This window comes from Geotrypetes seraphini, chromosome 1 (assembly GCF_902459505.1).
Source record: "Geotrypetes seraphini chromosome 1, aGeoSer1.1, whole genome shotgun sequence".
Lineage (NCBI taxonomy): Eukaryota > Metazoa > Chordata > Amphibia > Gymnophiona > Dermophiidae > Geotrypetes > Geotrypetes seraphini.
This window is the reverse complement of record NC_047084.1, coordinates 482,717,563-482,861,741: the sequence shown is the minus strand read 5'-3', so window position 1 is coordinate 482,861,741 and position 144,179 is coordinate 482,717,563. Positions and strand designations below refer to the sequence as shown.

The following is a 144,179-nucleotide window of genomic DNA, read 5'->3' as shown; positions in this document are numbered from 1 at the left end:
AATAAACCTGCCAACTACATCACAGAAAGCAAATCGAATTTAAAAAAATTGACTCAATTGGCAAAATTGAATTGACAATATTTTCTTGAATCAGATAGCTCTAGTTTGGACTCATATCATTTGGTGAACTACCAACTGTCAGAGATCTCATTAAAAATGGGTTGTATTTGAGAGACATCAGTAATCAAGACAGATGAAATTACAGCACTGAACTAGTCAATGAACTAATGACTGGATTACTTGCTCAGTGGTACAAAGCAAATTCAAAATTCAGTGGCCCTTATTATAAACATTGTATATAAACAGAGATTTTTGGGCCAACAAAATGGCCCAAAAATGGAGGCCTCGGTTTATATTCAAGCCTCCTTTTTGATGATGGTGCTTTTTTCCTCCCCTCCCCACATGATGACCAACAGTGCTATTTTCCAACCCACACCACACTATCCCCAATGTCCAGCATTGCTGTCCTACACCTCCCTCTGACGACCAACACTGCTGTCTCCCCTGATGACTGGCATTACTATCTTCCTCCCCTCCACCCCGATGGATCTGCGTGTACTAAAGACTTGCTGGACTCCCTTTTCAGAATTCCAGAGAGCCAGCAAGCCTTGAGCATGTGCAGACGCTGAAGGCCCTTCACCAGCACTGAACATGGGCATCGGCTTCCTGAGTCCTGGAACTGTAAGTGCGATGTTGGTCTGGGGCGAGGGGGGAGCAGGTAGTGAAGGACAAAAGTAGCTAAGCCAAGGTTCTTTAATTCTCCAGCACTGCCATGGCCTCCTTTGTACTGTTCTTTTGTCACGGTCCACCCCCTTTCGAAGCAACTTCTGTTTCCGCTTGAGCAGACAGAAGAAAAAAGAACAGTGCAGAGGAGGCCATGAGCAGCAGTAGTTTTCTTGGTGAGCTTTGGAACCAGGTGAGTAGAAAGAAGGGAGAAATACTGAATGGGAGGGGAGGAGAGGAAGGAGATGGTGGCACACAGATGGAGGAGAGGAAAGGCAGGAGTGGTGGCACACGGAGAGAGGAGAGGAAGGAGATGGTGGCACACGGATGGAAGAGAGGAAAGAGATGGTGGCACATGGATGGAGGAGAAGGGAAGAGCTGGAAATATAGATTTGAGATGGAGATGAAAATCAGTGCCAAAGATGGATGTAGTGCAAGATGTGAAGAAGTTTACAAGTTTTATTTACATTTGATACACCGCATTGGTAATAACATCTATGCAGTTTACATATTAAAATAATTTTTTTTTTTTAATACATCTTTATTGATTTTCAAACTTTGACAGTGCAATACAATTAATTGAACATAAACACTAAATAAAATGCATTATGGATGGGCAGTCAGGATACATCATATGATTTTTATCTGCCATCATTTTTCTCTATTAGTGGCAAAGTACACTGGTAATCTCAAAACTTGGTGTAAAGCCTTTTAAGATACATGTTCATTAACATTTAACAAACTTCTAAGGTTGTGCCTTTGAAAGCCAGTAAAAAAAAAGGTGTTAGGATAGTCCAGTGGTTGGCAAACTGCGGCTCACGAGCCACTTGAGTACGGCTCGCGGCTCGTCTAGAGCAGGGGTGCCCAACCTGCATCCCTTCCCTTCTCACTGCCCTCCCCAAGTCACCACCTGGCTGGCTCAGAACTTCCTCTCCAACGTTAGAATTGATGTCGGGTGGCGAGAGTTAGTTGGCCCTGCGCTTCAGCGTCCTCTTTACGGGGAAGGGAAGCAGGGAGTGCTCAGAACTCGGCGGCGGCCTGTTCCCCAATGGCAGCAGGGGCAGCCTATTCCCCAATGGCGGTGGCTTGTGGAAGGGCAGGAAGAAAGAGAGGGGGGGATAGGGAGACAGAAAGAAAGGAGAAGGGAGACAGACAGAAAGAGGGCATGGAGAGAGGAAGAAAGAAAGAAATGGGGCACGCAGAGAGAAAGACTGACATACAGAAAGAAAGGGGGCATGGAGAGAGAAAGAAAGAAGGGGGCAGGGTGAAAGAAAGAAAAAGTTGGGGGAGGGAATGAGGTCTGGAGGAGAGGAAGCATACAGGAGGCTGAAAGAAGGAAAGAAATATTGAATGCACAATCAGAAGAATAAAGTGCAACCAGAGATTCATGAAATCACCAGACAACAAAGGTAGGAAAAATGATTTTATTTTCAATTTAGTGATCAAAATGTGTCGGTTTTGAGAATTTATATCTGCTGTCTATATTTTGCACTATGGCCCCCTTTTACTAAACCGCAATAGCGATTTTTAGCGCAGGGAGCCTATGAGCTTCGAGAGCAGCACAGGGCATTCAGCGCAGCTCCCTGCGCTAAAAACCGTTATCGCGGTTTAGTAAAAAGGGAGGGGGTAAATTTGTCTATTTTTGTATACTTGTACTGAGGTGACATTGCATAAAGTCATCTGCCTTGACCTCTTTGAAAACCAGCAGAATATAAATGATAATTAACATTTTCTCTGTGTACAGTATGCTTTGTGTTTTTAAAATTTTATTGTTGGTAGATCATTTTGACTTAGCCACGAAGGTAAGGGGGAGGGAGGGGTGCTGCTGAAGGACATCTAGTAATCCTTGCAGGCTTGACTGTGCAGGGAATTATTTTTGTAAAATCATGTTTTGTTATGTGACTGGCATTATTTAGACTTTAATTTCTATGAATGAATAGAATGAAAATTATATAAAATTGCTTGCTTGTTTTTATGTGCATGTGCTGAAGGGAAGTGGAGAGAGAGTGGGCTGAGGACGCTGAAGGGAAATGGGGAAGAGAGAGTGGGGAGAAGACGCTAATTTATAAATTGACAATTGTACAGAATATTGTTTCTTTTTATACTTTAATATAAGTTCAGTATAAAACTATTCGAGGCTTGTGTGGATGGGATCAGGTGGTTTGCGGGGATGGGGCGGGGACGGAGACAAATTTTTTCCCCGTGTCAATTTCTAGGCTCTGCCATGAATCGATTTAGACTACGTGTGGGCGAGCGGGGTGTCAGTTGGGATGACGTAGCCGTCGTAGCGCAAGTGGGCATGGGGTATGGCTCTCAAAAAAAAAAATCTTAAATCATTGTACTGCTGATTTTGGCTCTTTTGACTAATGAGTTTGCCTACCACTGGGATAGGGGGTATTATCTTTAAACGGAAATCACTATTGTAGAGGACCTAATTTCAGCCACGTGTGCACAACAGTTAAAATTAAACAAACACTATGATACTACCTACAGTATATTAGCCTAAGCTGATGATCTGCTGTTGCAAAGTGTCAAGCAACACAGAGCACTACTTAACCACCGTAAAAGGGAAGAAAAATAGCATCTTCCCTGCCAGCTACAACAAATACTGCCAACGAATGCTGTCAACCACACACATTAGACAATTTCAACCAAGCAAAACCATTCAACACAACGGGTCCTTTGTCTTAACCATGGCAGAACATGCTCGTATTCCACGGATTTTTTTTTTTTTTAAGTAAAAGATATATATAGATATATATTTGAATCCTATAATCTATAACCTGCCAAAAAAAAAAAAAAAATCTTTATATATTTAAACCACCAACTTGCTGAGGACTTTTTTTTTGGTCAGCAGAGAAAACCGCAGACTGCAAAACACAGAGAAGTTTCAGCGCTCAGCTCCAGCTCCCGGGACATCTCTTGGGCCAGATGGAGCGCTACCCCCTCCCCTCCCCCCCCCACCCCACCTTCCCGTTGACTATTTCCCTCACAGCACTTACTCTGCTGAACCAGACGCTGAGCTGGCTCCGAGATAACACTGCGAAAAGGAGCCTCTGGGAGTCGGGCTGGATGTGGAAGGGCTTCTCGACTGCCTTCAGCGGGCACAGCAGTCTCTTGGGCCAGCCGCTCAGGAAATACATGCTGAGCCTCCCCCCTCGGGCCCTCTTTAGGGGGGCTGACGCTCTCTCTCCCTCCTCAGGCTGAAAGTCCCGAACCGCCGGTGCGGGGGAGGGGAGAGAACGGAACGGGACAGCTGTCCACCGACGTCATGCAGCAAAAGGAGCCAGGAAAGCAGCCCATCCGTGCACCTCTAATGCTCCTCCTCCTCCTAAGCAGGCGACGACTCCAGCTGGCCGTGCGGCTCTGCTCTCGCGAGAAGAGCCGCCGGCCGCGAAATCTCGCGGCGCCGCTGATCTTCACGGGAGATGTAGCAGCGCGCGGGGTAGGACGTCTCAACAGCCGATTCCCCCTACTTCCATTATGTATTGGTACGTCAGGTCCGTTTGTGTTGGTTTGTTAATAATTAAGACCCTGTTTTAAATTGTAAATCGCTTTGAATTAATAATATTGCCATACATCAAAATTTTAATAAAACTTGAAACTTGAAGAAGGAGAAAGAGAAAATATTCTCATGAGAGAGGACTATTGCCTTGTGTACTACAACAACAACAACAGGGGGCTAGGCTGGTGGCGGTGTTTGAGGGCTTTCATATTTCCTTTTGGGAATAATAGCCGGGGTACTGCGGTGGGGTGGAGAGAAGGGAGAGAGTGTGTGCCTGAAGGGAGATTTCGGTGGGGGGGGGGGGATTTCTAGCGAGGTAGCATACAGTTAGTTCAGCAGCAAGGCTGTTGAATCGCTGTACATCTGAGAGGAGAACGGATGAACTTTCTCCCCCAAGGCTTGCTAACTCTCTTCCTGTGGGACTCTGGTGGGGTAGGGTTACCATATGGAATCAGAAAAAGGAGGCATTGGGGTTTTACTTCCACTGAAAACAATGGGGGTAAGGAGGATGGATTGAGGCATCTGGGTTTTACTTCCACTGAAAGCAATGGAAGTAAAACCCGGATGTCTCAATCTGTCCTCCTTTTTCTGGAGCCATATGGTAACCCTATCGGGTGGGGAAGTGTGTGGCACAGTGGTTAAACCTAAAGCCTCAGCATCTTTTTGAAAATGCTTCCACAGCTTTTCAGTGATTTTGGTTACTCTGGCATGTTAGTTGGACCGAGCTTTGTTTTATCCCAGATAAAACAAAGCTCTGTTTTATCTGTGAACTTATATGATACAGTGACCCCCCTGATGCAGGCATTCCTCAGACGCCGAAACACAGTGCTGTGTCGGGTCCACAGCTTCTGCTTGTGTTCTTTTATGAAATAAACAAGTTGGTTTTACATCAGTGATCTTCATTGTCCGTTCCCACTTCCTTTTGTACTGTTTTATACCCGTCGGTTCTCTGTCCTGTTGGACTTTTTGGTGTTTACGTGGTGAGTTTCATCCCAAGCTGCTCCTTGAGACCTTAATCCCCCCCCCAAAAAAAAAAACCCCACCCCAGATACATTAGATAGATTGTGAGCCCACCAGAACAGACGGGAAAAATGCTTGAGTACCTGAATAAATCCATGTAAACTGTTCTGAGCTCCCTGGGGAGAACAGTATAGAAAATTGAATAAATAACCCCCTCATTCTTGGTCAAAGTACTTAAGTGAAAATAAAAAAGCATGTGTTTTTGATAGTTTAGCAGACATTAAAAAGTTTAAGTAAAAAAGTTACTGACTAATAATACTTTTTCAGTAAAAGTAAAGTGTGGATTTACAAGAAAGAAGATTAGCAATGATAAGAACCTAATCTTTCGATCCAAGATGGCCGAAGGGACCCAGCTTAGATCTTTGTGCGAGTGTCTGGCTTACCTGCTACTAAGAGGAATTTTTTCTCATTTCCCTATGCCGAAAAGAAGAGGCCGAAGCACCGCTGAAGCCTCGCGGCGCTCTGACCCAGTTAGATTCGGCAACATCTACAAACTTCTTCGCTGGATGCAGGAATATCGGTGGCGGCGTCGGAATCCCCGTTGGAGGCACTCGGTGGCGAGTCAGAAGTGGTTTCCCCGGGACTGGAGATCTCGCTTAGCCCCGACGCTAGAGCACCTCCCCCTCTTCCTCGGACCGCCAGCTCTCCACAGGTCAAGGAGCTATCGGAAGGTGGTGAGCTCCCCTCCCGTGAGGCTTTGGACATCAGAGAGGGGAGCTTGGAGCAGGATTCCCGGTCGGAGAATCCCGTGGTGTCTGAGACTCTTAACAACAAGAGGGAGTAAAGCGTTCAGGAGAGACACCTACAGGAGGAGAAGTCAGTTGAATTAAGTACAAAAATTGTGCTTGAAAAACTTACTATAATAGAGAAGCCCCGAGAAATAACTCTAGAAGCTATATGGGATCTAGTGGCGGATCTGGCAAAATCTATCAAACCTCAACTATGCCAAGTTGAGCAAAAATTAAATACTCATGAAACATATATTAAAAGCTTACAAACTGATATGCAAGACATTAAAAATTCAAATATAACTACTAAACAGCTTACAGAAACATTAATGAGAGATTATATAAATTTGAGAAGGAAATTGGAAGCATTGGACAATCTTTCTTGTAATAATAATCTTAGATTAATCGATTTTCCTAGAGTGGCAACAATACCTCCGAGAGATATGTTAAAACGATGTATGATAGAAATATTGGGAATTTCAGAAGAATTGTTGCCACCGTTTACCCAGGTTTACTATTTGCCTACACGAAGAGAAGGACAACAACATCAAAAATTACAGAAATTACAAGAGGACCAACAGACATTAAACATTTCGACGATCTTGGAACAATCAGACAGGGAAATGGCGACACCTGCAACTTTACTTCTTACAGTTGCCTTGGCACCAGACAAAAACTGGTTGCTGAGACTTTACTTTAAAAATAAATTAAAAGATTTTTTGGGATACAGAATACAAATGTTCCCAGACCTGGCACAGGATACCCAAAAGCATCGTCGTGAATTTTTGATTTTAAAGCTGGGAGTTATTGCTCTTGGAGCTTCTTTCTTCTTACGACACCCATGTAAATGTGTGATATTATATCAAAAGCAAAAATATGTTTTCTTTGACCCTACTCAACTGACAACCTTTTTGCCGGCTGCACGCCTGAAAACAGGGACAACATGAGTGCTCATTTAAATTTGGACACTTCCTTCAGTTGATTGAATTCCCTGTATTCCTTTCTTTATATTTCTATGATTTATTTTAGTATACTCGCTGACTATACTTCTTGGATCCATGATTTGAGGACTTGAGCTGTAGTTATGCTTTATTTTTTCTGGATTGTGGTTATATATAATTGAAAACTTTATTCTTTAGTTAACTTCAACTTTCTGTACAAGTGGATACTTGATATGTTTATGGAAAATATGATAAATAAATAATAATAATAAAAAAGAACCTAATCTTTCATTATCACATCTTCTGGTAACAAGTTCCAAAACTTAACTAATATTTGAATGAGTGAAAAAAATCTACTGATAACTACCCCAGACTACAAGATGTTCAGAAAAGATAAAAACTATACTCTTCAAGAAATCCCTGAAAAAGTCTTAACACCATGAATACCTTCCCTCTTCCCATCTTCTTCCTGACTCATCAATACTACCTGAGCTTCTCTTTACCTTCACTAGAAATGACCAACGATCTTCTTTTGTAACCCACCATCTATAACTCTTTTGTAATCCGCCTTGAACCGCAAGGTAATGGTGGAATAGAAATCTCTAATGTAATGTAAAAAGTAAAACCAGCATAACTATAATGAATGCTACTACTGTTAATGTTTTTATCCTAACAATTGTATTGCAATTCAATCCACTTTGCTTTTAGTAAAAACTAATTCCCCCTTTTACAAAAGCACGGAAGAGGTTGTTAGTGCCAGCTTGTATGCTGAATGTGCTGCTCCAACGCTCATAGGAACCGCAGAGCAACACACCAGCCAGCACTAAAAATCTCTTTGTGCTTTTGTAAAAGGCGAGGGGGGGTAAATTTTGAAAATGATTGTCACTCAGGCAAGTGTACTTATGATTCATTATTAAACCAACAGATAAAAAGATGTTCAGCAAATGCAGTATCAGAAAATTAATTGCTCAATCTGAGTAAAAAGTTCATCAGGCCAAGCTGCATTATTATTGATGTCTTGACTGGTTTTGCAGGTATTTATTAAGGGAATCTTTATCTAGAACAGGGGTGCCCACACTTTTTTGGCTTGCGAGCTACTTTTAAAATGACCAAGTCAAAATGAGCTACCAACAATAAAAATAAAAAAAAACACAAAGCACATTGTACGCAGAAAAAATGTTTTTCAGAAGTCAAGGCAGATGACTTTAAAATATGCAATGTCACCTCAGTAACAACTATACAAAAATAGACAAATATACCCACCAACTATTCACAAATAGACAAATATACCCCTCATTTACTAAACTGCAATAGTGATTTTTAGCATGGAGCTGCGCTGAATGCCCCGCGCTGCTCCCTACGCTCATGGAAACTCTCAGCATCGGGAGCTGCGCGGGGCATTCAGCATGGCTCCCTGCACTAAAAACCGCTATTGCGGTTTAATAAAAGGGGGCCATAGTGCAAAATAGAGACAGCAAATATAAATTCTCAAAATGGACACATTTTGATCACTAAATTGAAAATAAAATAATTTTTCCTACCTTTGTTGTCTGGTGATTTTATGAGTCTCTGGTTGCACGTCCTTCTAATTGTGCATCCAATATTTCTTTCTTTTTCTTTCGCATGCTTCCTCTCCAGCCCTCATTCCATTCCCCAACCAACATCTTTCTCTATCCCTCCCTGAATCCAACTTTTTCTTCCTCTCTCCCTGCCTGCCACCCAACACACTCCATTCCCTCCCCCAATTTTTTCTTTCTTTCTTTCTTCCTGCCTGCCCCCCCAAAGCCATCACCACCGATTTCTCCCTGCTTCCCCGCCACCGCCGCAGATGTGATTATGCCGTGCTTGCACAAGTTTTCATATTTTTGATGGAAATGGGTGAAAGTTTTGCCTGCTTCCTTGAGTTTCCAGCTCATTTGAAAATGGGTTGAGATTCAGCACCATGAGTCCTCATTGCAACTATTCACAAAAGTTCTTCTTTATTTTACTTCTCTTTCCAATTCACAGGGACAGGACAGGCATGTGCAACGACTGCACAATGGCAGACCCTCAAGCCTTGCCCATGATGTCAATTCTGACGTCGGAGAGGAAGTTCCAGGCCAGCCAATCGCTGCCTGGCTGGCCCGGAATTTCCTCTCTGATGTCAGAATTGGCGTTGGGGGAAGGCTTGTGGGCCTGCTGTGTGCAGTCACTGCACGCGCCTAGCCCTTCCTTGCGGCGGCTTCAGTGGGAAGCAGGGAGAGATACCGGGCTCCGCGATCGACCCACGTTGCCTTTGCGATCTACCTGTAGGGCACACTTGAATTCCATATAGTGAAACATACTTTATCATCAACATTAGAAGCAGTGTGGTCTAATTCATCTTCATCATCATCTGGCCAATTAGATAAAGGCTTTCACGGGGGGGCGGAGCCTGACTGGATAGGTGACCAGACGCATGGGGTAATCGCTCCTCCACACGGCCTTATATTAACAGATTTTGAGGAGACTTCTGGTACTTTATAAACTGCACATTTGCTAGCTTTAGTGAGTGGCTATGACTCCCCCAAAAAATATTAAAGGAGATTCACCCTTAACTGCTCCCACGAGTGGCAAACGGCCGAAAACAGACCCGGGGTCGCCAGACAAAATGGCGCTTAAATCGGAGGACCCGCATCTTGATCTCTTGCTAAAAGAAATTAGAGCGGTCAAGCAGATTGTGCAGGAACAAGTTGCTGAAACCAAGCTTGTTCGGGAAGAACTTGAATCTCTTAATTCCCAGTTCGTGGATGCCCGCCATTGGATCGATGCACTCGAAGCGCATAACCTCACCGTCCAGACGAAACTGCAGATGGTAGACAAACATGATAAGCTTATTTCTTCCTTGCAACGTGACTTTGAGGATCTTTCTAATCGTAATCGGAGATCAAACATCAGAATCCTTGGCCTGCCTGAATTATCGGAGGGTCCTGATTTGGCTGCTTTTTTGCTTCAGTTTCTGCCTTAAACTCTAGGTCTCTCCTTCGATCTCCCGCTGGAAATTGAGCGGGCACATTGTGTGCCATCTAAACCCGCTGCTCACATTAAAACACCACGACCTATAGTTGCCAAGCTTTTGCGCTTTCAACATGCCCTGCAACTTATCAATGCTGCAAAATCACATCCACATCTGCTTCATCAGGGCAAAAGATTCTACATTGTGCCAGATCTGGCTAAAACCACTGTGCTTAAGAGGAAAGCGTTTCTCTCGCATCGCCAAGGGTTGAAGGATATTGGCGCCAAATACGACCTCATGTACCCGGCCAAAATGAAGGTGACTTATAACAACCGCACCACCACATACCTAGATCCGGATGATCTCAGTTCCTTTCTGGACTCTTTGAAAATGCAATGATTACAGATTTCTATCTACTGCATTTATTTTGTATATTTGTGTGGTCTCTACCTGTCATATTGACCTGCTTTCTCCTGTTGAGCATTATGTTCTTATTCGTATGGTAGTGTTTTCTCGGTTGCTCCTAGCGCTCACCACCAGTTCCATCAGGATCACCCATATACTGTTGTTCGCTTTACACATTGGTATGGCTTTGCTTCATGCTTTACTGTGTGTTTTTTTACCTTGTATATCTCTTTTTTATCTGTTCTTTTCCTGTCTTTTCTTATCTCTTTAGAGTGGTCCTTGTTCAATTTGGTCTTCCACTGCTTTTATACTGTATTACTATATAGATACCGTGGGTATGCTGTTTTCCACTATCACTAATGGCTGACTTGCATATTGTTTCTTACAATGTTAATGGGCTGAATCATCCCATCAAAAGAAAGAAGATGGCCCATTATCTTACTAGTAAACATCCGGATGTCATATTTTTGCAAGAGACTCACCTTCCCTCTACATCGGCTACTAAATTGCACATTAAGGGTTACTCTTCCCACTATTTCTCATCGGCGGCTCCTCACAAAAAAAAATGGAGTATCCATTCTTTTTCACAATAAATTGCCGCTGAATATTCTATCTCATACTACTGATTCGGAGGGAAAGTGGTGTCTCATTCACGCTGTGTTGCACTCATCTGAATTTGTCTTTCTTAACGTCTATGCTCCTGTTTTAGATTACCCGGAATTATTCAGAGACCTTCAGGCCCTATTGCTGCCTTATTCAACATGCTCAATTATTATTGGCGGTGATTTCAACCAGCCTCAGGATCTCTTCATTGATAGATCCTCCACTTGTAAACCTTCCAAATCTAAATCACACCAAGAACTGATTAATCTTAAAACTAATTACTCTCTAGTGGATCCATGGCGTATATTACATCCTAAGGATAGGGAGTACTCTCATTTTTCTCACCCACATAATATCTATTCTAGGATAGATTATTTTCCTATTTCCCCTTCTTTAACTCGATCTCTATCTAACACCTTTATTCATTCAATAACTCTCACTGATCATGCAGCTATATCTCTACATCTTACCATATCTCTGACTACACCTACTACTCCTTCCTGGAGACTTAATAATCATCTCCTTCTGGATGATGAGATCTCTGCAAAACTTCGACTCTTCACCATCGAGTTTTTTTAACTCAATACATCTGATCCAGAGATTTGTCCTGGCTATAGTTTGGGAAGTTTATAAGGCCTCCTTAAGAGGGGAACTTATCAAACTGTCGGCATGGAGAAGAAAATCACAACTCCAAAATGAAAAACAGTTAGAACAATCCATCAAATCTTTGGAATCCCAACATATGTCTACTCATCCTCATGATCCCTTGCTATATTAACAACTTTTAAAACTTAAATATGAATATAATACTCTTATCTCCTTAACTGCTAGAAAAGACTTATTTATACATGCCTCAGGCCACTATATGGGCGATAATATCATGGGAAAACCCTTAGCTAGTTACCTTAAACATAAGTCGAAAAAACTGCACATTTCTGCCGTTCATGACTCCTCTGGACGTATTGTCACCAGCAAAGCCATGATTGCTACAGAATTTGAACGCTTTTACACTAAGCTATATAATTCAGAATCATCTGAGTCTGAAGCGTCTATTGATTCTTTTTTAGCTAACATTGAACATACCTCGTTAGATGACTTCACTAAAACTGAATTGGATGTCCCTATTTCTGCTTCAGAGATATCACTAGCCATTTCCTCTTTGGCCAATAATAAAGCACCGGAACCTGATGGGTTCACTAATGAGTTCTTTAAAAAATTTCATGACCTTTTAGCCCCTCACATGCTTACTTATTACAATTTCCTTCATCAATCTCCTGATAAACAATATAATTTTGCGGACGCCACAATAGTAGTCTTTCCTAATCCTGAGAGAGATCCCACTCAAGTTAAGAACTACCACCCTATCTCCCTTCTGAACCTAGATTATAAGATTCTGGCCAAGATTCTGTCTTTAAGATTAAATAGGGTAGAATCCTCCCTCATCCACACGGACCAGGTAGGTTTTATTAAAAACTGCTACATTGGTGACAATCTACGTCTTTTTCATCATATCAATGCTCATGCTAAATTGCTACGAGATCCTGTTGTAGGTCTGGCGATTGACGCAGAGAAGGCTTTTGATCGAGTTGAATGGCCTTTCTTACTGCGTGTACTGCGCTGGTATAATTTTGGTCCTTATTTTCTCAACTGGATCAAAATGCTTTACTGGCAACCATCCTCTCGTATCTTAATTAACAACTCGCTATCTGACAAATTTCCCCTTCATAGAGGGACCCGGCAAGGATGTCCTCTTTCACTTTTGTTGTTTAATTTAGCTCTGGAACCTCTTCTTGCCTCTATTCGTCAAAATTTGAATATTCAAGATATCGCCTCCCTTTCCAGACAGATCAAACTTGCGGCCTACGCCAACGACATTCTTCTCTTTCTACGAAATCCCTGTTCTTCCATACCAACTCTTATCTCCTTGGTCAATGAGTACTCCCGGTTCTCAGGTTACTTGGTTAATTGGGAAAAATCTATTATATTCCCATTGAATGATCTCATTACCTTATCAGAGTTATCTTCTTTCCCGTTTTAATGGTCCTATGAGTCCATTAAATACTTGGGCATTCTAATTCATAAAGACTCATCACAAGTCATGGATCTTAATATCACCAGGGTCAAGAAATTGATTGCCCAAACGACTGCGCATTGGTCCCCTCTATACTTAACTTGGTGGGGCAGAATTGCCTCTGTCAAGATGACTCTTGCACCTCAAATTAAGTATATACTGTCCATGCATCCCTCTTGTTGTAATAAATCTGTCTATCATTGGATTGATACCTCCTTATCTAAATTCATTTGGAAGGAAAAGAAACCTCGCATTGCTTTGAGCAAGTTGAAAGCCTCCAAAACCTGCGGTGGCATGAACTTTCCTGATTTCCATCTTTATCATTTTGCCTCCTTAGCTCATTATGGAGCTCACTGGCTTCATCGCCCTCTCCTATCCAATCCTCCCGCTTGGTTGGAAATGGAGAGCTTCATTTGCTCTCCCTTTCCGCTCCATATTATCTGTACCATGACCCTACCTAGACGTTTGAGAAAGTATACCTTATTGAGTGCAACACAGCTCGCCCTTGGCACTTTGGATGCTGCCGCCGATGTTTCAATGTATGACAACCTAGATATGTCTATATGGCTGAACTCCAAACTTAAACATAAGGGTAAACCTTTATCTTGGAAAAAATGGCAGAATGCTGGTATTTGGACGGTGGATCAATTGAGAACTTCTGATTCGTTCATAGCCTTTCCAGATTTCTGTTCTCTCTGCCCCACCTTACTCAACTGTCATTCACAGTGGACTCTGTTGACATCAACCATAGCTCAATTGACTTTTACTTCTGGAGATGATACAGCTCTTAATTCTGTCCATCGCTGGTGCATGTGCATTTTAGCTGGTGGCAAAACTATCTCCACCTTCTACCATATTCTACGAGATCATCGCTTCACCTTTACTTCCCACTCAATGAAACATTGGGAATCCATGCTTTCTACTCCACTACAAGACGTTGACTGGGAACTTTTCTGGTCTGCAACGAATAGACCCTTGCTTTCCACAAGAATCTCTCAGTCTATGTTTTTTCTTATGTGGCATGCAGTTTGGACTCCGTTCCGTATGTGGAAAGCCACTATCAAACCGGATCCCAAATGTTGGCATTGTTTGGAAGCTGAAGGTACTTTGGATCATATGCTGTTCCATTGCAAAATGGTTCGCCCGTTCTGGACAAACATCTGGTCTACTATTCAGCGTATTACCTCCTGCTCATCAGAGCTCACTTTTGATATGATAATTGTCCGATCTCAACATTCTTGCTTTGCTAACTCTGCATGTTCTCCTAAACTGATTGATGCCCTGTTTGTTGTGGCTCTCATGCATATTTTAAAAAATTGGAAATCAGCCTCCCTTCTAGACTATACCTTTTGGTGGAACTCTGTATGTATGTATCATAAATATGAATCTTATGCCTATGAAAAACATTGTATCTCCAAACTCTCTAATGTCTCATTTTCCCACCCTTCTCCTTGGAAATTTCTGGATCACTTTATGCATTCTACTTGAATTGACCACTCTTACTTCTGTACTGTCATAAGATGATATACTTCTATTACACGATCTGTTTCCTTTTATTTTCTCTTGCCCTTTCACCCTTTTTTTCTTTTTCTTCCCTCTTGTCTCTATTTCTCATGCTTCTCTACCTCTTTACCTTATATCTCATTGAGTGTCTCTACTGTTTTGGTTTGGGAGCTATAGTTATAGTGAAATGTACATTGCTGCATTATTTTCTGAGTAATGCCAACTGACATCTTGTACTTTCACTGCTGTTGTATTTCTGGACTGTTGTTTTATTCCCAAAATTGTCAATAAAAAGTTTGAACTAAAAAAAATAAAGGCTTTCACAAAGTTGGAATTATTATCTATTCTAACAGTTTTTCATTTGATGGCAAATTTAGAGGCATATGTCTGTTACTGCTTCCAGCTTCAACCTCATCTCCACTTCAAAGTGACCCAACTCATCACTGTTCTGTTTGGTTGAAAACCAGTAGTAACCTGTTCAACATACACAGGCAACTCCACTGTTTTTAGAGGCTATATTCACTGAACTGCAAAATCTAATATAATAAAACGGTAAGCCGCGCATGTGCACTTCCTAAGCGTGGGTCCGTTTTCCGTGAGCTGTAGCTAGGAAGTGCGCATGTGCGGCTCACCCCCTGCCCTCTCCGTCGTCTCCCGGCTCCAGCGGTGTCACAGTTTTCAAAGAGGCGCGAGATTGTTTCAACGCGGAACCACCAGCCGTTAAAGCTCCTGGCGCTGACTCCCGACGGTGGAGGAGAGGCAAGGTAGAAGAAGATTTCCGCCTCCCCCCCCTTCCCTTACCGCGGCCCACGGCTGGCGATTTCAGCAGCGTGTCCACCAGTCTTCACACGCTGCTTTGGGCCCTTCTACTACCCTGATTTGCTCCGGACGTGCCAGAGTAAATCAGGCCAGTAGAAGGACCCGAAGCAGCGTGTGAAGACTGCTGGACATGCTGCTTGAATCGTCATGTGTACTCGGACCCGCGGGAAGGGAAGGGGGGGCCGCCGGCAAAGGACTCGGGCCTGCGTTTGTAGTCGCGACTGTGGGAAGGGAAAGGGGGTAGAGGAAACAATAATGCTGCTGCACAGGGAACTGGTGTGGAGGGAGGGGGAGGGAATGCTGCTTTGGACAGACAGACAAAGGGAAGAAGGGAGACAGAAAGACAAGAAGAAAGACACAGGGGCAGGTGCACAGGGAACTGATGTGGGGGGAGGGAAATGGAGGGAAAGGGAATGCTGCTTTGGACACACAGACAGAGGGAGGAAGGGAGACAGAAAGACAAGAAGAAAGACACAGGTGCAGGGAGATATACAGAAAGACAAACAGACAAAGGGGGCCAGGGACAGAGACAGACCGAAAGAAAGACAGCGGGAGTCGCGTCAGGAGGGGTGCGGGATGCCGCAGAGGGAACTTTTCCAATGGGTGCAACTGGGCGGCTGTCGGGAACCTCTGATCAGGGGCAGAGCAAGGTAACTATCATAGGGATAAGAAGGAGGAGGGGGGAGAAAAAGGAAGGGACTCCTACTGCTGGACAGGGGGAGAAGGAAAGAGGTGCTGATGGACAGGGGATGGGTGAAGAAAAAGGAACGGAGGCCTAATGTTGGACAGGGGGAGAAGGAAGGTGCTGCTGGACAGGGGGAGGTAAAACAAAGGGAGAAGGGCTGCTGCTGCATAAGGAGAGCTGGGAAGGGGTGGTGGTGGACACAGGGGAGGTAAAAGGAAGGGAGAATGGACAGGGGGAGCAGGCAAGGGGTGGTGATGGACAGCCAAGGAAAAAGAAAAACAGAAAGAAAGAAAGCGGCTAAGGAGAGAGAGAGAGAGAAAAAGAAATAAAGAGAGACACACACACATATATTCTAGCACCCGTTAATGTAACGGGCTATAAGACTAGTCTAAGATAAAATGAGCCATTGTTTGAATGATGGAGGCTTGCAATAGCCAAAGCCTGTTTCAGGTTTTGCTGTTTGATTTGGTTTATTGAGGAATTGTTATTTACATTTTGCTCCTGCTTTTACTTTAAACTTCAAGCATCAGATGTGACTAGGTAAAAGTAGTGAAAATTGGTGAAATTATTACTCCAGTAAAAGTAACAAATGTTATCCTGTACTTCTTTACAACTAAAAGTAATAAAATTTTATTTAAATACAGTAATTAAGTTACATTTACTTACCCCCTCCTTTACAAAGTCGTGCTAGTGTTTTTACCACCAGCCACAGCGGTAACAGCTCAGACACACATTGGAATTCTATGAGTGTTGGAGCTGTTACCATGGCGGCTGGCACTAAAAACACTAGCACAGCTCTGTAAAGGAGGGGGTTAGTTACTATACAATGCTGGACCCTGTTGTATAAAATAAGTTAACACTACAACTGAAATAAAGTAGGAAGATAAAATAATATATATTCTAGCTACAGGTTACCTAGGATAAAAAAAGGAAAGGGGGAAGGGTTTGGGACTTGTATACCGCCATTTTGTAGTTTTTACAACCACAGTCAAAGCGGTTTACATACAGGTACTTCAAGCATTTTCCCTATCTGTCCAGTGGGCTCACAATCTAGCTAATGTACCTGGGGCAGTGGAGGATTAAGTGACTTGCCCAGGATCACAAGAAGCTTGTAGCTTACATAAGAATTAGCTATACTGCATCAGACCTTTGTCCATCCTGCCCAGTATCCTGTTTCCAACAGTGACCAATCCATGTCACATATACTGTACTTAGCAGAAACCCAGAAGGTAGCAATCTGTCCCAGAGCAAGCAACAGCTTCGCCATGTCTATCTCAATAGCAGACTATGGACTTTTCCTTCAAGAACTTGTCCAAACCTTTTTTTAAACCCAGATATACTAATCACTATTAGATAATGCTAATCACTATTACCACGTAGTAACATAGTAAATGGTGGCAGATAAAGACCTGAACAGTCCATCCAGTCTGCCAATAAGTTATACTCATTAAAAAATACATGATTAGATTAACTTGTCTTTTCTTTGATTTTTCTGGGCCGTAGACTGTAAAATCCACCTGGTATTGTCCTAGGTTCCAAATGCTCATCTGACAACGAATTCCAGACCTTAACTATTCCTTGGTGAAAAATATATTTCCTCCTATTTATTTTAAAAGTATTTCCATGAATAAAAAATCAATTCACATTTACCTGTTCTACATCACTCAGGATTTTGTAGACCTCGGTCATATCCCCCCCCTAAGACAAAAGATGGTGGTGATGATGGTGAAAAACTGCAAAAGATAACATTCCTAGTGCAACAATATGCTATGGTGAACTTGTTGATGACCCATTACAGTGGAGATAATATATTTTTTTATTAGTTTCTGAGGATTAAGAGGATTTAAAAATATATAGGTGGGATAATATACTACAACTATTATACCACAAACCAGATATGCAAAAAAAAAAACCAACAAAACAACAAAAACACTGATGGAAGGAAGATAACCAATGGGACACTGTCATACCGGGGTACAAGCTATATCGTAGTGAGAGGGTGGATTGAATCGGTGGAGGCATAGCGTTATATATTAAGGAGGGCCTTGAATCAAATGGACTGAAAATTCTATAGGTACAGAAACATACCTTGGAATCCTTATGGGTAGAAATTCCATGTGCAATGGGAGAAAAGGATAATGATAGGAGTGTACTACCATTCACCTGACCAAGATGAACGGACAGATGTTGAAATGTTATCAGAAATTAGAGAAGCTAACAAACTGGATAACATATTAAGAGTCGATTTCAAATACCCTGATATTGATGTAATAGGTCATGCTAGGGAGAAAATTCCTTAATGAAATCAAGGACTGCTTTATGGAGCAGCTAGTTTGGAACCAACAAGAGGTGAAGCAATTCTAGATGTAGTTCTTAGTGGATTGCATGAATTGGTGCAGGAGGTAATGATGCTGGGGCTACTTGATAACAGTGATTACATTACATTACATTACATTAGTGATTTCTATTCCGCCTGTGCCTTGCGGTTCTAGGTGGATTACAAATTATAAGAGATCTGGACATTACCGAAAGAATTTCATAAAAAGATTATCTAGAGAATTACATAACAGTGATACAGGGTACTTTACATGGTGTGGTAGAGGATTCAATAATAAGAATTACATAGCAGAGAATCATATGATAACAGTGATAACAGAATCAAGTGATAACAGGGTACAGTGGAGAATATCAGTATATACGGGTTATAGACAAGAAGTTACCTAACAATGACGTAAGAAGTTTGTTGGATAGTGAGGTAGATGCTTATTTAGGAATAAGAATATTTTTGGAAGGAAAGGTTCTAGAGTTGAGAGGGAGAGCTTGTGCGAAAGGGAGGAGATTAGTTAGTAGGGATCACAACATAATCAGATTTAATATAATCCTGGGAATAAGTTTGCACATGAAACTCAATACAACAGTGCTTACTTTAAAAAGGTAACTATGATAACATGAGAATGGTAAAACAGAAACTTAGAGGTGCAACTGCAAAGGTCAAAAATATACATCAGGCATGAATGCTGCTCAAAAATATCATTCTGGAAGCCCAGACTAGATATATTCCATGTTTTAAAAAAGGAAGAAGAAAGACCAAACAGCTGGTGTGGATAATAGTGAAGTGAAGAAAGCTATTAGAGCTAAAAGAGAATCCTTCAGAAAGTGGAAGAATGATTTGACTGAAAATAATTGTAAATATCACAAGAAATGTCAAGTCAAATGCAAGGCACTAATAAGGAAGCTGAAACGATACTTTGAAAAGAATATTGCACTGGAAGCAAAAACATATAGTAAAAACTTTCCAAGTATATTAAAAGCAAGAAGCTGGGAAGAGAATTAGTTGGGCTGCTAAATGACCGAGGGGTAAGAAGGGGCTCTCAGGGAATACAAGGCCATAGGGGAGAGATTGAATGAATTCTTTGCCTTGGTCTTCACCAAGGAAGATGTGGGGGAGTTACCAGTGCCAGAAATTGTATTCAGTTCTAATGAATCAGAGAACTCAAACAAATCTCTGTAACACTGGATGATGTAATGGATCAAATTAACAAATTGAAAAGTAGCAAATCGCCTAGACTGGACGGTATACATTCCAGAATGCTGATAAAATTGAAAAATGAACTTGCAGAGTTATTGTTAATTTTTATTTTGTCTCTAAAATCCAGCATAGTACTGGAAGACTGGAGAGCGATGCTGATTTTTAAAAGGGTTCCAGAGGTGATCCAGAAAATTATAGACCGGTGAGTCCAACGTCAGTGCCAGGCAAAATAGTAGAAACTATTATAAAGAACAAAATGACAATATATATAAATAAGCATGGATTAATGAGAGAAAACCAACATGGTTTTAATCAAGGGAAATCTTGCTTCACCAATCTTCTGCATTTCTTTGAAGGAGTGAATGAACATGTGGATAAAGGTGAGCTGGTTGACAGTGAAAGATTTCTGAGGAAATTGAAAAGTCATGGGATAGGAGGTAATGTCCTATTATGGATTAAGAACTGGTTGAAAGACAGAAAACAGAGAGTTGGTTTAAATGGTCAATATTCTGCATGGAGAAGGGTAAATATTGAGATTCAGTAATCTTATGAACAAATAAACCACTCAGCAAGGATTCAATCAAACATAAACAAAAAGCTATAAAAATCCTGATAGTGAAAACCAGCTATAGCAAGTCCATAAGTGTTCAAGAGGAAAAGCCTCAGAGCCCCATTAGGGAGAAAGCCCTCTTCTAACCTGGAAAGGGCAAATAACCTCACAGGCATAAAAACCTCCATTTGACCACAAGGACAAGTGAAATAGGTACACACACAGTAGAACAGTTACATGCTTCACAGGCACTATTCATTCAAAGTAGTCACTATGCCAAACATTAAAGTAGTAACAATAAACTTATCTTGAAATGTATGGAAAGGCAGCCAGGCTCCTATCTCCACCGACGATGGCCAAGCTTTTTGCCTTGTGGCTGCATCAGGAACTGAGGAAAGCAGAGCTTTTCAATCGGCACTCCTGTGGGCAGCACAGAGCACGTGCAGCGTGGCATGTGAGGGAGATTGGGAGCCACTGGCTTAGCCTCTTCTAGTCCATTGGGGGAATGTTAGTACTGTAAACCTTTATACAACTTAATATTTACTATATTGAAATGTGGATATGTATAAAGTTTACATTTTTTTAAATAAAATATAAAAACTTCACACCAGAAAGGTTTTATTTTGTTCTTTAGAACTTTTTACATTAAAAAATTAGTACATTGCAAGGATATACTAAGGGGCTCATAATCGAAAAGGGGAATACATTTAAATCGCACGTAATTGGATGATCAAAAAGACAGGTTATCCAAGTGCTGATAATCAAAGCGGTTTTTAGTCGTAGTCTAAAAAAGCACAGTTACTTACCGTAACAGGTGTTATCCAGGGACAGCAGGCAGCTATTCTCACATGTGGGTGACGTCATCGACGGAGCATGGATATGGATGCCTCACAAGCAGACTTGCTTGAAGAAACCAGAAGTTTCGAGTCGACCGCACCGCGCATGTGAGAGTGCCTTCCCGCCCAGCGTAGGGTGTGTCTCCTCAGTTCAGATAGCTAGCAGAGAAGCCAACCAGGGGAGGTGGGTGGATTGTGAGAATAGTTGCTTGCTGTCCCTGGATAACACCTGTTACGGTAAGTAACTGTGCTTTATCCCAGGACAAGAAGGCAGCCTATTCTCACATGTGGGTGACCTCCAAGCTAACCAGAATGGGATGGTGGGAGTGTTGGTAATTTAGGAGAATAAATTTTGTAATACTGTTTGGCCAAACTGTCCATCCCATCTGGAGAAAGTATCCAGACAATAGTGAGAAGTGAAGGTATGAACCGATGACCAAGTAGCAGCCTTACAAATTTCCTCAATAGGAGTAGATCTGAGGAAAGCAATTGAAGCTGCCATAGCTCTAACTTTATGGGCTGTGACTCTACAGTGTAGGGGTAATCCAGCCTGGGCATAGCAGAAAGAGATACAAGCAGCCATCCAGTTGGAGATGGTACGCTTAGAAATAGGATGTCCCAACTTATTTGGATCGAAGGAGACAAAAAGTTGAGGAGCAGTTCTGTGTGGTTTGGTGCATTCCAAATAGAAGGCCAAAGCACGTTTATAGTCCAGAGTATGAAGAGCAACTTCTCCAGGATGAGAATGAGGCTTTGTTAAAAACACTGGAAGAACAATGGATTGGTTGAGTTGAAATTCCGAGACCACTTTAGGGAGGAATTTAGGATGAATACGAAGAACCACCTTGTCATGATGGAACACCGTGAAAGGTGGATCAGCAATTAAAGCTTGCAGCTCACTGACTCGTCGAGCAGAAGTGAGGGCTATGAGAAACACCACTTTTCAAGTGAGATATTTCAGATGAGCCTTATCAATTGGTTCAAATGGAGGCTTCATCAGTTGAGCAAGGACAACATTGAGGTCCCAAACCACAGGAGGCGGTTTGAGAGGAGGTTTGACATTGAAAAGTCCTTTCATGAATCTGGAAACCACCAGATGAGCAGAGAGGGGTTTCCCTTCAATAGGCTGATGGAAAGCCGCAATTGCACTGAGATGGATTCGGATAGATGTAGACTTGAGGCCAGAATTGGATAAGTGCAAAAGATAGTCCAAAACAGAAGAGAAGGAGGAATGCTGAGGCTCCTTATGATGAGAAAAACACCACGTAGAAAATCTAGTCCATTTTTGGTGATAGCATTGTCTAGTGGTAGGTTTCCTAGAAGCTTCTAAAACATCTCTTATAGATTGAAAAAACTGAAGAGGGGTTATGTTGAGAGGTACCAAACTGTCAGGTGTAGAGTCTGCAGGTTGGGATGAAGCAGAGATCCTTGACTCTGTGTAAGCAGAGAAGGAAAAACTGGTAGAAGGTATGGCTCCCTGCTGCTGAGTTGAAGTAGAAGGGAGTACCAAGGTTGTCTCGACCACCAAGGAGCAATTAAGATTATGGTGGCATGATCGTTCTTCAACTTGACCAGAGTCTTGAGAATGAGAGGAAATGGAGGGAATGCATATAGGAAGAGATTCGTCCACTCCAGAAGAAAAGCATCTGCCTCGAGGCGATGAGGAGAGTATATCCTGGAGCAGAACTGAGGCAGTTTGTAGTTGGGAGCTGCAAAGAGGTCTATCTGAGGCGTTCCCCACTGTGAAAAAAATGTGATGAAGAGGCGAGGAATTAAGTGTCCATTCGTGAGATTGCAGAAGACGACTCAAGTTGTCCGCCAAGCAATTCTTCGCCCCTTGAATGTAGACAGCTTTGAAGAAGGTGTTGTGGCGGATTGCCCAGTCCCAAACCTTCAGAGCTTCTTGACAAAGGGAGGCAGATCCCTGTTTGTTGACATAATACATGGCAACTTGGTTGTCCGTCCGAATGAGGACTACTTGGTCGTGAAGAAGATGTTGAAAAGCGTTGAGAGCTTTGAGCATCGCTCTGAGTTCCAACAGATTGATATGACATTGACGATCCATACTGGTCCAGAGGCCTTAAGTACGGAGACCATCGAGATGAGCGCCCCAAGCATAGGTCGAAGAGTCTGTTGTGAGGACCTTCTGATGGGGGGGCATTTGAAAAAGCAAGCCTCTGGAAAGATTGGAAGAGAGCTTCCGCCAACGGAGAGACTAATTCAATGAAGGAGTGACTGTTATGTGTCGAGAAAGTGGATTGCAAACCTGCGTCCATTGAGATGCCAGGGTCCACTGAGGAATTCTGAGGTGAAGTCTGGCAAAAGGAGTCACGTGTACTGTGGAGGCCATGTGACCTAGGAGTACCATCATGTGTCTCGCTGAGATGGTAGAGCGGGAAGACACTGTATGACAGAGTTGAAGAAGAGCTTCCACTCGATGTTGTGGGAGGAATGCTCTGAGTTGGACAGTGTCCAGAACAGCTCCAATGAATTGTAGATTCTGTGAGGTCTGAAGTTGAGATTTGGGAAAGTTGATTTTGAATCCCAAACTTTGTAGGAACCAGGTAGTCCGTTGGTCGCTACAATAACCCCTTGAGATGTTGAATCTTTGATGAGCCAGTCGTCGAGGTAGGGAAATACCTGAAGACCACGATTCCTTAGAGCTGCTGCTACCACTACCAGCACTCTGGGAGATGAGGCCAGGCCGAAGGGTAGTACTCTGTATTGATAATGCAGATTCCCCACCCGAAATCTGAGAAATTGACGGGAGGCTGGATGAATGGGGATATGAGTGTAGGCCTCCTTGAGATCCAGAGAGCATAACCAGTCGTTCTCGAGAAGGGGATAAAGAGATGCCAGAGACAACATTCAAAACTTTTCTTTGACTAGAAATTTGTTGAGAGCCCTGAGATCCAGAATGGGCCGCAGATCGCCTATCTTCTTCGGAACAAGGAAGTAACGGGAATAAAGCCCCCTGTTCTGCTGTTTGATGGCATGGAGATGAAGCAGAGCTTGAGCTTCCTGAAGAAGAAGGGCGGTCTGGGAAGGATTGGAAGGATACTCTCTTGGAGGAAGCTCTGGTGGAACCTGTGTGAAATGAAGAGAGTATCCTTCCCTGATGATGGTCAGCACCCAGAGGTCAGATGTAATAGTCATCCATAGGTGATAAAAAAAGATGGAGACGACCTCCTATAGAGGGAAAAGAAGACAGAGTCAGAACGGTGGAGGTTATGCTCTGTTTTAAACAGTCAAAAAGGCTGAGTAGCCTTAGGTACAGCAGAAGGTTGAGGTTTTTGTTGCTTTGGAGGCTGCTGCTTTTTAAGAGGAGGGCGAGTGTAAGGAGCCATCCTCGGAGCAAAACGCCGTTGATAAATAGGAGCAGGGCGTGTAGGTTTGGCAGGAGCTGGTTTTGGCTTAGGTCTGACAATAGAAGGAAAGGATTTTTCATGGTCAGACAATTTCTTGGTGGCTGCCTCGATAGATTCATCAAAGAGGTCATTGCCTTCACAAGGAATATTAGCTAAGCGGTCCTGAAGATTAGGGTCCATGTCAATGGTACGAAGCCAGGCAAGATGACGCATAGCTACAGAACAAGCAGCTGCCCGGGCAGACAACTCAAAGGCATCGTAAGATGACTGGAGGAGATGCAGTCGGACTTGAGATAAAGAAGCAAGGACTTCTTGAAATTCAAAGTTCTTTTGAGTATCCAAATAAGTCAAGAACTTTGGTAATAGAGAGATGAGGAACTCAAAATAAGTAATAAAATTAAAATTATAATTGAGGACTTTAGAGAACATTATGGCATTTTGATAGATGCGATGTCCGAATTTGTCTATAGTTTTCCCTTCCCTTCCAGGAGGAACGGTGGCATAAACCTTGGAAGGATGGGACCTCTTCAAGGAGGACTCGACAAGCAGGGACTGATGAGATAACTGTGAATTGTCAAACCCTTTGCGATGCACAGTTTTATACCTTGAGTCCAATTTTCCTGGAACAGCTGGTATGGTATAAGGTGTCTCCAGGCATCGACCAAAAGTCTGAGACAAAAGCTTGTGAAGAGGAAGTGTAGGTGACTCTGCCGGAGGCTGAGGAAGATGCATGACTTTGAGGTACTCCTTAGAGTATTTAGAGCCAGTATCTAATTGAAGATCCAAGTCCACAGCCATCTGACGAAGAAAAGATGAGAAAGATAGCTGATCCGCCAATGCTTTGCCTCAAGAAGGACACGAGGACGTTGAGGCAGCCTGGGTCGAAGATGAAGCCTCGTCAGGAAAAAAGGCATCAAAAGAATATGGAGACTTGGATGAGGCAATCGAAACCACTGCATCCTCGAGGTGTGGAAGTGGAGACCTCGAACGAGGAGTCGGTGGTCTAGTCCAGTGTTTTTCAACCTTTTTACACCTATGGACCGGCAGAAATAAAATAATTATTCTTTGGACCGGCATCGGTCCGTGGACCAGCGGTTGAAGAACACTGGGCTGTCGTGGGCCAGACCCCGCCCATCTCTACCCAATCTCCACCCCAGACCCCGCCCCCATAATAGTACTAATTGCACCTTGCACGTCCCGTGCCTCATCTGGAAGCCTTCCCTCTGACGTTGCAATGTCAGAGAGAAGGCTTCTGGTTCAGGCGCAGGACACCCGTAGGAGCCGCTGCCCGTGGCTTTGTGCACTAAATCAGTGAGGAAGCGGGAGCTGGCGCGAAGATAACGCCGCATCGATCGCACCGTGGACCGGCGGTTGAAGAACACTGTTTTGGGCCTGATGCGTGTGCTGGCCCTGTGGACCGGCAGGAAATTTCTGTGGACTGGCACTGATCCATGGACCGGTGGTTGAAGAACACTGGTCTAGTCAAAGTAGGGGTAGATCGAGTTTTAATTGAAGAGGGTCGTTCTTTAGAAGAAGAACCATGCCTGGAAGTATGCCTCGATGAAGGCCTCAATCGTCGGTGAGAACTGTGCCTGGAAGCAGATCTCGAAGATCGAGGGGACTTCGCCTTGGAGACAGAAGCAGCCGATGCTACCAAAGAATGGATAGGACTGGAGGCTATAGATCAAAGCTCCAGAGGCTTGGTGGAGGAACCTCGATGCACTCCCAAAGACTCTGCTCCTTGTATAGAGTGTGAGGATTCCTGTCAAAGCACTTGCAAGGATTCTGCTCCTTGTTTCACGTGCTTGGATGCCAGACCAGACACTCGCAGAGACTCTGCTCCCTGCAAAGAGTTTGTAAGCTCAGACTGAGGCAAAGGAAGCGGCTCGACCTCGCGGGAGTCTGCTGAATGCCCAGGCTGGATGAGAGGAAGCAGCTTCGGTCCCATATTAGTAAGGAATTGAATAAACTGCTTCTCCAACATGGTCTGGAAGGAAGCCGGCAAGGATGGATCCGCGTCTGAAACCGGACCACCAAGGCAGTGTAAATGTGCTTCGACTTAAAAGTCTTAGGCACTTTAAGCACTACCGCTGGAACTTTCTGCTGAGCTATCTGACCTGAGGAAACAGGGAAGATACAGCAGGTGTCGTCGAAGAAAGAGCCGCTGCAAACGATGAAGGTCTGATGAGGCTTGAGGTGGAAGCAGTAGAAGCAGGAGGAGTCTTAGTCGAAGATGAGCCCGAGGGCGCCTTCGACGTCGAGGGATCGGAGGAAGAATCCATGCCGAACAGCTTCTCCACCAAAAGATGACGACGTTTAATTGCTCAAGGTTGAAGAGTAGCACAGCGCTCGCAAGACTTCGGTTGATGCAAGGCACTTGAGGCACCGACGGTGTGGGTCTGTAAGGGAAATCGCACGCTGGCACTGGTTACACTTCTTGAAGCCCGTGGCAGGCCGGGACATAGGAATAAAAATAGCCACCGCAAGATCGAAGTTCTTGGGCTGCAGCCGAGCAGCCTGCCCCGGTAGACGGACGGAAGAATGAAAAAGTTATTTATTTATTTATTTTTAACTAGAAATAAAGTAAGAACAGCGATTTGTGAAGAAAAAAATACAAACCGCGGTTCAGAGAAGGCACAAAGTAACGAAGTTAAACACAGAGAGTCAAAGATGGACTTTTTGGCTCCGCAGAAAACTGAGAACTGAGGAGACGCGCCCTACGCTGGGCGGGAAGGCACTCGCGCATGCGCGGTGCGGTCGACTCAAAACTTCTGGTTTCTTCAAGCAAGTCTGCTTGTGAGGCGTCCGCATCCGGGCTCTGTCGACATCACCCACATGTGAGAATAGGCTGCCTGCTTGTCCTGGGATAACAGCTTAAGCCTTTTCAGTGCCACTGTACGCCCAGAGCTGAAAGGGGTGTTTTAGGAGGAGTGGTGAGGGCAGGATATGGGCGGGATGTGGGCTGACCAAGACTTAGTCGTACTGCAAGTATAACTAAAAGTTTAACAAGATTGCCTAGACGGAACTTGTACATAGTGACTTGGTGCTCTAAAAACAGGTCTAAGTGCCCAAAAGGTATCCAAAGTGATCAGATAACCATTGCAGACAAAAAGTACAGACCCACACACTCCTCCAGTGATCACTGACCCTCCCACAATACCATAAAAATTGGAAGAAAAACGTACATACCTCCCTCCAGAACATCAGCACCTAGTATAGGAAAGCCTAGTAGAGCTACACAGAGGTGACTTAAGTAGTCTGGGAGTGGGCTAGTGAACCATATAGAGGAGGACCCAGGGCCATAAGCCACTCTAACCACTGCATTCATAGTGAAACGTGCACTCCCAAAACCTCCCAAACCCCTACTGTACTGCCATAAAGGTGACACCTGAAGCCATAAGTGCTATTGGGGTGGTAAACAGGTGGGTACAGTAGATTTGGGGGGCTCACTATGACCTATAAGGGAGTTGTAGTAAGATGTATATGTGGCACCCTTTTTGTGAAGTTCACAACAGTGCCCTGTCTGGGCGGCCAGTCCATCACTTTGCTGACCCCTACCACGTCCAAAAGGTCTTGTTCTAGGTGTTTTTGACTTGGATGAATTTTTGAACAAGAGTGGGGTATAAAGATAGATGACTTAACAGTCTGGACAATCAAACGGCTGGATGTAGAAGTAGACAATTCTCGAAAAAAGAAATATTTTGGATGTATTTTTCAAGAATGGGCTTCTGACATGTCCGACTTTGGGCAACTAGTGACTTAGGCCCAAAACAGACATATTTTTTGATTATGCACTCTTAAGTATTGATTTCTCTTGATGAATATTTGCCACTGCATTTGCTCGTCTTTGTAGTCCACCTACTACCAATCAGGGCAAGATTAATTCTTCAAGGGCCCCTAGGCACACAAGTACACTGGGCCCCCTTCCCTGTTCTGATGCGCCACGGCAGAAACAGGAGACTGTGTCAGAGGGAAGCTTTGGGCAAGCAGCACTGCTTGGAAAATTACAGTTGGTGTTGCCTTTCTTACCCGCGTTCCTTGCTCATCTTACTTTCTGTCAATGGGGGAGAGGGGTCCGTTACCGATCAGTTCGTCGATCGATACTGGGGGGGGGGGCCCATCGCCATTTGGAAAAAAAAAAAAAATAGCCTCCTTCATCGGGCACCCCTGACCATTTCGAGCCCTAGGCACGTGCCTACTTGGCCTATTCGTTAATCCTGCCCTGCTACCAATTCAGGAAACTTTTGAAGACCTATCTCTTCTCTGTAATTTATAGCCTATGAATCTTGTGGTAACTTCAATAAATCCTCAGAATTATTGTAAACCACAATGAATCTTTGTTGAAAATTGCGGGGTATAAGAAACTATGGGATGGAATACCCATATGGTGCAAGGGAAAAAAGTCCAGGCTTGAGCCTGGACCACCGGTGATCGCAACCATTCTAGTGCCGGGGGGTTCCCTCCCGAAGAGCACAATTCCCCAGGAACAGTGCCATGTACAGGATTGGGAGGTCCAGTCTCAGGAAGACTGGGATAAAGAGGGTTCTGTTTCATTGCCTTTATTCTCCCAGTGAGGGTCCTCTGTAGCAGGAGTGTTGACAATGTAGCCCTACCCTCTCTGGCCCAAGCGCTGTAGCTCTTCAATAGTTGTGTAGTCATGGTATTCAAGTGGCACAATCCAACACTTGACAGAGAAGGAGGAAGCCCAGAAAATAACACTAAACATTCTTAAATTACCATGTTACCTGAAAATAAGCTCTTGTATGATTTTTAAAGATGCTCTTAATATAAGCCCTACCCCAAAATTAAGCCCTAGTTAAGATCAACCCCCAAAGCCTTACCCCCAACTCCATCCCCAACACTAGTGCTGCCTGATTCGCTGAAAAAATCAGACTGTCAATTCAGCGACCTCCCACCCTGGTGAGATCTGACATACCTCCACTCTGAGGCCTCCTAAAGCGGTGGCGGTGGCAGCGTTCTGAATGGGCTGCTTCATGTCCTTCCCCGCTGAGGCCTTCCCTCTGCCACATCACTGATGGCATCATCAGTGATGCTGCAGGGGGAAGGCCGCAAAGCAGCCCGTTCAGAGCACTGCCACCGCCGCTGTTTTTGGAGGCCTCGGAGGTACAGTACGTCAGTCTCATGGTGAGAGGTGGGGTTCTGCTGCACAGGGGGATGACATAAGAATTGCCGCTGCTGGGTCAGACCAGCGATCCATCATGCCGAGCAGTCCGCTCATGCGGCAGCTCTCTGTTCAAAGACCAGTGCCCTAACTGAGACTAGCCCTACCAGCGCACGTTCTTGTTCAGCAGGAACTTGTCTAACTTTGTCTTGAATCCCTGGAGGGTGTTTTACCCTATGACAGACTCCGGAAGAGCATTCCAGTTTTCTACCAGTCTCTGGGTGAAGAAGAACTTCCTTACGTTCGTATGGAATCTATCCCCTTTCAACTTTAGAGAGTGCCCTCTCGTTCTCCCTACCCTGGAGAGGGTGAATAACCTATCCTTGTCTACTAAGTCTATCCCCTTCAGTACCTTGAATGTTTCAATCAAATCCCCTCTCGATCTCCTCTGTTCAAGGGAGAACAGGCCCAGTTTCTCTAATCTTTCGCTGTACGGCAGCTCTTCCAACCCCTTAACCATCTTGGCCGCTCTTCTCTTTCGAGTAGTACTATGTCCTTTCGAATAGTACCATGTCCTTCTTCATGTATGGCGACCAGTGCTGTACACAGTATTCCAGGTGAGGGCGCACCATGGCCTGGTACAGTGGCATGATAACCTTCTCTGATCTGTTCGTCATCCCCCTTCTTTATCACTCCTAGCATTCTGTTCGCCCTTTTCTCCGCCATCACACATTGCGCAGATGGTTTCATCGACTTGTCAATCAGAACTCCCAAGTACCTTTCCTGGAAGGTCTCTCCAAGTACTGCCCTGTATTCGTACATGAGATTTTTGTTACCGACATGCATCACTTTACACTTATCCACATTGAATCTCATCTGCCATGCTAATGCCCATTCCTTGAGCCTGATTATGTCACGTTGCAGATCTTCGCAATCCCCCTGCATCTTCACTACTCTGAATAACTTTGTATCATCCGCAAATTTAATCACCTCGCTCGTTGTACCTACGTCCAGATAGAAATATGCTGCACAAAGGAATGGGTGAGAGGGGAGGAAAGATGCAGCACCTGGGGAGAAAGGAAAGATGAAGAATTGGGGTGGAGGAGTGGAAAGGAGAGATGATTGTTGTACATGAAAAAAAAATAAGACATCCCCGAAAATAAGCCCTAATGCATTTTTGGGAGCCAAAATTAATATAAGACCGGTCTTATTTTTGGGGAAACATGGTAATTGATTATTTAAGAGAACCTGGCTAGAACTAGATGTGTGTTAAAATTCAGATTAGGTGTTACAAATAAATAACTCATTTTTAAAGTGCATATATATGTATATTTATTGCACTTATCCAATAAATATTATTAAAATCAGTTTTAAAATTTCCAATAAGTTATAAAGTGCTAATATAATTTTAAGATAGTACTAGAACGAATTCTAACTGGATCCAATGTTTGAATTACTTGAGCTCCAACGCTGTCACGTCTTCTCTAATCTTCCCAGATTGGAGAAGACGTGACAGCATTGGAGCTCAAGTCATCTTTTGTCAGCTAAGTCCCTTGAACATGCCTCCGGGTAACTTTGCCCTTTTGCAGTTTTGATTTGTACCTTTTGGTTCTATACTGCTACATTATACTGCTTCAAACCCAGTATGCACCTAAAAGAGGCTTTTTCTCTCTCTTTTTAAGTGCAAGCTGGGTTTGAAGAGGGGGGGGGTACCTAGGTGCCACGATCACACAACATTTAGAATCATTATACGAACATATTATATGTTGTGTGTTCTCGTATAATTTGTTAACACAAAAATATTTCCAGCTCAACTCATGGCAAAAAGTAGCCCAACTTGCGTTGGAGTAGACCAAAAAGTAGCCCAAACAATTGCCGCTGGAAACACCTTTAATTTATCAAACAAATACGTCATAAAAATACAAACTGTTTATTTATACATTGCACATATCCCAAACAGTCCATAATCGTGTACAAAAGACCAAAACTCAAATACAAAACATTCAGGAAAAACACAATAAAAACAAGCACTTAACGTAAAAGTCCTTCCCAAAATTAAAAGCTCTTCAAACTTCTGGAGATAATGGGCCAGATTCTGTATAGGATGCCCAGTCTCATAAGCCGCCTAAGCGGCTTTAGAGAATTGCAAACATGTGTCCTATATAGAATTGTGTCTGTCCTCACGGACAGACGCCTAAGCCTGTCTAAACACCACAATTCTCTAACCGGCGTCCATTTCACAGGCACCGGTTAGAGAATCGGGTTTCTGCTGAGCTGATTGCAGCAAGGGAATCTTCCTGCCCTGATCAATATAGTGGCTGCGGCAGGGAACCTGTGTCCCCCCCCCCCCTCCCCTGCAAAGATGACTAGCAGGAGGGAAGACCAGTCCCCCCTGCCGGAACCCCCAAAGCCCCCACCCCCGAATGTCTGCGGCAGGAGTGTCCTATTCCTCCTGCCATCACTCCCATCCCCCTGAAACATCCCCCGGCAGGAGGGATGCCCAGTTCCTCCTGCTGGAACCCTCCTCCCCCCTAGACATCTGGCAGGAAGGATGCCCAGTCTATTCACTTAGGCCCCAGATTCCCTTTTCTGCTTTTCTTTGTTTTTTTTAATTGTCTTCCTAGGATCACCTATTTTCCACTTTGTCCCCATCTGACTAGCATCTGTCCCCTCCCGTCTCTATTCTAAGCTTCTCTCCTCTGTGTTCCTCTCCATTCCCCTGCTTCCATCATCCTTCTGTCAGAATCACCCCTTTTCAAGCAATGTACCTGGGCCTAGCTGTCCTTTTATGCCCCTGTCTCAATTCTCTCTCCCCATCAAGCATTCTTCTCCATGTCTATCCCTCTCTGTGTCCAGCATTACTTCAGTGTTCCTCTGTTTACACTCAGTCCCCATCTAGAATCTCTTCTCTATGTTATGTTCTTCTTGGTGTGTTGGATCTTCCACTTCTGAGCCAGCATCTCCCCCTTACCCCATCATCTGCATCTCTCACTCATCCCTGTCTCTCATGCCTGTACCACTTCCCAGTCAGCATCTCTCTTATCTCTGTACCTCCCAGCCAGCTGTACATCCCTCAGTCAGTATCTCATCCCTGCACCATCCACCTCCAGCCAGCATCTCTAATCAATGTACCCCCATCCAGCTGTATACCCCCCCAGTTAGCATCTCATCCCTGTACTCCCCACTCCCAGCCAGCATCTCTCTCATTCCTGTCTCCTTCCAGCCAACATTTCTTACACTCTTACTTATCCCCCTGAGCCAGCATTTATCACCCCATCACTCCCCAGCTAGCTTCTACCGTCTCTCCATGAAGCGAAGTCAATTTCACTGTCAATCTATCGGCTCTGAAGCTTTCCCTCCAGCCCACACTGTAGCTAAATACATTACGCACTCAGGTGGAGATCCTCAAGCCCTGCAAACTAGAGAGACTTTTTGTGTTCTCCCCAGGGCCTTTTCAATGGGCACATCATCCACCAACTTCTCTCAGCAGTATTCACTCTCTTCATGCCTGCAGTTGGCTTATATTCACATGTGCTGCCCTTGGCTAGTCCCAAAGCCCTCTATCTTATGTGGTCCCACCTAAGTGGCAACAGAAAGTTACATTAGAGGGAAGGCTCTAGGGCTGTCTGCAAGCTGCTTGGGTAAATCGTAGTTTTGTTTCCAGTGACCTACAGAAGTGAACTTTTTTTTTTTTTTTTAAACATACATCAGGGAGAGAAAATGTTGTGCCCACCCAAAATTGGTCATCTGACTATGCCACTGCTCAGGACTTTGGGCTTGTCGACAACCAACACATATGATGAGAATGAAGCTCTAGAAAACCATGCCCTGCCAACATGAGAAATGATGACAATGAAAGCAGAAAAACATTTTCCATCACCCATTCCTTGAAGGAGTCCTGGAGGCGGGTCAAGGGCTCCTGCCGGTTGCGTATCTTATGCACATTCCAAACTTGGCTTAGATCAGTGGTCTCAAACTCAAACCCTTTGCAGGGCCGCATTTTGGATTTGTAGGTACTTGGAGAGCCACAGGAAAAAAATAGTTAATGTCTTATTAAAGAAATGACAATTTTGCATGAGGTAAAACTCTTTACAGTTTATAAATCTTCCCCATCCCCCCTCCCGAAGGCCTGTATGTTTCCTCCTTCATTGCAGCATCCTCCAGCTTCCCCCCTGGTCTTAGTTTCAGCTAATTATCGCAGCCTGCAGAGAGGATTGCCGGTGCTGTAGCATTCCTTGCAGGCTGCCATCAGCCTCCGCAGCACGTTCCTTCTGTTGCAGTCCCGCCCTTCCTCTGATGTCAGGGGCAGGATCGCAGCAGAGGGAATGTGCTGCTGAGGATGACGGCAGCCTGCAAGGATCACTACAGCACTGGCGATCCTCTCGGCAGGCTGTGGTAATTAGCTGAAGGTAAGAGCGGGAGGCCAGGGGGAAAGCCGGAGGATGCTGAAAAGAGCGGGCAGCACTAGTACAGACTGTGGGTCGCAAACTAGAACCTGGCAGGACGAATGTGACCCCCGGGCCGCGAGTTTGAGACCACTGGCTTAGATGATTTGACTATACACACTGAGCAACTTCACACACAGAGCAACTCACACACTGAGCAACTCAGTATGCTTTGAGTTCATGTCGTGATGCTGTTTTGTCCCTCTCTTAGCACTTTGGACTGTTCACAACACTGTTTGTAGTGCTATTTTCTGCTCTGGCTACCCTTTCTTCTCTCACTGCTTGCAGAGGAGACTGATGTGCTGTATCCCCCACTACAAGTAGCAAGATCAGTTGTGCATAAAAAGGGAATTTGGTCTTCAAACTTACATAATTCCCATGGCCTGGTATCCATTCTTTCCATAAGCAAAATTTAGAGGGAATATGTTACTAGATGGTTTGATTAGTCTTTTATCCCTGAAGTCATATCAGATGACCTATTTACACATCAGAACTGCTCTGGACCACCACAAAGCAATGCTATAATAGCTACTGATATTTGGTGTCTTTTGCCCCTTTTTAATGCTTTGGAAAGTTATGTCACTCTTTTTACCACTTTGACCTATTCTGCATTCCTTTGTGTGCCATTTCCTGAAACTTTTTGTCAGAGGACGTGGTAACAGTGGTTAGCATATCTTGGTTTAAAAACAGTTTGGACAAGTTCCTAGAGAAAAAGTCCATAGTTTGCTATGGAATTTATTTATTTACATTTCGTAAAGCCTAAATAGTTTACATTCAGGTACTCATGGTGGGCTCACAATCTGACTAATGTACCTGGGGCAAGTGGCATAGCGAAGGTAGGTGGTGCCCCCCTGCTCTTCCCCACACTCACGCCCTCCCTTTCCCCGTACCTCTTTAAAAAATGTGTGCGATAAAACCGCTAGCACACTTTCGTAAAAGGAGCCCTAAATGAAAAAAGACAAACCCCCTCCCCCCAAAAAAAGAAAAAAAATCCCACCAACAACAACAAATGGTTCAAATGAATATTTTTTATATGACAGTGGATCACCAATAAGCTCGTTACAAAGGATTGTGATGTTCTGTTTTCAGCCACAAGAGGTCACTACAGGAGTTCATTTAGGTATAAGATGAGCTGGAAGTTAAGCATGTATAGTAGAGCACTGTTCTTCAACTGCTGTCGGTCCGCAAAAAATCTTGCCGGTCATGAAGGATTCGGGTCCCCACCGCAACAAAAGGTGCTGGCGTCAGCTGACTTGCAACTTCCTGTTGCCGTTGCTGTGCCGGGACTCCTGCCGCGTATGCTTCCTGCCTTTGTCTCCGTACCTCCAGACCAGCAGCGGCAGCTCTGTGTGCTTTTAACTTTGGGACAGAGCTGCCCCTAAGCAGTAGTTTAGCCGCGGTTTCATGAGACAGCCTCGGGGCCTTTGCTAGGCTGGCCCGCTTCGATGATGCGATGTGGGCCAACCTACCAAAGGCCCCCCAGGCTGCCTCATGAAACCACGGCTAAACTACTGCTTAGGGGCAGCTCTGTGCCGAAGTTAAAAGCACACAGAGCTGCCACTAGCCTAAAGACTTTTGGGCCGCTGAAGGAGTGCAAAGAGCAGCTGTCCTGAAGGTCTCCCTTCCTCTCACCACTTTTTTTTTTTTTTCTTCAAACGGCAACAGGCCCCGGCATCGACGTCAAGTAAGTTCCACTGTTCCTTGCAAGCGGTTCTGCTCGGCCAAAGCTTCCCCTCTGACATGAGCCACCCTCAGGGAAAAGAAAGTGACCCGCAAAGGTGAGGGGAAGGGTGGCAGATAATGGAAGTGGGGGGGGGAGAGAGAAGGGGGCAGATGATGGAAGTGAGGAGAGAGAGAAGGGGACAGATGATGGAAGTGAGAAGAAGAGAGAGAGAGCAGAAGGCAGATGTATGTCAATTGAGAGGGGAGAGCAGATGCTGAATGGAAGTGGGGAAAGAACACATACTGGATGGAAGGAGGAGATAAATAAAGGGGGGAAGAAAATAGAGTTAGTAACATAATGGGGTGAGGGAAAGGGATGACAAGCTGTGGGTAGACTCAGTGAAAAGAGGGAAACAGGACTAAATAGTAAGAAAGAATTTAATTTAGATGGAGGCAGAAAATAGAGAAGGAAGACCAGAGAAGAAAAGGAAAGGGAAGAGAGAAGAGAGAACGATATCAGATCTGAATGGAGGAAATGAGAAGAGAGAGATGCTAAAAACCACAGGGGGTAGGGAAGGAGAGAGATGCCAGACCATGAGGGGAACAGAAGGAAGATGATGGATGCCAGACCAAATTGGGGGGGGGGGGGCAGGAGGAGAGATGGCAGGGAAAGACAGACAGTGGATGGAAGGGGCAGATGCTGGACTGAAGAGACAGAGGGCAGATGCTGGATGGAAGAGAGTAAAAAGACAATGAAAGCAGAAACCAGAGACGACAAAAGGTAGAAAAAAAATAATTTTATTTATATCTTGTGATTAGAATATATCAGATTTGAAATATGTATCTTGCTAGAGCTGATGTTAGACATAACTGGGGAGTGCAAAGCCCAGGCAGTGCTTCTTTAGCTTCCAGCTGGCTTAGGGCTCTCTCTGACCAGGGGGCAGTCGCCCTAATTGCACTCCCCTAACACCATTCCTGCCATGTGTAACTGTGGTATTCTGTAACATGATATTTGTGTAGCATTCTGTAATAATTTGGCTTATTCAGTTTTCTTGATAGTAGAGGGGCTATATGTGAAGGGGAGAGACAGGGGTTTTGTTGATCTTTGCCCTGTATTATTTGTATTTATAAAATGACAATTGTATAGAATATTGTTTCTTTTTATACTTTAATAAGATATGTTCAATATAAAATCATAACTATTTGAGGCTTGTGCGGATGGGATCAGATGATTTGTGGGACCGAGCTCGCGGGGACGGGGCGGCGATGTTTTTTAAAAAAAATTTCAGTCTTAGTAGTTTGCCGGTCCACGAAATAATTATTTTATTTCCGCCGGTCCATAGGTGTAAAAAGGTTGAAGAACACTGTAGTAGAGAATAACATGGGGAAAAAATTTATTACCGTTCCCGCCCTGTCCCCATGAGCTCGTCCCCGTCCCTGCCCCATCCCCACAAGCTTGGTCCCCGCCCCACATGCTCGGTTCCCATCCCTGCCCTGCAAACTGTCAGATCCCATCTGCACAAGCCTCTAATAGTTATGATTTTATACTGAATTTATTTTATTAAAGTATAAAAAGAGACAATATTCTATACAGTTGTCATTTTATAAACACAAATATACAGCGAGGATCAACAAAACCCCTGTCTCCCCTCCCTTTCACAAATATCCCATCCACTATTATGAAAACTGAACAAACCAAATTACTACAGAATGCTACATAGAAAAATCAAGTTAACAGAATACTTCAATCACACATGGCAGGAATAGGGGAGTACAACTAGGGCAACTGTCCCCTGGTCAGAGAGAGAGCCCTAAGCCATCTGGAAGCTAAAGAAGCTCAGCCTGGGATTTGCAGTCCCCAGTTATGTCTAATACCAGCTCTAGCAGGATACATATTTCAGAACTGAAATATTGTAATCACAAAATATAAAATAAATTTATTTTTTTCTACCTTTTGTTGTCTGGTAATTTTATTCTTCAAATCACATTGGTCTCAGGCTTTGGTTTTGGGTTCCTTCTGTCTCCATCATGGCATGGCTGGCTCCTGAAGGTAAAATAGGCACAAGAGGAGCTGGGGAGGAGATGCCAAATCTGACACAGGTGCAATTTTTTTACAGGAGCAAGACTTTTCACCACTCCCACGGGGCGGTGAAAGGTCTTGTCCCCATTCCTGCGGGGCGGTGAAAGGTTTTGTCCCCATTCCTGCTGTAAACTAGTTGCAAATGTCTCCATTCCTGCGGATTTACTGAGGTGACCATGGTTTACCATGGTAAACGGTCCCCATGTCATTCTCTAATGTGTAGCAGTATGTTTCCCTGCTAAAAGCCAGATAGAAAAACTAATTCAAATCACCAGAACACCACTGTACAGTTATCCTGATGCAGATACAATAACCTGACTGAATGAGCCACTGGTGTACTGTACTCTTTTTTTTTTTTTTCTTTTGTCCCTGTTCAGTCTGCATGTATTCTTTCTAATAATTCTTTGTCTTAAAAATTGGGCTTCTTAATGTATGGGCTGTTAGTAGAGAAGGACTCGGTGATTGTTTCCTGTGATAAGCCATGGCAAACCCACAGGAATGGGTAAAAATTTGGCCCGTTTGCTGCGGGTTCGGGAGCAAGGCTTTTCATCGCCCTGCGGGAGCAGAAAAGGGCCTTGTTCCCGCAGTAAAGGATGACTGCTGCGAATCACCCTCCCTACCTCTCCTCCCGATCATGTGGCCAGCAGCCCCCCTCCATCCCAATCGGAGTCCAACAGCTGCCCTCCCTCCCAATCAATGGTCAAATGACAACCCCCCAAAAAAGAAACCCCTGTGACTCCCCTACTGGGTCGGCCTCCCATCCCAGGCCTACCAGTGTCTTAGAAGCTTCATTAATCAAAGAAGCAACATCGCAGGCCTGCTCTGGGATCTTCCTCCAGCTGAGCCCCTCCTTCCAATGTAACTTGCAGTGAAAAAAAAAAAATTAAAAATCCCCCACCTCTACCGACAGCCCTCCCCAACAACCCCCGACAATCGTGCAGTCCCCGCTTCCTCGACAATTGCCATGACACCACACGCTCCCCCTCCTGCACGAATATGGCAGGAGGGATGCCCACTCCCTCCTGCCATCCACTCCCCTCCCCACCCCCCCCGCCGAACTGATATGACAGAAGGGATGCCCACTCTCTCCTGCTGTCGGACCCCCTCTGCCTTGCTTCCCCTGTCATCATCCCCTGTACCTTTAAGTCAGGAGCAGGAAGGCTCAGTCCCTCCTGCTCCTCCACTGTCAGTAATGGGGGCCTTAGGCCCCTCCCCAGTGCAACTGAGTCAGTGAGTTTGCGTGCAAATCATTTGCATGTAAACTTGATAGTGAATCAATTGCTGTTTAAAAATTGGCCAGAGAATCGGCCAACAGCGAATGAGTTGCTATTTTTAGTGAATCTGGGCTTAGGTGCCTAACTTCAGGCACCGTTTATAGAATCTGCGCACTAATTCTGTTAGAATGCACTAAGCTTTAGTAAAAGGGCCCCTTAAATTAAAAAAGGAAAACAAATATACAATTATGATATTGTAATAACATTTATAAAGAGATACTTTAGGGGTACTTAATAAGGTATGATGCTTTTACTGCATCTTAGGTTTCTGTAGGCGTCACTAATTTGCAGAATTGATGATTCTTTGTAAATGTTTTGTTTAATGATTTTGGATGTTTTTACTGTAAGTAGCCTAGTTTTTAGGTGAATAATAAATATTTTAAATAAATAAATAAGGGCAGGTTGGGGTGGCGATCCAGCCCGGATGCAGGGAGCTTGGGGATGCTGGAGGAATCGCAGGTCTGTGGTCCATCTGTATATTAGCCATCAGCTCCACCAGCCCCTGCCTCCTCCAATTTCAACTTCCCACAGAGCAGACAGCCACGCACAGGCAGCCTGCAACCCCGTGACCAATCCATGTAGCTTCCTACTGCCTGGAGGAGGGGATGCTCTGCCCCAGGTTCCCACCCCAGCAGATACACTACTACAGCAGGTTAGCAATTCCTGTGTACAAGAATAACAGCTTGAAATCATTCACCCTCTAAGCTGTTGCCTGATGCTCTTGGGTGGCATTTTAAAGGGTCAGGCAATCTATTGTAAATCACCCCCCCCCAAGTGTCCCCCTCATCATTCCTCCTCCTGATATCTTCCTCATTGTAATACCCTTTTAATCTGCTGAGAAGGGGATAGAGCTGTGTTCTGTGGTGGTTTATGGGACTAGAAACTGAAGAAGAGGGTGGAGGAACTGAAGTAAAGCTGTTGAAAAGGACTTTGCTACAGGCTGGACTCTCCACTGGAGGACCTGTGCCCATGACACCCTTTTGCAGTATAATTCAAGTGTCCCATTAAGTATTGTATATGAAATGTCGAAAAAAAAAAAAAACCCCAAAATGGCATCATTAGAATAAATGGTAGTGAATGAAAAATTAAGATATCTCAGAGGCCTAGTGGAAGGAGAACAACCAAAGGAACACTGTGATACCAGAGTACAACTAGATCAAAATGACAAGATGGGCCAAACAAATAGAGTGGTGGTGCTAAATGTAAAGAATGACAGAGTCAAATAGGATAAAAGTTCTGCAAGAAACAAAATGCAGTATGGAATCTAGAGAAAGAAATTCCATGATGAAGAGAAAGACTATGAAATGTTAACAGAAATTAGGAAGGCTATCAATGTGATAAGGGGAGACTTCAATTTCCTCACTACCGTCTGGGTAGCTGCCTCCTTGGGACAAGCTACAGAGGTAAAGTTTCTAGATGACGCAAATGACTGCCTTATGGAACAGTTGGTCCAGGATCTGACCAAATGGAAAGGATTTATCTAGTTCGTTCATGCATGGTTGTGGGGCCAATAGTTTTTAGACCTTTTTAAAATTTCTAAAAATTTGTTTCAGCAAGCAAAATCAATGAAAGGGCATTCTAGAAGGCCGGAGTCAAATAAAAAAGGCCACCTGCTGTATAGAGACTAATCTAGCCGAGGGCAGAGGAGAACATGCCAGATGGTTTTGGTCTTGAGAGCAAAATCTTCTAGTGGGAACACAGGGAATTTAAAAAAAAAAAAAAATTCGCAGAGAAGTTGTAGAAATCCCCAAGAGAAGCCATAATTAAGATCTTGAACTTTACGCAATGGGGAATTGGAATCCAATGAGCATCTTTAAGTTTATTTACTTCTTATTATACCACATATCAGGGATACTACCCAGGCAGTTTACAATACTAAAATGGTTGTAGAATAGAGCAAAAAGAATAGGAAAAAAATATTCAACATAACAGGAAACAGTTTGGAAAGACGGGCACAGAAGGGACACATGGAATAGCATAGTAATCAAATTCCTTTTTATACAATGATCCAAAACCAAAAGCCGCAAGAAAATAGTTTAAGGGAAACCAGAGGCAGAAGAGGTGAATCAAAATACAAAAGAAGCAAAAGCCTGTTTAGAAAGCCAGGTCTTAAGGGGTAATGAGAAGCACGAATAAGGCCCTTATAAGGCAGCATGCATGACCCCTAGCAGCAGAATTGCATGACTACAGCTAAGAGTCATTGGTGACATTTTGAATCCAGTGCTAACAAAAGGAACAGGACCGATGGCAGGGATTGCTCCTGCCTTGTACATGCTAGACCCCAGGAATTTCTAAAGCTAGGCCTGAGTGGAATTTTGTTGGAAAGGGGGGACTTTTTGATTACTTTTAAAACAGTTCCCATAGAGTAGACTATGTCCTCCCTCTGAGGGATAAGAGAACTGAGGCAAAACATATTTCCTGAAAACAGAAGTATTGTTAGAAGTAAAAGTTCTGACACCACCAAACTATTAAAATAAAATTTCTTCATACCGCATATTATCGGGAATCCACATATGATTTGAGCAAGTAAATATATTGCAAAAAATGATTTTTCGGTAAGAAAATCTGCTGCTGCAAATTATTTTTCCCTTTTACTAAGCTATGATAGAAGGATACTGTGGTCTGGAGTGCTAAATGTTCATACGCTATTCTGATGCTCATAGAATCTCTATGAGCGTCAAGTCAACATTGGAGCATTTAGTGCTCCGGGCTGCGGTAGAAATCACTACCACGGCCTAGTAAAAGAAGGCTTATATGTAGCACGTTTTTATATATACAGATTATTGTATTATAGGAGCATCATGTACTTTTCATTTTAACTATAGTTAATGTTAACTATTTTGGGTTTAAATTTTGAGGGAATGTTTAATTATCATCATGCAGAAAGTAATTATCTGTAGGTTTCCTAAGTGGGAGTGGGCACACAAAAATGCTCTAGCATTTTACAATGTGGCAACCAGAGCTCCACCATTTATAATATAGAAACATAGAGTATGACGGCAGAAAAGGGCCATCAGCCCAAGTCTGCCCACTCGAAGAACCCTCCCCCCTAAGCACTTCCTCGAAGTGAACCCACATGTTTATCTCATTTTTTCTTAAAATCGAGCACATTGCTGGCCTCAACTACCTGAAGTAGAAGATCATTCCAACGATCAACCACCCTTTCGGTGAAGAAATACTTCCTAATGTCACCATGAAATCTCCCACCCTTGATTTTTAACGGATGACCTCTTGTTGCCATAGGTCCTGTAAGGAAAAGGATGTCTTCTTCCACCTCAATACGGCCAGTAACATATTTGAACGTCTCTATCATGTTTCCCCTCTCTCTGCGTTCCTCGAGAGAGTATAGCTGCAACTTACCTAGACGTTCTTCATATGGGAGATCCTTGAGTCCTGAGACCATCCTAGTGGCCATTTGCTGAACCGACTATTCTCAGCACATCCTTTTGATAATGTGGCCTCCAAAATTGAACACAATATTCCAGATGCGATCTCACCATGGACCTGTACAGTGGCATTACCACTTCAGGCTTTCATCTGACAAAACTTCTTCGGATGCATCCCAGCATTTGTCTAGCCTTGGATGAAGCTTTCTCCACTTGATTGGCAGTCTTCATATATTCACTAATGATTACTTCCAGGTCCCGTTCTGCAACAGTTCTTGTTAAGGTCTCACCATTCAGAGTGTAAGCTCTGCATGGGTTTCCGCTACCAAGGTGCATAACCTTTGAAGTAAAAGGCTGCTTTGTTTACCTCATTGGAATAACTACAAGACGGCATTATATCTTCCAAAACAGACAATATTCGTTTATTGTTAGTATAAAAACTATAAGTATTACAGCAGCAAAGGCATATCATAAAAAATGTATTGTCAGTTCAGAATATGCAATGGAGAGAAGAATGTGCACCCATATGCTTAGCAGGGGGCTAGCAGTTCCCCGTAGCATAAGTAAGTGAATCTCTCTGGCTTTACCTAGAATACACGTGTTTTTTATACAGAGCAAATCTTCCTTTGTTCCAAGAAAGTCCATCCCCGAATTCTGGTTATGTAATTCCCTATTGGTACATGAAATAATGTAAAGCTAGCTCCTCCCCTCTGTCCACGCCTCTCTCACCTCCACCGGGGGCCTTGCAGAAACAGAGAACTGTTGTTGAACTTTCTTCTTTCAGCACGGAGACATGCAGCTGCTAATTAGAGGTTTTACAATTCTGTGCATATTCGAGCTGGTGTCCTTGAAAGATGAAAAGTTGGCAAAGATGACCTTTCAACAATCCAGCTGTCTGGTTCCCATAGCTTGGTTGGGAGACAGGAAACCCATGGTTTGGTACCAAGTTCTTTCATCTCGTTACACCCACATGAGCAGAGCTCCTTGCTCATTATAAAAGTTTTATGGCTTTCTAGGATGTCTGGCATATGAAGTCATACAGCACTGATAACAGTTCAGCAGAGCACTGATAACAGTTCAGCAGAACCTTGAAGGGATATCCTCCCAGCAGGGAAACAAGAACATCATTGTTAGCATTGCAAAAACTGAAGATGTGTACAGACAGCAAGATACAGGCTGGGCCTGGCTATGGGAAAATATGTCTGAAGTGTCCAGCATAGTGTCCAGCATACACAAATGAAAATATAGGTCTGTAGAGTCCAGTTGAATCATCCGTATGTCCAGGATATCCAATGTCACCTTACACTTTTTGGCATTAAAACTCAGTTGCCAAATAGTAGACCATTGTTCCAGTAAAAGTAGGTCCTGCATCATAGTGTCAGCACAGTAACTCAGCCCACTACGTTGCATAGTTTAGCGTCATCGGCAAATAATGAAATTTTACCTCGAAGTCCCTGAGGCAGGTCCCGTATGAACATATTAAATAGGATTGGACCCAAGACTGAGCCCTGCGGCACTCCACTGATCACTTCTGACGTTTCGGAGGGAGTACCATTTACCACCACCCTTTGAAGTCTGCCACTGAGCCAGTCTTTAACCCATGTAATCAATGTTTCTCCTAGTCCCAACGAACTAGTCTCATCTTGTATAATAATCTCAGGACTCAAGGATCTCCCATATGAAGAATGTCTAAGCAGGCTGCAATTATATTCTCTCGAGGAACGCAGGGAGAGGGGAGACATGATAGAGATGTTCAAATATCTTACAGGCCGTGCTAAGGTGGAAGAAGATATCTTTTTCCTTACAGGTACCACGGCAACAAGAGGGCATCCACTCAAACTCAAGGGTGGGATACTTCATGGTGACATCAGGAAGTACTTCTTCACTGAAAAGGTGGTTGATCGTTGGAATGGTCTTCCACGTCAGGTAGTCGAAGCCAGCAATGTGCTCGACTTCAAGTTTCAAGTTTATTTAGTATTTTGATTACCTCGCATAGTCCAAATCCAATGCGAATTACACAAGTTCCAAAATTATAAAAAAAAAAAAAAAACATTATAAAACTAACAAACATAATATTCATTACCAATACAATATTATATGTAAGGGGGGGGAAGGGTAAAAACAATAAACGTAAATACAATTTTTAAAAAAAAGAGATGATGGGATAAACATGTGGGTTCACTCCGGGGAAATGCTTAGGGAGAGGGTTCTTTTAAGGGGAGGGTTCTTTGAGTGGGCAGACTTGTAGGGCCGTCGGCCCTTTTCTGCCGTCATACTCTATGTAATCTATGTGTGGGACACTATCAAAAGTCTTACTGAAGTACAAATACATGATATCCAGGGACTCTCCCTTATCTAGCTTTTTTGTTACCCAGTCAAAGAAACTGATTAGATTGGATTGGCAGGACCTTCCCTTTGTAAATCCATGCTGGTGGGGATCCCTTAGCCTCTTGTCGTTCAGAATCGTATCTAATTTGTGTTTAATCAATGTTTCCATAAGTTTACACGCTATTGATATGAGACTTACCGGTCTGTAATTTGCAGTCTCTGACCTGCATCCCTTTTTGTAGAGTGGAATGACATTAGCTGTTTTCCAGTCCAATGGGACTTTTCCCGTGCTTAGGGAAAGATTGAAGAGCGCAGTTAACGGCTCAGCCAGGACATCTCTCAATTCCCTAAGCACTCTGGGGTGCAGTTTATCCGGTCCCATGGCTTTGTTCACTTTGAGCCTTGATAGTTCTTGGTAGACGCTGCTGGTGGTAAATTCAAAATTCCGGAATGGAATCTCTACCCCTTCCCTCTCATAAGGGCAAAATGTACACACAAACAACTTATGCACATAATGAGAGTGATTTTATAAAAACATTATCCCCCCCGGATTCTATACAGGTTGCCAAAAATTGCGCACCAATATTTGAGCACACAGGACAGATGCATGTGCAAATTAATTAACAAGGTGCTAACAATCAATAATTGGAGTTAATTAGCTATAATTTTCATTTGCATCTAGAGAAAATATTTTTTCACTCAACCTGTAATTAAACTCTGGAACTTGTTACCAGAGACTGTGGTGAAAGCAGTTAGTTAGCAAGGTTTAAAAAACAAAACAAAACAAAAAAAAACGGTTTTGATAATTTCCTAAAAGAAAAGTCCATAAACCATTATTAAGATGGATTTGGGAGAACACAATGCTTTTTTTCTAGGATACGCAAAATAAAATCTGCTTTACTCTTTTGGGATATTGCCAAGTACCTGTGTCCTGGATTGGTCACTGTTGGAAACAGAATATTGGGCTTGATGAATCTTTCGTCTGTCCTAGTATGGTAACTTTTATGTTTATGTTATGTTCTAAGCTACAACAATTAGGAGACCTACTCCAAGATCTGGAAGCAATCAATGCTAAGTCAAATCACCCAGGGATCTCCTACTGTGACACATCTTGGGGCATAAGTGATATTGTAGTAATGCTACTATATGATATAAAATAGAAATGGTCATTATGTGGCATGAAGTATAAAGAAAACAATCAAGAGAAATTCGCTCTCTTCACAGTCTTCATAAAATTTATTTGAGACTTAGCAAACAGGAGAAATGACCCTGCTTCTTGGTTGACACTCCTGAAACAGTATTGAAACACTGCCACCCACTGGTAGCAATGAGGTTGGAGGAATTCTGCTCAACTTGGAGGGAACTGTGACCATGCCCCTTGCAATATGCATATATTTGTGATTTGGATATGTATAATTGAAGTTTTCTAAATTTGGGATTAGACATGTCTGTGATATACATATCTAAATTCCGGTTTACACACATTTAAATTACAAATAGGACTTCTAAAATAACCACCATAATATTTTGGTATAACCCATATGAGTAAGTCTGATTAGCTGATTTAGCCTTTTAAGGCATGTAACTTGCCTCACTGTGTGAAATTATTCTTTAATATTGTCACTTTTGGTATTTTAATGATGCTCAAAAAAGAAAGAATTATTCAGTTTCAAGATTTATTGTGTCAGTAGAATTTTTTTCTGGCCCTATTTTGAATAGACATCAGACTTTTAGATGTCTATTCAAAATTTTATAGCATTTTATAGCAGAACATCTGTCTGGGAAATCCAAAAAAGCTTATTTAATAAAGGCAATATAAATGATATTGGGGCAATATTATTAAACAGACACACGCCACATGCGCACTTACAAGGGTCATTCCTAAGCATTAAGCCATTTTTACTGCATGGGTAAAATGGTCACTTTTTCTATTTTTTTAATTAATGGCCACGCACTAATTTTCCCATTAGCCCATAAGCACTTATCAACACCTATTTTGTAGGTGATTAGGGCTCACCTTAAGGGTTCATGTGCAAATCGGTTAGCATAGAAACATAGAAACATAGAAATAGACGGCAGATAAGGGCCACGGCCCATCTAGTCTGCCCACCTTAATGACCCACCCCTACCTTTCTCTGTGAAGAGAACCCACGTGACGATCCCATTTGGTCTTAAAATCCGGCACGCAGCTGGCCTCAATCACCTGAAGTGGAAGACCATTCCAGCGATCCACCACTCTTTCAGTGAAAAAGTATTTTCTGGTGTCACCGTGCAGCTTCCCTCCTCTGATTTTCCACGGATGCCCTCTTGTAGTCGTGGGACCTTTGAAAAAGAAGATATCTTCTTCCACCTTGATGCGGCCCGTGAGATATTTGAACGTCTCGATCATGTCTCCCCTCTCTCTGCGTTCCTCGAGTGAGTATAGCCGCAACTTATCCAGCCGTTCCTCGTATGGGAGGTCCTTGAGTCCTGAGACCATCCGGGTGGCCATTCGCTGGACCGACTCTAGTCTCAGCACATCTTTCCGGTAATGAGGCCTCCAGAATTGTACACAGTATTCCAGATGGGGTCTCACCATGGATCTATACAATGGCATAATGACTTCAGGCTTATGGTTGACGAAACCCCTACGTATACACCCTATGATTTGTCTAGCCTTAGATGAAGCCTGCTCCACTTGATTGGCAGTCTTCATGTCTTCACTGATGATCACCCCTAAGTCCCGTTCTGCTACAGTCCTTGCTAGGATCTCGCCATTAAGGGTGTAACTTCTGCATGGGTTTTGGTTGCCAAGGTGCATGACCTTGCATTTTTTGGCATTGAAACCTAGTTGCCAGATCCTAGACCAGCGCTCCAATAGGAGTAGGTCGTGCGTCATATTGTCGGACATTGAGTTTTTGATCGTTACACTCCTTTCTACTACATTGCATAGCTTGGCGTCATCTGCAAATAACGTTATTTTACCTCGAAGCCCTTCTGCTAAGTCTCTTATAAAGATATTGAACAGGATCGGGCCCAAGACCGATCCCTGCGGCACTCCACTGATCACCTCTGTCATTTCAGAGGGGGTGCCATTCACCACCACTCGCTGAAGCCTGCCTCCAAGCCAGTTCTCAACCCATTTTGTCAAAGTGTCACCCAATCCTATAGAACTCATTTTGTTCAACAGCCTGCGGTGTGGTACGCTATCGAAAGCTTTGCTGAAGTCTAAGTATACGATGTCCAGGGGCTCCCCAACATCCAGCTTCCTCGTCACCCAGTCAAAGAAGCTGATCAGGTTGGATTGGCAGGATCTCCCCATAGTAAATCCATGTTGACGGGGATCCCGTAGATTCTCCTCGTTCATGATCGTATCCAATTGATGTTTGATTAGAGTTTCCATCAGCTTGCTCACTATTGATGTGAGACTCACCGGTCTATAGTTTGCAGCCTCCATTTTGCAACCTTTTTTATGGAGTGGAATGACGTTAGCCGTTTTCCAGTCCAACGGGACTATACCTGTACTAAGGGAGAGATTGAAGAGCGCGGATAGTGGTTCCGCCAAGACATCACTCAATTCCCTGAGCACCCTGGGGTGCAGGTTGTCTGGCCCCATCGCTTTGTTAACCTTGAGTTTAGACAGCTCACAGTAGACACTGCCTGGCGTAAACTCGAAGCTACTAAACGGGTCTACTGAACAATCCCTCGTCTGTAGCAGAGGGCCAGATCCCGGCTCCTCGCGGGTGAAGACCGAGCAGAAGTATTCGTTTAAAAGTTTAGCCTTTTCCGAGTCCTCTTCTACATAGTTCCTGTCTGGTTTCCTAAGGCGTACTATCCCGCCTGTGTTTCTGTTTCTGTCGCCAGTGGTATAGCAAGGGTAGGAGGTGCCACCCTGCGCCCTCCTCTCCGACCCTCCCTGCTGCTTCCCTGCCAGCCCCATGCCACACTCATGCTCTCCCTTCCCCTGAGCTTCTTTAAATCTTCACCGGCATGAGCTGCTTCTCTCTCCTCCTGCTCACGACGGCATTGGCTTTCCCTTTGATGTCACTTCTGGCCCCAAAACCAGGAAGCGATTTCAAAGGGGAGCCAGGCCAGTGCGAGCAGCAAGCCAGAGAAGTTGCTCACATTGGTGAAGATTTAAAGAGGGGGGAAGGGAGGGTGCGAGCATGGCATGGGGAGGGCAGAGAGGTGCTGGCATCCCCACCAAGATGGCACCCAGGGCATCTCCCCCCCCATCCCCTTGCTAAGCCACTGATTAGTGCATAACATGCCTACTCTCCGCCCCTGACTCCACCCCCCAGGGCTAAAAATTATTTTATAGTGAAGGGAAGCAATTATTTTATAGTGGAGGAGAGCATGCTCCGATGCCAAAATTTTTGTGGAACACCTGAGCACACCCCAAGGGAAGGCATTTTAAGCTGCAGTAAGCACATGTTAGTGCTTATTGCAGCTTAGTAAAAGGATCCCTATAAGTTATATGTGAATCTTTAGTATAAACAATTAGGCGTGAGTAGTTACACCAGCTCTACAGCTGGCATCAGTGGGCACACCTAAATGCTAGGCATGCATATGCCTTGCCCAGTTAACTAATATTCTTTGAAGGAAGGTATATGTCTACTTTGTTTTATGGAATAGGTGCCTAATAATCATTGCCCAGAACCAGCCCCAGTAGCTTGGACATTGGTTTGTATAAATGTGTGCGGGTGCTTAATGCATGTACCCATGTAATTTATAAAATGTGTCCATACATCACAAGTCTGCCTCTACTTTACCCAAACTATCTGTCATAAAAGTCCTTTCCAATGTGTACAACAGCTTTCCACATGGAAAAATCTTTAAGAGTGGGGGAAGAGGGATGCAGGTATGCATTAAAAGATGCAGCGTAGATGTCATAAATGCTAGTTTGAACATGGTGATATGGTGGTTTGGAATTACCATATTCTCTTGAATAATCACCCAGGCTATTGTTAGAAACAATGGGTTTTCTGAAGTCTAGGGTGGGCTATTAATGGAGGCATAATTTCTTTCCTCCAAACTGCTTCCTTGCAGTAATCAGCATTGCTGTCTGCCACTCTTCCCCCCCACTGAGATCACCCAGTCTCTCTTCATATCTCTCCTCACTGTTATGGCATTTGCAGGACTTTGAGCACTTGCGCTAGTGCATGCTGATGACCCAGCACCGAACCAGTGCCAGAACTGGAAGAAAAGATAAGGGATCTGGGCATTGTGGGGGGAAGAGTGGAGGAGAGCAGTGCCAGTTATTGCAAATTCTGGGAGGTGGGCTATTATTGGAAGAATCTAAATTTGGCTTTTAAAATTAAATTTACAGGGTTTTTGATGCTGAAACAGACAGATGGGCCATTATTAGAGGTGAGCTGGTATTAGAGAGAATACAGTAAATTATTTATGTCTGTCTGTGCATCAGCAAAAAGAAAAAAAATAAAATCCCCTCCCCCCCCCCCCCCCACTTAAAGGTACCAAGCCAGGAAACAGTTACAAACAAGAGAGACCATGTAATAATAATAATAATAATAACAACTTTATTTTTCTATACCGCCATAATCTTGCGACTTCTAGGCGGTTTACAATGAAAGAGAGCTGTACAATCAGCGAATTACAAGGTGAGATCAGATAGGGAGTCACTGAGTAATCAGTGTTTACAGGTTACAAATAGGTTAATCATTTTACATCAAAGGGGCTGGATGGTCAGCGAATTACAGAATACAGGTAGTGAGGAAGACAATGAAAAGTCAAGAGAGGAACAGAATACATTTGTGAAGAATACATTTGTGAAGAAGTGTAGTATCAACATAAAGAGAAAGATTTTAAGATGGGGGGGCATTGTCTGGTTGGGAAATAAATCTATTGAATAGAACGGTCTTGATTTCTTTCCGAAAGGTGCCATAGGTCTGCCTGGTTTTGTCGGTGAGATTGCCTAGCCAGGTTTGCTGTCTGGCAGCTTGAAACTTAAAAGTTCTATCCAGAAAGGTTCTGTATTTGCAACCTATGATCTTCGGGTAGGCAAAGAGGTTGCGATTTCTGGTTGACCTTGTGGGGGTGTAGAGTTCGAAGTGAGGTAATAGGTAAATTGGGGCCATTCCCCACACCAGTTTATAGCAAAAACAGAAAAACTTGAATAATGTCCGTGCCTCAATTGGCAATCAGTGCAGCAGTTTATAATAGTGGCTAATGTGGTCACTTTTCTTTAGTCCGAATATTAGACGGCCGGCCGTGTTTTGCACTATCCTTAATTTTCTCAAGGTTTTTTTGGGTGTACCCACATAGATGATACTGCAGTAGTCTAAGGAGGATAGGATCAATGACTGAACCAGTAGTCTAAAAGATGGAGGGTCGAAATATTTTTTGATGGTTTTTAATTTCCAAAGAGTGTGGAAGCATTGTAAGTTAATGCATTAAAATTATAAACAAAAAATACTGAGTTTTGTGCATGCATTTCATTCTATAAATGTATGATTCCTCTTAAAATATTTCATCTGATGCATGTTATTTATTTATTTATTTTTATAACATACAGTGTTATAAAAGAGAATCAAAGATCTTGATAAGCCACTTGCCCCAGTAATAAATAAAACTTTCTCCCCCTCTTTTCATCGCTGTTGAATCTTTTGGATCAATTTGTTTGTCCTAATCAATGTATACATCAAGTTCTGTCTATCACAGTAGCAGATAGAGCAGACAAAAGAGTGACAGATTCATATAAAAGTGCTCTGTTCCAAAATGGGCTCCTTTGTTTGCAAGTTATAAGAATTATAATTTGAAGTGGAATTCTTTAAAAATACTACAGCAGTCCCACTTTAGAGATTCTTGGCATGATGTTACTACACGACACAGACTGACCGCTGAGAGAATATAACTCCGAGAAGCAACATTGTGAATGTGTAAGGAACAAACAAAGCTGGTCTGGAATATACAGCTACAGTACAGTACTTGTAACAGACACCTAAAGTGCTTTTCTGGAAAGTGCGAAATTCAGCTGTAATACAAATTTTCTTCCTGGTAGCCTCTTGAGTTTCAGAGATGGAGATTTCTTTCTAAGATGATGGATTCAGATGCCCTTAAAAAAGATTAAATAAAAAAACAACAACAACAGAGTATTAAAATTTTTTTGATAGGTTATTGAAAAATAATATAGAGGAAAGAGGAGACTTCACAAAAACTGCCACCTACCTGATGCAAACCTAGTGCTTTGGAGCAGTGTACATAGCCTATGCTATTAATTCACCAAATACTTCTAGTCAGTGTCTCTCAAACTTTTTTTAGCTGTGACACACTAAATGGAGCAAATGTTTTTCATGGCACATTATAACTGAAATTATAAAATTGCAAAACCAACAAAAAATTAAAATTTGAGAGTTATTTATTTAAAGTTCTTTAAGCTATGTATAGGCAATTGTAACAAAGGTGAAACTAAAGTAGATAGAATAGAATTGCGAATCAATGCAATGGATGTGCTTGTTTTTGAGTGCAAATGAACTCAAAATGTGGCTCGATAGTCAACAAGAAAACATGCATTTCATCCATCATCTGCTGCTGTTCTCTTTTTTTTTTTCGATTTAATTTCTGTCAGAGCTAGAAATTCAAGTTTGCAAAGAAAAATTGGATAATTTTGTTGCTCAAGTTAGGATAACTACTGCATTAACAATAAAATTACCTGGCGTTAGTTTTCAAGGACCAATCACGTCAAAGAATGATGCTTGTCTGGGCTCATAACATTGACAGACTTGCATATACAATGTACATGTTATCTATTGTAGTGTATATTTAAGAAGGGAATTTTAAAAAATAAAGTAAAATTCTGGAATCTCTTGTGGCACACCCGGAATCTCTTTGGGGCACACCACTGTGCCATGGCACAAAGTTTGAGAGACATGGATCTAGATCAGCCATGGGCAACTCCGGTCCTCGAGGGCTGTAATCCAGTCAGGTTTTCAGGATTTCCCCAATGAATATGCATGAGATCTATTTGCATGCACTGCTTTCAATGCATATTTATTGGGGAAATCCTAAAAACCCGACTGGATTACGGCCCTTGAGGACTGGAGTTGCCCATGTCTGCACTAGACCCTGCTTGCGTCATTAGCATCATTGAGAAACAGACAGACAAACCAATAACATAAACATAGTTGACAATATATAATGTTGCCTAGGTTCTCTAAAGGGATGCCTAAGTCAGGATGTGTACAATTTCCTGAGTATTTTACAAAAAGCTTGGTGAATGCAGAGTGTTTTGTAAAATACATATAAGGATAAAGGGAAATATACATGTTGTCTGCAGTACATATAGAATGAACAGCCATTTAAAAAAAATTGGAATTATTTATTGAAATTTCAGCAACAAATACAACTGACAAAATACTTATAAATATTTGGAGCCCCTTTCATCAAGCTGCGCTAGAAGTTTTTAGAGCGAGCTGGCACAGTAAATGCTCCGATGCTCATAGAATTCCTGTGAGCATTGGAGCACTTACTGCGCCAACCCACTCTAAAAACCTCTAGTTCAGCTTGATAAAAGGGGGGAGTGTTAATATATTGGTTCAAACCACTCTAAAGACCCTCCCTAGCCCCTTCCTCCCTTCCCCAACTAATATTAACCCAACTTAGACCATTCCTCAGCATCTGTACAAAATCTCTGAAGACTAATATCAATCAGTTTCTCCATCCACACAATGAACTTGAGGTGCTCTCACCACTGATGTAGCAATGGTGCACAAGCCTTCTGAAATGATCTCCCTAATTTAAGAACTATCATACATTTTTAATATACTAACAAAAAAATAACAACAACCAAAAGAAATAAAGGATTATGAAAAGAGCTTGATATTCATTAGCAACAAATGAATTAAAAGAAAAACAAGAGCACTGAGAATAAAACAATCAACAGAGGAAGGGAGAAGGAATTAATTGCCACAGAATTTGGACATTTATACCATAGTTCTGTAGCATAAAACTTCTCCTAGATATAGAAAGAGAAAGTTTTTGGAGTCCTCCTCCTATTCACGTTGATTAATAATGTGTATATTACATAAGAATATAAGCAGTGCCTCCGCTGGGTCAGACCTGAGGTCCATCGTGCCCAGCAGTCCACTCACGCAGCGGCCCAACAGGTCCAGGACCTGTATAGTAATCCTCTATCCATACCCTTCTAACCCCTTTTCCTTCAGGAAATTGTCCAATCCCTTATTGAACCCCAATACCGTACTCTGTCCTATCACACCCTCTGGGAGTGCATTCCAGGTGTCCACCACTCTTTGGGTGAAGAAGAACTTCCTAGCATTGGTTCTGAATCTGTCCCCTCTTAATTTTTCCAAATGGCCTCTCGTTCTTGAAAGTTTGAAGAATCTGTCCCCCTCCACTTTCTCTATGCCCTTCATGATCTTGTAAGTCTCTATCATGTCCCCTCTAAGTCTCCGCTTCTCCAGGGAAAAGAGCCCCAGTTTCTCCAATCTTTCAGCGTATGATAGGTTTTCCATACCTTTTATCAAATGTGTCACTCTTTTCTGAACCCTCTCGAGTATCGCCATATCCTTCTTAAGATACAGCAACCAATATTGGAAGCAGTACTCCAGGTGCGGGCGCACCATCGCCCGATACAACGGCAGGATAACTTCTTTCGTTCTAGTTGTAATACCTTTCTTGATAGTACCTAGCATTCTATTCCCCTTCTTAGCGGCCGCTGTGCACTGTGCCAACGGCTTCATTGTCTTGTCCACTATTACCCCCAAGTCCCTTTCTTGAGTACTCTCATACAATAACAGACCTCCCATCGTATAGCTGTACTTCAGGTTTCTGTTTCCTACATGCAAGACTTTACATTTCTCTACATTGAACTTCATCTGCCATCTCGTCGCCCACTCTCCTAGTTTGTTCTGGTCCCTTTGTAAATCTTCGCAGTCCTCTTTAGTCCTAGCCCCACTAAATAGTTTGGTGTCGTCTGCGAATTTTATAACTTTGCACTTTGTCCCTGTTTCTAGATCATTTATAAATACACTGAACAGCAGCAGTCCGAGTACCAACCCCTGCGGAACACCACTCGTGACCCTCCTCCAGTCCGAATAGTGGCCCTTCACTCCTACCCTCTGCTTGGATGTGCTCCAATATTTATTAAACTTTGGTGGAAATTACATAAATATATTTTGGAAGGAAATAATTATAATGCCCTTGAGGATAAAAAGGAAGGAGAAGGGTACAATATGAAAAGATGATGGCAGAACGTTTAGGTACTAGCAAGTCCTTTAATGGGGTTTGGGGTCCATTGACTAATTTTATTATGTTATGATTCCTTTACACATCCAGGGAGAGGGTGGGGGGTGGAATATTTATTTGGAAGAGTAAAATTAATTTTTTTTATTATATTGATAGCATAAGATATAATATTATTGTTTATAATAAGGATAAGAAGGGGATAAAAAATTGTTTAATATAATAATTGTGATGATAACGATGTATTTTCATACAGGTTTTTTGATTCTTCAATTGTATACATTATAAAAGTTTGAAATCTCAATAAAGATTTACAAAAAAAAAAAAAGAAAACATTCAAGATACTGAAGGGAATAGATAAAGACAGGTTGTTCACCCTCTCCAAGGCAGGGAGAACGAGAGGGCACTCTCTAAAATTAAAAGGGGATAGATTCTGTACAAACGTAAGGAAGTGTATAGAAAGAGCTATGGCCAGGATTCACTAAACCTCCAAACCGTGCATGATCCGTTTCTGTTTACATGCCGGCCGACTAATTCAGTAAAGGCCTGCATGCAAATGGGGATGATCGTTAGCATGCCCCCTACCCACGGCCAGAGCGATCCCCGTTCATGCGTACACCCTGACAGCAATGACAGGAGAAGCAGCCTTCTGTCACTGCTGTCAGGGCTCAGCCCAGATCTCTCTTGCCTGCTCCCGGATTCTCCTGCTCTCTGCCACCATTCCCTGTAGTGCAAGCTTGTGGTTTTAAAGCGGGCCTGCACTGCAGGGAACGGAGGCAGAGAGAAGGAGAGTCCAGGTGCAGGGAAAAGAGAGATTGGGCACCGGCACGACACACCGGCCCTGCTCGACCCCCCCTCCCCCCAGGCACCGATCTTTCCTACCTGCCCTGCTCAGATCTCTCCCTCCCTCCCTGGGACCGGCATCGCACGGCCCTCCAAGCACGGCCCTCGCCCCCCCCCCTCCCGACCTGCACGGCCCAACCCAGCACCAAAAAGTTGGGAGCAGGAGGGGTGCTCAGTCCCTCCTGTTCCTAGGCCTCCCACCCTCCGTCCCACCCCTGGTTGGCCCCGGTGCCTTTGAAATAGTTGGGAACAGGAGGGGTGCCCAGTCCTTCCTGCTCCTTCCAACAAGGATCGCAGCTATCTTCGGGAGCAGGAGGAGTGCCCGGTCCCTCCTGCTCCTTCCGACAAGGATTGCCGCCATCTTTGGGAGTAGGAGGGGTGCCCGGACCCTCCTGCTCCTACACTGATCTTCGGGAGCAGGAGTAAAGTTTTCCTGCTCCTGCTTCCCGGACCGGCCGCCACCCAGTAGCCCCACCCCAGCACATCATCTGATGCATGGGGAGAGGCCTAAGGCCCTGATTGGCTCAGGTTCCTCCCTTTGGAAGGGCCTGGGGCACCTCAGCCAATCAGGGACTTCCTTAGGGAGGAGTCTAAGGAAGTCCCTGATTGGCCACTTTACTCCTGCTCCCGAAGATGGCGGCGATCCTTGTCGGAAGAAGCAGGTGAGTGGGCCAGGCCCGACGGCCTGGGCCGACATGGGGTGGGCCAGAGGGTGGGAGGCCTAGGAGCAGGAGGGACTGAGCATCCCTCTTGCTCCCAAATTTTTGGTGCTGGGGTTGGGCCGTGCCGGTTGGGGGGGTGGCCGTGTTTGGGGGGGCGCATTTTTGTGAGGGGATACATATTTTTTTGACAGGCCTGCCTGTGTTTTTTATTCTTTTTCTTATGGGGCAGATATTTTGCGTGTGTAACACACACAAAATATCTGTACCATGGAAAAAAATGAATAAAAATGATAGACAGCCCTGTCAAAAAACCTGCAGACCTGTCGGTAACTCAGTTACCGACAGGTCTGCAGCAGTCAGGTTTGTTAGTAGTAAAACCCGACTCAAAATAGCCAAGCAATTGCTAGTTAATCAATCGCTTGGCTATTTTGCATGGGGTTTTATTAATTTGCATGGGAGGATTGGGATCGGATCGCTATAGGCCTTAGTGAATAGTGCAGGAGGGAAATTTGGTCGCAAAGGGCTCGCAAACCGATCGGTACATGATCGGTTTGCTTAGTGAATCTAGCCCTATGTATGGTGCTTGCAGGGCAGCAGCCTCTCTGGATGGTCAGCTAGATGAGTAGTGAAGTAGAGGTGATTTCCTTAGGCCAGACAGGCCTAACCAGAGAAGGCATTAGAGAATACCACCGTCTCTGGCAATATTCAAATCCATGCTAAAAGTCCTCTTTCTTGAAGCCACTAAGTCCTAACTCCAACCTACTTATAAAGCACCCATATCTGTTTGTCATTCCCTCTATAGTTCCCTACCTGAGCAGCGTGTATACATTCACCCCTTTTGTCCTATTTGTCTGTCATAATTAGATTGTAAGCTCTTTTGAATAGGGACTGTCTCTTGTGTGCTTAATGTACAGTGCAGAGTGCATCTGGTAACACTAAAGAAAAAATAAGCAGTAGTAGAGATTCACATATAGGTGGTCGGTGACCCGGTCATTTGGGGAGGCAAAAGGGGACTGAGTTTGGGGCTGTAGCAGGGCTAGAGTGAGAGGTGGCATGGTGACACAAGTTAATGAACAACAGGTCATTTTTTAATATAACAGGGACTCTATAAAGGAATTGCTCTAAAAGAAATCCATTGACTACAATTAATTCAAAACACTGTAATAAAAATTATAATGAATAGGAAAAAATTTGACCATGTAACTCCTCTTCTCAAAGAAACTCATTGGCTGCCAGTTGTCCACAGAATCACCTTTAAAATAGCATTATTAACATTCAAAATATTAACAACTAAAGCCCCATCATTTCTAGAAAGGTATATTATTCCATATATTCCTACCAGAAGTTTGAGATCAGAGGACAAAAACCTTACAGCAATTCCATCGCTTAGTATAATAAATACAAGAAAAGATACGATCTTTGCTGTTACCACGCCCACAATATGGAACTCTTTACCAGCACTTATTAAGGAAGAAAAATAGTTAGGTTGTATAAGGATGCCTTTGAGACATAATCACCGGATTCTGTTTTTGACCCCATTCATTGCAGAAACTTTCATATCCTTTGTCCTGGGCCTCGAAAAATTAAAATAAATAAATAAAAATCTTTTTAATTTTCTTTTTCTTTTTTTATTATAGTTTTAAAATTTTTACACCCCCCCATTGTACTTACCTTTGTTGTTTACTTTACTATGCTTACCACTTCCCCTATGTATAAGTCTGTAAAGTTGTTAGTTTTTTATTTATTTATCGATTTTAAACATTATCATTATCATTTTATACAAATAATAATAAGAAAAGAGAAAAAGAAATACCAAAATTTTACAAACATTGAAGGATATTCCTTACAACATTACCCTTTAATCTCTAGTCCACATAATGGGAGAATATTCCTGAAATTAACTTAGGAATACAATAAAATATAATCATGATCAAGTCTGTAAAGTTTGTGTTTGTTGTAGTTAGTAACTGAGAACCTGTTTTTAATTGTAAATCGCTTTGAATTTATGATATTGCTATATATCAAAATTTTAATAAAACTTGAAACTTGACAGACCCCTCAACTGTGTTGCTCTGGTGCAGTTGCATATGGTTAATCAACACCAAACCCTATTGAAGTCACTTCCTATAAAACAATTCTACCATACCATAGAGCACTAACTTCCAGGAGTCACACAACAAGGGCCTACCTAGGGAAATATAGCACTGTACATATTGCAGTGGGCAGTACGATCAAAGCACCTACTGGGAAAACTAAATAAGCCAACTGAGAGCCAGTTTCTCTGATATCGCCGGTAAAATTCAAAAGGCCCCTGTTGCAGCCATAAATGTAATAATTTCAAAAAGATAAGTCATTCTTGAAGAATCGGGCATGTGAATGAGGTTCACGGAGGGTTGCCAAATTTACATGAGATGAGTCGCTGGTGATAGCAATTAGCACATGCACAGAATAGTCCACAGAGAGAGGTGTAAATATGTGCATGTGCCAGGAAATAGCTCTGCTGTAGGCACAGATATTGTGGGCGTGCCTTATTGCGAGTACAATATGTACACACGTCATAGGCACGCATCACATGCAGCTGTTGTGTCAATCATAGGTATGCCCAACTATTGGATGGAAGAGAAAGGAAGGTAGGTGCAAGTGTCGGCTTTCAATAAGCGCACATAAGATATGCCTTTAGTACATGCGCCCGAGACACGTGCTTTTAGGATTTTTTTCCCAGAAATTATTATACAACTGTACTACTATAATTTATGTGAATGGTGTATTTTAAAAATTTTTTATAATGAGCCACAGCCAGAAACACATGCCTGAGACACGCATTTCACAGTTCCGGCACCTCCAGACCAGCTGGTAATTTTTGGTCATCAAAAGCCAATGCCGCGCTTGAAGAATTACCTGGCAATGATGGAGATTCACCCAGAGTACTTGTTTAAATATTAATGAGTCCATTTTACTACCATTTTAATACTTATGACTTCATTGTAATACATTTGCATGGCAGAGTCGGAGGCTGCTAGGAAACTCGGAAAAGACCATGGTGAGCCGTTCTGATAATCATGTGATAAAATATTGCCATGCTAAACTGGATGGAGCTGATTTAGCGACCATCGTTAAAGGCGTGGTAAGTTTTGAGAATCTAGCCCTTAATACAGAATGCAGAATAACAGATGGATCCTCATTAACTATAGAAAACGTAACCACAAACTGAAAATAGAAATAAATAGACAAAAATTAAACTGAATCCCCCGAAATTCAGACTCTGAATATAGCACACCAAAGAAAAAGTGATGCATCTCTCCTTCCACTGTACAAACTAAAAAGACAACAGATGTCATGTTCAAAAATTGGACACATTACAAATTAACAAATAAAATTTATTGGACTAATTTAATACATTTTGACTAGCTTTCATAGGCCAAACTCAAATTAGATTTTGGCCTCTGAAAGCTAGTCAAAAAAATGTGTTGAATTTGTTCAATAAAAAGGTATCATCTTATTTTTTGTCTAATTTTGATTTATTAACCTTTAAACTGGACTAACATCACTACAACACAACTTCACCCTAAATTAAATATAAAATTATTTTCTCTACATTTGTGGTCTGGATATTTTAATCTTTCCAAATTGTATAGGTCCCAGTCTCCAGTTATTGTCATAGATAAAGACCCGAATGATCCATCCAGTCTGCTCTGTAATCACAATTTCATGATTAAATTAAAATGTATTTTTCTTTGTTATTTCTGGGCCATTGAAGCTCACTCCAGCCTAACCAAACCATATCATTTGCTGGATTCAGACTGTGAAAGTTAGTTCATTCATATTCTAATTAGCGATCCTCTGTGTTCATCCCACACTTTTTTGAATTCCATCAAAGGTTTCCTCTCTACCATCTTTCCTGTCTTCTCTTAGCTCTCTTTCTAGGGTCTCCTGTTCATTTGTGTTAACAGTTTACCATTTTATTTAATTTTATATACCACCTAAATACCATAACAAACTCAGCAGTTCTTTTACTCTCTCCTCCTATCTTCTTTAAGTTCCAACACTACAATTTCCAACACTGATCTTTTTCTTTCAGCTTTATTTCCAATTTTTCAGCCTCTCTGAACATTCATATTTCATTCATTCATTCTATCCAGTCTTCCATCTCTCTTCTTCATTCACCTACAGTTTTCCATATCTTTCCCTCACCCTGGCCCTCCCATTCCCCTTCTTACTTCCCATTCTTTCATTTATTCTTTCATTTTGTCTTCTATCCAACATCTTCTTTGTCTTTCTGTCCCCCTGCAGCATTACCCCATTTTCTTTCTCTGCATGTCTCTTGTCCTCCATTCAACTTTTCTTTGTGTCTTTCTCTTTCTCCCCCATCTAGCATTACCCCATCTAACATTATCACATTCTTTCTCTCACTGTATCTCTCCTCCCCATCATTACTGTTCTGTGTCTCTTCTCCCCCAAACCAACATTAGCCATTCACTTTCTCTCACTTTCTCTCTCTCTCTCTCTCTTTTTCTTCTCTTCCATCATTACCTCATCTCCCTCCCTCCCTCTCTCTCTCTCTCTCTCTCTTTGCTCCCCATCCCAATCTAGCACCCCCCATTTTCTCTTCTTTTTCTAATTCCTCCCTCTTTTCTTTTGGTAGTGTTCCCTTGTAGATGAAGGTTGGAGGTAGTCAGCATCAAAAGCAATGTGAAGGCACGCAAAATCAGTTTCCCATGTTGGAGGGATGTAACCAGCAGAGCTAGCTGTGGCTTGTGGAGGAAACTGGTCTCTGCAGCAATGCCAGCAGGACAGAAGGGAAAGTGACAGTTTGGGCTGGGGTCATAGAGAATGATATGGGGACAAAGTTTGTCCTTGTCTCCTCAGGCTCTGTTCCCATCCCTGCCCCATCCCCGCAGGCTCTGTCTCTGTCCCTGACTTGTCCCCATGAGCTCTGTCCTTGCCTCTATCCTCATCCCCGTGGACTCTGTCCTCATTTGCACTAGCCTCGAACACTTATGATTTTATATTTAAATTTTTTTTATTATTATTCAAGTATAAAAAAGGACAATATTCTGTACAACTATTTATAAATCACAAATAGAACCTTCCATTTTGATCTGGTTTTGGTACAACCTTCCCAAGATTCAGTCGTCTGTGCTTCTACATTATCTAGGAAGATAACTGGATTGTCTTTCATAGGTGTAGAAGAGAAGCAACACTGTATAGTGGATGAACAGGAAAATATCTATCTATTAAATGTTGGAAATGCTCCTTGATACCAGCAATGATGGATGAATCTGTTGCAGTAACAGTAAGATGCTTGAGCAGTTGGGCACATGATGATTGAGTCTGATCAGCAGAGAGAAATCTTGTTGCTTCATCAGAGGCAGACAAGACACAAATGATGTCATTTAAAAGAAGTTAATTTAAATCCAAAAGCAGCTTTTGCAGATTTTTGAAAATCATTGAATTCAGATGCCAGTTGTCTAAGTTGTGTTAAGCTTTTAAATATTGATACTAGCATTTTATAGATACTGTTCCATCTAGTTGGTATAGCCTGTTTAAGGGGACAAAGATTGCTCCTGTCCCAATCCACATCCCATCCCCGCAAGCTTTGTCTTCTTCTCTGTCCCATCTCTAGAGGCTCTGCCCCCATCCTTACCCTGCAGGCTCTGTACCTGTCCCCACCTTGTGGTTAACCTTGGGTACCTGTCCCCATGTCATTCTTTAGCTGGGGATGCTTAAACCTTTCAAAAGCAAAAATAGCTTCTACAAATAAACACAGGCAAGAATATCCCAGTCCTCTTTATTTAGTCTATTCACACCCTTCCCAAGTTCTTATACAGGATGCCTATGGGAAGGGTTACCAGATGTCTGGATTTCCCTGGACATGTCTGGGCGTCCGGATGGCTTTTCAAAACCCGGCACTTTATTCAGGTTTTGAAAAGCTGGTGTGATTGGAGCAGGGGCTGGAGTGCATTTGCGCATGCCACAGGGAGAGAAAACTCAAAACTGCAGCTGCCCATGCCATGAAGTGGGAAAGTCTCACTGTGTTAGTAGCTGATTGAGATGGATCCTACATCCAAACTGTCTGGAACTCTCAGTAAGAGGGAGACAATGGTACTACTAGAATGGTCTTTCTGCTTGAGGTTATGGAGGTTTTGGGTGGTATTCAAAGGACTCTAGGTAAGCAGAGTGTCCCCACTGCCTTTGCCCTCAACTGTGCATTAGTAAGACTCCAATGAGTCTCCTACCATGGCCCATCACACAAACTCAAGCTAGAGTGAAGGCTTTAGAAATTAATTCACTGATAGAGGGAGCCATAGGGTCCAAGAATGGATATATGGGCCTGTCTGAAAAGCCAGGAGTTTAAGCAAGATTGTCTGCTGAGAACAAGACAGAATGAAAGAGTAATTGTTGATTTTTTTCTCCTCACATGCTGCTGCCGCTACAAGTTTGGTACAGTCAGGGGCTAAAGAGGAATCTAGCATGTTGCTGCAAAGCCACTCCATCAATTTTTCTTGCTTTTCAAGAATTTCTGTCAGGAGAGGGGAGTGGGACACTCCAAAGAAATTAAAGCCTTACAAGCATGTGACTAGGCATATCCCAGGTAGTACCGGTAATTGCATTTTCTCTTCAACCCTTCTCACAGGTATGTGGGGCAGGAGCACACAGTAATCTTAAATGCCACTAGTCCCTCTAGATTAGAGAGCAGTGATGAATAAAGAAATCATTTTTTTCTTTCCGAAATCATGCCTCAGAGGGAGGAAAGTATGGCACAGCTGAAAAATATTTTTCTGGGATCAATGGCTATTTGAAGGCATCTTCTTTTTTTTTTAATCTTTATTTTCATTTTATCCTTTTGACAAAATATTAGTCAATAATAAGTAATAATACAATACCAGTTTTAACATCTTTAAATAACAAGAAAAATATGGCAAAACAAATTACATCAAATAAGCAATTGTATCAGGAAACACCCTTCTATAGTTCAAAGGTACAAAACTAGACCCAGAAATCAAATATACTGGTTTGTATAGTTGGTCCTTAATTTGGGGGGGAACAGCTGTGAATTCACTGAACTTTACTAATTAAAATATACAAAGAAAAATAAAGAAGTGGCTGATTGGGCTCTAGAACTAAACTTCACTGAGCTGGTACTGAAGTAGAGAATCTCTCAAGATTACTACACTTGCTCTTTGGCAGAAATAAATTTTATCAACTGTTGAGGTTTGAAAAAGACATATCTATTCCCTTGATAGACCATCACACATTTACAGGGGTATCTCAGAATGAACGTCGCACCCAACTGTAATACCCGAGGTCTCAATATAAGGAACTGTTTTCTTCTCTTTTGGGTAGATCGTGACATATCTGAATACATTCTCACTAGTTTTGACATAAATGGAATATCCTTAAATTTAAAGAAGAGCTTAAGCATCCATTCTCTGTCCAAATCAATTGTAAATTGTACAAGCAGCGTAGCTGTTGCCGGTGCCTTATTATTGGATCTCTAAGAAATTTGTCAAATCCAAACTATCAGCAGATAGATTCTGCTGGTTTGGGTTCTGAATTGTTGGTCTAGTTGGTAGATAGTAAATTTTTGAGAGAGGCGGATAAGAGGATTCAGGAACTTTCACAACTTCTCTCAAATATTTCTTAAATGTATCTTGCACTGGTATAAATGGTAATTTTGGAAAATTTGTAATCCGAAGATTACATCTCCCAGTTATGTTCTCCAGCATTTCCACCTTAAAATTAAGATTTCTACTGTCCATAACCCACATTGAGGCCTGGGACTCCACATTTTTTATTCTGGTCTCATGTCCATCCACTTTATTTTTCAGGCTAGATAGTCTATTTTTCAAGTCCAAATTTTCTGAAACAACCATAGTATAACGTGCTGTAAGTTGCTGCATTCGGGTCCCCAAAGAGAGTTGCAAATTAGATATTGCTTCCCAAAGTGTTTCCATATTAAAAACCTTGGGTCTTTGCATAGGTACAAGTTCTAAACCCAGACCCTCTGATGGAATTAAAGTACCTGCAACCTCAGCAGAAGATGAATTCAACTTAAGAAAATCCTGAGGAATCCGCTGCTTCAGCTCCTCCAGGTGCTCCAATGGCTGAATTAGCTTCACTACTCCCCCTGCTGAGTCGGCTCCCACACTCAGCTGGTCGGGAGAGAGAACACTCCAGGCCGCTCTTTCCTCCAGTTCGTGCTCTAACGCCCCAAGGCAACTCGGAGGACTCCGCTCCTCCGGAGATAGAGATGTTGCCTCGAGGGAGAGTGTCGACGCTCCAGCTTGCGTGCCTCTCACAGCCGAGGGAAACTCCGACTCACTTGTTTGGGCCCCACACTAGAGAAAAGCGTCCATCGGGCCCGTTGCCGCTAAGGATTCATCTGGGAAAATCCGGGGCTTAGATTTCCCTTTGACCATCGATATGGTAAGAAGCAGCTCCCAGGCAAATCCATTGCATCTTAGCTCCAGCTATCAGCCGCCATCTTAGTTGAGCCACTCCCTCTCCAGGCATCTTCTTTTTTATACAGCTACAGATTGTGCCTGTGTCACATGCACTGACAGAGAAAAGGGGATGTTTTCTAAGTACTTACCAACCAGTCACGCAAATCATATGAGTTCTCTCATGGGAAAAATGTTTTGTTTTTTTTTGTTTTAGTTTCACTTACTGGCTTCACCTGAACTCAGTCATGCAATTCACATCGTCCTCACAAAGTGTTAGAAAATCAAATCATTATTGTAAAGAAATTACCCCCCTAAATCCATTTTTACATATGCTGCATCTTTTCCCCAGCACTCACCACCCCTGCTCCTAGCTGTTGTTTCTTAGAAAAGTCACACTGATACAGTCAAAAATTCAAACTATTCTATTTTGTAACATACGATATATAGGCCACATAGAGCTAGAAATTGGAATAAAAAATGGAGGCCTGGATGAAAATGATGTTAGATTTAGTGGAATAGGTATGAGAATGATGCATTTATACCATCTTCTTATTAGTTTCTTTGGCAATACTAGGTTTAAATGCTAGAAAGTTTTCAGTTCAGCATGTTTTTGATTACATAATTTTTTTGTGCCCAGCAGTCCACTCACGCGGCGGACTCCGGGTCAAAGACCAGTGCTCTAAAATTAGTCCAGCCTCACCTGTGTACGTCCCAGTTTAGCAGGAACTTGTCCAGTGTAGTCTTGAAACCCTGGAGGGTGTTTTCTCCTACAACAGACTCCGGAAGAATGTTCCAGCTCTCCACCACTCTCTGGGTGAAGAAGAACTTCCTTACGTTTGTACGGAATCTATCCGCTTTTAACTTTAGAGAGTGCCCTCTCATTCTCTCTACCTTGGAGAGGATGAACAACCTGTCTTTATCTACTAAATCTATTCCCTAAGCTGCGGTAGAGGTTTCTACCACAGCCCGGAGTGCTAAATGCTCCAATACTGCTCATAGAATTCCTCTGAGCATTAGAGCAGTGTCGGAGCATGTAGCGCCCTGGGCTGTGGTAGAAACCTCTACCGCAGCTTAGTAAAAGAGGGCCTTAATAGGGAGATACTTTTGAAACCAATAGGAGGAAATATTTTTTCACTCAGAAAATAATTAAGCTCTAGAACTTGTTGCCAGAGGATGTGGTAAGGGGGTTAACATAGCTAGTTTTACAAATGGTTTGGGCAACTTTCTTGGAGGAAAAGTCCATAGTCTGCTACGGAGACAGACATGGGCGAAGCCAGTGGATCGGTAGCAAGGAATGTTGCTACTATTTGGGTTTTTGCCAGGTACTTGTGACCTGGATTGGCCACCATGAAGACGGGATACTGGGCTAGATGGACCACTGGTCTGACTCAGTAAGAATATTCTTATGTTCTTATGATAATTGGCACTTAACATCTCATAATTGCTAATAATTTGACAAAATGGAAATTTAGGCGCCAGGATTCTCAAAAACCCACATTAAAAAGCGACGGTCTCCCACTGTCCACCAACAACTCCACCTCCCCAGCAGCGGGAGAAATGACCACATTCTTCCACTGCCCTAAAATCCCGGCCGCTGCAGGAGAGATGCCCACACTCTCCTGCTGCCCTAAAATCTCCACCACGACCGGACCTGATTCCTCCCCCCCAGAGAGAGATGCCCACTCTCACCTGCTAGCAAGTGACCCCCCCTCCCTGTCTCTGCTACCCCCCCTTCCCCTTACCTCAAAAAATAGATGACCCGGAGAGACGCAGACTCCCTCTTCCCAGCTGCCTGTGCCATCTAAAATGGGCCTTCCCCTCCCCGGTGCATCTTGGGATGTACTGGGAAATGGCCTGAAGCTCTGATTGGCCCAAACACCTAAGTCCCCTCCGGTGGGAGGGGCCTTAAACAATTTGGGCCAATCAGAGCCTCAAGCCCCTCCCTGGATGCACCGGGGAGGGGCCTTAGGCTCTAATTGGCCCAGACACCTGGGCCAATAAGAGCCTCAGGCCCCTCCTCAGTGCATCCTAAGATGCACCAGGGAGGGGACGGCCCATTTTAGATGACGCAGGCAGCTGGGAGGAGGGAGCATTATATAATATGGGTATTAGAGCCCTAGTATGTTTCGTGTTAGGACAAAATCTTGTACCAAGAAACCCCCCCCCAAAAAAAAACCAACTTGTACTATAACTATGGCAAATTGTAATCTACTAACTGTATACTATATATGTTAACCTGTAACCTGTACGGACAACGGGATAGAAAACAAATTAAATAAATAAGGTTAGGCACAGCTCTCAGGCATAATTGGTATTCTATAAACCAACCAGGGAAAAATGCTTGAGTACCTGAATAAATTAATGTAAACCGTTCTGAGCTCCCTTGGGGGAACAGTATAGAAAATTGAATGAATGAATAAATAAATAAATAATGATTGGTAAAATAGAAGCTGATATATAAAATTAGGCTTAATTTTGAAAAGGATTCTGTGGAACAGCAATGAAAAAAATGCTTAGAAAGTGAATAAAAACTGCAGGTAGCTTCAACAAGTAATCAGTTTCCTCAACAGTAGCCAAGATATGGTCAAAATCATGCCTTTCACTTTTTTTTTTCTGCTGTAAAAACTGTGCAGACTGTTCCAGCAGGCAATCTGATAGTTTGCTGCTGAGAAGTTGCCACACTCATTCTTCTGGCACCATCATTCTGAGATAACTACCCATCTATTATTAAAAAATGAAAAACAAAACAAAACAGGATTTGCTGAGGTCAAACTCAGTCACTGTGCAAACAACAAATTGCTCAGAAGTAGATAATGCTGACAAATCCAAGTATCTCTCATGTGACTTACAGCAAACTTGAAATATATTTTGATCCACTGAAAAGCAGAAGTGAAACCAAAAGTAAAAAAAAGCCTTGTGTATGCAAACACTGATTTGTCTCTATAGAAGCCTGCTTTGTGGGTGAACATACTCCTTGACTATGTCCAGGAAGAGGCAATTTTCATTGTGTTTAGCACCCCCCAATACTTTTGAACAGTTGGTTCCTCTGATTATCCCTATCTGTCATAAGAACATAAGTATTGCCATACTGGGACAGACCGAAGGTCCATTAAGCCCAGTATCCTGTTTCCAACAGTGGCCAACCCAGGTCACAAGTACCTGGCAAGATTTCAAATTGTAAAACAGATGATTTTATGCTGCTTATTCTAGGAATAAGCAGTGGATTTCCCGAGGTCCATCTTAATAATAGCTTATGGTCTTTTGTTTTATGAAATTATCTAAACCTCTGAATCTATTTTCTTTCAGTGGATTCTACATTGACAGCTCTTGATAGCAGGTCACCAATGCATTTAGTTAGTCCTCTAAATAGATTATGACACAACCTTTATGCAACCGTTATTTCTAATGTGCCACATAAAAATTCTAAACACAGATCCTGTATTAAGAATGGCTGAGAAGGTAATCTCCTTGCAGTGTGTGTATGCCAGGGGTGTCCAATGTCGGTCCTCGAGGGCCGCAGTCCAGTCGGATTTTCAGGATTTCCCCAATGAATATACATGAGATCTATTTGCATGCACTGCTTTCATTGTATGCTAATAGATCTCATGCATATTCATTGGGGAAATCCTGAAAACCCGACTGGATTGTGGCCCTCGAGGACCGACATTGGACACCCCTGGTGTATGCCTTCAAGTTGACCACTGACCTGTTGCTGTACAGTGAGGAATCTTGCTGTGATGTTTCAAAGCAGAATACAGGAGTGGTCTGCTGTTACTTTCTCCTGTGCAGTATGTGGCTCCACTATGTTGCTGCTGCCCAACATGGGGCCCTGCAGCCTATGGTGCATGGTGTTCCCTGGTGCCCCCCCCATCCAGGTGCTAGCCAGGCCTGACCCTGCTTAGTTTCTGATAGCAAGGGTAGGCCTACCCAAGGCAGCCAGGCTGTAGGTGCCTCCTTACAGCAGACAAAGAAAATCTGCCTAGGCTGCCTCCTCTATCATCAATCAAACAGTAGTTTGTGATGATTCAGATATCATGTGGTTCCCAACCCTGCCCTGGAGGACTACCAGCCAGTCAGGTTTTGAGGATAACCCTAATGAATATGCATGGAGAAGATCTGCATGTCTGTCACCTCAATTATATGCAAATCTCTCTCATGCATATTCATAAGAACATAAGAATTGCCGCTGCTGGGTCAGACCAATGGTCCATTGTGCCCAGCAGTCCGCTCCTGCGGTGACCCTTAGGTCAGAGTAGCCTCACCTGCGTACGTTCCGGTTCAGCAGGAACTTGTCTAACTTTGTCTTGAATCCCTGGAGGGTGTTTTCCCCTATAACAGCCTCCGGAAGAGCATTCCAGTTTTCCACCACTCTCTGGGTGAAGAAAAACTTCCTTACTTTTGTACAGAATCTATCCCCTTTTATCCCCTCTCGTTCTCTTTACCTTGGAGAGGGTGAACAACCTGTCTTTATCTACTAAGTCTATTCCCTTCATTATCTTGAATGTTTCAATCATGTCTCCTCTCAGTCTCCTCTTTTCAAGGGAGAAGAGGTCTAGTTTCTCTAACCTCTCACTGTACGGCAACTCCTCCAGCCCCTTAACCATTTTAGTCGCTCTTCTCTGGACCCTTTCGAGTAGTACCATGTCCTTCTTCATGTGCAGTGACCAGTGCTGGACGCAGTATTCCAGGTGGGGGCGTACCATGGCCCGGTACAGTGGCATGATCACTTTCTCCGATCTGTTCATGATCCCCTTCTTAATCATTCCTAGCATTAGAGCTATCCCAAAATCCCAACTGGCTAGTGGTCCTCCAGGACAGGGATGGGAACCATTGATTTATGACACATTGTTCACAATTTTCCTACCGTGCAGCCTGATTCTGCTCTATTCTGTAAGATTTCAGATGTCAAGCAGGGCTGAACCTGGCCAGTACCTGGATAGCAGATCCCTAAGGAACCCTGAGAACTGATAGAAATAGTGCACAGAAGTCACAACGGAGCAATCCTTTTACCTGCCAGTACCAAACTTAGGCTCGAGGGTGTTGTTAAGAGCAATGTCTTCCAGGTGCAACATTAAAACCAAACTGACCACCATTCTGTAGACATTAAAGATTCCAAGCTGCTCTTCAGAAGAATATATACGCTAATCCTAATGTCATTCCCTTAATGCAGCAAACTGACCTACCAAAGTTTACAGCTTGTAGAAACAACTCAGTGGAACTTAGCAAAAGCCCTGTCAAATTACTGCGTTCAAGTGTCTCATGTAAAAGGGCTCTACAAAATATACAGAAAACTGAGTTTTACTACTTGGGATCTAGCTAGGTACTTGGGACCTGGGTTGGCCATTGATGGACCTTCAGTCTGTCCCAGTATGGCAATTCTTATGTTCTTATGAGTTTTCCATGAATTCCATTTATGTGTTCATAATATTTATCTGACTGCAAGGAAAATGCTAGTACCTAAGTGAGATTACCAGGGTGACTTGGCTTTTCTGCCAACATATTTACTAATTTTTTTTCTAAGATTTTATTTTGTTTCATGGGCATTATTTGTTGACTGTCAAGTTGATTTAAAGGTGTCTTCTAGAATGTTAAGTGCCAGAATATGCCTGCTCCATCAGCCATTACTGAAAATGGCATTTTGACAGGCAAAATCAGGAAGATGAGGGACATCAAGTTTCCAAGTTTATTTAAAAGTTGATAATCCGCTACATTAATCTAAAATTAAGGTGATATATAAAAATAAGACATATAGTCGTACTGAAACAGGAAGGGAAAAGGGGAAAGAACTACATCGTCAAATAGGATAGGAAGACATTTAGGGATAATACACAGGGAGGGGGCCCATCTGTAATAAATATTTAACGGACAGAAAAAATTATAAATCGAAAGCATCTTTAAATAAGAATGCCTTTAGTTTAGATATAAATCAATCTAATGACATTTCCTCGTCTAGCTGGGTTTGAATAGAATTCCACAGCATGGAGGCGGTCACTGAAAATATCGTTGAACAAGTCGTGCTAATGTGTCTTAGGGTAAGAATGTTGGGTGTTAGAATGGAGGGATCTTGCTGGAGTATATGGAATTAGAAGTATATCTATAAATTCTGGGGATTTGGTGGCAAGTGCTTTGAAAGTTAGGAGCAATATTTTTATATGTAACTCTATGTGAAATTGGGAGCCAGTGGGCCTTAATCAGAAGTGGAATTAAATGATCAAATTTCCTCACCTTTGAAATACATTTTATCAAAGTATTTTGTACTATTTGCAGACATCTAAGTTCTTTTTGTGAGATTCCTTGTAGAATGTGTTATAGTAATCAAGCCTTGGCCCCTCTTACCGCCTTATGACACTTGCTTTGATGTTTGTGCTTTTTCCAGTTTTCTTCCGTTTTTGTCCTTTTCCATTCCTTAAATGAAGTCTTCTTGTCTCTGATCACCTCCTTCACTGCTACAGTGATTTTTACTCATCCAGTTAAGGATATTGTTAGTCGGAGCCTTTGTAAAAAAGGTCAATTTGTGGAGGCAAGTGGGGAGGCAGAAGGTGAGGAGGTGTGAGCTCATCTCCTAAGGCCTTGAAAAAAAATCCTTCCCCCTGCTCCTCAAGACCCAAAAAAGTATGATGCCCTCAGAGCTGCTTTAAGTCATGGTCCACCAAGGGGCTGGCTACATTCATCAGAAGTGTTGTTAATAAGATGATTGATAGCAAAAGCTTCTTTGGAGATGTATTTCAAGAGAAATCTCAATGGAAAAACCAGTTGAATAAGAAGCTCATTCTGGTGCAGGGATTCTACCTTGGAGTATTCAGAAGTGTTCAGAAGAGAAGAAAGTGGTAGAAGAGGAATTCATCACACTGATTCAGATACCAAAAAGGGGACTCCCAAAACCTGATGAGTTCTGATCTGGGTTTTAGAATCAGGGGTAGCCCCTGATTTCTGATGAACTTTGTATATGATGGCTTTATATTATGGATATAACACACAAGAAAATGTTGTGGGTTTTTTCTTTTTTGTCAGTTACTATTCAACAAGTTCCTCTTTAAAGAGTTGTTTTTGGAATAACACAAATTGGTGTGGACTTTTCTGTGTTTTTATACCCTACGAGAGTATCTAAAGCTCTAAGGTTTTTCCCCTACTGGAGGCAAAAGATGTGCCCTGTATCCAAGTTTAGTATGAAAGGGAGCTACACATGAATGTGTGTAAAAGAATCACAGGTGGACAAGTGGCACGAGTTTCAAACTTGTTCAAACCCCTCTCTGTATCTGAAAATTGTACAAGCAGAATAAGCTGCAAGCTTATTCATTTCTTTTTCTAAATTCTTTTACTTAATTCTTAAGTCTATTGTGATGCTAGGAGAAGCAGTTGAAGAGCATTTTAATACACAGGGTCATTTCTGAAGTATAGTGCCATTCAAGTCTTGTAGACTGTTAAAGTGTAATTCTATAACTAGATGCTCTTGCTTCTGCATCCCTTTGTGCACATATATTCTGCAACAGGCATGGGTGGTGTCCTGTCAAAGAACTGCCAAAGGGAGGGGGTGGAACTCTAGCTTCCTGTTTCCCTTCTAAAGTTAAAATAGACAAAGGAAATGGTGTTTCCCCTCTAAGTTTTGACAGACAAGGGACTTCCTGGTCTCTCTAATAGGGTTCCACCATTCCCAGCATCTTCTGCCCTCCACTCTTGTAGCCTAACATCTGCTCCTTCTTCTTTCCCTCCCCGTCCTTGTAGCCTGACATCTATCGTCTCTCTTCCCTCTTCCTTTTCTCCCATGGTCCAGCGTTTCTCTCTCTTTCTTGCCTTACTCCCTTTGTCTAGTATCTCTCCATCACAACCTTCTGCATCTGGATCCAACATCTTCCTCTTTTTTCCCTCTTTACCTCCTGTGTATCTCTCCCTCCCTCTCATCCACCCCCATGTCCAACATCTCTCTTTCTCTCCCTCCCTTGTGCCCTCAGTTCAACATCTTTTTTTCTCCTTGCCCCCCCCCCCATAGCATTCTCTCCCTTTCACTGCCACGTCCAACATTTCTTCCTCTCTCTCACTGTCCATCACCTCTCTCCTCATGTGCCCTGGGTCAAACATCTCTCTCCCACCCATATAGTATCTCTCCCTTCTCCCCTCAACCATCATATCTAGATTAGAGTAGATTTGATATCGCAAAATCCAAAATTTGTTCTCAATTTATACATAATTTAAAACTAATGTCACATATTAGCAACAGACAAAAGATTATATAAGAACATATGAACATAAGCAGTGCCTCTGCCGGGTCAGACCAGAGGTCCATCCCGCCCAGCAGTCCGCCCCCGCGGCGGCCCAACAGGTCATGACCTGCCTTAATCACCAGAACGGGCCCCCTTGCCCCCTAGGTTTCTCATCGAAGTCCTATCTTCCCATCAATGTCCTAACCCTCCGGCCTTGCACCTGCACGACCTGGTGAGCTGTCTATACTTATGCAACACCCCAGCACCTCCCTCAGTACCCCACGATCCCCTTTTCCCTCAGGAATCTGTCCAATCCCTGTTTGAATCTCTGTACTGTACTCTGCCGGATCACTTCCTCCGGGAGCGCATTCCATTTGTCCACGACCCTTTGGGTGAAGAAAAACTTCCTTGCATTTGATTTGAACCTATCTCCCTTCAGTTTCTCTGAGTGCCCTCTCGTACCTGTCATCAATTCTTTTACCATTTTAATCCAAAACATAATGCTATGGTACATAGCTCCAATCTCATTCTAGCCTGCAGGAAAATTAAGGTTTTTAAACACTTTTGAATTCAATTTTGTCATACATAAAGAGGCAACATATTCCACAATATTACTCTCTTTCCCCCCCTGCACCATCTCTTTCTCCTCTCTACCCCTATGTCCAACATTTCTCCCTCTCTTGCCCTCTCCCCTCTCCATGCAACATTTCTTCCTCCTCTCTAACCTATATGCAATATTTTTCCCTTTCTCAGCCCTCTCCACTTCTTTCATGCATCTCTCTCTTCCTCTCTTCCACCCTATATCCAACAATTCTCTCTCTCACCCCTCTCCTCCCACGTGCTGCATTTTGCCTTTCTTCCCTCCCCCACCTCCCCACCTCACTCATAACTCTCTCTCTCTCTCTCTTCAATAAGTCAACGGTAGGGTAGAGAGTCCCACACGGCGCCTGCTGCTATCCTATAAACCTCTCCTCTGCTGCATCTCCCTCTTCTGTTACAACTTCCTGTTTCTGTCTGGGCAGGATGTGACTGAGGAGAGGTTAGCAGCAGGCAGCATGTGGGAATTTCTGCCTTTGCCAAAGACCTATTTGAAATGACATTTTAAAAAGATCCAGCGGTGTATGGGCCGGCAGGAGTGAGCTGTCTGAGCTGCTGCCTGGGCCCGCTCCGCTTTCAGAATGGCTGCAGTCAGTTCTCACGCTGGACCACCAGGAGCACTTAAAAAGGTACTGCAGGGCAGGGTGTGTTTTGAAAGGAAGGGCAGGTGAGGGTGTTTTAAAAGGAAGGGCCAGCGCCATGTTTTAAAAAGTAGTACCGTGGGGGGGGGGAGAGGATAAAAATGTTAATCGGCTGGGACGGATTCCTCCTGTCCCAGCCTACCACTAGACCACAAGAGGTGAGGGGGGTGGTGGTAGGTTACAGGTCAGGGAAGGGGGGATAGGCTGCAGAGCCTAGCAGGAAGGGGGGACAGGGTGCAGAGCCTGGCAAGGAGTGTGGGGTTGGGTGCAGAGCCTGGCAGGGAGTGATGGAGGCTGGGTGCACAATTTGGTTCAGAATGTTTTTTTCTTGTTTTCCTCCTCTAAATCTGGGGTGCGTCTTATGGAGTGAAAAATACGGTAAGTATTAAATATAATCTAATCTAGATATTTATTTATTTAAAATTATTTATAACCTGCCTATCCACAAATCCAAGCGGAGAACAAAAATCACATACAAAATCACACTAAATAATACAAACAAGTACAAAACAGCGAAACAGAAACAGCATAAAAAAGAACTGGCCTAACTCAAACTGTCAAATGGCTCACACCAAAGAAGCGCTCAAACAACACAGTTTTTACCCCTTTTCTAAAATGCCAGAGCATGTTAGATTGGCGCAAAGACAGAGGTAAGGCATTCCACAGCGCCGGGCCCTGGACAGAGAGCATAGGCTTATGGTTCCCCTTAAGCTTTACAACTGCTAATGACGGAACTTCCAAGCTCAAATTATCTGAGGACCATAACTCACATGAAGGGCAATGCCACTGCAGAAGAGAGCGGACACTTGATGGACAGTTATGCTGAAGCACACAGAGAACTTTAAATTCAACCCGCATACCAATAGGAAGGCAATGAAGCTCTCGAAGTATCAGTGTAATGGAGGGGAGAAGGGAAAGATGCTCATAGGAGGGGAGAGATGAGGCACAAGAGAGGAGAGAGATAGAGAGATGATGGATAGTGAGACAGAGGCAGAAATGTTGAACATGGCAGTGGAAAGGAGGAAGGGAGAGAATGCTACATGGGGGGGGAGGGAGAAGAGAGATGTTAGACTGAGGGCATAAGGGAGAGAGAGAGATGTTGGACATGGGGTGGATGAGAGGGAGGGAAAGATACACAGGAGATAAAGAGGGAGATGGATCCATACTGCTGTCAATGCCTTAAAGCAACAAAGCATTGCTAATGTTGTATTACTGATTGTCAGATGCTCCTTAGAGGAAACAGCATTTTATTATCAACACTAGAGCACAAGTGTTTTGTGCATTTTTTCCTGGAAGTGGTTCCCCGACCCCTCCAAATGATTCAAAAAGATAGACACACTGAGGACAAGCACATTTGAGATATGGCCAGTTTTGAAACAAAAAGAGACACTTTTCAGTTTCGAAAATGGTCTTGTTTGCTACTAGATTTTCGTGTATGTGCCGCAAAATGTCCAAACTCGGATTTGGACGTCATATCGAAAATGGCCCTCCACCTACAGTATATTTGGTAGCACTATAGCAACAGTGGATACTTACTCTTTTTGTTGCAGGTACTCAATGCTTTCCTCTTTAAAAAGAGCACAGCAGAAACAAAAATGGCGATTATGCATGTTGGAACAATGTATGGCACGAGAGATCTTTGCAAATCTGAAGACTCCTCATCAGCTGGAAAAATAAATATATTGCACACAGTAGTGTTATGGGCTGTTATAGTAATAGCAATACAGAGAACAATTAATTTCATATGCACAAACAGGGCTAAATTCTACATAGGTCGCTAAAAGTTAGGTGCCAAAAAAAACTGGGGCTAAGCTAGTATTCTATTACAGCAAAGATGTGCACCAAATTTGTTATAGAAAACTAGTGGGAGTTAGCAGTTACGTAAGAACATAAGAAATGCCTCTGCTGGGTCAGACCCGAGGTCCATCGTACCCAGCAGTCCGCTCACGCGGTGGCCCAATAGGTCCAGGACCTGCGCAGTAATCTTCTATCTATACCCCTCTATCCCCTTTTCCAGTAGGAATTTGTCTAATCCTTTCTTGAACCCCCAGTACCGTACTCTGCCCAATCATGTCCTCTGGAAGTGCATTCCAGGTGTCCACCACACGTTGGGTAAAAAAGAACTTCCTAGTATTTGTTACTTTTCCGAGTGCCCTCTTGTTCTTTTATTTTTCGAAAGTTTGAAGAATCTGTCCCTCTCCACTCTCTCTATGCCCTTCATGATCTTGTAAGTCTCTATCATATCCCCTCTAAGTCTCCTCTTCTCCAGGGAAAAGAGACCCAGCTTCTCCAATCTCTCAGCATATGACAGGTTTTCCATCCCTTTTATCAGACGCGTCGCTGTCCTCTGAACCCTCTCGACTAACGCCATATCCTTCTTAAGGTACGGCGACCAATATTGGACGCAGTACTCCAAGTACGGGCGCACCATCGCCCGATACAACGGCAGGATAACCTCTTTTGTTCTGGCTGTAATACCCTTTTTGATTATACCAAGCATTCTATTCGCTCTCTTAGCAGCCGCTGCACACTGTGCCGTCGGCTTCATTGTCATGTCCACCAATACCCCCAAGTCCCTTTCCTGGGTACTCTTATTCAATAATATCCCTCCCATTGTATAGTTGTACCTCGAGTTTCTGCTCCCCACATGTAATACCTTACATTTCTCAACGTTAAACTTCATCTACCATATATTTGGCATGACCGTTTTTTGTTTTTTTTTAAATACAAAAACAAATGCTACAAAATCAAAAGTGAATGTCACAAAAATGAAAACAATGTTTTTTGTAACATTACTTTTGAATATACTTACCATATTTAATCCCCGTCTACGTTTTATGATTCATCTTCAGCTATATTCAGCTGTAGCTTGTTTCACCACAATTGGCTCAGCCCTTAAACATAAACTCACAGCATCTCTATATCCTCAATAGAACCCGTATCGAATTTCGTCTTTATATAATTCTTTACAAGGTAAAAAATTTATGCTTGATTTCTTCGATTTAAGCGTCAACACCAATTGTACACCTTTTTAATTGTGGGTTATTGAGTATATGTTCTTTTCTGTTTTAGTATTTCTTATATTATAACTATTAAAAGGTAGGTACAGTCGTATAAATATGAAAAGTCAAAAAAAGAAACGTACTGTATGTTGGTTTATCAGAAAAAACACACTCACACTTAATCAGAGATCAACACAGAAGCAAAATAATAAGAGTGAATAAAAAAGACGGAGAAAAACGGGCTTCATCCACATTTGGCCGGGACTACAGTGCCCTAAGCCTCACATTTCATCACTGGTCCGAAAAAAACTCTATATATATATATAGAAATTTTCTTACACTCAGTCTTTCATAAATAGTTTCCACAAAAATCTTCTTCTTCTGTTAAATATATTGTGTGAATCAGTGATCAAATCTGTATAGGGCACTGTATAATCCCGGCCAAACGTGGATGAGGCCCATTTTTCTCCATCTTTTTTATTCACTCTTATTATTTTGCTTCTGTGTTGATCTCTGATTAAGTGTGAGTGTGGTTTTTCTGTTAAACCAACATACAATACGTTTCTTTTTTTGACTTTTCATTAGTATTTCTTATTGCAGTTATACTAACTATTTTATTTATTATTTTTATCCATCTGTATTGGTAGTGATGCTCCAGAGTTTTTGGTCCTTTGCGGGCATTATTACTATTGTTTTGTCCAAACTAGGTAGCTTTTCAGTCCTTGCCCTCTCTGGACATTAGACTGATTTCTAGCATTTATGGTTGACTTGGTTTTACTTTTGTTTCTACTTGGTTAACATATTGTTCTTCTTATTCCTTTTCTTTTTAAACTAACCCCCTCTTTTACGAAACTGCGATAGCAGTGTCTAGCGTGGGGAGCCGTGCTGCTGCCGATGCTCATAGGAACTCAATGAGCTATCGCAGTTTCGTAAAAGGAGGTCTAAAGCTTCGGTTTCAGTTTTATATTTTATACTCAATGTTTGAGAAGTTGATGTCTCTTTTGCTTAAAAAAATGTTTTTTTAATACTTTGGCTCTATATAGCTTATAAAAGAAATTCCCACCTAAATAATATAAGGGTCCTTTTACTAAGGTGCGCTAACCGATTTAGCATGCGCTAAATGCTAAGGCGCCCATAGAATATAATGGGCACCTCAGCATTTAGCATGAGCTAATCTTTAGCATGCGCTAAATTGATTAGCGTGCGCTATATCGGTTAGCACGCCTTATATAAGGACCCCATAATTTTTTTCACGGCACATAATTGCAGTTAATGTCTCAGCATTTCATGAAAAGATCTCTATTCAAAGGTATCTAATCTAATCTTCTATTTGTGCATCGCACATACTTATACAGGCTCAAGGCGACATCAAGAGAGGAGAGGGTCAGAAGAGGGGGAGGGGGAGAGGTGAGGAGGAGAGGGAGGGAGAAGGCAGGAGGAGGAGGTAGAAGAAGGGAGAAAAAGGAGAGAGGAGATTATGTGTCGAAAAGATGGGTTTTCAGGTTCTTCCGGTATGCCTTACCTTATCAATTAATACACTTTATTTTTTCAATACATCACGCTAGAGGTTCATTGAAGCTTTTAAACATCACCCACACATCCTTTTGGGTCTCCTTAGTCAACCATAATTTATTTCTACATTATTACTTATTCTGATTTTTTCCTTTACTCATTATTGTTTTTTGACAAGATTTATTGTGCATATTTCAGTCATTGGTTTTATGTATTGATTTTTACATATGGATTGTCCTGTTTAGTTTTATCCAATTTTATTTAATATTATTGTGCAATATTTATCATATCATGTGATTTTTTTATGGTTTTATCTTTATTTAACGGTTTAATAGACTCTTGATAAAGGCATCATTGCCTGAATAGTCTACGGCTGAGTGATTGACATCTTTTCCTCATGACTCTCTGATTTGGAGTGATATTGAAATAAAATTTTTTGAAATGAACACTGGACCAATGATTCAAGTTTGGGAACTGAACAAATCTGCATATTACAACGGATTATCTGCAGGATGAAATATATACTCTTTATATGATGGTCCACTATATGTAATGATCTATAATAAAGGCTCTTTTATTAGACATATGTTATGTATGGGAGAATTATAAAGCCAACATACGTACCTACATTCTTTTATAATATTGCTCATGGGCAGCAAATAGGGCTTCTGTGGCTCTGCTCCCACCTCCCTGTTCTTTTTGTCAGCAGTTGACTTACCAGGGCAGAAATTTATCCTGGAAGCCTCTGAATTAGTACCTCTGAGAGGGTCCTTCTTAAATATTTGGGCCCTAGTACAAGTCTTATGTGCTTTAATCCTACCCTGCTTAAGATCCAGTTGTTTTGGAAGGAGGTACATGTAGTTATCTTCCAGATAGTTATGACTCACTTTCCCACACTTTTGGGATTAATTTTAGGAGGTGACTCTTAATGGGTGCCAGTAATGTATCCAGAACCAACTTTATAGGGGAGGCCAATAGTTAATATCAGTGAGCATGACACTCCATTTCCTCTTCATCCCCTTCCCTCTTGCTCTTTCAAAAAAACAACAACAAAAAAACACATATCCTTAACTGATGGGAATCCCCAAACCTTGCCAGCTGTAGAAATTCAGATCTACCCTGAGTCTGATAAAGCACAGCAGTCAGTGGCAGCATTACCCACTGATATCATTGTGAGCATGCTCAGTTCTTGCACATTAACTGAGCATGCTCAAGGTGCTGGCACAAGTAGCTCAACCTGCTGCTGCTGCCGCCTGCTGTGCTATACCTGACTTGGGGTGGTTCCGGACTTCTTCAGCTAGTGGGACTTAGGGATCTCCGCCACCTACATGGTTGGTGCATCTGGTTGATTAAGAGTGTCTGAGGCAAAATTGGATGAGCCTAGGCCAGTCTAGGCCAACCCATGGTTAAACCTCTGAAGGGTATAAACTAAAATTATTGTCTGCCTATGCTAAGCTTGCCCTGTATCGATAGCATGGAATATTGCTACTCCTTGGGTTTTGGCCAGGTACTAGTGACCTGGATTGGCCACCGTGAGAACAGGCTACTGGGCTTGATGGACCATTGGTCTGATCCAGTAAGAACATAACATAAGAACATAAGAAATGCCTTCACCGGATCAGACCGAGGTCCATCAAGTCCGGCGATCCGCTCACGCGGCGGCCCATTTAGGTTCTCCATTTTGGAGACCTGAAATTACCGTATCCCCCAATATGATTTGCAAGAAGGTGTATATCCAACTTGCGCTTGAAACCCAGAAGAGTAGTCTCCGCCACAACATCCTCTGGAAGAGAATTCCAAGCGCCCACCACTCATTGTGTGAAACAAAACTTCCTGACATTTATCCTGAACCTGCTGCCACACAGTTTCAGGCTGTGACCTCTTGTCCGTGTCACATCTGAAAATGTTAGTAACGCTGCTTCTTGGTCTATTTTATCAAATCCTTTTAATATTCTAAAAGTCTCTATCAAATTGCCTCTCAGGCTATTCTTATGTTCTTATTTAATTCGTTTTATATCCCGTCTTCCCCAAAGAGTTCAGAGTGGGTTACAAGGTAACATACATAATAATTAAACAAACGAAATACAGGCAATATGGGCTATGGAGGTATTCGTCTTACATAATTTTTCATCCTAAATTAGCAGATACAGAATGAGGATTTATAATCTATGGATAGCACATCTTACATTGGCACTTCCAGAAATAAGTTGGTTTCACATATAGTTGGATCGTCCTGAGATTGGACAGAGGATAGTTCAACTTATGTGAGTGCTAATTTAACAATGATGATATGCGGAGGGTGTTGGAGTCAAGATGTTATACCTTACGTATACTAGGTTAAGTAAATTAAGTGAAGAGGTAGGTTTTTATTGCTTTCCTAAAGTTCAAGAGTCTTTCGAGGGATTTGATGTGTGGAAGCAGTTGATTTGCAGTACTTTGGTAAGAAGTGGGAGTAGGATCTGTGTCTGGCAGTTTCTAGTCAGAGGCTCCGACCAGGGGTAATTCTAGATGTATTTCCTCCTGGGAGCGGAAGGGTCTGTTCAGGACATAAGGCGGAAATTTGACTGATATGTAGAAAAGGCAGTTCCCTCCTTCTAAAGATCTGGGCAATAGTTGCTATGGAAAAATTAAAGAGTGTCTGCAGGAATTCCAGGAAATTTGGAGTACCTTTTTAAGGTACTTCAAAATTCTTATTTCTGAGGTCCTGGTATCCTTTTCTGTCCGTCCTTGTCTCAGTGCCTGACATTCAGAGCAGTATTTTAGTTCATTCCTTCTATTCTGAGCTCATTTTCCTTTGTTGTTTGCTGGCGTTCATACTGCCAGGATTGGGAGGGGGGGTAAGAGAGCAGGCATGTTTATGTGGTATCCCTAACTAACGTGTAGTGTATTTAAGAGGGATGGGAAAATTTGTATAAGGTTTGCTGTAATTTGGTCTCTTATCTTTAGAGACAAAGCCAGCCACCTAGTTCATCCAACCTGCCATCAAATATTCATCATCATTATTTATTTATTTAATTTGATTTATATCCCGTCTTCCCCAGGGAACCCAGAATAGGTTAAATGGTAACAAGCAAAACAGCAAACAAGACATATAACAATTAACAGCAGGGAACAGAAGACTAAGGTCCTAGGGCACCGTGAAGTGTGTACAGTTCAATTGTTTTGAATTAGCAGACACTTGGAGCCTGAAGCATGCACAGGAAGAGAGTCAGTTGGACATCTATTAGGAATACAGTGGTTTGGATGTAAGAGTCTGAATACTAGCTTGTCCTGAGGGGTCAGGTGAAGAGGTGGGTTTTTATTGCTTTCCTAAAGCTCAAAAGTCCATCAAGGGATTTGATGTTAGGAGGTAGCTGATTCCAGTACTTCGGTAAGAAGTGAGAGTGTGACCTTCATCTGGCACGTTCTAGTTGGAGGCTCCAACCAGGGGGTATTTGAAAACATGTTTCCTCCTGGGAGCGGAGGGGTCTGTTCGGGACATAAGGCAGGAGTATGGCTGATATATAGCTGGGCGCCATGTCATGTAAGGACTTTAACGCAAGTACTAAGCCTTTGAAGATGCAACATTTGGCTACAGGTAGCCAGTGAGCTGATGCTTGGAATACTGAATCGTAGGCGCAAAGGTTCTTCAGAAGTCTGATTGATTAGAAAGGGAGAGACAGTCAGTAAGCTAGCCCATCCAGAGAGAGGGCAAGACACAGCCTTTTCTGAGAGAAGAAGAACTTCCTTAGATTCCGTACAAACACAAGGAAATTCTTTTTCACCCAGAGAGTGGTGAAAAACTGGAACGCTCTTCCGGAGTTATAGGGGAAAACACCCTCCAGGGATTCAAGACAAAGTTGGACAAGGTCCTGCTCAACTGGAAAGTACACAGGTGAGGCTGGGCTCATTTATGGCACTGGTCTTTGACCTAGGGGCTGCCGCGTGAGCGGACTGCTGGGCACGATGGACCACTGGTCTGACCCAGCAGCGGCAATTCTTATGTTCTTATGTCAGACCATCTGTGAGTAGAGAGTGCGAGCGAGCGATAAGAGCACCAGATAATCTGAGCAGCTGGTTCAGCAAAGCAAACTGTAGCAGGACACTTGCCAGGGAGGTGCTCTATACTGAAAATCGCCCTTTTAAAAATTGTTCCCCCCCCCCACCTTGAACATTTCTGATGTTTATCAAAAAAGCATTACCAGAAATATTTAAAACAAAGCAATATACTGTGGGGAAAAAATGGGGGAATATACGAAGGGCACAGAATTAGATTCTGAGGTTACAATACTTCTCATTTCACACCCTGTCACTCTGTTTTCATTTCATGTACCTCACATGATCTTAGATGAACATTCCTTAACCACCATACGATTTCAGAAGTTCAATCAGCCAGCTGAGTTTGAGGCTTCAGCTATGTATAAGCACCATTTCATATGCTGGGCTTTTATTTAAGATCATATCTGTACTGAGCGAGCAATTTGCACATTTCCCGCATTGTTGCACAGTCTGCTGGTACATTGGTTCTCCAGATGAATGTATTCTTATTTCCACTTGGCAATTGCCTATGAAAAAGATACCCTCACACACTTGTCCCTCCTTTTTCTGTTAGTACTGTACCTTTGCCGAGGAAAGCAATGTACACAGGGCAGGACTAACTCTTTAGGAGCAAAAAGATATCATGGTCTCCCTCCCTGGCTCTGCCCCCCCCCCACTCCAGCATCTCTCTCCTCTCTTCCCTCCCCGCCTCAGGTCCCTTGGTGTGAGATTTACTAGCTTTTTCTTGCTAACTACCTTTGTCCTGAGAGCCGAGGGAAAGAAGGTACAGAAAATGTTACAATGCATATACCTCCTGCCCTGGTAGTCAGCCCAGAGCATACCTACTTTACTCCTAATGCAACAGTTCTGGCAGTGCCCACCTCATGTAGAGTCAGTTATGTGCCTACTTGATGATGTCATTGTTACATTGTACTGACACTGATGGTCTGAAACAGCACTGTGATATCATCATGCACGCATGCTGAAGAGGTCACATTGCTACATCTGGCAGTTGGTGATGCTACAATGTGACATCATCAAGGGCATGCACAAATTACCCTATATGAGGTAGGCACCACTGGAATGTTGCATCTGGGAGTAGGGAAGATAGCTGCTTCAGATATTCCATTTCGTGGCAAATGAGTGAATTTTGTTTTTGTGGGTCCCAACCATACCTAACACCAGCTCTGGCAGATGTATATTCCAAAAACTGACACATTTTACCGATAATCTATAACCAGAAAATAAATTCCTTTATCTATTTTTGTGGTCTAGTCATTTTATTTTTTTTACTTTTGTTGGCTCTAATTTCTAGTTTCTGCTTTCCTGTCTTCTCTTAATTCTCTTGTCAGAGTCTCTTTGTCCTTTTAGTATTTCTTCTATCTCCAGGTTCACCATCCATGTTGTCTCTGAATCCCTATCCGTTTTGTTCAGTATCTCCCTTCTGTCTCCCTGCCTCATTCTCCCACCATGTTAAGCATTTCGGTTCTCTGTGTCCCTATTGTTACCCTGTTCAGCATCTCCCCTCTATTCAATCATTGCCCTTCTATGACTCCATCCCCTCCCCACATGTTCAGATGACCCCTTTGTGTACCTATCCCCCCAAGAATCTATCATTGCCCCCCCTTTGTCCAAATCCCCCTTCCCATTTCCAGCTCTTCATCTCAATGCTCACTTTCTCCCATATGTTTTCCCAGGGCCATCATTTGTCTTCACTTCCTTCTGCTGCCCTTCTTTAGGGTCCAACATCTCTCTATTTCTCTTCCTTATCTCATGTTCCCCCCCCCCTCCTCTCAGGGATCCAGCATCACCCATTCTCTCTTCCCTTCCTACTGGTTCCCTCTCCAGTGATTCAGCATATGTCCCTATCTCTTCCTCTCTCTTATTCCTCCCCTGGGGTCTAGCATTTTGCCCTCCCTTTTCCCTTCCACCTGGCCCTCTACCTTGTAGTTCAGTATGTGCCCCTTTCTATTCCCTCCCTCCTGCTCTCCCCTCCCCCCCCCTTCAACCTCTCTTCATCCTTCCCCCACAGGTCCTAGCATCTCTTCCCCTTCCTCCTCCAGTCCCGGTGTTTTTCCTCTTATTCCTCCTCCCCCCACCCCCATGGTGGACAGAGCACCACTTTCTTCTCCCTTACCCAGGCCCAACATGCTTCTCTTTCTCAATCTCTCCACCCCCCTGCCCTTAAGAATGTTCCTTTGAATTTGCCTTAATGGGTGGCAGCATTAGCGCTCAAGTCTTCCATCTAATATAATAAAAGGCTAAGCCGCACATGTGCACTCCCATCGCGTGTTCCGTTTTCCGTGCGCTGTAGGGCACCGCAGATAGGAGTGCGCATGCGCGCGAAACACTCTCTCTCCTCCCCCAAGGCAGATGTCGGACATGACGGCTGTCGGCCATGCTCCTTGCCTGAAGTCCGATGCAGTCGGGGATCTTGAGAAAAATATACTTGGCTGCCCGAAGCTCTATCTCTCCCTCCCCCCCAAGGCGGATGTCGGCCGCGGTGGCTGAACCCGGACAGCATTTTAAAATAAAACAGCTAAGTTTTTAAAAGATGGCTTTTCAAACCCACCCCCACCCCACCCCACCAACGCCGACGCAATACCTTTTAACAGACTGGCGGGCAGTGGGAGGGGTTTGGCGAGCAAGATAGTTTTAGCAGACATTGCCTATTTAAGAAGGTGCAGTAGCGGTGTGAAAACAATCTATTCTTCCAAAAATGTATAAATTGGATCTTCCCATAGAGCGAAAAGAAGCTGCATTTTTAGAGAGAAAGAGAAATGCGGAACTGCAAAGGCAAAACAGAATTTTCGATTGCAAAACTCGGACCATCGGGGTGAGAAGTTGTTTTAGGAAGTCAATTTGTATTACTGCTTCTTTCTATCTGGGGTCAAAATCGGGTTGAAAATTGTAGCAAAATAGAAATAACGCCTTGCAAAGATAATAGTCCTCAGGGAACCAACGATAGTAGATGGAAAACACTCATGCGGTGGGTTCAAAGATTCAAAAATAGTACCTATCTCACGCATAAAGCGGAAGGCTTTATGCGGCCCAGCAGAGGCCCCACGCCAGAGTGCGTCGGCAAAAGATGCAGAAGCCAGCTCCCCCGGAGCCAAAATCCCAATAGCGCCAGACGGAAATAGATAAGGTAAAGGGGAAATGGGATCTTGAATATGGTTAGGGGAGCAAGGAAAGCAGGAAAAGGGTACTACTGGACAGGGGGGAGGTAAAAGCAAGGGAGAAGGGCTACTGCTGGACAGGGGGAGCAGGGAAAGGGTACTACTGGACAGGGAGGGAGGTAAAAGCAAGGAAGAAGGGCTACTGCTGGACAGGGGGAGCAGGGAAAGGGTACTACTGGACAGGGGGGAGGTAAAAGCAAGGGAGAAGGGCTACTGCTGGACAGGGGGAGCAGGGATAGGGTACTACTGGACAGGGAGGGAGGTAAAAGCAAGGGAGAACGGGAGCAGGGAAACGGTACTACTGGACAGGGGGGAGGTAAAAGCAAGGGAGAAGGGCTACTCCTGGACAGGGGGAGCAGGGTAGGGGTGCCGCTTGACAGGGGGAGAGAAAGAAAAAAAAAAAAGAAAGAAAGAAAAGAAAAGCCTAAGTCTGCAGTTATATTCTAGCACCTGTTAATCTAAAGGGCTTAAACACTAGTCTGATATATTATGCTCCACTGGAAAAAGGAAGTTGCAACAAGAGGAAGCAGGGATGAATAAGGGAGAAGGCCTGGATTAACTGGAGGTGCTGGTATGGCCAGTTTAAAGGCTCCCTTTAGTGGAGAGAGAGACGAAGAGTTGCTAGGACTGCAAAGAGTGGGGCGGAAGAAAGGCTAGACAAGCTCCTGCACCTGGGAAAAAAAGAGTGAAGGGTCCTTGGTGTGTAAGCTAAAGAACAGGACTGATGTGTGCCACAAGCCTAATGCATGTGACCTGGTATGTCTGCCACTGGCTATCGTCTCATTCACAGCCACTGGGGCATAGAGCCAGAGAATGTATTTTAAAAAAAACAATAAGATATCACATTGGGCTACCTGAACCATTTGGGCTCTAGGCATAAGCCTAGTTTTCCCGTGCTTTAACCTGGCCCTGACAGCATGTAATTCTGGAAATATCCAACAATGCACATTGTTGCAAACAAACCTATCCTAACTCTGCTTCAGGCAGCTCTCTGCTGAGTGAGGACTGAAATGCATCAGTTGTGGAACACTACACCTTCTCATAATAATATGCTGTAGTAAAGGATGGCAGATAAAGACCTGCAGATATAGTCATGTTCATTATCAAGTCAGGGAGTATGTCAATTTCTAGATAGGTACATGGGGAAGTGGCTTTTAAAAATTAAGAGTGGCATTTTAAAAAGGATGCCAAACTCAGAATATGGATGGGACGCCAACTGCTGGACAGGGGGAGAAGGAGGCGCCACTGATAAGTTCTCAGCTCAGCCACGAAACGAAAAGTGTCAAGAAAAGGGTTCCAAAGGTGATCCAGGAAATTATAGACCGGTGCATCTGAAGTCGGTACCAGGCAAAATGGTAGAGACTATTATAAAGAACAAAATAACAGGACATATACCTAAGTATGGATTAATGAGGGAAAGCAAACATGGATTTAGTCAAGGGAAATCTTGCCTCACCCAATCTACTGCATTTCTTTGAAGGGTTATATGAACATGTAGATAAAGGTGAACTAGGTGATATTGTATATTTGGTTTTTAAAAAGGCATTTGACTAAGTGCCTCATGAAAGACTTCTGAGGAAATCAGAAAGTCATGGGATAGGAGTGAGATAATCAAATTTGCTGATGACACAAAGTTGTCATCAGAAGGATTAATAATCAGAAGCAACCGTATATGCTAGAAGGTGAGAAGCTGATATGCACGGACGAGGAGAGGGACCTTCGGGTGATAGTGTCCAAAGATCTAAAGGCGAAAAAACAGTGTGACAAGGCGGTGGCTGCTGCCAGAAGGATGCTGAGCTGTATAAAGAGAGGCGTAGCCAGTAGAAGGAAGATGTTGATGCCCCTGTACAGGTCATTGGTAAGGCCCCACTTGGAGTATTGTGTTCAGTTTTGGAGATCGTATCTGGCGAAGGACATAAGAAGACTTGAAGTGGTCCAGAGGAGGGCAATGAAAATGATAGGAGGCTTGCGCCAGAAGACGAATGAGGAGAGACTGGAAGCCCTGAATATGTATACCCTAGAGGAAAGGAGGGATAGGAGGGATATGATTCAGACGTTCAAATACTTGAAGGGTATTAACGTAGAACAAAATCTTTTCCAGAGAAAGGAAAATGGTAAAACCAGAGGACATAATTTGAGGTTGAGGGGTGGTAGATTCAAAGGCAATGTTAGGAAATTCTACTTTACAGAGAGGGTGGTGGATGCCTGGAATGCGCTCCCGAGAGAGGTGGTGGAGAGTAAAACTGTGACTGAGTTTAAAGAAGCGTGGGATGAACACAGAGGATCTAGAATCAGAAAATAATATTAAATATTCAACTAAGGCCAGTACTGAACAGACTTGCATGGTCTGTGTCTGTATATGGCCGTTTGGGGGAGGATGGGCTGGAGAGGGCTTCAATGGCTGGGAGGGTGTAGATGGGCTGGAGTAGGTTTAAATGGAGATTTTGGCAGTTGGAACCCAAGCACAGTACCAGGTAGAGCTTTGGATTATTGCCCAGAAATAGCTAAGAAGAAAAAATTAAAAAATTTAAATTGAATCAGGTTGGGCAGACTGGATGGACCATTCGGGTCTTTATCTGCCGTCATCTACTATGTTACTATGTTCAAAGTTGTTAAATTGTAAGAAGATTGTGAAAAATTGCAAGAGGACCTTGGAAGACTGGGTGTCAAAATGGCAGATGACATTTAATGTGAGCACATGCAAAGTGATGCATGTGGGAAAGAGGAACCTGAACTATAGCTATGTGATGCTGGGTTCTGTGTTAGGAGTCACTGCCCAGGAACAGGATCTAGATGTTATTATTGAGGATATGCTGAAGCCCTCAGCTCAATGTGCAGCAGCAGCTAAGAAAGCAAATAGAATGTTAGGAATTATCAAGAAAGGAATGGAAAACAAAGATGAAAATGACCTTGTATCGCTCTATGGTACCGCTGCAACTTGAATACTGTGTGCAGTTCTGGTCGCCGTATCTCAAAAAAGATATAGTGGAATTAGAAAAGATACGGCGAAGGGTGATGAAAATGATAAAAGGTTTGGGACAACTTCCCTATGAGGAGAGGATAAAGCAGCTAAGGCTCTTCAGCTTGGAGATGAGACGGCTCAGGGGTGATATGATAGAGGTCTATAAAATAATGAGTGGAGTGGAAAGGGTAGATGTAAGTCACTTGTTCACTCTTTCCAAAAATACTAGAACTAGGGGGTATGAAATGAAGGCACTAAGTAGTAGATTTAAAACAAACTGGAGAAAATATTTCTTCACACAACGTGTAATTAAACTCTGGAATTCGCTGCCAGAGAATGTGGTGAAATCAATTAGCTTAGCAGGGTTTAAAAAAGGCTTGGATAATTTCCTAAAAGAAAAGTCCATAGGCCATTATTGAGATGGCTTGGGAAAATCCACTGCTTATTCCTAGGATAAGCAGCATCAAATCTATTTTACTGTTTGGGATGGGCTTTAAAAAAATTTGAAAACATTATTCTCTGATCAAGCACAATCAAATTCATGGGGAAAACGTCACTTTGCACAGATTTCCAATTTTAGGTTTTTCTGGACCACCCTAATATCATGTGATGTACAGAGGAATTGTGCATAGTTTATGGTTATAGTTTATTTAAATTTCTTATACCGCTTATCATATAGTGCAGGGGTAGGGAACTCCGGTCCTCGAGAGCCGTATTCCAGTCAGGTTTTCAGGATTTCCCCAATGAATATGCATGAGATCTATTTGCATGCACTGCTTTCAATGCATATTCATTGGGGAAATCCCGAAAACCCAACTGGAATACGGCTCTCGAGGACCTGAGTTCCCTACCCCTGATATAGTGTATAAAATAGTAAATAAAATAAAAGAAGATTTACAAACAATTGGATCAAGATAGAACATTTAAGGCAGTGGTTCCCAAACCTGTCCTGGGGGGACCTCCAGCCAGTCAGGTTTTCAAGATATCCCTAATGAATATGCATGAGAGAGATTTGCATACCTGTCACTTCCATTATATGCAAATCTCTCTCATGCATATTCATTAGGGATATCTTGAAAACCTGACTGGCTGGGGGTCCCCCAGGACAGGTTTGGGAACCACTGATTTAAGGGAAGTACATAGAGGAGAGGAGATCTTGTCTGAGTTGTGCTCAGAAGGCTAACCCCCTATTATAATTCTATGAGCGTCAGGAGCAGCACGGGTCATTCAGTGTGGTTCTCCGCGCTAGAAATTGCTAGTGCAGTATCGTATAAGAGGGGGGTAAGTTTTAGTTTTTGGTAAGATTTCAGATTTCAAACGCATCAGTGAATAGGAAGGTTTTCATTTTTTATTTGAAGTGGTATAATTGGTTTTCTTCTCTTATACAGGTTGGAATAGAAATCCAGAGTGAGGGGGCTGTTACATAGGCATTAGCTTGCATGGGAAGACAGTACAGGTTTTATGAAAATGTATGCTAATAAGCTATTTAAGATACTCTGTGCAATGCAGGGTATGCCGCCTACTTTTTATGTGTGCATGATGCAAGAATTTTTCCATGAGGGCTCAAGGTAGCACATAAGGTTTGGTGGAGATGATTTCTTATTAATCTTTCACATTTAAGTGCTGGCTTTGTCTTGTTATGCAAGCGGAAGGAAGCCCGTGCAAGTTTTAGTCATTTACCTCAAAAACAGACGGTAAATAACAAACATGTGCACATGTCTGAACAAAAGTGAAAGTGAAAGCCCTCATCGGTGGCTATTCTGTGTCTAAATAAGAGCCTCTCAAAATTTCAAGTGCAAACAATTTTTGCGAGGCTCATATGTAGACATGGAAAAACAAGCACCAATGTGCACTGACACTTTTGTTTTAGGTTTGGATATGCGCCCAAGAAGCTGAGTGTATCGCAAAACCTTGTGCATATGCATCTGGCATACTTCCCCCCCCTATTTACTGCAGTCACGGTACATAGGCTTGTTGTACCACTGGGGCTTGCGCGCATCTGAGAAGCTGAAATCTATGCCATTGGTAGTTTCACTACCAGCAGAGCCTCCCAAGGCGGACAGGTTTAAGCGGAGATGTCAGACTAATGATGTACCACCCATCCGGGCAGCAGTAATGGGCAGTATTGGAGGCGGAAGATTGCGTTTGATGCGACAGTGGCGACAATATCGAATTTATACTGTGCAGAAGGCCCGACAATCTACCTCTGTATTCCGCCACGAAAACTTGATGTACTATGATTGCGGTAGAAGCCATACTCTCAGACATCCAGACGTGGCTTTACCGCGAGCCTTTCTGCATTGGCCCTTCAGTGCCCTCTTCCTCAAGTGCTATGTGAAGAAGAGAAAGTGATGTCACGGGTCAGCTGTTACCTAAATGGACGTATTTCACAGTTCTCTCCTCGAGTTCTCTATTCCAGAACACGCAGCTGTAGTTCTGACTGGAGCTGGACTTCACCTGGAGCGTGCTGGTTACATTGTACAGCCCATTTACGGTTATTGTGTGGGATGTGGAAGGAGACAAGCTGATGTTCAAGCCATTGCTCAGCCAGAATACCTCCGGAAGGGGGAACCCTTCAGACTGGCAACTCAAAGACACGTCTGTGGTGGAAAATGGCATCTTCTCTGTCCAAGTGGCTATCTCTGTGAAGGACGCTATAAATGTGAGAGAGTACAATTTTTACCATTAAATAGCATTATTATTTTTTTTTCTCTCAATAATTTACAACGGCATGAAATCAACAAGCAATGAAACCATTACAAAACATGTGTTGAAATAACCAGAAAACATTTTAAACCATAGAAAAAGATAAAAAAGAAAAAGGGAACCATTTAGGGTATGGGACTTGATATACCGCTTTTTCTGTGTGGTTACAATCAAAGCAATTTGATTTTTTTTTTTTTTTTTTAAAGACAAATACAGTCAAACCTTGGTTTGCAGGCATAATTCGTTCCGAAAACATGCTTGTAATCCAAAACACTTATATATCCAAGCAAATTTCCCCATAAGAAATAATGGAAACTCTTCAACCCCAAAACTTTAATATAAAATACTGTACTCATACAGTATAATCTCGTTATAACGGACTTTATCCCAGGACAAGCAGGCAGGTATTCTCACTAGTGGGTGACGTCATCCGACGGAGCCCCGAAGTGAACGTCTCACAAGCATACTTGCTTGTAGAAACTTTAGAAGTTTCGAGTCGCCCGCACCACACATGCGCGAGTGCCTTCCTGCCCGATGCACCGGGCACGTCTCCTCAGTTCTTACTTTTCCGCGGAGCCGAGAAGTCCGTCTTCGACTCTCTGTGCGAAGTAACTTGACTTGTGCCTTCTAAGTCCGCGGTTTTGGGTTCTTTATATCCAGAGTTGCATTTTTTTAAAAACTTTATTTAGGTCAACTTAAAACAACTTACAATCAATGAACAAAAGTCACTGCACATGCATATCAGCCACATCAATAACAAAACTCAGCAAAACATTGGTATGGCACGAAATGATTGCAAAACAAGAACACTAAAAGATGTTCTAAAGCATTATGTCATACTGTACTGGAAAGAAAAATAATCTGTCATTTTCTTCTGGTCTTCATTTTGATACTGTATCACCGGCACGCCACGCGCCTTGTAGGCGGAGCCTGCATGTCTGTTATAGCTGAACAAAACTACAGCTCAAAGCGGCTCTGGGGACCAAATTGTTTGTACGTTATATGCGAAATTCCGTTATATGCGAGTCCGCTATTTGCGGTGCTTTTCTGCATGTTTGTAAAGGCGCACGGCCGGGACCAGCAGACCTCGTCCGCTATAGACGATATTCCATTATAAGCGAGTCCATTATAACGAGATTATATTGTATATCAAGTTAAAATTTAATAAAATTATTTACTTGTCATGCAAAGCACTTGCAATCCAAGGTTTTACTGTACTTATTTTGTACCTGAGGCAATGAAGTGTTAAGTGACTTGCCCAGAGTCAAAAAAGAGCTGTGGTGGGAATTGAACTCACAACCTCAGGATGTTAAGACAGCTGCTCTAATCACTAGGCTACTCCTCATTGTAAAAAGCGAAAGAACAATTCATAGTAAAACAAATTCTCATCAACACAAAATAATAGTAATTAGTTAACAAAATAAACAAAGAAGGACACCAAGAAAAATCTATAATCATAGCGCTGACCTTTCTCACTCCATCACTGCTCAGATAAATTGTTAATATAACACAGAAAGCAGTCGGGGGTAGGGATACCTTTTTTAGGGTTACCATAGGGCTCCAGAAAAAGGAGGATGGATTGAAACATCCGGGCTTTACTTCCATTGCTTTTAATAGAAGTAAAACCCAGATGCCTCTATCTGTCCTCCTTACTTCCATTGCTTTCAGTAGAAGTAAAACCCGGATGTCTCAATCCGTCCTCTTTTTTCTGGAGCCATATAGTAACCCTACTTTTAATGAAAGCTTAAAGATGGGAATACTAACAGCATTTCTTCAGATAATGAAAGTAACGAACCACAGTACTTTCACAACATTCAAAAGCCAACTAAAGCTACTGTCTCTACCCATGTGTTCTGTTGGCTTTCCTTTAAAACTCTTTGTTTCCTGTGCTATATTATATTACATTACATTACATTAGGGATTTCTATTCCGCCATTACCTTGCAGTTCAAGGCGGATTACAAAAGAATTATCCAAGATGTATTACAACAAGAACTTACAAAAAAAAAAAAAATTGGTCATTTTCAAAAAGAGTAAGAAACGGGTAAGGTTATTTGTTTGGGGTAGTTGGCTTTAGTGAGAGGTGGAGTTTGAGACTTGCGGTATTATTTCTTTTTTCAGAGTTTTCTTGAAGAGTATGGTCTTTATTCTTTTCTAAAAGTCTTGTAGTCGAGGGATGCCGTCAGTAGATTGGCGATTTGGTTGTCTAGTTTGGCTGCTTGAGTGGCCAGGAGGCCATCATAGTTTTTTCCATTTGACCTCCTTAATTGGGGGGTATGAGAATGGGGTGTGAGTTTTCCTATGTCTGGTTGCGGTGTTGTGGATGAGGCGGTTATTCAGGTAGTTTGGACTGTCTCCGTATAAAGTCTTAAATAGTAGGCAGTAGAATTTAAATTGTATTCTTGCTGGGATCGGAAGCCAGTGCGATTGGAGATATGCTTCTGTAATGTAATCATGTTTCTTTAATGAGTAGATGAGTCTTAGTGCTGTGTTTTGGATAGTTTGTAGTTGTTTTGTTATGGTTGTAGGGCATGGGAGGTAGAGGATATTACAGTAGTCAAGTAGGCCTAGTATTAAGGACTGAACTATGAGCTGGAATTGAGTTTTCTCGAAGAATTTCCGAACTTGTCTTAAGTTTCTCAGTATCTTAAGTATATCAGTATCTGACTTTTCTGCTGCCAAATAAATGAGACTCATGGAGGCCATTTGATAGGCAGAGACAAAAGGATCAAGTCCGAAAGCTGAGCCTACGGCCCTGATATTGAAACTGCAGGAGGCAGCCTAGCTACCTCCCGCTGTTGGCTACAATTCTGGATATTCAATGCTGGGGCCCAATCTGGCCACCAGCATTGAATATCTGGGTCAAAATTCTGCAACTTGGACTTAGCCAACCAAGCTGATTTTCATTGATAGCCGGCTAAGCTATCAATGAAAGCAAAGAGAGACCTGTTTATTAGGTGAGTCTATCTGACTGTGTGACTTAGCCGGACAATCGATGAAAAGTGGCCGTGACTAGCTATGTCGTGCAACATAGCAGGTCATCAGGCTAGCCGGGAAACCAGATAGGCGGCTCTCTCCCACTGAATATCGGCAGACAGCTAGCCAAATGGGCTTAGATCATTGGTCTCAAACTCAAACCCTTTGCAGGGCCACATTTTGGATTTGTAGGTACTTGGGGGGCCTCAGAAAAAATAGTTAATGTCTTATTAAAGAAATGACAATTTTGCATGAGGTAAAACTCTTTATAGTTTATAAATCTTTCCTTTTGGCTAAGTCTTAATAATAATATTGTAATTTATAGCTAAAGAGACATATGATCAAGAAACTGTTTTATTTAACTTTTGTAATTATGATAAACATACCGAGGGCCTCAAAATAGTACCAGGTGGGCCGCATGTGGCCCCCGGGCCGCGAGTTTGACACCACTGGCTTAGATGGCCAGGAGCCGTTCCTAACCAGCTAGATTATGAGAGGCGGGAGATAAACCTAAATTTTAGGTGCCTAGATTTAAATGAATTTTCTGCCTTTAGTGAAGAATGAAATATTTTTGCTATTTTTGAGACATCTCACCTTTTACTTGCAGAGTGATTTGCTTGTGGTCTGCTCCTCCGTAGATAATAAGACAGCGATAGGTTCCTGCGTCTGTGAGCTTCACGTTGCTGATCTGGAGCACAGCTTGTCCCTTGTACAGTTTGTCCGTCAGCAGTGTTGCTCTTCCTCTGTAGCTGACATCTTGCAGGGTGAGGTTCTCCTTCCCACCGTCCAGTGTGTATATTTCTTTCATAACCATTTGTGAGGAAGACATTTGATGCCAATAGACCTTTAAGTCTTTCATCCTTAAGCCGTCAGCCTCTGGAAACATGCAGGTCATGTTCACCGTGCTGCCATACTGCGTGATATAGATAGAACTAGGGGCATGTACTGTGAACAGAGCTATAAATAGAAATTACAACATTATACTGACACAGTCTAATCCTTTCATAAGCAGGTGCATAAAGTAAAAATGCAAATACAGGTAGACAACAAAGCAGTTACCACTAGAACAATGTGTCTACTTTCCTTTATAGATCATTAGCATGACCTGAGTAAATATGCACATATGAAATTAGGCACGAGAACTTACGCCTGATTGGAACCTGGTGTAAATGCTGGCACGCAGGGCAGGATTAATTCATCGAGGGCCTGCCCCGCCCATGCCCCACCCTGCTCTGCCTCCTGCCCCTCCCCCATTTATTTACCTGTTTTCTTTACTTCTTTATTTCCACTTTTATTTCTTTTTTTTCTTTTATTATAAAATTCAAAACAAACACCAAAGATTACCATACCAGTGCACAGTTTTAGTTCTATGCAAGCCCCAAACATCTCTGAACAAAACCCCCCTTCCTTCCCTTCCCACCTACTTGCCCAGGACTTTAACTCTGAACCCTTTTCATCTAATATAGTAAAATGCTAGGCCGCGCATGCGCAGTTCCTAAGTGTGTGCCGCTTTTCCGTGAGCTGTAGCGACACATAGGAAGTGCGCATGCACGGCTTCTGGTCCGTCCTGCTGCTGCGTGTTCACGCATCACAAAAGCTTCCCTGCTCTCCACCTACCGGCCGAAGCACGAGCGAGCTGCGGAAGTGGTGGTGGTGGTGGCCGGCCTCAGGTATCAGTTTGACGTTAGGATGGTGGGGTGGGGAGGCCTGCGGAGCCCAGCAACTTTCCGCTGCCTGGGACCCGAGTCATTTGCCGCCGCCCCCCCCTTCCGTTCCCGCGGGCCCGACTGGCGATTTAAGCAGCGTATGCATCAGTCTTCACACGCTGCTTCGGGCCCTTCTACTGCCCTGATTTGCTCCGGACGTGCCTGAGTAAATCAGGGCAGTAGAAGGACCCGAAGCAGGTGTGAACACTGATGCACACGCTGCTTAAATCGCCAGTCGGGCCCGCGGGAACAGAAGGGGAGGGGGCGGCAAATGACTCGGACCCGCGTTTGTAGTCGCCACTGTGGGAAGGGAAAGAGGGTAGAGGAAACGCTACTGCTGCTGCACAGGGAAGTGATGTGGGGGGAGGGAAATGGAGGGGGAGGGAATGCTGCTTTGGCTGCTGCACAGGGAAGTGGTGGAAGAGAAATGCTGCTGCATAGGAGGCAGGGAGAGAGACAGATAGATAGAAAGACAGACAGACAGACAGACAGACAGCAGGAGGAAGGGAGACAGAAAGAAAAGAAGAAAGACACAGGGGCAGGGCGATACACAGAAACACAGACAGACAAAGGGGGCCAGGGACAGAGACAGACAGAAAAAAATAAAGACAGACAGACAGACATATATTCTAGCACCCGTTAATGTAACGGGCTAAAATACTAGTGTTTGTATAAACAACCAAATCTGTATCTCCTCTGGTGTGTTCCACATGTATGTTAATTTGTAACAAAACAACAAGGCAAGCAGTCCACCAAAGAATCCAACGTGGAACAAAAGAAGATCAGCAGACAATAAGGAGATTCAAATCAGGTTTATTCAAGGTGCTCCCAGGAACCATGCCTGATGCATTTTGCCAAACAAGGCTTGTCAATGCTAACAGAAAACCATGTCTTTCATACACATAGAACCATCCTCACACAGTATGGGATAAGTAATCACAAACTACCCCCCTCTTTTTTTTTTTTGTTTACAAAAGTACGGAAGAGGTTTTTAGCACTGGCTGGCGGGCTGAATGTTCTATGCTGTTCTAACGATCATCGGAGCAGTGCAGAGCATTCAGCATGCTGGCTTGTGTTACAAACCAAAGGAATGGTACAGTTTACGGGGTGAAGAAACAGTGGTGCATATCACCCCAATACTGAACAAAATATAAAGATAGCAGATGTAAATTTGAAAAAAAGAGAAATAACAAATCACTTTACAAATTAACAACTAAAAATGAAACAAAAAATGGAAAATAAGATAATACCATTTTATTGGACTAATACATTTTTTTATTAGCTTTCAGAGGTCAAACCCTCTTTCCTTAGGTCAGTAAAGTATACTACTGTTACAGTATCCTGCCTGACCTGAGGAAGGAGAATTTGGTCATTTTTAATCAAAAATGTATTAAAACTAGTCCAATAAAATGATCACCGTATTTTCATTTTCTATTTCTAAACATTTATCAACACAGCTATAATACTACTTTATGCTAAAGCAAAAAAATATACTGTAATTTTTTCTACCTTTGTCATGTGGTTTCTGCTTTCCTCATCTTCTTGTCATTCTCTTTCTTCCATCCACTGTCGGCCCCTTCCAGAAACTGTCTGTTTCTTTCTGCCATCTCTCCTCTTGACCCCCCCCCCTCTCCTTTGGTCTGGCATCTATCATCTTCCCTCTGTTCCCTCAAGGTCTGGCATCTCTCTCCTTTCATCTCTTTTTCCCTACCCCCTGTGGTTTTTAGCATCTCTCTCTTCTCATTTCTTCCCCTCAGATCTGATATCTCTGTCTCCTTCCCCGTTCTCTGGCATCTCTCTCTCCTCTCTCTTCCCATTCCTTTTCTTCTCTGGTCTTCCTTCTTTATTTTCTGCCTCCGTCTAAATTAAATTCTTTCTTATTATGCAGTCCTTAGTTTCCCTCTTTCCATTGTGTCTACCCACAGCATGCCTTCATCCCCTTTCCTTCACCCGTCCACCATCTCACTAACTCTATCTTCTTCCCCTATCCAGCATATGTCTTTTTCTTTATCCCTCCTTCCATCCAGTATGTGTTCTCTTTCTCCACTTCCTTTCAGCATATGCTCTCCCTTCTCCCCACTTCCATTATCTGCCCTCTTCTCTCTCCCCCTTCTCCCCACTTCCATCATCTGCCCCTTGTCTCTCTTTCTCCCCACTTCCATTATCTACCCTCTTCTCTCTCTCCCTTTTCCCCACTTCCATCATCTGCCCCCTTCTCTCCATCCACCACAGGCCCATTTCTCTCCCTTCCTCTCACCTTTCTTTCCGATTTTGGCAACAAGATCAGTAATGCCTCCCCCCCCGTGATGACACTCAAGATCGGCAACGACCCCCCCCCCACCCCGCAATGACGCTCAAGATCGGCAACGGGCCCCTTCAGCATCAACAGCACTTCAAATCAGCAACGCAATGCTCAGTCCAAAGCTTCTCTGAGCTGACTCAAACTGCCTGGGCAGAAACAGGAAGCTATGTCAGAGGGAGTTTTGGGCTGAGCACCGCGTTGCCGATCTGAAGTGCTGTTGATGCCAAGGGAAGAAGGAGGCTCGTTTCCGATCTTGAGTGCTGGAGGTGGGGGGGCCCCATTGCCGATCTTGAGTGCCGGGGGGGGGGGCCCTTTGCCAGTCTTGAGTGCCAGGGGGGGGAGCCCATTGCCGATAATCGCTGTTTGAAAAAAGAAAAAAAAGGGGGCTCTCTTTTTGCCCTCCTTCAGTGGGCTCCCTCACAGTTTCGGGCCTCTTGGGCCTATTGATTAATCCGGCCCTTCTGGCACACAATCAATGGCAGTTAGGCGCATACATAACCCTATTCTACTTGTATAACACTTTCTAAATTTTAGAAAAGCCGCAGACCCACCCATGCCCTCCTTTTGAGTTCCATGTGAGACATTTTAGGCGCACATGGTTTTAGAATAGCACACTGGCATATCTGTATGTTAAGTCCTAATTAGTACCCATTAACTAATTAGGACTCATTAACTAATTAGTACTCATTAACTAATTAGTTTGAGCACAGATCTCTGATCTGCACCCAAAGTTGGGCAGCCTTTACAGAATTTGAGGGGTGGAGGGGCATAATCAAAAGAAACGTCTAAGTCCGTTTTTGGTCTAAGTTGCTAGTCACCCAAAGTTGGCTAAGGAAAATGTCCATTCCTGAAAAATACATCCAAAATATTTTTTCCCCCCCGAAAATCATCTAGTTGGACGACCAGCCATTTGATTGTCCAGACCGCTAAATCATCGTTATACACCATTCTCATCCCAAAATTCGTCCAAGTCAAAAACGCCCAGAACAAGACCTTTTGGACATGGGTGGAGTCAGCAAAGTGATGGACTGGACACCCAAACATTGCACCAGAGTAGTAGGGTACCTTACAGAGCACTGCTGTGAACTTCACAAAAAGGGTGCCACATAAACATCTCACCACATCTCCTCTTATAGGTCATGGTGAGCCCCCCAAAACACCCCCAGAACCTACTAGACCCACCTGTCTACCACCCCAATAGTCCTTATGGCTGCAGGTGCCATTTATATGGCAGTACAAAATGGTTTTGGGGGGTTTTGAGGGGCGCACATGTTTCACCATGAATGTAGTGATTAGAGTGACTTATGGGCCTGGGTCCTCCTCTCCATGGTTCACTAACCCACCCCCAAGACCACTTAAGCCACCTCTGTGCATCTCTACTGGGCTTTCCTATGCCAGGCTTGCAGATGTGTATGTTTTTATTACGATTTGTATGGGGTTGGGGAGGCAGTGATCATTAGGGCAGTGTGTGGGGGTCTGTACTTTGTGTCTGCAGTGCTTATCTGGTCACTCTGGATACCTTTTTGCCACTTAGACCTGTTTTTACATAGCCTAAGTCACAAAGCACAACTTCCGTCCAGGCAGCCTCGTTAAACTTTTGGTTATACTTGCAGTACATAGAAACATAGAATATGACGGCAGAAAAGGGCCTACGGCCCAACAAGTCTGCCCACTCAAATAACCCTCCCCTCTAAGTTCCTCTTTGAAGTGAGCCCACGTGTTGATCCCATTTGATCTTAAAATCAGTCACGTTACTGGCCTCAACTACCTGAAGTGGAAGATTATTCCAACGGTCGACCACTCTTTCGGTGAAGAAGTATTTCCTAGTGTCACCATGGAATCTCCCGCCTCTGATTTTCAGCGGATGCCCCCTTGTCGCCGTAGGGCCTGTAAGGAAGAAGATATCTTCTTCCACCTCAATGCGGCCAGTAACGTATTTGAACGTCTCTATCATGTCACCCCTCTCTCTGCGTTCCTCGAGAGAATAAAGGTGCAACTTACCTAGTCGTTCTTCATAAGGGACATCCTTGAGCCCTGAGACCATCTTGGTGGCCAATCGTTGAACCTATTCCATTCTTAGCACATCCTTCCGATAGTGTGGCCTCCAAAACTGTACACAGTACTCCAGATGTGGTCTCACCATGGACCTGTACAGCGGCATCACCACCTCGGGCCTTCGGCTGACAAAGCTTCTCCGGATGCAACCTAGCACTTGTCTAGCTTTAGATGAGGCTTTCTCCACCTGATTGGCTGCCTTCATATCATCACTAATGATTACTCCCAGGTCTCGTTCTGCCACAGTTCTGGTCAAGGTCTCACCATTCAGAGTGTAGGTTCTGCATGGGTTTCTGCCACCAAGGTGCATTATCTTACACTTTTTGGCATTGAAATTCAGCTGCCAAAGAGTAGACCAGTGTTCCAGAACAAGTATGTCCTGTGTCATAGCGTCAGGCATGGTATCTCCACTCACTATGTTGCACAATTTAGCATCATCGGCAAATAATGCAATTTTTCCCCGAAGTCCCTGAGGCAGATCTTGTATGAAGATATTAATTAGGATTGGGCCCAGGACCGAGCCCTGTGGTACTCCACTGTGCACTTCCGACTTTTCAGAGGGGATACCATTTACCACCACCCTCTGATGTCTACCACTGAGCCAGTCTTTAACCCATGCAGTTAATATTCCTCCTAGCCCCAATGAACTCATCTTGTTCAAAAGTCTACGGTGTGGGATGCTGTCAAAAGCCTTGCTGAAGTCCAGATACAACACATCCAGGGACTCTCCTTTATCCAGTTCTTTTGTTACCCCGTCGAAGAAGCTGATCAAGTTGGATTGGCAGGATCTCCCCTTAGTAAATCCATGCTGGTGTGGATCCCTCAGTCTCTCGTCATCCATAACCGTGTCTAATTTGTGTTTAATTAATGTTTCCATAAGCTTGCACACTATTGACGTGAGACTTACCGGTCTGTAATTTGCAGTGTCTAACCTGCATCCCTTTTTGTGGAGCGGAATGACGTTAGCTGTTTTCCAGTCTAGTGGAACTTTTCCCGTGCCCAGGGAAAGATTGAAGAGCGTGGCTAATGGTTCTGCCAGGACATCTCTCAATTCCCTAAGCACTCTGGGGTGCAAATTATCTGGTCCCATGGCTTTATACACTTTGAGCTTTGACAATTCTTGGTAGATGCTGCTGGTGGAAAATTCAAAATTCCTGAACGGGTCTTCTGAGCTCTCTCTTGTTTGCAGCTGTGGGCCGGTTCCTGGTGCCTCACAGGTAAATACTGAGCAGAAGTATTTGTTCAGTAGGTCGGCTTTATCGGGGTCCGATTCTGCAAAGTTGCCGTCAGGTTTCCTTAGGCGCACTATCCCGTCTGTATTCCTCTTTCTATCACTAACATACCTGAAGAAGGATTTATCCCCTTTTTTAATATTCCTAGCTAAATCTTCTTCCATCCTGAGTTTGGTGTATCTGACCGCCGTTTTGACAGTTCTAGATTTTTCTAGATAAGCTTCTTTATCTTCTTGAGTACCTGATTGTAAAAACCGCTTAGATAACCTTGATAAGCAGTATATCAAATCCTAATAAACTTGAACTTGAACTTCTGGTCGATGTGATAGTTTGTGGGATACAAATGCTCTTTTCTTCTGTTTTATGAGTTCTGAGATCTCTGCAGAGAACCATTGGGGTTTGTTATTTCTCCGCCGTTTACTCAAAGACCTTATAAAAAGGTTGGTTGCTTCCTGTAGGGTAGATTTCAAAGCTGACCACATGACCTCCACATCATCTGTTGTGTCTTGGGTTTGCAGCGCCTCATAAACAAAATTTCCCATGCTCTCGAAGTCAGTGCCCTTACAGTTAAGGACCTTCGTTGACATGTTCGACCTCGTGGATCCCTTCCTGAGGTGAAACCACACCATTTTGTGGTCGCTGGAGGCCAACGCCTCACCTACCGAAACCTCTGTGATGCTATCTCCATTGGTGAGTATCAGGTCGAGAATCGCCTGATCCCTGGTGGGCTCCAAAACCATCTGTTTGAGTCTTGCCCCCCGTATAGATGTCAGCAGCTTTCTGCTGCTGCTGGTTGTGGCTGAAACCTTGTTCCAGTTTACATCTGGCATGTTGAAATCTCCTAACAGTACAGTGTCTCCACGCAGAGTGAAGGTTTCAATGTCTTCAATTAATTCTTTGTCTATGTCGTCCTGTTGTCTAGGAGGCCTGTATACAATGCCCAGATATAGGCATTTGCCACTTCCCCTGGCAAGGTTCACCCAGAGGGACTCCCCTGTATACCTGACACATGTGATTCTGGTAACTTTGATTTCTTCCTTGATATATAGTGCCACTCCTCCTCCGTTCTTACCTTCTCTGTCTCTGAGGAGTAAGCTATAACCTGGTATAGCCATATCCCATCCATGGGAATCTGTGAACCAAGTTTCAGATATTGCCACCACATCTAGGTCAGCACTCATTTCCATCTCCAATTCCAATATTTTATTGCCTAAACTGCGGGCATTGATGTACATAGCCTTCCATACTTCATGTATGCCCGGTCTGTGCAAAGATTTTCCCGCTTGACTCAGTATTCCCTTTAATTCCCTGTTTGAGTCAGTTCATCCCTTCTGAGTAGGTGTGTCCCCTGTGGTAGTGACTGCGGAGTAAGTACTTACCTCAGACTCAGTAATGGAGTATTTACTTACCATACCAGGATGGTTACTTACTTTACCAGGATGAGAAAGGGTTCCCTCCCCCAACTCACCTAGTTTAAAGCCCTTTGGAGTAGGTGAGCCAATCGTCTAAGTACGACTAAGTACGACTAAGTTTAGATCAGCCCATGTCCCGCCCTAAACACTCCTCCTAAAATGCCCCTTTTAGCTCTGGTCATACAGCAGCACTGACAAGGACTAAGTCATTTTTAGGTACATCTAAAACCCGTTTCGATTATCAGCACTTGAACGACTTGTCTTACTGATCGTCCAAGTACTGATTTAGGCCGGTTTTTAGATGTATTTATTTTTTAATTATGAGCCCCATAATGCTTAAGGGGAATTTTGGTATTTATATGCGTATGTGTTGTAACACCATTTCTGAAGCTCAGGTATTGTAACATCTTTATAGAAGCTCATAAATTGTACCTCAGGTATACGTAGTAACACAATTACTGAATCGCAACACCATAATTCATAATAAAAGCTAATGTAAACTGCTCTGAATTGACAACCCAGTCATTAGTAACAGTATAGAAACTTTCAATAAACAATAAATAATATGTATTTTACATGTCTATATACTCCACCTTCACTTACACCCTATGCTGTCTGTTAAGGTGTTTAATATGTGTCGTGTTGGCATTGTAAGTAGCATTCCATGCTATAATATGTACTATTGTTTGACTTTTTTTGTATTACTTAAATAGTCCTCCACTCTGACTCATCTCAGAAAAAAAATGTTGTAAAAGGGACAAACTGTGTATTATCCACATGCAAGAAAAGATTAAATTCATATGTTGTTAACATAATTTTCCTGAGAGGGATAACAGAGAACCCTCAGGAACTTCTTTCTCCAACTATATAACTCTAAAAAAAACCATCTCCCCTGACAAAGAAGCTTCAAACCAACTGTACGCAATTCCTACTACCCATGCTCCCTTAGGTCTAGAAAACAAAATATAATTCAAATCCTTGAATTTCTGCCTTCCCCCCCTCCCCGATATTCAAAACTATTTAACTAACCAGTTAAATAGCATATCTGCACCTAACCACAGATATTCAGCGCCTAGCCAGCTACGTTTAGCAGCTAAAATAGGCCACATAAATAGCATGCATGCCTATCCTTAGCCACTAAGCACTTAACCAGATTGTTCTTGCTGTATACTGCCATGGGTGAATTTCTTCAAAAAGGCAGTAAATAAATCCTAGTAAATAAATATGTGCACACACACATACATGCATATATGCCATTATTCTTAATTATTTATGTGTGTAATTGGCACATAAATGTTAGCCCTGACTTTACAGAATTACCTCCACACTTCCACTTTTTCCTTGATTAGTTCAGTAGTGTTTAAACCTTGATAATACTGTGTAACCACCAAAGGCATGTCAGCGAAAACATTGTTCAGAAGGCAGTGTGATTTAAGCAATAAAGCATTCTACAATGTACGTTTTTGTAGGATATGTGGTGAGATATGGGGCAAGAAACAGAGTACTGTCATCTGACTAAACACTGCTGATATGCTTTTATATCACATGATCAGGAGTGTCATGACAATGCAGTTTTTCCCTTTTTAAAAAATATGGCCTTGAAAAGCATCCTTATATAATATAATACTGAAAGAGGAAGAATAAATATTATTAGCAAACCATCCCAGCCACAAGAGCTAACAAAAGATTCCATGGATACTGTTTTTTTAAAAGCATCCTCCTCTCTTTCTTCTCACCTCCACTGACTTTCTCTTACCTTGATTTTGATGCTTCTGTTGCCCTAAATCCAGATGTCCCTTTGTCCTGGCACGTGAGGCGTGTAAAATATAAAAGTATAACTAAATGGGGGTCCTTTTCTACTTCTGGCTTAGCTGCATGTAGTATGTAGGGAGGCTGAAGGCTCACCGATTGCCAAACACAAGAAAGAGAAATCTCAGTGCTCAACTGAAGCTGCTCAGATTGCACGACTTCACTATACAATCTGAAACCATATTACTTGTAGCTAAGCCATGGTCAGAGAGGCTCAAACGTAACTGAATGAGGTATATTTTAATTTTTGGTATAGCCCAGAATCTAATACCTTGAAAGACAAGCCAGAATCTAGAGCAGGGGTGTCAAAGTCCCTCCTCGAGGGCCGTAATCCAGTCGGGTTTTCAGGATTTCCCCAATGAATATGCATTGAAAGCAGTGCATGCACAGAGATCTCATGCATATTCATTGGGGAAATCCTGAAAACCCGACTGGATTCCGGCCCTTGAGGACCGACTTTGACACCTGTGATCTAGAGTAACAGTAACACCAGCGGTTGCAGCAAAGGGAATAAAGATGACAGCTATAAAGTGGAATATAAATGATATAGAGCTCATTTTGCTAAGGTGTGCCAACCGATATGATGTGGGCTAACAATTAGCGTGCACTAATAGCCTGATTCTATAAGCAGTGCCTAGACTGAGGACACCTGGCCGAGTTCAGCGCAGAATAGAGAATGACACGGGGAAAAAATTTGTCCCCGTCCCTGGGACCACTATCCCCGCCCCATCCCCATGACTACTGTCCCTGCAGCATCCATACAAGCCTCAGTACTACAATATTTAGCTTATTCCTTCCTTATAAATCAAAGTTCTGGCTGCTGAACTGGAGAAAGAGATGTTCAGCTGGCAGGGCTTTGTTTATAAATTTTTATCAATGCAGCTAATATACTACATTATCCTAAAGCAAAAAAAAGGAAAAGAAATAGAATTTTTTTTTCTACCTTTGTTGTCTGGTTTCGGCTTTCCTCATCTTCTCATTCAATTCCTTCCATCCACTGTCTGCCTTCTCTCTGCGTCTTCCATTTGCTCTGTTACTGTGCCTCTCCCTTCCATCTCTCCCTCCACACCCCTCCAATTGGTCTGGCACCCATCTTCTTCCCTCCATTCCCCCCATAGTCTGGTATCTCTGTCTACTTCCCTTCCAGGGTCTTCTCCCCACTCTCTGTTCCCCATTTACCTTCAGCGTCTACTCCTCACTTTCTGTTCCCCATTTCCCTTTAGCGTCTTCTCCCCACTCTGTCTTTCCACATTTCCCTTCAGCGTCTGTTCCTCCCCACCCCCATCAGTATCTGTTCCATTCCTTTCCACCACCACCCTTCCCTCTTGCCACCCTCTTCAGCATCTTTTCCTTGCTACCACCCTTCAGCCCTCCTCACGCGGTTCGACCATCTCCCTCCCTCTTACCTTCGTGGTGCGTTACATTGTAATTTATGCAAGCTGCTGGAGCCTGCAAGCTCGGTCCCTGTCCCGTCCCCACAAACCATCTGATCCCATCTGCACAAGCCATCTCATTTCTGTGTTCCTATTTTCCCCATTTCTAATATCTCCCATCTGTATCTGGCATTGCCCTCCTGTGTCCATATACTATCCCCATGAATGTCCCCTTTATGTCTCTGTCTCTATGCCTCCATGCACATAATCCCCCCCCCCATGTATCTCCCCTTTATGTCTCTGTCCCTATGCCCCCATGCACATAATTTCACCTCTTGTTCTGTTACCTTCCTGTGTTCAGATTTCCCCTTTCTTCCTCTTCCACACCAATGTGTCTCTTCTCTCCAACCCTAGCTAGCATCTTTACCTCTTTCTCCCTTCCAGCATCTGGCTCACCTGCTTGTCCTCCCCTTTCTTTCCTGCTGTGGGTTTAATATTTCTCTCCCTCTTCATCCCCTTGGCCCAGCATCTCTTTCCCTTTCATTTCCTTCTTCCTACTGTGAGGGAACACGCGAGATCATGGATCACACAGTCCAGCAGCCCCCTCCTGCCCAATTGCCGTGTCCCGCCATCTCCCTCCCTCCACTTCACCTTATGTGCTGAATTTAATTCTTCTTCTCCCAGCGGTATGCTTTCAATTAGTCGCGCGCATGGATACTTGAATTGTTGAATCTTCTCCTTTGACGCAACCAGAAACAGGAAGTTGCATCAGAGGAGAAGATTCAACAACTCAAGCAGCTGCGCGCGCCCGCGACTTATTGAAAGTGTGCCGCTGGGAGAAGAAAAATTAAATTCGGCACATAAGGTGAGGTGGAGGGAGGGAGCTGGCAGGACGCGGGATGCGGCGATCGGGTGAGGATGCTGGACCATGCAATCCATGCTTACTTCACTGCAGAGACAAGACCATTCAGTGCTCCACGGGGCGGAGAATGGCCTTGTCCTCGTCCCCGCAGCGACCACTATTTTTTCTCTCCCTGTTTCGGCGGGTTCCCCACGGCTACACGCTGCTAGCCATGGGTAACAACCACCATGTCATTCTCTAGTGCAGAATGCAAAATTGAATAATGAGTTAAATTGCCATGATATTTGACCACAAAGAAACAAGGCAGCCGATCCGCAAAATCCAATGTGGTTAAAAAAGAAAAAAGAGGAGCAGCTCAATTGGAAGTGTGATGTAGGGGTTAAAGCTACAGCCTCAGCACCCTGCGGTTAAGGGTTCAAACCCACACTGCTCCTTGTGACCCTGGATAAGTCACTTAATCCCCCCCTTGTCCCAGGTACATTAGATAGATTGTAAGCCCACTGGAACAGACAGGGAAAAATGCTTGAGTACCTGAATACATTTTTAGTAAACCATTCTGAGCTCCCTGGGGAGAGCAGTATAGAAAAATGAATGAAGTGTCCTTTAAACAGATATGTATTAAGGAACTATACATAAAATCAATGGTACCTGATTGTTGATTTTAAGTGTAGTTCCTTAAGGATGATAATCAATCACACCATTAAAAAGTTTTTAAATTCTTTGAATATTCACACTTAACCACATTTAACCAAATATAGCACCTCGAAGGGGTGTGAAGATTGAACTCTTAGTGATTAAATTCTGGTATCAGATGTTGGAACTTACCCCCTCTTTTATGAAACTGCGATAGCAGTTTCTAGCGCGAGGAGCCGTGCTGAATGGCCCGCACGGCTCCCGACGCTCATAGGAACTCAATGAGCGTCGGGAGCAGCGCGGCTCCCTGCGCTAGAAACTGCTATCGCAGTTTTATAAAAGGAGGCCTTAGTTTCCTTAAGATTTTGTTTTTTTGTTCTTAAGGTAAACTCCGTTTATGTAATCAAGGATCTTAATTACAATGTGGAGTAGCTTGTATATTTTCTTCTTGATATGGAATCCTTATTTGTTGTAAGCTAAACCTTCTTTTCTGTACAAGATTAACTCTTGATATTGTAATTAGAGAATGACACGGTGACAAAATTCATCACCGTTCCCGTCCCCGCGGATAACCGCGGGAAACCATCTTCATGTCATTCTTTAAAGAGAGAGGGAAGAATCAGAGTATGAATGGCCACAACCTCTGACCCGCAAGCTTTGCTTTGAAGAATGCTGGTGTAGAAGGACTGAGGTTGAGATAGACACTACAGAATGACAGTCTCTGGTATCCAGAGCAGATATTGTGATGTCATAATGCCTCATTCCACCAGTGCCTAAGAGCAAATCACATCAGTGATGTCACAATGGCTTCATTATCCTTGGCTCACATAAGAATCAGAGTATGAATGGCCACAACCACTGACCCTCAAGCTTTGCTTTGAAGAATGCTGGTGTAGAAGGACTGAGGTTGAAATAGACACTAGAAAATGGCATGGGATTACTTCCCGCGGTTATCCGCGGGACGGGAACGGTGATGAATTTTGTCACCATGTCATTCTCTAATTGTAATGTTTAAAATTGATTGTTTTTAAAACAATTACGAGTTCCCCAGAAAACCCGGACAAACACCTATAGACACCTAAGTTGAGGCACTTACCAGCACCTCACGACGCCTACCTGAAAAGCTGGCATGGTTAGGGACAGAGAATAGGTGTTGTATGACCTAGACATCACTAGGCCTTTGGGTTAGGTGCTGCTAAATTAGCCAGGAAAACGCTGGCCTAATATATCAGCGCCTAACACTGGGACACTTGCCAATGCCTATGTTTAGTTACACACCGCTAGGCACAATTCTATAAAAGACACCTACCCCCTCTTCTATTAAACTGCGCTAGCAGTTTGTAGCGCAGAGAGCCGCGCTGAATGGCCCGCGCTGCTCCCGACGCTCATAGGAGCTCTATGAGCGTCGGGAGTAGCGCGGGCCATTCAGCGCGGCTCACCGCGCTAAAAGCTGCTAGCGCAGTTTAATAGAAGAGGGGGGGCTAGAGTTTGATTGACAACCACACCGAGCGGCATCTAGGAGTTAGGCGCTGTTTGTAGAATCAGGTCCTAAAGGCTATACAGCTCATTATATTCCTTTGGGTTTCTTAGCATTTAGCCCGCATTAATCATTAACATACGCTAAATCACTTAGCATACCTCTTGTAAAAGAAGCTCATAATCTTTAAATTAAGATGACTAGATTAGGTTAGAAAGACACTATGGCAACATAAGAATTATTACTTTTATTACAGATAAGGAAATATTTCATTTTCTATTTTAAAATTGGAAACTTGTTCTATAGTTGGTTCTTGTTTTTGTTTCCCATAATGCAGAGCGCCAAGCCAGAACAAAATGTTTCTTTATTATTAATGCTCATATTCATCCTACTTCACGTTGTACTCGTGGTCATGAGTTTGTGCACTTATTTTTATATTGTTATATGGGCAAACCCAGTGGCATAGTAAGGAGGCGGACCACTCCGGGCGCCATCTTCATGGGGGGGGGGGGCACCGGCACCAGCACCAGCATCTCTCCACACCTCTTTAAATGTTCACTGGCACATTTTCCACTTGCTGCTCGCTCCTGCCTCAGCTCCCTTCTGATGTCATTTCCAGGTTGCAGGACAAGAATTTGATGTCAGATGAGTCGAGGCCGGCGCGAACAGTGGGTGGAAGATGCTGCTTGGATTGGCAAACATTTCAAGAGGTACATGGGGGGCGTTCAAGCAATGGGGAAGAATTGGGGGGGGGGACTTATGGCACGGTGATGCTGGATGCCACCGCCCCGGGTGACAACCTCCCTCACTACGCCACTGGGCAAACTTTAGATTTCCCACTGAATAAATGTGTCTCCCTTAGACAGAGTATATATATACTTTTTTTATTACATAAGGAAATATGATCAGTTTGTAAGAGGACATCTTTGAGAAGCTGCAGAATGGATTGTTCCTGTAACAATATGTAGAAGCTCCTTTAATTTACTAGATGTTCTGTGGTGTACTGGTGATGAAAGAGATCAGGCTCTCTCTTCTCTCTATGCTCTCTATGCTCAGACAGCAGAGCCCATGTGTGCCATAGAGTAGCTAGATCAGGAGATGTAACCCCTTTTCCTATGGAAACCAAAAATTACTGCAGATAAAGACCATGTGACCTATTCAGCCTGCCCGTTCATACCAACTATCTAATATAATAAAACGGTATGTGTGCGCCGGTTTTCCGTGAGCTGTAGTGACCCATAGGAAGTGTGCATGCGCTGCTTACGGTCTGGCCTCATGAAGGGCAAGACAAGTGCGCATGCGAGCCCTTCCCTGCTCTCCGCCTGCGGAGCATCGGCTGCCGGCCGCTAGCACCCCCTGCCCTCTCCGTCGCCTCCCGGCTCCAGCGGCGTAGGCAGCACTATAAACACGCTGCTTTGCGCCCTTCTCTACCGATTTCCTCTGCCGCGTCTCTGATGACATCATCGGAGACAGACGCGGCAGAGGAAATCGTCAGTAGAAGGCCGCGAAGCAGTGTGTTTAAAGTGCTGCCTACGCAGCTGGAGCCCCGAGGTTTGTTGGCGGTGGGAGGGTCAGGAGCAGGCCGGATCGACAACGGCAGTAAAAAAAGGGGGAGGGGCCGAACGGAGCAGGGAAGAGAAGGGAAGAGAAGGGAAGGGGGGGTGGGGGAAAATGCTGCTACTGCTTCTGCACAGGAAAGGGGGGGGATAGGAGGGGAATTGGGATGGAAATGCTGCTGCACAGGGAACTGGGGAAAAATGACAGAAAGAAAGAAAGACACAGGGGCAGGGAGAGGGACAGAAAGACAGACAGAGAAAGGGGGCCAGAGAGAGAGTCAGCGGGAGAGGGAAAGGGGGCTGCTTTGGGGGGAGGGGTGTGCTGGGGGAGACAGAAGGGGCCATGGAGAGATAGGGAAAGGGGGCTGCTTTGGGGGGAGGTGTGCTGGGGGCAGACAGCTTTGCTCTGGGGGGGAAAGACAGAAGAGGGCCATGGAGAGGCATTTGGAGGGGAGGTGTGTGCTGAAGACAGACAGACATATATTCTAGCACCTGTTAATGTAACGGGCTTAAAGACTAGTAAATCTATATAATCCCTTCCACTTCCTTAGAGATCTTCTATGTTTGCCCCATGCTTTCTTCAATTCAGATACAATCTTTGTCTCCATTCACCAACCTTTTCATAATGAAATATTTCCTTAGATTCCTCCTGAGTCTACCGCTCCCCCCCTCCCCTTTCACCTTATGCCCCCTTGTTCCAGAGCTTCCTTGTGACTGAAAGAGGCCCGTCTCCTTTGGATTTAAGACATGTAGATACCTATCTCTCCATAATTCTTCCAAAATATACATGGCAAAAATACAGTATGACAAAACATAATATGGTGAGACATAGCACGGCGAGCATAGTTCAGCAAAACATAACACGATAGACATAGGGCTCCTTTTACTAAGCTGTGCTAGCGTTTTTAGCGCACGCAGGAAATTACCGTGCGCTACGCTTCTAGAACTAACGCCAGCTCAGTGCTGGCGTTAAGGTCTAGCGCACAGGGCAATGCAGCGCATGCTATTCTGCGCGTTAAAGCCCTAGCGCACCTTAGTAAAAGGAGCCCATAGTATTACAAAGCATGTGGGAAGCTGAAACCCGAGGTACAGCTATACGGTGGGAGGGATGTTAATGAAGGAGAGTAGCCAAGAAAGGGACTTGGGGGTAATGGTGGACATGACAATGAAACCGACGGCACAGTGCGCAGCGGCCGCTAAGAGAGCAAATAGAATGCTAGGTATAATCAAGAAGGGTATTACTACCAGAACGAAAAAAGTTATCCTGCCATTGTATCAGGTGATGGTGCGCCGGCATCTGGAGTACTGCGTCCAATATTGGTCGCCGTATCTTAAAAAGGATATGGCGTAACTTGAGAGGGTTCAGAGGAATACAACACATCTGATAAAAGGTATGGAAAACCTCTCATACACTGGGACTCTTTTCCCTGGAGAAGAGGAGACTTAGAGGGGATATGATAGAGACTTACAAGATCATGAAGGGCATAGAGAGAGTAGAGAGGGACAGATTCTTCAAACTTTTGAAAAATAAAAGAACAAGAGGGCATTCGGAAAAGTTGAAAGGGGACAGATTCAAAACGAACGCTAGGAAGTTCTTCTTTACCCAACGTGTGGTGGACACCTGGAATGCGCTTCCAGAGGTTGTAATAGGGCAGCGTACGGTACTGGGGTTCAAGAAAGGATTGGACAATTTCCTGCTGGAAAAGGGGATAGAGGGGTATAGATAGAGGATTAGTGCACAGGTCCTGGACCTGTTGGGCCGCCGCATGAGCAGACTGCTGGGCACGATGGACCTCAGGTCTGACCCAACGGAGGCATTGCTTATGTTCTTATGTTCATGGCTAACAGTACGACATGATTAACAAAAATGGTTAGGCAATCATGCATGACAAAACATAGCATGGAAAACATAACATAATAGCAGATTTCTAGACCGCATAGTTATGAGTTCAATGCGGTTAACCAAAGATTATGCTATGAAAAAATACAGGAATAATATAATACACAGAAATCTAATTGATCAGAAATTTAGAAAAAAGAAAAGTTTTCAACAGTTTTCTAAAATGTTCATAAGATGTGGATCTAATTAATAATGGACAGAAATCTTTGTCATAATAAGTTGCTTGGTAGGAAAGACAATGCCCATGATGTTTCTTACTTTTACAGCCCTTGGCTAAGGGAACGTAAATAGGGTATGAGATTTTCTACTATTCTTACGCGCCACAATAACAAACATTGGGTGGCAGACATGGCATGAGAGATCGTAGCATGGCCGATATAGTATGTTTCCAGGTCGTACCCACTGATATTTTGATTCTAAAATAGGTGCTCCCACTGCATGTACATGGTGCAAAAAAAATGTCCATTCCTCAATGTATTTTAGAACAGGCTCTTCACTGGAGGATCCTGTATTAAATTACTGGTGGAACTTGAGCAGTATTTCAGAAGTATGGAAATCAGAATGCGGAGTGTCGCAAGGATCCCCTTTGATACCTACTTTAGAACTACGGGCCATGGTAGAAACATCTACTGTGGCTTAATAAAAGGGGGGTGGGGGGTTGGCAAATATAGTTTGTTAAGAAAACATCTGAAGCCTTTTTTTTTTTTTCAAGAATTTTTTAATGAATGCATAATTGAACTGACAATAGTTTGTTTTTTTTTATTGATTGATGGCTTTCTCCAGTGATTGTCACTCTGCTTCTCTTTGTAAATTTGTTATCCGCATAGAACATAAGAACATAAGAAGTTGCCTCCACTGGGTCAGACCGGAGGTCCATCTCGCCCAGCGGCCCACCAGGTCCTTGACCTGTGAAGTAAATTTTTGACCTTTATAATCTACCTCTACTTCTATAACCTACCTCTGCTGCTATCTGTACCCTGTATAGAACTTAATTGAAATTTGCAGACTATAAAAGTGCATTGGTATTGGTACTCGTATGTCCCAATCTGGACTTCTCAATTCCAATTTATACATGCTTTCTAATTACCCACAGACACTTTTCTCTTGGCTCCTGCTCGACCAGGGGCTGCTGCCTTCGTCCAAAAAGCTATTTTTATGGGACTTAAAACCATTCTCCAATGCTGGCTGACTCCGCATACTCCCACGGTGTCCCATTGGCGGACTCAAATGATCCACCTGGCGGGGTATGAGCGTCAGGCCATGAACTCTAAACAGGGCACGTTATTTCTTCACCGTTGGTTGCCTTTTTGTTTTACTTTAACTCCTACTGCCAGAAGTAGATTATTGAACTGACTTGCCTAACTTGTTTGGTTTTTGGAGTAGCTGTTCCCAGGGGGGTGGGGGTAAGAAGGTGGGGGTATTTCTTTTCCTATTGTATTGAAATTTTTGTATGATTATGTATTTACCTGGTTCTTTGAAAATTCAATAAAACTGATTTTAAACATACATGCTTTCTTTTTTTTTTTTTTTCTTTTTTTCTTTTATTTATTTATGAATTTTTCAAATATAACAATCAAGTATATACTTGTACAGAAAGCAAAATTCAAGAAATAAAACAAGAAAATAGTTCAAACTTAATATATGGTATATAAAAGGAAAAAAAAAAAGTTTTTATCTTAAATCTCACTCAAGTCCTCATCATTTGAAATCCAAGATTAAGTAAAAACGGATTTTAAGCAATCATTAATAATAAGAAAAAACAGTTATAGGTAAATCTGTGCAAGGAAGTCATTTATCATTTTGTCCATCTTGCGCTTTCTCCAACCTTGACAGTGATAGGAATGTTGTCAGTTGTGAGGGTTCAAAGAAAACAAATTTATGCAACTTATAATCTATATAATAAAACCGTAGGCGGCGCATGCGCAGTCTTATCAGCGTGCTTCCATGATCCGTATGTCCGTGGCCGCCAAGACTGCAGCATGCCCCGCGCTTACTACGGCCCCACGCGCAGCTCAGTTCGGCACGGCGGTTTCCCCAGATAGGGGAAGCCGAAAAACTCAATCCTGCCTCATGGTCCTGCCGCCGCTCACGAATTCCCCCCCCCCCCCAATCCTCCTGCAACAGCGCTACCGCTCCTGTTCAAAGCGGCCTGCTGAGGTTCGCGGCCGCTGTAACGAACCTCGCAGGCCGCTCTCCACATGGTAGCACGTTCCCTCTGACGCAATCGCGTCAGAGGGAACATGCTACCGAGTTGGAGAGCGGCCTGCGAGGTTCGTTACAGCGGCCGCGAACCTCAGCAGGCCGCTTTGAACAGGAGCGGTTGCGGGAGGAGGAGGGGGGGGAGTTTTAACAGGAGGAGTCGCCGAAAAAAATCTTCAGCCTCAGCAGGCCAGCACACGGGAAGGGAAGGGGGAGGGGCCGAACGGAGCAGGGCAGCTCAAGGTAAGAAGGGAATGGGGGGTGGGGGAAAATGTTTCTACTACTCAGCAGGGACCTGGAGGGGAAGGGAAAACCGCTGCTGCTTCTGCAAAGGAAAGTGGTGGTAGGGGAGAGAAGGGAATGGGGGGTGGGTGGGGGAAAATGCTGCTACTACTTCACAGGGATCTGGAGGGGAAGGGAAATAGCACTGCTGCTTCTGCAAAGGAAAGTGGGGGGGGGGGGGAGACACAGAAAGAAATACAGACAGACAAAGGAGGCTAGGGAGAGAGACAGACAGAAATAAAGACAGACAGGGGACCAGAGAGACACAGAAATAAAGACAGACAGGCAAAGGGTGCCAGGGAGAGAGAGAAAAAAATTGCAGGAGGGAGAAAGACAGAAAGAAAGGAAGAAAGAAACAGGAGCAGGGAGAGAGACATAAAGAAAGAAAGACAGACAGCCATATATTCTAGCACCCGTTAATGTAACGGGCTTAAACACTAGTGTACTATACATTTACAAGGATACGAAGAAAAAAAGTGGCCCCCAGAGTAATAATTGCTGGTCTCAATATCAAAAATTCTTTTCTCCGCCTCTGTGTGTCTCTGGCCAGGTCAGGAAACATTTGAATTCTCAGTCCTAGAAACTCTTTATGTTTATTTTTGAAATATAGCTTCAGTAACCATGTTTTATCCATTGTAAGAGCCACTGAAATAAGTAAAGTTGCCGGAGTGGCTACTTCCCTGTCAGAGGATTCTAATAAAGCCGTCACATTCAAAGGCTCTTGATTTACTTCTTGTAAATTTTTCTCTTCTTTAATATCTTTAACAGGAAGATAATAAACCTGAGTGAAAGGTGGTATCGAAGATTCAGGAACTTCCAAAATTTCTGTTAGATAACGAATAATCATTTCCCTAGGAGTTACCGTTGTAATCTTTGGAAAATTGATTAATCTAAGATTATTTGATCTTGAGGAATTTTCAATTGATTCAAGTTTTCTTCTTAAACTTATGTTATCTTTAATTAGTGCCTCCTGCACTGCTTTATAAGAGTTTATATTCTGTTGTTGATTTTCTAATTGCAATTTATTATCAGTGGAAGTTTTCTGTAGTTCTGAAATACTCTTATCATACATATTAAACCGTTCTTCTACTTGATTTAACTGAGACGCTAGAGTTTTAGGTATAGTGGCAACCAAGTCCCACAGGGCATCCAAAGTTACTTCCTGGGGTTTGTTTAACTGAGGAAATTGAAAATGTAAATGTGAATGTGAATTCTTGTGCTCACCCACTGGCAAGTCTTCCACCAACTGTTCAGTCTGGATCATTCCCTCTCCCGCAGATGTCGAGGCCTCCAACTCCATACTCAGGTTCCCAGAAGAAAACTGGGAACTCGAATCTCCGTCCCCCGGACTGTTCTCCACTGCCTCTGAAGGAAGGAGCTCTCGAAATCCCGGAGGCTCCCCCTCCCTCGGGGAACTGGCTGTTCGGGGATGCGGGGGAGGAGCTCGCATTTCAGGGCTGAAGGTGGTTTCAAGCCCCAAGGAGACCTGCTGCATGCCGTTCTCCTGCAGCGTCTCCAGCGGGGGGAGCCCTGAACGAGTTGACGTCTCCTGCATGCGCCGGATAAGCTCCTCGATGTTGCCCGCCGTCAAAGTCTCGGAGCGCCGCGAGGCCGCAGCGGCGCTTCTCCCTCTTCGCTTGGGCATCTCAAAAATAGGTAATTATAAGTTTGCCTGCAGAAATATAAACCGCTTGTGGGAGGTTATCGGGAGCAAACGCACAGGCTACCTATCCCGTCGCCATCTTGGATCTTAAATGTTATCGGCTACCTATCCCGTCGCCATCTTGGATCTTAAATGTTATCACATGCTTTCTAATAGTGAAGTGGATCAGAGGGAATGGATCCCACCCTGAAACATCAATATGGCAAAATCAGCTTTAGTTATAAAACTTCTTGTATAAAAAACCTTATGTGTCTGTGTTTCAGCAAGCCTGCATCAAGAGAATGTGTGGTGCAGTGGTTAAATCTGCAGCCTCAGCACCCTGCGGTTGTGGGTTCAAACCCACACTGCTCACCCCATTGCCCCAGGTACATTAGATATGGTAGATTGTGAGCACACTGGGAAAGACAGTGAAAAATTCTTGAGTACCTGAATAAATTCATGCAATTGTAAACCATTCTGAGCTCCCCTGAGGGAATGGTATAGAAAACTGAATAAACATGCAGGCTTTTGCTGAAATGTGGCTGTGTTGGGTTTTTATACAAGAAGTTTTATCAATAAACCTGATTCACCACACTGGTGCATCTCTCTATTTCTGGTTGGGATCCATTCCCTCTGATCCACTTCACTGTTTGTGTCACTTGCCTCTCTCTTTTTTCCATCTTTTCTAAAATGTTGCTCCGATTCCATATGAATCGCTCTGGGCCATTTAAAACACTCAAAAATATTTGTTTCCTATAATTTTGGGCTGGGTTTGGGAAGGAGCAAATGTAGCACCATAAATTGCCCATTTAGCAGCTAAATAGCAATGTTAAAACAAACAGCCATTGAAAGCCATTGAAAGCGGCCATTGAATAAACAGATTAAGATAAATACTGGCTTTTAACTTAATCCAACTATGAGTCAGCTGTAAATCCGGCCCTTTGATTTTGGCCCCGCTTCATCAAATGCTTGTATTGCACTGAGGGATCAGTTGAGTTAGTGGCAAGTTCCCATGAAGTTCCCATGAAGGAAAAATCACCATAAAAAGGGACTTTCTGAGCAGTGATGTTGATAGAATAAATAAACCCAACTGCATCAGCAGATTACACATTATACAGTGTATCTCATCTGGGTCTGCATGACCTAGTGGTTAGAGCGTTAGCATCCTGAGGTTATGAGTTCAAACCCCACTCTTCGTCCTGTGACCCTGGGCAACTCCCTTAATCCTTCACTGCCCCAGGTACATTAGAAAGATTGTGAGCCCACCTGGACAGATAGGAAAAATGCTTGAAGTACCTGTATGTAAACCGCTTTGTGTGTGGTTGTAAAAACTACAAAAAGGTGGTATACAAGTCCTAATCCCTTTTCTGCAAAAATATTGACATTTGAAGGTGCATTTTTCCCCCCCTGTTTATGTTTTATTTTAGCTTTGGTTTATTTTTGAATTAGGAAACTAAAGCAGACAGATCATTTCCAGGTGAGGAGGACTGATGACCATAGGCAAAATCCCCCAAATTCTCCATATTTGGGAGTACTAAGCTAAAAGCATCTATCTGGTAGTATAAGAGGGATGGGGTGGCAGTGAATCACTGTTGGGTGCCTCCTCCCTTCCTCCTTCTATGAATCCTTATGGCTGGGTTGGTTTTAGTGTGTCCTCCTTTGGTACTTTAACTCCCTCTTGTACAAAGCCATGCTAGCGGTAACTGCCCCATAGGGCTTTGTAATGTGGCTTTGCTATGTGGCAGCCACTAGTGTGGCTTTGTAAAAGAGGTGGAGGGGGGGGGGGTTTAGTGCCTTAGGTACATTACAGGGAACTTTCCATGTCTGAGAGGAATGAGGTAAGAAGTCCCTGTCATTAGGGGTCGGATCTGTGACCATATGAATAATGTAGTGATCTGGGAAACTAAACAATTGAGCTTGATATCAGTTCCAAGCATTTTCAATAGGTCGTCTAAATGCGAGTTTGGACTTTTTGGGGAAAGATGACCAGAAATCCAGTAAAGAAAATGTCTGTTTTCAAAAACTGCAAGACGTCTATCTTGTTTTTGTTTTTTTTTTTCTTTTGTTTTTTTTAAATGACTTATCTAGACGTTTTGGCCCAAATTTTCAAACCAGCGCCGGAATCGGCCGGCCCCTGAAAAAATAGCACCAATTGCACAACACTCAACCTACGGTGCTGTTTTGAGAATCGCGGTCTGCCTCGAAAGGCTGGCGCCGGAAATGAAGGTCAGGGTTTTACAGGTCCACATTTCTGATGCCTATATTCAATGTAGAATCAGCGCCGAACGTCAACCCTACCTCTTTTGATATTTAGCGCCAGCAAGCATCTGCACAGATGCAATTCAGGCGCCTACTTTTCTGACTTCACCCGACTGCTCTATGCCCTTGTCCTCTCACGCATGGACTTCTGCAACACGCTGTTCATCGGACTCACAGCAAAGTACATACGACATCTCCAATGTGTGCAAAACATGGCAATCAGACTTCTAAAAAAAACCCTCTGTGCCCACGACTCTGTCTCCCAGACTTTATCGTTGGCTCACTGGCTGCCCGTAGCCAAATGTTGTGCCTTCAAGGGCCTGATGCTAGCATTCAAATCCTTGAACATGGTACTGGGCTACACGATGACCAAGCTTTCCTCAGTACATGCCGAACTGGTCCCTCCGCTGCCAGGATGAAATACGCCTCAAAACGCCCCCCCTGGCCGTGCCCTTCAGCTGCAAACCGCCAAGCAATATTCCTACTGGAATCAACTGCCACCACAGATCAGACTCCTTGAAGGGCTCCTGAACTTTTAGTATGTGTCAAGTTAGGATAAAAACCTGCATTGAAAAAACTTGTACTGCAACTATGGCAAATTGTAACCCATTAACTGTATATCATGTATGTTTACCTGTAACCCATTCTGAGCGGTGACAGGTCAAAAGCGCGTGCCGACAAAGGCGCGCCGAGACAACTGAGCGCAAGGCAGAAGCCCGCACCGAAGAAAAACAGTGTTTTAAGGGGCTCCGACGGAGGGGGGGGGGTGTGGGGGAACCCCCCCCCACTTTACTGAATACAGATCGTGCCGGCGTTGTGGGGGGTTTAGGGGGTTGCAACCCCCCCATTATACTGAAAAGTTCACTTTTTCCCCACAAACCCCCCACAACGCTGGCGCGGAGCCCCTTAAAACACTGTTTTTCTTCAGCGCAGGCTTCCACCTTGCGCTCAGTTGTCTCGGCGCGCCTTTGTCGCCGCGTGCTTTTGACTATGAACCGTTCTGAGCTCATTGGGGAGAATGGGATAGAAAATGAATTAAATAAATAAATACATTGTTCCCCTTAATTAGTTTTTAATGGCATGATCAAAAATATTAATATCTTACCTATCACCAGCTGCAGTATGCTGTCCAACAGAAGCAAGGCTTGGACTGTGAACATTTTGTCACCGAGATCTGAAATGCAAGCACAGATTCAAGCACTGTCAGCCACTTCAGCCTCAGCTGATGGAAAACAAGAGTGGAACGGAAAGCGAATCAGAACACATATTGCCCCTTCCTTCCTCACAGAATTTCACCTGTTAGGCCAGCTGCTAAAATGTCATTCCTTCACCTTCTCTCCTTCCCCATCAGCAGCAGCGTCGGCTCTTCTTCTGATGTCACTTCCTGGACCCGCGCCTAGAAAGTGACATCCGATGAAGAGCCGACGCTGGCGTGAGCAGCAGGTTGGCGTTGCTGCTCGCATCTGGAATGTTAAAGAGGAGTGGGGGAAGGGAAGGAACTCGCATGCGGCAGGAGGGGGTGGGGAAGGAGTGGATGAAGTGGGGGCGGAGAAGAGGGTGGGGGAAGTGCGCAACTGCCCCAGGCGCCTCTCACCCTCGCTACGCCACTGCCCATCAGTCTCCAGAAATAAGATGGTCACTCTGGCACGCCCACTCTAGAGTAGTACTAGGAGTGCACCATCAGTACTATGAATAAGAGGTATTGTAGATATACATAAACAGGATATAAAGGTGCCCCCCAAGCCAGAAGGATTTCTTGTGATCAGGTTGCGTTGAATCTCACCCAAATGGCGTCTGCTGAACTGTGTCTTCATACTGCATCATTTATTCATAAACTTTTGAACACTAAAATGAATACAATAGATTTTTTTTGATCTGGCTTCTATGGTGCCATGGGTCATTGCCTAGATTTGTTCTGAAAACAGAAGGCAACAAAAAATTTTTTTTCGGAATCATCTGACAACATAGCACATTTTTCTAAGTCAGTTTTTCACGCTGATTTCAGATCTGTTATTATTTTTTTTTCAGTCACGTAAACTTTAAAAGTTATGACTAATGTTAGTTTATAGTGTTTTACCATATAGGGTTTTAAGAATTGCAGCATCAACTTAAAGAAATGGACCCACGGCAACAAGATGGCATCCGTTGAAAATCAGGGGAGGGAAATTTCATGGCAAAACCAGAAAATATTTCTTCACCAAAAGGGTGGTTGATCGCTGGAATAATCTTCCACTACAGGTAATTGAGGCCAGCAGCGTGCCAGATTTTAAGAAAAGATGGGATTGGCATGTGGGATCTCTTCATCGAGGAAGTTAGGGGGTGGTTCATTAGTGTGGGCAGACTAGATGGGCCGTGGCCCTTTTCTGCCGTCATTTTCTATGTTTCTATGTCTTAGAAATTGAGTTATTCAGCTAGCTAAGTAATCAAGAAGATGCTGATTCAAATCCAACAAACCACATCTTTCTATCATTTTGTTTGCCAGAGATATTCCATTTCAATTAACAATCTAATTCAACAACTGAAGATTAAAAATTGCGAGAAAAATTATAAAACAAAGTTTGACAACAGTTTATTAATGCAAATATCAATTGTTAGTTTTTTAATTTGGTTTACTGGAAATTTGGATTGTCAAAATACAGAAACAACAGGTTTTAGTCAAATGGGTTACAGAACTTTATCATTTAAAATTGAAAAGGTACCAGCTCATAGTAAAATAATTTAAGCCTAATTTTGGGCTCCTTTTACGAAGCTGCGCTAGAGGTTTTTTAGTGCGGGCTGGCATGCAGAATGCTTTGATGCTGCTCCGATGCTCATAGCAATTAAGGACATGACTAGAATATGACAACCTAAATTATCCTATTATTGGGTTGGTTTAAGGGTTAGTTAGGCTTATTTTGCAAATGATCGGGAAACAAATTTCCCTGTAAACTCCGTGCCAATCAGTTGGTAATGGAAGGTCACACAGTTCGTGGATTCTAGCGTGCTATCTGCACTTGGTGCCCACACTGCTGGATACTATAGCCTTGGTTTTCATTAACAAAATCTGACACTCTTCCAGAGCCACTGGTCAGTCAGTTGCATTCTGTAGGTCTAGTCATTCCGTAACTTGTGCTGGAGATTTAGTTTTTGGTTAACATCCTGTTCCATCAGGCATTTATTTATTTATATTTAAAATTTCTATACCGTTTTTATCCAAAACGGTTCACAAGGGGTTATAATGTTAAAAGTCTCTACAAATAAGAAGATAAAATAGAAATGTTCAGTACAGCATGAATTCAGTATAATATAAATTAATTGCTCAGAAAAATGCATAAGAACATAAGAATTGCCACTGCTGGGTCAGACCACTGGTCCATCACGCCCAGCAGTCCGCTCACTCGGCGGCCCTGTGGTCAAAGACCAGCACCCTAACTGAGACTAGCCCTACCAGGAACTTGTCTAACAAATAGTTGAGTCTTCAACATTTTCCTAAAAGAATTCCTCTCTCCACATTTTCGAATTTGGCCAACAAGGCCGTTCCATAGCTTAACTCCTGCACATGTAAAAGTCATAGAGTTCGTATCTACATGTTTAGGATTGGTCTATGTTTTCAACAATACAGCACTTGCATGCTGGTCTTCAGAGATTACCAGGCTACACTCCTAGTAATGATTAATGAATACGCCAGTTTTAGAATTCAGCCTGAAAATCTGGAACTTCTCTTTATCAAGACCAACAGAATTTTTTTTTAAGTTACGAAAACTGCAAAACGTACCTGAGAACGAGTACCTGAGAACGAGTAATTTAATTCCGTGATATGCTAGAAAAGACCGATGCCGCAAGCTAAATAAAGGGGAAACGTTTGTAACTTGCTATATGAAACTGGGAGAAGAAACTAACGGCCTCTTTTACAAAGCCGCGCTAGTGGCTGCCGCGTGGCAACAGCCCCGAAGCCCTTTAAATCTCTATGGGCTTTGGGGCCGTTAGCGCAGCGCAGCCACGAGCGCGGCTTTGTAAAAGAGGTCGTAAGACTTTGTACCTTTTCACAGGCCATATTATGACAAAATTATTGGGATTCTTAAGCAAGTGAGCCAAAATAAACAGCATAGATATACACTACACAAATTGTTGTATCTGATATGCTAAAAAAAACCCTTTTTGTTATAAATAGAACCCAACTGACATTGTTGCCTCATTTCTCAAGTAAACGTGCACTAAAACTTGGTACCTTTTTTTAGATTGTGACACATATTTAGCAGTCATAAGAACATAAGAATAGCCTTACTGGGTCAGACCAATGGTCCATCAAGTCTAGAAGCCTATCCTCACGATGGCTAAACCAGGTCACTAGTACCTGGCAAAAACCCAAAGAATAGCAACATTCCATGCTACCGATCCAGGGTCATTTCAGACTAACTTCTCAAATTTTTCTGGCACCACTGTTGTAGAAATGTTCGTGACAGACTGCTTGCTTCCTTCTTTATCCAGTACATCATCTCCAGTGCTTTACTGGGAAATCCCTTCAAAATACAGTATGATAATCACTTCTGTCCAAAACTCCTTCCCACATACTTATCTTGCTAAAACATCAGATCAAAATTTGTTTGTTTTTCATTTCTTGGAAATTAAAAGAATGACCTCGGTTTCTAAATAAAATAAAAAAGACTTTTGCTGCCATAATGGAAGAGCCCACCCTCTGTTTAAATCTCCTATAGTTCAGGGTTGTAAAAGTATAAAATTTCTCAATCATACTTTAGCATTTCAAGCATCATATCATGATAAAGACTTCCGAACTTACTGTTAACAGCTCATTCTTATAGATATTTTAGAATTGAAAACTTATCTATTCTCCAATTAATTCTTTATATTTCTTGCATTATGTTTTCTATTGATAATCTTTTGTAAACCGCGTTGAACTAATGGTTACGCGGTTAATAAGTACAATGTAATGTAATGTAATTTTAAAGGCTCTTTTTGCAGCTGAAAGGAAGACACATCCAAAACAAGATGAATTGGAAGACATACTGGCAACAGATTCCTTCTCCCCACACAACTCATTTCCAGTTAACCATAGCTGGGAAATGACAAATTGCATTGAAATCGGGCCTTGCTGGGACCTCCTAAGATGTAGCCAGCTGTTACACAGTTTGGAATTTAATTAAGCCAGGGCTGCCAAGAAACACAACCAAGCCTGGGGCAAACAATTTTAAGGGCCACCGTCCTCCCCTGCACTTTCAGTCAAAGATAAAATTCAATCCCACCCTATCTACCTTCACAAGCCTCTCTTTCAAGGTGCCACCAGCAGCAGCAATTCTCACACGCTGTCTGAGGTTGACCCAGAAACCTACCCTCTGCCGCATCAGGAAGTTACATCAGAGGGGGGCAATATGCAACAGAGGGGAGGTTTCTGGGTCATCCGCAGGCAGTATGCGAGACTCCAATTACTGTTGCTGCTGCCCCCCTTGTGTGAGAGAGAGGCTTGTGAAGGGAAGGAGGGGAGGGAGATGTAGGTCTGTGAAGAAACCCTATTATGAAGAATTTCTATGGTCAGTGTAGGACCAGGGGGAATCTTGACCCCTGCCCCCCCCCCTCGGTTGCCCTGAATCAAGCACCAAGAGAATTCATGTCTCAGCAGATTACAGTGATAGTAACATGAAGAGCTGCACATTTGCATTAACGAGTTACACTACGGCTAGACATCTACAAGATGGCATAAACTGGCAACTGAGACATTGAAAAAGTCACCCATCCAGCCAGATGCCTAATAAGCTACAACCAGAACAGGGAGACTTCTTAAAAGGTAAACTAGAGAGTTGCACGGGGACAGAAATCCCACCCATCCCCAACCGTCCCCGCCAGGATCCTCTCCATCCTCACCCGTTCCCGTCAGGATCCTCTCCGTCCCCACCCATCCCCGCCAGGATCTTCTCCGTCCCCACCCATCCCCGCCAGGATCCTCTCCGTCCCCACCCGTCCCCGTCAGGATCCTCTCCGTCCCCACCCGTCCCCGTCAGAATCCTCTCCGTCCCCACCCGTCCCCGTCAGGATCCTCTCCGTCCCCACCCGTCCCCGTCAGGATCCTCTCCATCCCCACCCGTCCCCGTCAGGATCCTCTCCGTCCCCACCCATCCCTGCAAGGAATTACCTCCATCCCCGCCCGTCCCCATGAAAAGCAGCAATTACTTCTGACAAGATCATCAATTCCACAGTTTCTTTTGCTGTTTTCTTTGTGGAATCTCTTTGGAACTCTTTTTTTGTTTTCTGTTCAGGTAATTAACTTATAAACCCCCTCTTTTACTAAGGCTGACGTGTCCATTATATTATATGAACGAACCCTGCTTCCAAAGCCTTCCATCCCCGTGGGAGTCCCGTTGGCTAGAGGGGGGTCCCCATGGGAGTCCCGTGGGTTAGGGTGGGATTCCGTGGGACCCTGTGGGACCCGCGAGATTCCCGTGATCCCCGTTCCCGTGCAGACCTCTAAGGTAAACCTAAGATTGCTGACATTAAACACACACAGGGCACTAGGCAGCAATCAGGTTTAAGCAGGCTCACAATTCTAAGTGAGGTTCAACAAATCAGGGAGCAGCTCACACCTGAGTAGAGAATGACACGGTGAAAAAATTCATCACCGTCCCCGTCCCCGCGGATAACCGCGGGAAATAATCCCATGTCATTTTCTAGTGTCTATTTCAACCTCGGTCCTTCTACACCAGCATTCTTCAAAGCAAAGCTTGCGGGTCAGTGGTTGTGGCCATTCATACTCTGATTCTTATGTGAGCCAAGGATAATGAAGCCATTGTGACATCACTGATGTGATTGGCTCTTAGGCACTGGTGGATTGAGGCATTATGACATCACAATAACTGCTCTGGATACCAGAGACTGTCATTCTGTAGTGTCTATGTCAACTTCAAGCCTTCTACACCAGCATTCTTCAAAGCAAAGTTTGTGGGTCAGTGGTTGTGGCCATTCATACTCTGATTTTTCCCTCTCTCCTTAAAGAATGACATGAAGATGGTTTCCCGTGGTTATCCGCGGGGATGGGAACGGTGATGAATTTTGTCACCGTGTCATTCTCTACACCTGAGCCTAGCCTTAACTACCCCAGCAGGGCTAAGCAGAAAGGAGGAGATCAGGGCTGGAACAAGCAGCTGAAACAGAAGCCAGGAACCAAACCACATTTGCTTTGGGAACAGAACCCAGCGGGGAATTGGAAACAGGACAGCCAAGTTGCAAAGATAGAGGTAGCGTGCCCTGAACTGGAAAATCAGGAAGACAGTATGTTTCGGTGCTCTGATAAAATAATAAAAAGGAATGATGAAGAGCCTATGCACTGTAATGAGAGCTATTTCGAAGATATTCCCATGGACAGTATGGTAGAAGTTTAAAATTGTTAAATGACTGAAAGTTTACTTCCTGAAGAGGAAGAAATATGAGTTAAAAGTATGCTCCTGGTGGCAAGTATTAAAGCTGCTAACCAAGTCCTAAAGCACTAGCTGTGGGATAAAGTTCTCACTAATAAGTAAAAGGACTTAATTCTAATTGCATACTAAATCTATGAAGTCCAGGTTTTGAAAAGCTGTGTCTGGCAGGGAGGAAGTCCACGCATGTGCGGCCGTCACACGATGACATCATACGGGTGCGTGCGTGTGACATCATCGCATGACGGCCGCACGGACTTCCTCCCTGCTCGACAAGAGCAGGAAGCAGGGGTGGGGCTAGGGTGGGCTTAGGGGCGGGGATGGGCGGAATTAGGTGGGCCTGGGGGCGGGGCTAGGGGGTCCAGGTTTTCCAAAAGGAAAATCTGGCAACCCTACCAAAATAAATATGTTTGCATGTTGATGTTACATCCTACAAACTTCTGAATGAGGCTGTTTTTGATGCAATGAAAAGTGTGGAGCAATGACCGTGCTTCTGAGAGTCTGAATTAATAATGCGTGCGTCTGTTGGGCAGACTGGATGGGCCGTTCAGGTCTTCATCTGCCGTCATTTCCCCCCTCTTCTACGAAACTGCGCTAGCAGTTTCTAGCGCAGAGAGCCGTGCTGAATGACCCGCACTGCTCCCGATGCTCATAGGAACTCTATGAGCATCGGGAGCAGCGCGGGCCGTTCAGCACGGCTCCCTGTGCTAGAAACTGCTAGTGCAGTTAGAAGAGGGGGGGTTAGTATGTTGCTGTGTTGTTACTGAGATAATCTCGGGCAAAGTATTCTGATTTAAGAGTGAGGCTCATGCCTGTAACCGTTACGGAAGGTACCACTTGCACACGTGATGCCTATCTGTTTGCCTTCCTCTCCCTGAAGGGTTGTATCTACAAGAGATTCCTTGATAGATCACTGTCGTTCCAAGCAGGCAAATGGAATAAATGTCTAACCACCCTCATCTCAAATTCACCCTCCTATCAAACCTTCAGGAAATCAATTAAAACCTATCTCTTTGATAAATTTCTCCGACTCCTTCCTGCCTCATTGTATCTCTGAAATGCTTCCGGATATACCTAACTACTCTCAGCTTACTATTGTAATTTGAAAGTTTTTTCTGTAACATCGCTGTCTGTGTACAGTCTCTTCCTCTGTAAACCGCTCTAAACTGCTTGTGGTATTGCGGTATACAAAATAAAGTTATTATTAAAATAAACCCATCTGAAGATGTCATTGTGGAAGATAAGAAACTTCTTTCTGTCGCTGTCAGACATTTTGCATTCCAAATACAGTCAAACCTTGGATAGCGAGTAACTTGGTGTGTGAGTGTTTTGCAAGATGAGCAAAATATTTTATTAAATTTTAACTCGATAAACGAGCGTTGTCTTGCAGTACAAGCGCTTATACGCATCACATCAAGTACGCACAATATATGCGCATCGCATTGCTGAGCGCGGCTGAACGTAATACAAGCACCCGCAGTTCAAGCGCACACAACATATGCACATTTCATGCTGAGCGCGGCTGAACATAATAAAAGTATCACTCCTAATTCACCCATAGTTCATGCGCGCGGTATAAGTGCACATATCAGGAATTCACAGTACAGTATTTTGTATTAAAGTTTTTGGGTTGTGGAACGAATCTTCTTAGTTTCCATTATTTCCTGTGGGGAAATCCGCTTTGATATATGAGTGCTTTGGATTACAAGCATGCTTCTGGAACAAATTATGTTCGCAAACCAAAGTTTTACTATACATCATATCTATATCTAGAGCTTGTGTATTTTTTTTTTTTTTTTAGGAAAATTTTTTTTAATTTTGCAGCTTTAAAAAACTTTCATTGGAGAGTCCATGGTTCATAGCATCTTCTTACAGTCACATTTCACTAACCCGTCAAGGTAACTCCCTAAGATGTCAATGGATCACCTCTTCTTGAAGCCATATTTCTTGCGCTCATAGAATAAATCTGTCTTGGAGCTCCCCAGGTTGACAATCTTTGGGCAGCCATCTCGATCTTTCTCCTGAATGGTGCATTCTTTGCAATAGTAGGCATTGGAGACCCCAGGCTCTCCGCAAATGACACAGCGCCCTTGGTAGGAGCCATAGTTATAGGAGCCTGTATATTTCTAAGGTTGATACTGGAGTACTGGGGAAGAGAGAGTGCTGACTAAAGAAGGAGGGAGGGAAGAAGAGAGAAAGAACATGATTATAGAGAGGGCGAAAGAGAGAGAGAGAGAGAGAAGGCTGCAGTAGTGAGGGGAAGGAGAGAGTGAAAGTGCTGCCCTTGCATGAGGATGTGATTGGGAGGCACCATGAGACAAACTTCCTTTGGTGCTGGCTCATTCCAGTGCAAAAATTCTTCCCTGTCCAATACACTGGGTTCCTATCTGGTCTATTTTTTTCGATAACCTGAACGAATATGTATTATATATATATACTGTATATATGTGCACCAATGATTGCATTGCTGAGCGCGGCTGAATTCTTGTCCAGAAACAGCTAAGAAGAAGAAGAAAAAAAATTTACACTGAATCAGGTTGGGCAGACCGGATGGACCATTCGGGACTTTATCTGCCATCATCTACTATGTTACTATGACTCGGTCTGTATTTTGGTCTAAAAGACCTGTAAACATAACAATATCAATAAATAAAAAGAACATCACAGCAAGATTTTAATGTGATAAAACAACCATATTCAAAGAAATTGGAAGGAAATATAAGGAAAAAATGAGCAAAACATCAAGATGCATTGAGTAAAACAAGTACAAACCCATAAACAAATATGCACTTTGGACAATGAAATATATGCATGATTAATATTGTCTAATAAAATATGCAATCGCTTAAAATGATTGAGGAGTATGACAAAACCAAAATTACCATGAGTGAAAAAAAAAGGGAAGTGATGATTAAACTGAATATAGTGAGTGAGTGAATATACTGTTTTAAATTTATTATCGGTAACGATAAAATTATATATATTCAATAGCCTACGAGAGATCAAGTGCATTTGATTGCTGTCAATTCAAAAACATTGAAAACTATAGGTAAATCAAAAAGACCTAATGCCAAGACAACAAACCTTTATTAAGACATAAAAGCTGGCACAACAATTAGTTAAACTGCCCATGCACCAAATAGACTTTACCATTTTTGAGATTTATTCTTTTGTACTCATTCCCGGTTGATGTGTGTGGTTTCACCCCACTTTTTTTGTGCAAACACATTGTTAAAGACATTAGCAGAAACCAGCTCACATGTATATCACAGCAGAAATCTGTTCTCCCTGACTGCTAACCGACTGCTGCAATGAGGAGAAATATGCACATTTAGCTGCTTACATAATGCAATGAACTATTTATCCCCAAAATGCAGAACTGGTAAGATTTTTCTGCGAATTTTTCCACGCCACTCCACTCCACATGGGTCCCATCCCTTAGATTTACCACTCTCCCTTTTTTTGACCCTCCTATAATCCATTTCAGGAGAGTTTAAAACTTCTCAGCTCTTTTGGTCTTGAGTGCTGGCAGGGATGCATAGTTACAGAAGAATAGATGGCATGACAGCCTGAAAGAGATTCCAAATGTGCAATCCATTGAAAACTGGAAGTATGCACAGAGCATTTTATAGGTACACATACCTGACAGCTACTGTTCCATGCTGCTCTCCCCCTTGTCTTCTGAAGGCAACAACTGTCTGATTCAGACTGAAACTGGAAGCACCGGCGATGAGAAGGATTGCTAGGAATTACACACTGTTGAGTTTCACTTCTGTTTATTAATATTGTGGGGGTCATTTTGAAAGTCACCCTTAAACTAAGGTGCTAAATTAGACCCCCTTCCCTTTATGCTCTTCACTTGAGAACCTGAATAGTAAAATAATAATTTTTAAAAAATCCCCCCACAACCCATCTGCATTTCCAAGCACTTTGCTAAAAGGTTTTCTAATTCTCTGAAAGTGAAAGTAATATTAAACAGCAGAGTCCCTTGCAGCTTATCTGTTGTAAAGTTCTGAGGAATTAATGCCACCTAGTGGTCATTGCAAGTAAGATTTGTTGAAACGGAAACATAATGGCAGATAAAGGCCAGATGGCGCATACAGAGTGCCTAACCGCAGCATCTACTTTCTCCGCCTTTCCGTAAGATGTCCCATGTGTATGTCCCACACTTTCTTAAATTCAGACACAGTCTTTGTCTCCACCACCTCTAAGGGGAGACTACTCCATGCATCTACCACCCTTATACCATATCTCAGAGTAGTATATAATTTTGCATGTGTAAATTTGTCAGTATTCAGCAGCTAGCCAGCTAAGTCTCAATGGCCAAAGATATACCACCTTTTTGGGTGGGAAAAGCCATTTTGTTGGTGTCAGGAGCATGACGGCAGGTAAAGACCAGATGGCCCATCCAGTCTGCCCATCCACAGCATCCACTATCTCCTCCTCTCCCTAAGAGATACCATGTGCTGTGGCCTGCTCCACGCTTTCTTGAAGACAGACAGTCTCTGGCTCCACCAGCTATTCCAGGAGAGTGTTTCAAGCCTCTGCCACCTTTTCTGTAAAAAAGTATTTCCTTAGATTACTCCTGAGTCTATCACCTTTAAACCTCATTCTATGCCCTCTCACTCTGCAGTATCCTTTCAACTGAAAGAGACTTGCCTCATGTGTATTTATACTACGTAGGTATTTAAACGTCTCTATCATATCTCCCCTCTCTCATCTTTTCTCCAAAATATACAGATTAAGATCCTGAAGTCTGTCCCTGCAGTGGCATACCTAGCATATGTGACACCCGGGGCCCATCATTTTTTGACACCCCCCATCTGTACAAAAAACATGATTTTTAGTAACAAGCCACATGTCACACATGAGTACCTAGGAAAAGGCAGCATCTTACATACTGCAGTGAGCAGTACATCAATACACCCATTGTAAAACTAAACAAGCCAGACTAGTACAGATCAATCCTGCAGTCAATCCTAACAAAAACCATATCTTTCGAACACACAGAACACAGAAAACACCTTCGCCTAGTATGGAATATGTCATCACAAACTAACCCCTCCCCCCTTTTACAAAATTGTAGTGTGAATTTTAGCCATGGTGGTAACAGCTCTGACGCTCATAGAATTCTGAGCATCAGAGCTGCTACCACCATGGCTGGCACTAAAAAACGCTCCACAGTTTTGTAAAAGGGGGGATAAAATAGAAATACATAGACAGAGGTTAAATTGAACCAGAAAGAAGCTGGACTCTGAATACAGTGCACCACAGAAACAGTGACACATGTCTCCTAAAGCAATAAATAAATAGAAATTTTTTTTCTACCTTTGTCTTCTGTGGTTTCTGCTTTCCTCATCTTCTTGTAACTCTCTTCCTTCCATCCACTGTCTTCCATCTCTCTTCCCCTATATGGCATCTTCTCTCCTTCTATGCCCCTTCCAGAAACTGTATGCCTACCCCTTACATCTCTCCTTTCATCCCCATTGGTCTGGCATCTCCTCTCCTTCCCTCTCCCACATCTCTCCTCTGAAATCCCTTTCCCTTTTTTCCCTCATTTTCCTTTTCAATTTATTTTCTGCATCTATCTAGATTACGTTCTTACTACCCTCTCATCAATGTCCTTTTGTACTGTCTACCTAAAGCTTGCCACCTCTTTCCCTCACCCCTCCAGTGTTTCCCTAACTCAATCCTTTTCTCCCCATCATGTGCCCTCCTTTTATTTATCCCCTCCTTCCATCATGTACCCTCTTTCTCCAACCCTTCCATCGAGTACCTTCTCCTCTCTCTGTCCACTTCCATCCAGCGTCTGCTCCCCTCTTTCTCTCCTCCCATTTCCTTCCTGCATTTGCTCCCTTATCTCTCCCATCTGCATTTCCATCCAGCATAGGCTCCCCTCTACCATCCAATGTCTGCCCTTTCTCTCGCCATCCACCCCTCTTCAATCAGCATCTGCCCCCTTTCTCTCCCTCCATTATCCTTCCCCCTTATGTCTCTCCCCTTTCTCTGTACATCAATTCTATCAGCACCACCCTTCCATACCACCCTGCCCCCTTTCTTTCCCTCCACCACTCTTCCATTCCAGAAATCCTGCTCCTTTCTCTCCCTTCATGCAGCAAGGTCCCACGATGATTGTAGCTGCCGGCTGCCAGTCCACCCCACTCCGATGTACTTGCTCTGGAACGGACTCAGCAGCCGCATGCTGGAAGGTCCTGGGATGACTTGTCTGCTGACTCTGCTCCAGAAGAAGTAAGTTACGTCGGAGGGGGTGGACCCAGCAGACGCAGGGAGTTGTGGCAAAGTCCCACAATGACTGCGGCTGCCGGGTCCATCCCCTCCTATGTAACTTACTTCTTCCGGAGCAGAGCCGGCAGACGAGTCAGCGGGGACCTTCCTGCACCTCAGCACTGCTGCCAACTCTGCTGCAGAGAAAGTAAGTCAGAGGTAGCGTGGCCATTTATTTTTTTCATCAAAAGGGGACATCTATTAATTGACTGTGTATCCTTACTTTCATTTCTTTCTTTCTGCACTCAGGCCCAACAATTGTCCCTTTCTATTCCTTCCCTCCTTCCTTCCCATGTCCTTAGTGCCCCCAGTGCCTCCGTCCTGTGTCCTTAGTGCCCCCAGTGCCTCCGTCCTGTGTCCATAGTGCCCCCAGTGCCTCCTTCCCGTGTCCTTAGTGCCTCCAGCGCCTCCTTCTTATGTCCCCCCCACTACCTTCCAGATTTTGGCCACCCCCAAAGCCAGCCTGCCTGTCTACCTATCTCCCTCCCTTCCTGCCACGCTAAAGCCAGCCAGCTTGCCTGCCTACATCCTGCCCTCTCTGCAGCGGAAAAAAAAAAAGCGCGTCTCCCCTTCCTTTCCCCCGGTCTACGCCTGCAATCTTACCTTCCCCCGCTGACAAGAAGTCTTTCTGACGTCAATTCTTACATCGGAGAAGACGTTCCGGGCCAGCCAATCACTGCCTGGCTGGCCTGGAACGTCAGAATTGACGTCGGAAAGACTTCTTGTCGGCGAGGGGAGGTAGGATTGTAGCGGCACGGCCGGGGGAAAGGAAGGGCAGGAGGACCCGGACCTGGCCGGCTGTGCACTCCCTTCAAGCCGTATTGTGAACTGGTACGGTGGATTGTTATAGTTTTGTGACCCTGTTAAATTCCTGACAAAAAATAAAAATAACACAAGCAAAATACCAAAATAAACAAGATATCACCAAAAGGATGATGCACATCTTATGACTGTCATCTTATAACTCTTATAAGATGACAGTCATAAGATGTGCATCATCCTGAATCTCTGCACCGTGAAAATTGAGCAGCGGTGATCTTTCCCTCATCTGAGGAGAATATTGAGATAAGTGCGGGGTTCTTTTTCGCTATAAGCTTTATTTTTGCTATAAGCATTTTTGCTAAAATACATTTAAATATTTAAGAACATAAGAACTGCCATCTCCGGATCAGACCTTTGGTCCATCAAGTCCGGCGAATATTCTTACGGAGTTTTTCTATGACCAAGGATGTGTTCTCTATGACAACTCAGTAATTGTCATAGTAGTTTCCCAAGTTCATTCTTAGGGAACACTGAGGTCTTTTCTCTGTATTAGGACCCTGCCTCAATTTGTTTCAGATAGAGGGTTAAATAGAATGAATTCCTGTTAAATTCCTGTCATCCTTGTTTGGGTTGTCGTATCATCCTACAGAGATACACTTTCTCGATGTGAAAATTTGTCACAGGAATTTTTGTTTTGAAACTACTGTACATCATAAACCTAAGGACTGTAATTTTTTTTTTTTTTTTTTTGCATTATTCCAGTATGCATCCTATACAATTAAAGAACAGCCTCCCTGTGTCTCAGTTTTTGTGTTATTGATGAATTTGCCATAGTGACAAGAAATTCTTGAACAAGCAGCTGTATTAAGTGATAAATTTGCTGACAGAGGGTATCCGAAATCAGTCATTAAGGAATGGATACAGTAAGAATCATAGTCATTTTAAATGTGGATGATGTAATGTCTGCCCTTTGATGGTTGAAGGGTTGTCCATCCAAATTCCCAATAAGAGGACAGTGCCGTTACTGGCTTTTGCCATGTGTGGGTCCTCTTATGTGGCATATATTCTAAACTGCCCTTGCCAGCTTTGTTATATTGGATATACTACATGTCCACTCAAAACCAGAATGTTTGAACACAGAAACAATGTTGATCATGGCAGAATTGTGGATCGCATGGCAGAATAAGATAAAGATAAGAACCATGTGTTTAATGACCTTAGAGGTGCTATGATCGATTCTATGATCCCCACACAGCATAGGGGGGATTTAAAACGGAGATTACATCAAAGAGAACAGCAACTGATTTTTGAATTGAACACACTATGGCCATATGGACTTAACCAGAGAATAGAGCGGAATGCATTCTTTTAAGGAAGTTAGGGAAAGCAATTAGAGAATTAAAGTAACTAAGAGGTTTGTGGTTTAGATTTAATCGCGGTCCCGGAAATGACGTCATCTGACTGGGGCTTAAAAGTCTGTCCCGGTAAACGTTGTTCCAGACTGCCATGGAAGTTTTGTCAGTGTGTATCCCATCTTCATTCCCCTGATGCAGCTAGTCTTGTTCGGCGAAACAAGGTCCCTTGTCGGGAGTTGAAGGAGTGTTTTTGGAAAGTCATCCGAATGTCATGGGGTCTTTGGGAAACCAGCAACAACTTCAAATGAGCTCAGATAAGTGACTGGCATGCACACACTGTTGGCGTCTGTTCTACCTTTGTGGTTGACTGTAGATGTTAAAGTGAAGTTTTTTTTGCCTATGATAAGAACCTGCTAGCTATATTTTACCCAGTATAAATCGCTGCAGTAAGTGCTTTTAAGATTTTTTTTCTCCACTTAATTGAGTAATCTCCTTAACTACTGGTGAGCAGGCCTTCCGTATGACATATTAAATAATATATTCCAGAATGGTTCCCATATGTGTTGGAACTTTATCAACATGTGGGTTGAATCCTTCCTGCTTGATTTGTGATTTAGAACCACAATAGCATGAGTTACATTAGGTGCAGTAGGCCTCAGCCATTCCAGTAGAATAGTTCGTCATGCCATCATAAACATATAACATAGGAAGGAATGCTTTATCTTAGATGGCTTTTGGGCAACAGCAGTATAACTGTCAAATAAGAGAATCTGTGATAGAAGTGGGAGCTTCAAGTCTAAGACGTGTAAAACCTTGCTGGATACATCTCTCCACAATTATTGAATGACTGTACAAGACCAGACTACGTGGGTTAGAGTCACCACTGACTGTTTTGGGAAATTTGGAAAACTCTTTTAGGGGATACTTGTATTGCTGTTCCTGATGGCTCACAGAGGTCAACTTTACCAAAGGCTTTTACATATCAAGTCTCTGAGCAGATCATCAGAGATATCCACTCCCAGGTCCTTCGACCAAGCTTCTGCCCATTTTTTTGAAAGCTCAAAGGTGGCAAATCTGCCGACAATACTTAAAGGAAAAGGAAACCTGAGAAGTCCTGAGGGAGGTAGTGGAGAGGAAAACGGTAACAGAGTTCAAAAAACCATGGGATGAACACAGAGGATCTCTAATCAGAAAATAATGGTTAAGGCCAGTACTGGGCAGACTTGCACAGTCTGTGTCCTATATAAGGCCACTCAGTTGAGGGTGGGCTGCGGAGGGCTTCAATGATGGGATGGTTTAAATGAGCTGGAGTGAGCTTTGACAGAGACTCTAGTAGATGGAACCTAAGCACAGTACTGGGCAGAGCTCTGGTTTTCTTGCCCAGAAATATCTAAGAAAAAGAACAATTTAAATTAAATCATTAATTTTATAGAGAGTGTAGAGTGTATGGTTGGGCAGACTGGATGGACTATTCGGGTCTTTATCTGCCATCATTTACTATGTTACTATATCCTGTCTCCACCCAACAGAAAAACTTACTCCACTTGCTCTGTCATTTCTTCCGATAAGGCTGCAATGGGTAAAGAGGAAATATAATGTTTCACTTGCAGAAAAGCTAAATATTCAGCTCCAGGCAGATGGTTTCATTCTCAAAAATGTTCTTGTATATTCTTCTGATAGAGACATAATGTGCCCCTGATGCAGGCAGTCTTTTGCTGAAACACGTTGGGCTTTCATTAACACATGAATGCCCTGTGAAGTGCTGGAAGTGATGGACTCGGAGAGATATTCCTGGAATTTTACAAAACAAATTCTGTTGGCCTTTCTCGGACGATGGTCCACACCACCCACGGGATACACTCAAAGTCAATGTGAACGTGACCGATGAGTAAGAGCTGCAGATATGCTGGGAAAAGATGGGGAGAAATTTGGTGAAAAGATCAACATCGTACAAAATGATGAACAGGCATGAATACCTTATTTACAACCCCCCTCCCCACCGCCCCCCTTTTACAAAACTGCGAAAGCGTTTTTTTAGCACAGACCGGTACACTGAATACTCTGCGCTGCTCCTGTTCCTATGAGTGTCGGGAGCAGTGCAGAGCATTCAGTACGCCGGCCTGCGTTAAAAACTGCTTTCACGGTTTTGAAAAACGGGGTGTGTGTGTGTTATTTATTTATTTACATTTAGTCATTTTACAATTGTTATGCTGTTAACAAAATTGTACGTTTTATTTTAAACTGTACCTGCTGTACACTGCTTTGGGTGAATCTCTTCAAAAGGGCAGTTAATAAATCGCAATAAAATGAAAACAACAACCTGGACTCACTTTCTCTTCCATCTGAGGAATATAAAAATCAGAATTCAAACAAACCAAGAGGTCATAAAAGCCAGCATATCCCCTGCAGGCAAATTCCCACTGACCACACTGATGGAAGTGCAAATCAAATGGGGATAATAAAATCTCTCTAGCTACCAATTACCACTGCATGAAATCTCAGAACTGTCTAAAGAAGTTTCATTTTGTCCTTTGAGACTTAGGGTTAGATTCACTAACCTGCCCGATCGTGCCCGATCCATGGCCGATCTGCGGCAGGCCGACGAATTCACAGAGGGTCAGCATGGTGATCCCACCGACCACATAGATCGCTAGTGAGCGATCCAGAAGCATGCGCAGACCATCTTCTTTGTCTGTAGATGGTCTGCACATGCTTACAGAGCTGCTTTTCTGATTTTTTTTCCTGTTTTTTAAAAACTTTTTTATACTTTGCAAGCCCGTGGTTTTAACCCGCTTTAAACCCATGGGTTAAAACCACGGGCTCGCACTGCAGGGGAAGGGCAGGAAAGTCAGGGAGGCAGAGAGCCAGTTCGGTGAGGCAGAGAGAGAGAGTCGGGGAGGCAGAGAGAGAGCTGGGAAGGCAGAGAGAGAGAGTCAGGGAGGCAGAGAGCAGGTCGTGGCAGAGAGCCAGGGAGGCAGAGAGCAGGTTTATTTCAGGGCTGCAGGGCTGGGAGGACAGTCGGAAAGGACGTGAGCGACTGGTCCCCAACATTCGCTTCTTTTTGGATCGGCCAGCCCATTCGGTGTGCCTGAATTTTGTTAGTGAATTGCGTCCTTCCAACTTTGCATGCTGTTTCCCCTCATTTGCATGCACAGATCGGAGGATGATCGGCACAGAGGTTAGTGAATCGGATTGGAGGAAAATCGAGTCACAAAGGGGTCGCAAAACAATCAGTACGTGAACGATTTGCTTAATGAATCTAGCCCTTAGACTTGAAGTAGTTGCATATGAAACTCAGTCAAAGAGGGGGTGTGGCTTGGCGCGCTTAACATATGGAAAAGGTCACCATCTTTTACGTGGAGTTTTATAAAATTATAGGAGTACGAGCTGAGATCAGTGTTCAAATCTTAAGGAGAATATAAGCAATTAATGACACAAGAAGGAGAGGAAAAATGACACGAAGAAGGTTTGCGACTGACTGGACCTTTAAATAAGGCAGGCTTCCTCTACGTAGTAAAGTGGTTTTTGAAGGGAGTATATACTTAAATGAGCTGAGATTTGCAGTGGTTTCAAGGGATCAGTCTGAGGGATCAGTCAAGGTGGTTCCTCTTGGAATATCCAATTTATAAGTGCTGGAAGATCTCTGCTGGCTAATGAATGTGTAAAATTTTAGAAGCTGCATGGCAAGGAAAAGTGAAAATGATATGACCTTTTACAAAGGTGCGTTAGCGGTTTAACACATGTAATAACACGCGCTAAACCGCCGGCCCGCTAGCTGCTACCACCTCCTCTTGAGCAGGCGGTAGTTTTTCGGCTAGCGCAGGGGTTAGCGCGTGATGAAAAGTCGCGTGCATTAAACCTGCTAACGCGTCTTCATAAAAGGAGCCCTTAATGAGTGTTTTCTGTCAGATGGAAGGATAGATAAAGGCAGCCTAAATATCTCAAATCTGTAAAGATTTGTAAATGGCGTCCATGCAAAGGGCCTAAGCTTCATGTATTATAATAGTACTCAATATGTCAATAGGATTTTATTAATGAGCTAATACTATTTCTTATGTGCCTATAAATGGTAATGGAGTATTATATCCCTTGTTTGAAGTTATGAACTCTGATTTTAGATTTATAATTTAATATTTTAATATATATATTTCTTTTTATATATCAATCATCCTATAAATATATATATATGTATTGATTCTTATAAATAGATAGTTTCTTTTCCTTTTTCATTTTTTCTTCTATATTATTGAATTAATATGGGGAAGATAAATTAAACTCTTTGGTTTAAACTTTACCCCTCTAGGTAGTAATTTATAGGTTAGTTTATTAATAAACAAAATGTAGATTAGATATTCTTAATTGAGATAGGATATATCTAATTTTATGATTTTTTTAGGTAATTGATATAATTTACTTGATTAGAGGGTCTTGGTGATATGTCAATTTCATTATTAAGTAAGCTTTGTAACTCCATTAGATCTTAGGGGGGGGGAAAATTTGTGTGTTGCCTGTTTTAAGCAATATATTTGATTTTAGGAAAATTGCTTAGCAGGTTACTTTGAAAGGTTATTATATTCATATTGTGATTTAGTTATGAACTACAGTACTTCTTATTTTGTAATCTTCATGAATTTAAATTAATTACTTGTTTATTTAATGCTTTCGATGCTTATTAGATGTAGCCATCTTGATCTAGGCTCTCATTAATTTTTATTATTATATTAAGTATCTTTATTTTCATTTAATTCAGGATATAGAATATTGATACTTTTCTGTTTTAGGAGAAACATTAAAAACACCTGGTAGGAGCTTGAGATTGCTAGTCTATATGGGCGCTCCCAAGCAATAGTATTGTTTATTGGGTGTGGTGAAGGGAGGGAGAGAGGTGGGATATTTTGGGGAGGACTGGATGTGTAAGGTTTTAGTGTCACAGTCATATATTAATGATTTTTTGATTTATATTTTATGGATCCTTTTTATTAAAATGATATAATGGAGTTAAAATTATTTTCACTAAATGTTAATGGACTCAATCACCCAATTAAGAGAAAAAAATGCTTAATTTCTTAAAGAAGCAGGAGGCGGATATATATTTTATCCAGGAAATACATTTATCTGCAGGTGAATCAGCCAAATTGGAAGGGGGTTGGGTCAAGCACAGTTTTTTCGCTCCTGCTGTGGGAAAGTAGGCAGGGGTGGCTATCCTAGTAAGTAGTAAATGCTCAGCGGCATTTAAAGTAATATCTGCAGATCCCATGGGAAGGTGGTTCCAGGGGCAAATGAGCTTAGGAAAAGATAGTCTGACACTTATTAATACTTATGTCCCTAATTCAAATCAGGCTGAATTTTTCAAAACTCTTCAACAGTTGATTCTACCACTGGCTTCTTCTAATCTAGTAGTAGCTGGTGACTTTAATGCTTTTATGGACCCATTGTTGGCCAAACAACCCAGTAAGCTAATAAAGTCAATGGGCTTAGATAACTTGGTACAATCTTGTGGTTTGAAAGATATATGGTGGATCCTTCATTTTGATGCTCGGGAATTTTCTTTTTGCTCCCATGTTAATAAATCATTCTCACGAATAGATTATGTTTTTGTTTCAGATCAATTAGTACAGCAGGTAACAAAAGCCACCATTGATCCTATTGTTTTGTCAGATCATGGTGGAGTTTGGATTTAATTTAAGTTTGCTGAACAAGATTGTGGTAGACCTGTGGGAATCGCTATGGGTTAAAATACCAGGGAGGAAAGGGCCCGAGATATAATTGAGCCTGTACTATTGTCCACCTGGGCAAACCGAAGCTACTGATGAAGAAATGGAAGCCGAGATGAAACGAGAATGCAAAAGCGATAACGTGATTATTATGGGAGACTTCAACTATCCTGGGATAGACTGGAGTCTTGGAAACTCAAAATGCGCTAGGGAGACCAGATTCCTGGAGGCTATTCAGGACTTCTTTATGGATCAGCTTGTCAGAGAACTGACGAGAGGGAATGCCACTCTGGATCTAATCCTAAATGGGCTAAGAGGATTTGCAAAGGAAGTGGAAGTAGTGAGACTGTTGGGAAACAGCGTTCGCAATATGATCAAGTTCAAAGTTGAAGTAGGAATACTGAAGGGAAAGAACCACAGCGACAACTTTTAACTTCAAGAAAGGAAACTACGAAGCGATGAGGATAATGGTAAGGAAGAAACTTAGGAACAGCTCAAAGAAATGGCAGACTATAGAGCAAGCCTGGTCTTTATTCAAGGACACGGTGAGCGAGGTGCACAATCTGTATATCCCCAGATTCAGAAAAGGGTGCAAAAAGAGCCGAACAAAAGACCCAGCGTGGATAAGTAAAGAAGTGAAGAAAGCGATAGGGGATAAGAAGAATTATTTCAAGAAATGGAAAAAGGGCAAATCCGAAGAAAACTGGAAAGAACACAGGAAGTATCAAAAGAATGTCACCTCGTGGTTAGAAAAGCAAAAAGAGAATATGAAGAGAGGCTAGCCAGGGAAGTACGAAATTTCAAACCGTTCTTCAGATATGTTAAAGGGAAGCAGCCGGCTAGGGAGGAGGTGGGACCTCTGGATGACGGAGATAGGAAAGGAGTGGTGAAGGAGGAGAAAGAAGTGGCGGAAAGACTAAACGTTCTTTTCATCAGTATTTACAAAAGAGGACACATCTAATATACCGGAACCTGAACAAATCTTCAAAGGAGACCAAGCAGAAAAATTAACATCCATGGAAGTAAGCCTCGAAGACGTGCACATCCAGATAGAAAAATTAAAAACTGACAAATCACCGGGCCTGGACGGAATCCACCCTAGGGTACTGAAAGAACTAAAGGAGGAAATAACGGAACTACTACAGCAAGTCTGTAATCTATCCCTGAAAATAGGTGTGATCCTGGAGGATTGGAAGATAGCCAATGTTGCGCCCATCTTTAAAAAGGGATCGAGAGGTGACCCGGGGAACTACAGACCGGTAAGTCTGACCTTGGTCCCGGGGAAAATGGCAGAAGCTCTGATAAAAGATAGCATTGAGGAGCATCTAGAAAGGAATAAACTTATGATAACAAACCAACATGACTTCTGCAAGGGAAGATCGTGCCTGACAAATTTGTTGCACTTCTTCAAAAGAATTAACAAACGGATGGACAAAGGGGACCCTATAGACATCGTATACTTAGACTTCCAAAAAGCCTTTGACAAGTACCCCATGAATGCCTACTTCAGAAACTGAAGAACCATGGGGTGGAAGGAGATGTACACAGATGGATCAGGAACTGGTTGGCGGGTAGGAAGCAGAGGGTAGGAGTGAAGGACCACTACTCGGACTGGAGGAGGGTCACAAGTGGTGTTCCGCAGGGGTCGGTGCTTGGACCGTTGCTATTCAATGTATTTATAAATGATCTAGAAACAGGGATGAAGTGCAAAGTAATAAAATTCGCAGACAACACCAACCTATTTAATGGGGCTAGGACTATAGAAGACTGCGAAGATTTACAAAGGGACCTGAACAAATTAGGGGAGTGGGCGACGAGATGGAAGATGAAGTTTAATGTAGAGAAATGTAAAGTCTTGCACGTAGGAAACAGAAACCCGAGGTACAGCTAAACGATGGGAGGGCTGCCATTGAGTGAGAATACCCAAGAAAGGGACTTGGGGGTAATAGTGGACAAGACAATGAAGCTGTCGGCACAGTGCGCAGCGGCCACTAAGAAAGCGAATAGAATGCTAGGTATAATCAAGAAGGGTATTACAACCAGAATGAAAGAAGTTATCCTGCCATTGTATTGGGCGATGATGCGCCCGCATCTGGAGTACTGCGTCCAATATTGGTCTGCCGTACCTAAAGAAGGATATGGCGATACTCGAGAGGGTTCAGAAGAGAGCGACATGCTTGATAAAGGGTATGGAAAACCTTTCATACGCTGAAAGATTGGAGAAACTGGGGCTCTTTTCCCTGGAGAAGCGGAGACTTAGAGGGGATATGATAGAGACTTACAAGATCATGAAGGGCATAGAGAAAGTGGAGAGGGACAGATTCTTCAAACTTTCGAATTCTACAAGAATGAGAGGGCATTTGGAAAAATTAAAAGGGGACAGATTCAAAACCAATGCTAGGAAATTCTTCTTCACCCAGAGGGTGGTGGACACCTGGAATGCGCTTCCAGATGGCGTGATAGGACAGAGTACAGTTTTGGGGTTCAAGAAGGGATTGGATGATTTCCTGAAGGAAAAGAGGATAGAAGGGTATAGATAGAGGATTACTATACAGGTCCTGGACCTGATGGGCCGCCGCGTGAGCGGACTGCTGGGCATGATGGACCGCTGGTCTGACCCAGCAGAGGCATTACTTATGTTCTTATGTTCTTATTGCTTGCTGACTCAAACTTTCTGGAAGAATTTCAATTGAAAATAAATGAATATTTCTAAATCAATACCTCAGAGGAAATCTCCTTAGAAACATTGTGGGATGCTTTCAGAGATACCATGAAGGGGCAAATCATATCATATTTGGCACATATTAGGAAACAATTTAAAATGGAATTTTCTAATTTGAAGCAAAATATTAAGGATTTGGAATCAAAATTGGCTGTGAAATGAGAACAAAGTACTTTACAGGCCCTCTTAAAAGATAAAAATAAATACAATGAGATCTCCTCACAATTGGCCAGGAAAGATTTGTTTTCTCAACAGGCTCTGTATTATGGAAATTCAAATAAAGTGGGAAGATATTAGCTAATTACCTCAAAGCTAAAAAACGAAAAGTAAAAATTGTGGCAATTAAAGATGAAAAGGGTGAAACTCATTCTCAAATTGGAAATATTTTAAAACAATTTTTAAACTTTTATAAAACTTTTTATTCTTCTGAACCTTATTCAAACAAAGAACTTGAAGGTTTAGAGTTTTTAAAATTGATCAGGGGACCAAAAATTCCTGAGCATATAAAAGAAAATCTTGAGGCGCCTATATCACTGAAAGAATTACAAGCAGCATTGAAGTCCCTTAGAGTTGGATCCGCTTCAGGTGGTGGTGGTTTCACTGTAGAGTTTTACAAATCATTCCAAATTACCCTATTACCTCATCTTTTAAATTTATATTAGGCTCAACTAACTAAAGGTTGCATTTCAGGTACTATGGCAGAATCTCTAATTATTGTTTTGCCAAAGCCAAATAAAGATCCTATGT

At 43.2% G+C, this 144,179-nt stretch overlaps 2 protein-coding genes across 4 annotated transcripts in view; both read right to left on the bottom strand.

The window, feature by feature from the left end:
* Positions 1-4,168, bottom strand: part of RIC1 (RIC1 homolog, RAB6A GEF complex partner 1) — a 241,028-nt gene extending 236,860 nt beyond the window's left edge. Inside the window, exon 1 of one of the 3 annotated variants that reach the window (XM_033925682.1) lies at positions 3,726-4,168. In XM_033925682.1, the coding sequence (XP_033781573.1) occupies positions 3,726-3,866 (141 nt within the window). In that variant the 5' untranslated portion in view covers positions 3,867-4,168. The remainder of the gene's footprint in view (positions 1-3,725) is intronic. The other 2 variants (XM_033925675.1, XM_033925668.1) reach the window with 2 other exon arrangements.
* A 45,885-nt stretch (positions 4,169-50,053) lies between these two features.
* LOC117350967 (programmed cell death 1 ligand 2-like) lies at positions 50,054-130,506 on the bottom strand. The gene is made up of 6 exons (XM_033925698.1): positions 130,237-130,506; positions 120,300-120,368; positions 95,090-95,452; positions 91,187-91,468; positions 75,679-75,807; positions 50,054-51,611 (listed from the first exon to the last, which is right to left on the bottom strand). The coding sequence occupies exons 2-6, from the start codon at positions 120,352-120,354 to the stop codon at positions 51,589-51,591; spliced, it is 852 nt and encodes a 283-aa protein (XP_033781589.1). The 5' UTR covers positions 120,355-120,368; positions 130,237-130,506; the 3' UTR covers positions 50,054-51,588.
* Positions 130,507-144,179: the final 13,673 nt, after the last annotated feature.

What these genes read in the sequence shown, in the direction of transcription:
- LOC117350967 (XM_033925698.1), bottom strand. Translation starts at nt 120,354, where the DNA reads ATGTTCACAGTCCAAGCCTTGCTTCTGTTGGACAGCATACTGCAGCTG. An exon ending in AATCACTCTGCAAGTAAAAG is followed by an intron (nt 91,469 to 95,089) that starts GTGAGATGTCTC and finishes TCACATTTATAG; the next exon opens with CGTCCTTCACAGAGATAGCC. An exon ending in GAGTACCTGCAACAAAAAGA is followed by an intron (nt 51,612 to 75,678) that starts GTAAGTATCCAC and finishes ATCTTTTTTAAG; the next exon opens with GGCATCTGAATCCATCATCT.